Source organism: Pithys albifrons, chromosome 1 (genome assembly GCF_047495875.1).
Source record: "Pithys albifrons albifrons isolate INPA30051 chromosome 1, PitAlb_v1, whole genome shotgun sequence".
Classification (NCBI taxonomy): domain Eukaryota; kingdom Metazoa; phylum Chordata; class Aves; order Passeriformes; family Thamnophilidae; genus Pithys; species Pithys albifrons.
In genome coordinates this window covers 118,650,925-118,792,294 of record NC_092458.1, presented here as the reverse complement: position 1 = coordinate 118,792,294, position 141,370 = coordinate 118,650,925, and the positions used below count along the sequence as shown (strand labels likewise).

Genomic DNA, 141,370 nt, shown 5'->3' with positions numbered 1-141,370 from the left:
GCTGCTGGCTGGAGGAAAAGGTGGCAAATGAGCACAATATGGTGTGAAGGGTCTTTACTTTGTCACAGACCATGGAGTGAATGGGGGTAACAAACCTCTGCCTCTGACAGCACCGTAACCATGTAATGCATAAAACACTACAGACTCAAGTCACACAATTCATCCTACTGCAATCACTGCCACAGCCTGCAGGACCAGGCATGTACCTTAAGATCTTTTTAAGGTATCATTCAAGAATAAATCAGGTCGCTTTTTCTTGTCTCTTAGAAGACACATTTTTTTCATTATATATGCTCCAAGTAGAGGCTAAAGATCCAGAAACTACAGCTATGGAGTTTTGGCGTTCCCTCTCATCAGTTTGGTTAATTGCTCGTTTCATTTACTAGCTTAGATTTTAACTTTCCTACGGATCACTTGGCTCTTGATATTCCATAAGTGTTGAAAGTCAGCAAATTTTGGAAAGTGTTCTCTGGAGGAAAGTCCTGGAACTCTTACAACAGGCACAATTTTCATTTGTTCAGGTTTAGTGCTCTCACAGAATAAATAAGCATTTACTATCCCACAACTGCGCCAAAATGCAGTCAGTTTGTAGCCTGTCATGTGCTGCACTAGAAGCCTAAGCATTTTACCTTGCAGACTAAATGCCTCTGTGAACAGAAATTGCGATCATTACTCAGGAGATACCTTCCAGATGAAACCTCACTCAAAAATAGCTACATCTGGATTTAATATATGTAATACCAAGGCAATGATATTTGCATTAAAGCGCGTACTTCAGTGCGAGGGGAATCGTAAGGGAGCATGGTACATTTCTGACTAACCCTTCTAGCCACTGGGTGCCACTAGTGACTTTGGGTTGAGGGAATAGCAGCTATCCTGCAACTTTAGGGGAACAACCCTTGCAGTACATTATTAATACATAGGAACTTAACCTTCAACCTATTCAATTTTCTTAAAAAGCACCCATTCTGCCTGTCTCTGTCTTCCCTCTATTCTAATGCTCAATGGCCATATTTGAGAGTCAGGGTATTGTTTAAGATGATGGTTTAGAAGCTGCATAACCAGCGCTTGGAAAGTCTGATGAAGCAAGCAAAGCTCTCAAGCTTATGTTTACATTTATGACAACTGAGTAGTGCCTTTGCAATAAGTGAAACTGCTCCTGTGCTTACAGACAAACACATATTTGATTGGATTAGCGCATAAAGTGACTGAAATTGAAGGCATGATCAGCAAAGACGCCTTACAAGCTATAGCTGTTGCTGCTAGTTATCCTCGCCAAACTCATCCTTGGCAATGCAGACGCAATTCCATAGCCTCACATAAGATACATGTTACCAACTATTATTCCTCGCAGGGGACAGGATCACACTCCTGGGTTTAGTGGTCTGCTTTTCATCCCTGTAATCCCCATCCCATCTCTCATTCTGCTTTTAACTTCAAAATACCTTTTCCTGCATCTCCTTCTCCCATTTGTATTGTTCTGATGTTCCCTGCCATGATTTCTCCAAAGGCAGGATGGTGAGGTGGTTCAGCCAGAACAGTCCATTTCCACAAATAGGCACATATAGGTTGAATTATGTATAGGAGTTTATTCCACACCTGAAAACATACAGAACAAAACAACCCCCTGGGATCTACTTGGAGACTGTACCTACAGAGATGTCTCTACTGTTTTCTTATCTGATGTAAACTAAAGTGATATAAATTCTCTATAGGGACAAATCATAACTAACCAAACCAGATTAACAAACCTCTACAAACCAGGTTTAAATTGAAACTGGACCCTCGAATAAGAAATCCAACAGAGAAACAGGTTTCTGGGGGTCAGTGAGCTACTATGTGTCATCTACACTGGGTGACTGGCTGGCTGAAAATGCCCTAAGCCAGTGAACATGACATCCCTTGTGTCTGTGCCAGTCCTGTTTCACACATCTCCAGAGTGAGAGCAGGAACACGAACATCCTATTAGACTGGCTGATGTGCTGTGGATCCACATGCCAGTGTATCTCACAATAAAAGTGCCCACAGACTCCAGTTCACATTCTTCCTTCTTTCCTGCAATGCCAGGCATATCCAAAGTCCACCAATGGCTCTGCTCACCCTTCCTGTGGTCCCCCTCCCCTTATTGTTGCTGCTCCAGCCACATGGGCTGGCTGCTCCCACGCTCCCATTTGTATGTCACTCACGCATCTCTCCCCACTTAGAGCTGTATTCTGTTTCCTGCTGCCAAGAACTGTCTCTATTTGAGACTCCCTTTCAAACCCATGATTACCAGAAGCCTTGCTCTCATCTCATCTCATTGCTCTTCAGCCCTTCCTTACTATTCACTTCTTGGTCTGCATTTTATTTTGGTCTGCAAGTGCATGCTCTGGGGCAGGGAAGCCTCATATGTACTCACTGCCCTGCAGAAATGATGCAGAGGAATCCTTGTCACTGTGCAGAAGTGGTCTGGGGAAAAAGGTACCTTGTTGTCTGAAGGCAGACAGAACAGTGCCGTGACAAAGTTTTAACTATTATCCCTGATTCTGTGGTCAGGAATACTCCTATGACTTCTTCCCACAGCCTTCTGCATCCAGAGGAAGGGAGAAGATTAACAGAGATATCTCACGGCTGCCCACAAGGCTCAGGTGATCCACCCTCATCTGGGCCACCTTCTAGCACAGGCTGGAGACCAGGCTCAGAGCAGTTTTGCACATCAGGCTACAGAGGAGCATCTTGATGGGAAGCTGTGGGTGCAGACAGACTGCACAACAGAGTAAAAGGGTTTAAACCAGAGTTTTGTTTCCAGTAGCTGTACTGGGTAAATAGTGCAAGGACGCAGATGGGTAATATGTAAGGCCAAGTTCATGCACCATTTCAACTGCTCATACTAGTTAGGACTCCCTTTTTAATTAATAAAGACTTTTCTCCTTTAGACATTTTAAAAATTACTCAAATGATTCCTTTGAGCAGCAGGTTTCACATGGAAGAAGGGTTGCAAGAAATCACCATTTAATTAAATAAACATCTCTTTGAACGATGACCCTTCTCCAAACTTGGAACCTCCTTGCCATCATTAGAGCCCCGCATAAACTGTAGCAGCTAGCAGTCTGCTTTGGGATTACAGTGTTCCTAGCAAGAGAAATTGCTCCTGAGATCATTTAACCTCCCTGGGGAGATGACAGGAAGGAATTAATCTTCCGCTGCTAATCCGCCCTGTGCTGCTGGATCAAAAATTGGCATCGATGGGGGTGCCTGTGTAGGGGAGCCTGAGGTGGCATTTACCATCAGTATATGCTCCCTCCCACCTCCTCCTTGAGCATGGCTGAGGAAACGGGGCAGCTATTTCGGGAAGTCTACGTAACATGCTATTAAACCATTTGTGCTGGCTGGGTAGGAGGTTTGGTTTCCAGCATTACCCTCCAGTCCTAACTATGTCAGCAAGGTGAATGCTACAGAAGGGCTTTCACTTCAGTCCCAGGAATCAGTCTCCTCGTTAGTTTTGCTGCTGCATGCCATCTCTTTTATTTTATATTTATTTATTTTATTTTTAAATTTATTTTATATTATTGTTGTTATTATATCCATTAGTGGTTTATACAAATTATTCACCAGTGCCCAGATACATCAGGTTTTTATCCCCCAGTGTTTTTGTAGAAAATAAACTGTGCTGGAATGACCCTGTACCCATGAGATCCTTAGCATCAAAAGTATTTCTGCATGGAAAGGAAACCTCCTTTTTCACTTGTTTTTTTTTTCCTGGTAAGTAAAATGGATCCAAGGAACAATTCAATATGTTTGTGGACAATCTGCAAGCAGAGAGAGGGTTCTGGTTTACAGACCTGTGGTGGGGCCAGTCCTGGCGCAGGGACCATACCTTGGGATACAGCACCCTAACACACAGAGAATAGCAGGTAACAAATGCTCTTAGCAACTGGCTTGTGGAAAAATATTAATTTGCTAAAGAGCATCAGTACTGAGTCACCTTGAAGAGTCGTAAATCATGAGCCTGTACAAAGCAAAACCTGCTCCTGCATAGTCTGTGACCAGAAGAAGACTATTATGATGGATGTGACTATTCCTAACTAATAAGAACTTAATAGAAAGAGTTCAGAAAATACTAGGCTTGTCCAAATCAAAGGCTAATCTCCTGCTGAAGTTGGCAGATGCAGGATGGGACCCAGTGGGCAGCTTTTTCATGGTAAGGGGCAGCTGCCTGCTTCCTTCTCCACAGCATTCAGGTTTTCAGCCCAGGTCCAGCTGCCTCTGCTGAGACCTCACACTCCCACAGCTCCCACCTCAGCAGGAAGCAGGATCAAGGGATGGAAGTAACTCAGGCCCTGTCCCTGGCACAGAAGACACCATGAATAGGAAAGACAAGCCCAGTGCGGGATAAAGCCAAGCCCAGTGTAGGATAAAGCAGCAGTGAGGGCTCTCAGAAAGGCTCTCACCAGCTGGAGGAAGGGAATGCAAAGTCAGTCCCTTCTACTGCTAAAATGAACCCTGACACAGGCTCTTTTCTACCCTGAGTGATTCAAACACTTACAAAAGACAGGTTTTCTTTTCACTAGCAGCACACCACCAAATGGGATTTGCAGCAAGGAGGTGTGAGGGATAACAGCCCATCCCTCAAACCCGACAGAGCCTGTAGGCTTCTTTTGCTGCTTTCAAGTTTCCCCCGCATTAATCCCCACAATAACACACGATCAACAGAAAAACCTTGGGAAATAGGGGGCAGGGGGATATGGACACTTTTCAGAGAGAAAGGTATAAAAGGAAGGAAAGAACATTCACAGTAGAAAAACGTAGGTCGTTTGGTCTTCCATTTTTCTGTCAAATGGTGGTTAGAAAAGAAAATGTTCTCTCTGCACCAGTCAGAAAAGGAAGAAACATGTTCCACTTCTTTCTAGAAAAAAATATCCAGTGAACTAGGAGTGATACTATTTCTCTAGCTCAGAGAAGCAAAGCAGTCTTGAGAGGTCTGTGAATGTTTGTGAAGGTGCCCTCGCAGTTCTTGTGTTGAACACTGAAGAAAGCTTGTTTCCCAAATGTGTAAGGTGGCACAGATGACTCAGAAAGATGCTTATCAGTTCTTGGGTATCCCAGCTGCCCAAACCTACCTCCAGTGTCTCTCACCTGCAGTTTAGGAAACTTTTCTGAAAGTGTCCTGCTGATTGTTCACATCTCTGAAGCTGCTCTCCCATGTGTCTGAAGATATTAAGCCTCACCAATGCTGGTCCTGGTGTGGCTTGCTCTCACTGTATCCTCCAGGCGCTGATACTGGAGGAAAACAGGGTTACCTTTGAACAGACATTTTGCCTTTTCTGCTCCACAATAGGAAGGTACAGGTAGGAGCTGGGATATACAGAAATACACTTGTGGAACACACAAACTTTGATGTTCTTTATTTCTGCTCTGGGATCATGGGTTATTGTATTCTAGAACAAACAATAGTTCAGATGACCTAAGCACACATTTCAGCTCACCTAACAAGTACATTTCTAGTTCATTTCTTTCTCTCAGCATTTCTGCATTGTGATGCTTCTCTTTTTCATACAATGAGCATATTCATTTAACCCAAAAATAATGTTTGGTGTGTTTAGGATAACCCTATTCTGCATTTTATTCCAAGGAGAGCACATCTGCGTATGCCAAGGCAAGTCCATAGAGCCTACTAGGACAAGAGCTGGGGTAATGATTTCCATGAAACCTGAGCATGTCACTGCATTCCTGTGCCAGCAGGCAGGCATGGACTGGAGCTGCCTGGTCCATGTGCAGCAACAAATGGGTCAGATCTCCTGAATGGCTATGTCACCTCTGTGGACTCTGGCACTGAATCTCAGCAAGTCCCAGTGCCCAGTCATGGCCTGCCCTGGTTTTGAGAGTGCTTTAGTTTTGTGGGTGCTGTTGACACAGACCAAGCACAGTATGGTCTGATCTAATACTACTTCACACAAGGAGTGATTCAGGATAGCAGCTGTAAAAGACTTATATTCAACACGGCCCTTTGACAGTCAATTCATGTTCCCTAGCTAACACAATATGGTTAAGAACAAACAAACAACCCAGTATAAAACATAAGTAGCTGAAGCAGAATATATATTTCATTTTTACATTAAAAACTACTTACAGTGATAGATGATAGCACAGTACAATCCAGAAACAAGCTGCCTATATTATGCATTATATCAATATTTATTTTAATCCTAAAGAACTGTAGTTTGGGGACTTTTACTAAAATAGGCACTGCAAATGGTATCCTGATGGATTATACTTCGCTTCAAAGTAACTCTACTTGGACATCTCTGAATTCTGTTTGTCACTTGCTCTTCTCGCAGTTTTCCAGCATGCTGAAAAAAGAAATGATAGAATAAAAATAGAGCTGTGTATCTGAGGTGAGAATTATCTTCCCTGGCAATGGAACACAATTGGTCTCCAGTTGTAATTACTGCCTTCCTTACGCTCTAACAATAGATCTGGAATCATGTTTTAGGGGTACAGGGCTTTCCTTCACCGAGCCGTTGCTGTGTGATTCTCTATGTTAAGTGACCGTGCTTTTTCCCTTCCCCCCTTAAACCTTTCCCAGCACTAGTAGCATACTGCCTGAGCAAATACCACACACACACAGCATTTTGCTGCATGCAGAACGTATCGCCTCAGCACACAACCCAAGCTGAGGCTCTGCCAACGCAGCTGATGGTGCGAACTCCACTGGGAGCAAAGGGAGCCCAGGCAGTGCCGAGCACGGCCGGCAGCAGCCAGAGAGCCCTGTGTGCACAGGAGCTTGTGCTGCCTCAGAGTGACACAGTGGTAGCAGTTCTCTGAGGCCATTTCTCTTACAAGAGTCAGAGGCTCAACATTTGCAAGCCTCAAAGATCATAACAAATAACATATTTTGCCATGTCACTAATATGTAAGATTTTTCTACTGCTCTTCCTTTGCACAACCAGAGGTGAGGTATTGTAGAAAACACCATCCGGGAGTTGCCAAAAAGGAACACGGACGATTTTCACAACTTGAAAATGTGTTTCTATTTTTTTATCACCGTCAATGCATAGTTGCCCTTTTTGGTGGGCAGCATGGCTAAAATGTAGCATTTATGTCTATTAGACTTTGGAAACAGTGAGCTATTTCTTTGGTGCAGCCCTTTTTATTTGCAAATCATTGATACCTAGAATGCAGGAGGGATCAAATGAGAGGAAACAATTTATTGTCCTCCAGCTTCAACTTTTTTTCTGGAAGCACTTTAACCCTGGAGCATTTTCTCTGAGCATTTTCTCAGTCACGTTACAAGTGGTGCTATTCTTACTGTTTGCTTGCTGACTTTCCTGGGGCTGTCCACATGCTTTCTCTTACTTATCCTTACATAAAAGCATCCTCTTCTACCTATTTCCATAGCTACTCATTTCAGTTCAATCAACCTCTTAAATGAAACACGGTGGTTACATATTTCATTTTCCATATAATTGTATCTGCCAGGTTAATGATAACATTTAAGACCCAGCACTGCATTGGGGATATTCAAATCAGTGATCATTGTTTTGTAATTTCCGTTACCACAGTGATATAGAATCACAGAATCACTAGAATGGGTCAGGTTGGAAGGTACCACAGTGGGTCATCTGGTCCAATCTCCCTACTCAGGCAGAGTCATCCCAGAGCACATGGCACAAGATTGCATCCAGATGGTTCTGGAATATCTCCCATAAGGGAGAATTCACACCCTTTCTGGGCAATTTTTTCCAGTGCTTGATCATTGCACAGTAAAGAATTTCTTCCTCATGTTCAGGTGGAACTTCCTGGGCATCAGTTTTTGCCTGTTGCTTCTTGTCCTATTGCTCAGCACCACCAAACAAAGCCTGGTTCCAGCCTCTTGACACCTTCCCTTCAGATACTTGTGTATATTGATGAGGTTTCTCAGTCATCTCTTTTTGAGACAGAAGAGGCTCAGAAGGCTGAGCCTTTCATCATAAGAGAGTCTTCTGAGCCTTTCATCATAAGAGAGATATTCCAATCTCTTAATCATCTTTGTTACCCTCCACTGGACCAGCTCCAGAAGCTCCATGTCTCTCTCGTACTGAGAAGCCCAGAGCTGGCCACAGCACTCCAGGAGAATAAAGGGGCTGAATAAAGGGGCAGGATCACCTCCCTTGATCTGCTGGTAATGCTTTTCCTAATGCACCCAAATAATTCAGCCCAAATTCCTTTTGGACGCTGCTTCAGAGGGAAGCAGCCACTGCCATATGCTTTACCCAGCCTGTGCTCCCCACTCTTCTCTGGGATGACTCCTATGAACAGTATAGTACCAACATCCTGCTCCTTGCTGAGGTCTGAGCCCTTAGACTGCTGCTTCATGGAAAGGTAGGACAGGACCCAGATGCCATCTCCCACCCAGCATGGGAGGAGCAAGGGCCCACAATGACAAGGGCTGCATTATCAGGAGAGCCCAAGTGCCTCAGTTGCAGGGAGTGACTCTGAGGCAGATGCCTGTGGTGGGACACAATTTTATCTTGGGTAGCTTGCAGTAGGTCCAGAACAAGCTCAGCCCCAAAACAAAAGCTTTCATCATCTTCAGACTGCTGGCTCCAACAAGGAATGTTTCTAAAACTCTGGAGTTGAAAAGACATCTAATCTCTCAGAGAATCTAAAGAAATCAATCCCACCTCAAAAACAAGTTTACCAAAATGCTATACTGCTTTTATTGATATTAAACTGCAGCCAAAATTTCACTAGGATGTGCTCAGTAGTGACAAGGCTTTTTCTGCACTTGCATTATTTAAAGGTTAAAAGTAGTAGGGTATATTACTTATGATATAGGACAATATATATCTAAGGTTAATGATTCTTCAAAGACTAAGCCCTGAAAAGGGCTGTGTAGGTGTAGCCTAAGGAATGACATAAACATCAACCAATTATTTTTACATTTTTTCTTTCTTAGTGTAAGCTTCAGCAGCTGGGTCCCATATGAATATGTCATGACAGATGACAGTGATATGAGCAGATGAACCCCAAGGCAACCCACTATCCTGTCAAGGAGAGGGCAGAGCTAGGTCCCCTAAATATGCATAGACTGTGTCTCTGACAGCAATTTACCAATGTGGTCAGGTGCCTGGAGTCTATATTCTTCCCCAAGAAGCAGGTTTTAAAATATTTTTAGACATGAATATCATTAAGGTTTGTCTTCACTAAGAATCGCTGACAAAGGAGAGCCCAGTCTTACACAACCTGGAAATTTCTTTTTTTTTAATCTGGCACTTAAAATTATTCTTAACTAAGCCCTGCCAGCTGCCCTACCTGCCTTACCTCACAACATTAAGCTGTAGAGAGAGGGGGAAAAAGGTTACTGGAATGATTTGTCATAAATGTTTACATTTTTATAAATAGGCTTACACCTGTGTTTTGTCTGGCTCTGACCAGGTGGTTCAAAACATTGAAGATGGGGGCAAATGTACATTTCTTCTTTTAAGCTGAGGTTATAAACATTTTCAGCATCAGTAGGGTGCAAAAGGAGTGGCCAATGCATTACTTTCATTAGGAGCTGTATAAACAGACCAGCCACGCTGTGATGCTGATAATACACATCCTGTTGCTCAAAAGCTTGGAGTTCCTCTTCTGGCCTGCACCACGAAGAAAGCACAGTTACTACTGCAGAGTGTATGTGAGTGCAAAGCAAGGGCTGAATCTTGCTCCTGGTGCCTCTGTAAGGAGAGGAATTCACAGCCTCATTTAAATATTAAATCTTGCCTTTTCCATGCCCCACTTTCAGAAGTGTTCTCCATTTCAAATACCTTCTTTGCTCTCAAACAGTGACCAAAAGCTATCCATGGCATTTTGAAGGGGTGTTAGTGATTTCTTACAGCAGGGATTCATTTTAGAGGAAGCTGGTGTGCATACTGCTAAAATAAACTGTGCTCAATCGAATAAAAGGGAGGATGTTAGTGTTGAGGTCACAGTTAAAGCTAGTCTTGAATTTGCAGCCAAAAGAAGAATCAAATCCCTCTGTACCAAACTTCCCTGACTGAGTTTAATCTCCAGATTTTAGAGGCGAGCTCTTACATAAGGCAGGGAGGGGTTAACATTGTTTTCTGGGATATCTACTCATTTCTAAATGATGTTCATTTTCTTTTTCATTTATTTTTAAATAATTGTAAATACCAGACTTTACAGATGGAAGATCTGATTGCACCTTAAAGTTTCTGTTGCTTTGTACGTTGGGAATTTCAGTCACCACAAATCATTCCTCCTGCTCCAGGTGGCAGATCCAAATTATGCTGAGCTTAGCCAACAGGACAGATTGGGTTTGCCAGCAATGTGAGTGTAAAAGCCTTTCACCTCATGCATTGCTCACCTGATAATAGAAATTACGGAGGTGGATTTTCAAGGTAACAAGGGGGTGAGATGTGTGGGATATGTGTGCGTGCGCACATGATGTGACGGGCAGGTGACAGCACGGGATGTAAGTGGTTAAGCCCCACTAAACCCCAAGTGCTCCAGTGTCTCTGCAGTAGAGGAGGAATGGTCTAAACCCCGGGCCCTGAGGTACTGCAGTAGATCAGCAGTGCTTGCAGAAGTCTTGCCCATGTACCTTCTACTCTTCTGTGCCCAGCTTGTGACAAAGGGTCTACACCTCTGTGCTGGTGCGCACCAGCCCTGACTGCACCACAAGGCTCAGGCAAGAGTGAGGGCCTCCCCTGTGAGGACTGACCCCATGGGGGTGCAGCCCTGCTTCTGCTCCTTCAGTCTGTCTCCCTGGCAATATTGTTTAGCTGTACCACTGGCAGCTTGGCTGGCAAGGGCAGAGTGTTTGCAGGCAGCTGCAGCAGTAGGATTGTGTGGGGCAGCAGGGAAGGGGACAGAGCTTACATGAGAGATGTTCAGGGAAGAGGGGCTGCACAGGCTTTGTCAGCTCACAGTTCCTCTGTTTCTCCCTGCTCAGGTCCAGATTGGCTACAGAGCCAGTTTTCTCACACCTCCCTCCCCCTTGGAGCTTGTTAGTCCTGCAAACCCACAGAGCTCATTACAGACAAACCTCCACCTACACTTCAGTATCTTTACCACCTCTTCTCATGCTGCCCTCCTTACTGTCCCACACATATCCCCATTCTCCTACTCTGCTCCCTTGCCACATTAGTTTTTTCTCTGTGCCTGTAATATATCAGCTCATATGGCTACCTCCACTAATTCTGTATAAAAGAGCAGTAAAAGAGCTGACCAAGGAGTCAGAAAACAGGGAAAAGGTTTAGTCTGGGCTCTAGGAATAGCAGAATACAGAATTAATCAGGACAGGGCCCATAAAAGGAATTGGAGAAGAGGAGTCAGGTAAAAAGGTCATACAGAAAGTGAGTTGATATGTGAAGATTTAGGGTTTTGAAAGACACCACAGGAGAAACAGAGAAGAAAATACATGAGCTACCCGTGCCATCTGTCAATGTTTGCACAGAAATCCCACCAAACCAAAAATATTGTTTAAAATCCGTTGAAGTTGCTCATGGCACATCCCACCAACAAAAACATTAGAAAAACATTAAGTCCCTAGCCAAGTCTTCACTTTTCAAGCCCTTAACCACAGTTTCGCCTTTGGCACATCATCCCATCAACTTCTAGAAGCCACAGACTTCCTCCCTCCCTTCCCACTTGAAACCTTTAACCTGAAACCTGCACGCAAAACTCTCCTGCAGAGAATACTAAATACAATGTTGTACTTCCTCGGTGCACCACCTAACTCACACACTAGCACGGGGAGTAGTTCTCAAAACCATGAACATCTCCCCCAGTAGCTTCCCACTTACAAGCAAACACAACATTTGCATCACCTTCCATAGACCCCTTCCACCAGCTGCTGAGACCATATACCCTGAACTCCCACAGCTTCACAGGACACCACAGATCCACAAAACTGCTCCTCTTGCAAACCACCCTGCGCAGTTTGAGCCTACAGTTACACAGTTTGTGTGGGGATGGAGGGAGGAGGTGTGTGGGTTGCGGGTGGTGGATGTGGCTGGTGTAATGCAGAGGGGGTGAAATAGTGCTCGCAGATTGCAAGGGATGGCAGAAAGCTACGCTGGCAACTTCACTGGTTATTTCTATGACTGTGGAAGTGCCTGGTATACGTAAGACATTCTTTTTTTTTTAATTTTATTTTTCTCTCTTTTTAGTAAATTTTGAGAAGAGAGGATGATAGTGGTGGTAAGGAATAAGCACTAAAACATAACAAAGTAATAAGTTGTTCTTCTTTCAAATTTGTTGTTGACACATGACACATTAAGGTCACAACTGTTGACTTCACTCTGCCACTTCTTTCCTCTTGTTGGTGTGAATACATGACAGTGCTTTTCTCTGTTGGCTAAGACATGGCCCTTGAGCCTCATGAAATTATGGGGTGCTGCAGGATTGGGTAAGAGGAGCAGAAGGCCTGAGATGGCAGTCATTGGTTAAAAAACAGAAGTCAACTGTACTTCTCAAAAGCAGTAAAGTAAATTATTCTGAGATCGGTAATTTCATAGTGCAGAAACAGTTGGAAATATCTTAAACTGCACGCTCTGCTCACAGTTTTCACCATCCTCCAACATTATTGCACCTGTATGTCTTAACATTTTTATCCACTTTTGGCCAACTAGAATTAACCTAGAATTTTTTTTAATAGATGCTGATGGCAAGTGCACCCACTTTTGCATACGGACTGCAGCTGAGTGCCCAGAAATTAAGGTTCTTGTAATCAGTGGCAATTGCTGAAAGTGTTTCCCATGAGATACTTATCCACTGCACTGGACTCTGTCTTCGAAGTATTTACAACATGGGGAAGGAGCAAGAGGACCCTTTTTCTCCTGATTCAGTATCTGTAATTAGTATTGTAATTTGTTTTAAACTAGACAACAGGAGGTTTAGAACATAGCATTCTGTGGCTGGAGAGATTTGGATTCTCTTTGCACTACTATAAAAGAATCAAATATGATCTATCAGTATTTAGTAGGGTGCAGTCTTAAATTTTTGGCAGCAACTAGAGTGGGAAAGAGCAGAACTTTAGACAAAAAGAGCAAAAGCCCCTGCTGAAACATCGCAGCCCTGCTCTTGCAGTGTGGGCTGGCCAGGAGCTCTCCTATGGCAGCCAGATCAATTCTTCCAGCCAGACCCTGTATCCAGTGGAGCACTTCCAGCAAATCACAAGGTTCCAAGAGAATCTCTTTGCTGAGCAAATACTTGGACTTTTCTGACGAGGTTTCCCCAAAAGTTACCAGTTGTGATTACACTGGATCTGCAGTTCAACTTAACTCATTTAACAGAAACCACAGGTTTATAAAAATTTTAATGTAATCATGGACATGAACTTAGCAGTGCACAGTTTAGAAATTCCCCTCTGTAAGATTTGCTGATTTGATGGCCATCAAGAGCTGTTATAAATCTTTCCAGCAACCAGGACATTTCTGGGAGATTTTGGATCATGGCAAGAAAGCCTACATCTGCTAGATGTTGTCCACAAGATGCCAAATACTCTGTTGGTGTTACCAGGGCTGGATCATTATGCACAGCACAGGAAGGGTCTGCTGTTTTGAACTTAGTGTTTGACCAGGCCACCCAGTTGCACCACTGGCCAGACATGATGGTGATAGAGAAGAGCATTAAAACCAAGTGACTGGCATGGTTGTTGATTGGACCACTGAAAAAATAAAGTAAAGAAAAGTAAAGTAAAGTAAAGTAAAATAAAATAAAATATAAAATAAAATAATAAAATAAAATAAAATAAAGATATAATATAGCATAAAACCACGTAACAGAAAATAAAATAATAAAATGACATCGCTCGCGTGCTGTGAGGGTTTCCCATCCAGCAGGAAATCATTTCTCCAATAGGAGGAGCTCTTTGCTTTGGTGAGACGATGTCAAAGGCGTGGCCACAGTTTTACTCCAAATCCCCTCCTCCTCCTTCCCCTCCCGCCCCCGTTTTATACGAGAGCGGCAGCTTAATTGATTTGATAACAAAATAAACAGGAGCCGAGGGCTTCCCGCGGGAGACGGCAGAGGAAGGTGATGGATGCCTGTCGTATGACTTTCCCAGACCTCCACTCTCCGGCCACGGGAAGGAGCGAGGTTTGAGATGTCCCTGTACATCCCAGTAGCCGCTCCCCCACGCCTGGCACACCGCGGGGGCTCAACTTGCTCCCGGCTCCGCGCGGCTTCGCACCCCTCCCGGCGGGCTATAGCTGCGCGGAGCCGGTAACAAGGCTTTCCCTGCCGTTCCCCCGAAGGAGAAGGAGGGGATGCCGTGCAAAGGGGATGGGAGACTCGGAATCAAGTCATGCCCTGCGGCTCCTGAGAGGAGCGAAGGGTCAGCGCTTGGACTTTCTCCTGGCGCCACGTGCAGGTGGTGTTTTAGTGTGCTCCGGTCCCCTCGCTGCGAGGACACTTCGGGCGAATAACAGACACACATGGTTAGTCTGAGGGGTGTCCGACCTGAGCTGTCAGGGTAACTCTTGCCTTCAGGCCGGACGCTGCTGTTGCCTTCAACAATCCAAACTCATGGCGGGGAGAAGCTCCCTCCGGCCCGCGGGTCGCCTCTTTAAGCCCTGACCCCTCTAACCACGGGCATCGTAGTGATCGCTGCCGGCGTCGCATCTCCCACCCTTTCCCACCCACGCAACAGCCCCCTGTCGCAGCCTCCCCAAGCGATAGTAGCTGACTTTGCTGCACAATCGGATCTGCTGGCCACTAAGGCACTTCGCTACGTTTCTGGGAACTAACGCGCCGAGAGGCCGCATAAAGGTTGCCACGGAAGGAAACCACCGTGGGGGCTGAGCTTGCCCGCGGGACATGTTATGTCGGGGAACAGTGGTTCCTGAGCAGCCGCAGCAGCAAGAAGGAAAAGCTCTCGAAATAGCTGCGCTAAGCGGCGCTCGGCCACAGCCGTTCCCTCCCGCGGGCACTGTGGGTTTGCGATCGCCCTCCCAGAAAGCTCCTCACGCTGGCCCTCGGGACCCCGTCCCTGCCGCAGGAGGGCCACTGTGCCTGTCCCCTCCACACCCTCTGGTGTCCCTTGGGGAACAGCAGAGCCGTTCGTAGCTCGCCGACCTCGGTGGGATCCCCCGCGGCTGCCCCACGCGTGTAGGGGCGGCCGGACGCGGACGCAGAGGGCAGAGCTGTGAGCCAGGGATCCATCGACTCTCGCCCTCTGGGACTAGCGCAGCCACGGGCAGCAGCAGCGTGGAATTTCCAGCGCGCTGTCCGCAGCTTCAGCTTGTTTTTCTTCCTAATTATTTTTTAAAGACTCGATGACTTCTCTGTGTGGGTTGTGCTTTTTTGGTTGGTTGGAGGTTTTTTGTTGATTTTGTTTTTGTTGGTTGCTGGGTTTTTTCCCTCTGGTTTTGCCTGCTCTGCCCTGCAACGGGGATTTTGAGCTGTATAATCCGAAACTAGGAACCGTGACTAATTCAGGGGTGTATTTCTTCGGTGCATTCATTTTAAGACAGTAAAACTTAAAAGATGGAGTGGAGGGGCTATGAAAGGGAGGGAGGCGCGAGCGCACTGCTGTGGCTCTGTGTGAAGTTTAATACACCCTGAGACACGTACAGTGAGGTCGGTGTGCGGCTGAGGGCGCCGGGGGGGGGCACATGCAGCCGGTAACGAGCAGATTGCCGTATGATTTAGAGCGATGATGAGGTTTATCATTTGAACACTGTTGAATTCAGGGAACATGAGAGCTGCAATTGACATTCCTAAAAACAATTAAATCGGTGGGGAGTACTGCTGGAAAATCGATACGGCCCAATGTAATACGGCTTGACTATAAACAGATTCCTCCCGTAGTAATAAACCACGAAGTGAGTGTGAAGTACCGCGATTCCCTGGCTAAAAAGAGGTCTTTTCCCTTCAGCGTCCCAGAACACATCCCCCCTCGCCCTCGGCAATGGTCCCTGGCTCCTGCGGCGCGTCCTGGGGAGCCGAGACGACGGTACTGAATACCTCTGTGAAATTCTCCAGCAGCAAATGTTCATAACCCCGAGGGGAGGTCGGGAGGAGGTATTTAAATAGTTTCCCGAATAAGTAGCGAGCGCCTTTGGTCTAGGACGAAAATAAACTGGGAGTTAAGCTTTAAATATCCAGGCTTGATTTAAGAGCAAGATGCACTCTGCTGAGTGAGCTCTCGGGGTGACCCCCCGAGGTGGGGCCGGAGAAAGGAAGGGGAAAGGGAGCTGGGAAGGGAAGGGAGGGAAAGGGGGAAGGATGAGAAATAGAAGGGAAAGGAGGCCCTCGGGCCCTGCTCGGGCTGTGCCGCCCACGCTGCTGCGGCTGAGTGCGAAGGCGATGTTTTTTGCTTCCCCTCGGTCGGAATCGTGGGAGGTGGGGGTCCCTGCCGCCGCCGCGGCCCCGCATCGCGAGAAGGTTTTCAACAGAGGGCGAGGGAAGCTCGGCTGGGCTCCGCGGCCGCGCGGAGACCCCGAGGGAGCGAGGTCGACACGGGGGCCCGGGGGCAGCTCCTGTCCCTGGGACCCCCGCCGCGCTACCGGCTGCTTCCACTGGAGAGAGGGCCGCCCTTCCCTGGGGGGTGCGGGGAGGAAAAGAGGAAACCGACGACAGTCAAACCCCGGGAGTGTTCGCGGAGCTGGCTTTCATTTCGGCTTTGCCTGGCGAGCGGAGCGCTCGGGGCCGCCGAGCCCCGCTGTGCCCGCGGCTTGGCACGGGCAGGCAGCGCCGGCTGCCAGCGCCGCGCCGCCCTCCGCGGCTGCGATCGTGCGGTTTGCAAAGCAGCGGCTGCACGCCGGGGGCCCCCGCCCGCGGGCTGGAGCCGGGAGGTGGCCAAGCCCCGCCGGGGACGCCTGGCAGGGCCCGGGGGCTGCCTCCGTGCGCCGGGCGGCGGCCGAAAGCGCCCACTTCCCTCGGGGCCTCAGCTCTGCGCCGGCTGCAAGGGAAACAGGATCTCGCTGCCGTGCGCTGCACGGGAGCCTGTTCCTGGCACCCGCTGGCTTCCCAGTGCGTCCACGGAAGAGGATACAAGTTGAATATTGTTTGTGCAGCCGGGACAAAATATCCTAGGCTGACGCGGAGTGCGGCGGGGGGGAGGGGGGGGAAGGGATTGTGTTCGTCCGCCCGTGATGAATAATCCGGGCCGGCCTCCCGGTTCTGGCGGCCAAATCGCTCTTGAATCTGCCAAGAGATCAGCCGCTCTACCTCTGCCCGCGCCTCGGGCGCCGTTGGCCTTTCCCCGGCTGGTTCTGGCAGCGTACACATCGCAGCCGCCGAGCGAACGGCGCTGCCACCTCCGGGACCACCCGCTCAGGGGCCGGGCCGCGGCCTCAGCATCAGCCCAGGACGGGGAACGAGGGGGGATGTAAAACAGAGTGGGGATTTTCCCGGGCTGAGCATGCCCGGCGGCAGGTGGAGGCTGCGCTGCTGTACTATGCAGCCCGGGGCGGGGGGCACGGCGGGGCGCGGAGCCCCGGGCTGAGCGGCGCGGGACCTGTTGACCCTTCCTCCCCCCGCCCGCCCGGCCGTCTGGTGGGAACAAACACAAGCTGTTCCGGACCGAGGCCACGCAGCTGGCCCGGGGGTGGCGGCGAAACGCTGCCAAAGGGGCCGCAGGGAAGGTCCTCGGGTTTCCCGCAGGCGCACACACGCGGCCGCCCGGGCGCGCCGCTGGGACTGCTTCCAGCGGGCGTGAGCGGCGGGGACCCTGTGTGTGTCGAGTGGGTGGGGGCTGTCCGGAGAGCAGCCGGGGACTGCAGGGCGGCCCCGTGTGTGGAAGCCCGCGGCGCCGAGTGCCTGCGAGACAGTATGCGTGGGGGACCAGGAGCGGGCTGCGAGAGAGGCGGCGCGCATGTGCCTGCGTGGGAAACCTTGAGCGTGTGCGATCGCGTGTGGGTCAGGGTGAGTGTGTGTGGCTGTGACAGAGCCCGGGTGTGAGAAAGGGAATGTGTGGCTGCGTGCGAGCTTCTCGGCGAATGTCCCAGCTGAGAGAGGCGGCGAATGTGTGAGATCTGGGGTGCTTCCCCGGAGGATACCGTGCCCGTGCGAGAGGGGCAGCTAGTGTGCGTGAGAATCAGTGTGAGTGTGACATGGAACGCGTGCGTGACACGGCGCGATGGAGAATAGCCAGTGTGTGTGCCACACGGAGTGTATGCGTGACACGGTGTGCGAGAGGCAGCGTGCCTGTGTGACTCAGCGCGGCCGTGTGAGTGCACGCGTGGGCGAAAGCTGCAGAGCCGCGCGGGCGGCAGACGCGCTGCGGGGACGAGGAAGTCGGGCAGAAATTCTGCCCCGCCGTCGTGCCGAAACTGCCACGCCGTCGTGCCAGAGCCCTGCCCGGCCGGCCGCCGCTCCCGGGAACGCCCGCGGAGACCGCTTCCCGCCGGCGGTCACAGCCCTTCGCCGGACGGAGCCCACCCGGGCCCATCCACCTCCGCGCAGCGCAGCGCGGCCGGTGCCCACCGGAGGAGGGAGCTCCCGGGGCAAGAGCCGTGGCTGGGCGGGCAGCGGGCCATGGAGGAGGGACCCCACGCCCTTCCTCTCCTGCGCAGCGCCGAGGGCCGCTCTGCCCGTCCCCACCTTGTTTATGTGCGGCAGGAACTGGGATTTTCCATCTGCCTGCTCCACTGGTCGTGACCTCCGAGCAGAGCTCGCAGGCACCGGGCCTCGTGAGTGGGGCCGGGCTGCGAGGGCAGCGGGAGCTCCTGCTGCCTCCTTGGCGGAGGGCGCTGATCCTCACACAGGCTCCCGGTGTGAAAAGGGGACGATGGCAACGGCACGGGAAAAGGATGGAGCTGGCGGTGGGAGGCCCTGGAGATCTGCCCTTCCCAGGGAACCCTGCCAATCTTGTCCTGCCTCTGCACGTCCAACCACTTCGGCACAAGTTTGCACTTTCCTTGCCCTGACCCTATCCCTCCTGCGAGGGACAGCATAAGCCCTTAAAGGGGTTTCGGGGGGAGGGAACCCCCAGATTAGACAACACCGCTGTGGCTGTTGAAGCGCCGCCGGGAGCAAGGCCCTCGATTCAGTGCGGGAGTCTGTTCCTGCTCCACTGGATCCCAGAAACATAAGTAACTGCATGAGAAAGATGCCCCACCGGCACGGGCGCCTGTTCCTGCTTGCGTCTGTGTGATCCTCGCCCGAATGGAGTGGAAAGAGTGGGGTGGGTCACGGGCGCTGGTTCCGATTGCTTTGGCAGCTGGGGAGCGTGGGCATCGAGGAGCAGCTCAGCCTCGATGGTGTCCGGGTCTTGGATCCTCCCGTCTTCGCCCACTCCCAGATACGGGCGAGCGGGCGCTGCCTCGCCGCTGGGCTCACCCCTGGCGGGGTAGGGGGTGCCCGTGGGAGCCACATGGAGGCGGCACAGAAGCAGCGCTGCGAGGGAGCCATGGCTCTCCTCCTTCTGCGCTATAGAGCAGAGCCTGACTCGCTCTGAGCAGCCAGCAGTGATAAGAGCTGATTTACAGGTAGGGGTGAAACGTGCTCTGAAAACCTCGTGACACTTTCCTCCGGTGGATTCAAATAATATATAAGGACCGTGAGGTGGCGATCTCCCGGGTAGCTCCTAGGATGCGTGGCGTTGTTGTTAACACATGTTTCAATTTTGGATTGAGACTGTCAATTACCCGCTGAGCTGCGAGTCTTAGCCTCGGGCGGGCTGGGGAGAGGGGACGGGTCTATTTATTAACCTCTCAAGTCTGGAGAAGCTGCACTTCCAGCCTCTCGCTCGGGCTTTCTCGCACCTTCCCTGTGTTCCAGCAGGTGACACCCGGGCTTGCTCCCGCGGCCTCCACTGCCCATGATAGCCGTACTTTGCCTCCTCTGGCCCCGCAGAGAAGGCTCTCAGTCCTCACGCTGTCACATCATCGCGCTGAGCCCCACAGCTGCGAGGCGGCGGGAGGGGAGGCGGCTCGCCCCGGCCGAGCAGAGGTGGCTGTTTTGACCAAAACGGCTTCGGACAGAGCAGGGAAATGGACGGTCGGCGTTTTCCCTCGCTTCCCAAACGCACTCTCTTTCTCGGTCGGAAAAACAGGCCAGCTGTCCCTTGGCATAGTCGATTTAGTCTAGGGTTTTGTTCTCCGAGTGGAAGAGACCCCCGTCTCCCCAGGAGCATAAGCAAACAGCACCTAGAGCCCGCTCCAGAGGCAGAAACGGAAGGGCTGACAATTAAAATTTCCTTTGGCATCAGAGATCTGTAGGAAGATCGCTCGGGAAGCGCATCGCCCTCCCCCGCGGCGTGCCCTCGCCACATCGCACGGTGCCTGCTAAGCCCTCAGCGCCGTTTGCAGAGATTTCTGTCTGGAAGAGCCTGCCCGCTGTTCCCGACCCTGCCTTGCACCGCCCCGGGGTCGCTCCACCAGAGCATCCCGGAGAGGCCCCCAGCACCGCAATTTGTCCTACTTGCGTGTCGGCCGCTTCCCCTGTAGTCACCTGGAAACAGACCACCCTAAGTCGCTAAACCCGGAGCCTCTGCCGCTTGCTTTTCTTTCTCCTTTCCCTTTCCCTGTTCTTCGCCGCCCTGACCTCCCAAACTTCCCTGATCGGGGTCGACCCGAGCCCGGCGACCCCCGCGCGGCCCCGTACGCCTCTCTGTGCTGGGAGCCGCGAGTGCGCCTCTCTGCACCAAGTCTCCGTGACGAGAAAGGCATCGTAGGCAGCCTATAAATAATTTCCATTATGTTCAGCTGACAGCGCGAGGCGATTAATTTTAATAGCTGTATATTTGCCTGTTTCTCCTAATGCTCTGTAATGAGATGAGAAGCCATCCAACCCCAGATGGCTCCAGCCGCCTCGTTATTTATTTATTTTGTGTGTACGTGTGTGCAAAAGAGGGGTGAAGGGGAGGAGGAGTAGCGGTTCCTGCGGCACCGCAAGCCCCCCCCCCACCACCACCACCGGAGCTGCCCGCGTCCCCTCCGCTCCCGGTATCGCCCCCGGTAATGCTCGTGGGCCGTGGGAGCCATCATGACACTGCATCTTGAGGCACCGGGGACCGGCCACTCGTGCGCAGGGCCGGAGAGGGCAGGGCCGGGGGTCGCCACCGGCTCGGTGTTTTGGGGGTATTTATTTATTCTCTCGGGTCGCGCAGAGCGTGACTGCGGGAGCGCCGAGGGCCGATCGGCGCGGGAGTAAATGCAGCGGATCGATGTCGTTCGGGGTGAGGGGCGGGCGAAGGGGACCACGGATCAAAGCCCATCCTATTAACCTAAATTTCGACTCTGCGCGGCCTGCGGTCCGGGGGCCGGCGGGAGGGGACCGCTTTGTGAAAGCCGGGAAAGCGAACACGCCGCCCGCTGCCGGCACCAGCCAACGACGTGGTGGTGTGTGTGGCGGTGTGACAAAGCCTCGCCGCGCTCAGCAAGCTGTCCCTCAGCCCAGGCGGCGGGCGGGGAAAGGGGAGGGTGAGGAGAGGTTTCGACATGTAGGAATGGCAGAGAGAGTCCCAGATTTGGGGACTCCAAAGGTGGGGGTGGGGAGGGGGCATTCCCTGGTAAGACGAGGCTGCTTAACCAGGTGGAACAGCAGCGAGGCGAGCACCCGTGTCTTTTTCTAAAAGGCGTGTACTGATAATTATGAGAGTTAATTGCATTGCTTTGAAGGTCATTTGAAGTTACGGGGCTGTGTTTTCTTTTCAGGCTAGCAGACAATGCCCGTGCACTGTTTTAAATGTAAATCAGAGGGTATCCGCATAAACCTGTATTGTAGGATCGAGGCGTAATGGATTCACTCCGGCTGTGCCTGAGCTCGCCACAATACAGCTGAGCAGCCGAGCCGGTAGCGCGCCGGGGTTTCTCTACGGAGACGCAGTTGCCGAAGAACATGAAAAGCATTAAATCGTGACGGGAAGGGGACGGCGGCGGTGGGGGGCAATGCGTTTACGCTGGGGGGGAAATCTCGGGACCGAAGGATGCGTTGTCAGAGGCACAGCTACCCGTCGCTGGCAGCCAGGAAGTTTCATACCCCGAAGAGACACGGGGCTGGCGTGTCATGCACCGTGGCACCGGCGGGGAGGGCCCTGGCATCGCTCCTCCCGAGGGCGTGGGAGGCCATCCTCCTTTGCACCTCGCCGTGTCCCACCTCGGACACGGCAGTTCCCAAAGGCTGCTTGCTCGTGTGGAGGGCCGGGGGAGAAGAGCAGGTCACTCCTTAGACTCGGTCATCCCCCAGAGGAGGGGCAAGTCCCGCTCCAGACCGGGATCCGAAGGAATGTGGCATGAGGGGGACCGGCCCGCAGCCCATCCCCACTTCCTGAGCCTTCATTAATCGCACCGCCCGGGGCCGCGGCGCACTGCCGAGCTGGCCTGCCATGCGATTAGCCTAATGCTCAAGGGTACGGCTCTTCCTGGCGGCGCTGACAGCCAACCCGGCCCCCGCTGCCCCGGCTCCGGCACCTGCGAGCAGCTCCGCCGGAGACGAGGACGTGCGGCACTGTTCCCGCAGAGCCTTCCTTCTCTCCCCTTTTTCCCTTTGCCCACTAATGCCAGGGCATCGCTCAGAAAGACAGTCACGCCGCACACCCTCATTGACTTCCACCGCCAGGCTGCGGAGGGACGCGGCGAGCCCGGGCAGCCATGTCGCGCTCCCGGCCCCGCAGTGGGGTAGGCACGAATCGGGGGCAGACCAGACGGCATCCTAGAGGGGAGGGTATTCACACGTCCCCGGGGCTGTCTGTAGGGAGGACATTCCTCTCCCCAAGAATGACTTGGTGCCGCCTCCCGGATGGACGGAGGGGCCGCGAGACGAGCGACGGCCGCGGGAGATGCGGTCTGTCCCTTCCCGCTATACTGGGCCACCCTCATGCTGATCGCGCCGTGTCACCTCCCTGAAGGCAACCACCACCCGCCTCTCCAGAAAAGTCGTCAGCCCGGTACCGCCGCTTCCCCCGTTGTCCACGGCAACCGGCGTATCTGATTGAACCTCGTTGTAGGCAGTGACACCCGCGTAATGGATCATCCTGTCAGTGCTTTTTTATCACAGGCATTTATTTTGGTCACGGCTGGTGATAACTTTGGTGTTTATCCCTTGTGTCGTTACCGGCCCCGCCGCGATCTCCCTTCCGCCCCCCGCCCCCCTCCCCGTCGGGCGTGCTGGGGGGACAGGCTACTCCAGGACGGCAGGGATGGCGGCTCCCCCACGCCCGTCTGGGCGCCGTTGCCAGGGGCGCCCCGATACCACACCCCTCCAGCCCCGGGCTCCCGCGGCCCCGGCTGGGGACGGATCGATCTGTTTGGTTTGGTTAAGTGCCCTCCCCCGCTCGCCCCGGCCTCCCCGGGGCCGGGTTATCTTGGGTCATGCTGGCGCGGAGCGCCGGGTGCGGTGAGAGGCTCCGGCGGAGCCCTGGTGCAGGAGGGAGTTGGGGGAAGAAAGTGCCGTCCGCAGTTCTCCATCAATCTAGACACTTCAAAAGTAAATAAAGCAGGGCAGGGAAGGGCCTCCAGGGAGGGGAGAGAAGAGGCCTCTGACAGGCGATTGTCCAGGGCGGAGCCACGTCTATTTCCAGCCCGAGAGTAACAACGCTTGGGCTGCAGTGGCCCCGACCCGCGTGTCCAGGAAAGACCGGATCGGGGTGTTCGTTTTGCTTTAATTATTATTTTGACGGCGGGCTGGCGCAGCGCTGGCAGACAATAACCCCAAGCCGTCCGAGAGAGGCACCGAGGGGCAGCGCCCCAGCCCGTGGGGAAAAGACCCCAGCGATGGGGTGGGCGTGGGGCCAGGTTTGCTGCCTCCCGCGGAGGTGGGGGTCAGAACCATGGGGCTGGGAGGAACCCGCTGGGGCTGAGGCGGCGGGCCGGGGGCGGCCGGGGAGGCGGCGCGGCGGGCAGGGAGGGCTGCTGAGAAGCCCGACCGGGGGCCCCCGGCGCGCTTGCGGGCGGGGGTGGGAGGGAGATCGTCGCGCTTATCTGGGTCACTGGGGTTAGAGGGAGCAGCTGATGGAAGCAGAGGAGCTGAGCTCCCGCTGCTGCAAAGATAGAGCCGCGATATGGGCCAGGCAGGCACCAAGCTGAAGGAAGGGCGGGCGGGAGGGAGGGAGGGAGGGAAAGAGCGAGGAGGAGGCGGCGGCTCGTTCCGGCTCCCGAGCCGAGCCCAGGTGCGCTGTGGTTTCCCTGGGCTCAGCGCTGTGCTCGGCGGCCCCCCCTTCCCTCGCTCCCCATCCCCCGTCCTCCTCTCCGTCTCCCTCCAACGTTTAACCCTTTCCCACCTCCGCAGGGCTGGAGGCTGAGGCGTACGTTGGCCCGGCCGCGTCCCCTGCGGTTCCCCACTCCCTCCGTGGCAGAGACTGATCGCGGTAGGGGAGAAGCGGGGGGGCAGAAGGGGTTGGCCTTGTGCTGCCGAGCACCGCCCTCGGGCAGCTCCCGGGACCCGGCTTTGTACACACACACACTCACGCACACACACACACACCCAGCTGCGCCGAGCCGAGCCAGTCCCGGGGCCAGCCCCCGCCTGCCGTCGCCGCCGCTAGCGCGGCCGATCTCGGTTAGAGCCAGTCACTCAGCGGGGTTTGCTGCTGCAGTCGCCGCCTTCCTCCTTCTCCCCGGTCCCCGCCGCCCTTTTCCTTCCTGCTCGGGTTGAGCTGCCCCGGAGCTCCCCTGGCTCGCCGGCGGCGGCCAGTCCCCGCTCCCGGGCCGCTGCTGACGGGAAGGCGGATGCGGAGCGACTGGGTAGGGAAAGGGCTCTCCGAGCGGACCCCATCGCGCACCCAGCCCTTTAATCAATTTCACCCTATTAATTATTAATTTTCCGCCAGTCAAGCTTGCCCAGGAGGAGCGAGGAGGGGGAGGGGAGGCTGATGTCAGTCGGAGGCGGCGGCGGCGGGGCCGTGTGCCAGGCTCCCTGCTCAGCCCCGGCCCAGTAACTTTCGGCTCCGCTGACTCGGGCAGCTCCACTCGCCGGTAACTTGGGGAGGCGGCGGTTCCCATTCCGGTGAATGATGCATTCTGACACCCACCCACACCCCCCCCTTCCGTCCCGCACACACATCCACACACGGTCTCACTCTCTTTTCCGTTCCCTCCCCTTCTCTCCCCACCCGCCCCCCTTGTAGACACATCCATACAAGGGCCCATTGCACCGTAGAGATGATGGATCGTGCCTAGCGGGGGTGATTTGGTGTTGATCGCATATTATCACGGGCAGGTTGGACTGGTTGTTGATGGACGGCTTTCTAGCAAGCCGCTCCTTCCGATGCTCGGGGAAGCAGCCCGATCGAAAAGGCAGCTTGCTTTTAACTCCTTCTCTCACCAGCACGCGTAGGGCAAAGCTTAGTATCTGTCACACCAGCTCTCCGGATAGCACTTTTTCCTCCTCCCACTCCATTTTCGCCGCGGCAGCCCTGCCGCCGGCTGGCTCTCCCCAGCATCAGGCGAGCACCGGCCGGGGTTGGGGGGCGCCCCCGGCTTTTCCACGGGCAAGCTGCCTGCAGGGATGCGTGGTGCCCCAGCTGAGGGAAGTGCCCGTGGGGATCCCTACACCCACCTGGGGAGAGTCCCCAGCCTCGGGACTCGCTTTCGCCTGGGAAGAGCTGTTCTCTCTCCCTCGCCTCCTTCTCTCCTATTTTTTGTGTAAGTTCCTTGCAGATACAAAGGCGGTTTCGTAATGCCTGCCGTCTGCGAGGATCGGGGACCTTGTCTAACCTTTCGAAAAACTGATTGCAAGTGCCTGGTAGTGGGCCCTCACTGATCGCGCAGGGCACCAGGGGAGGGTCAGCCTTTCGGTGGCAAGCATCGAGGTAGCCATGGATCCACTCTGAAAGGCCTGCTCGCAGCCTGCCTCCCCAGAAACGCTTCGTGAGAGCGCTTATTCTCTGGCGAGAGAGGAGGGAGGTGGAGGGGAGGCTTAACCCTTTCGCTCCGCGCCTCCAGCCGCCTCCCAACCGCCCGCCTGCTTCAAGCCGCGCCGGCCAGCCCGTGGCTTGGTGCAGCACCTGCCGGGGCCAGGTCGGACGCTGCGCCGTGATAAACTACCTCTTCTCCGCGTGATGGTGCACGACGGGGATCCAGGAATTGTATTTTTAAAAATTATTATTTTTATTTATTCTGATTTTCTGTTCTGTTCTTTCTTTAAACACATAACTGCAAGGCGATGGGGCAGAGCGCTGCCTCCTTATCTCGCTTTTCGCTGCCGGTTTAACTCCTTTCGCCAACCCCAGCACAGGTTCCTTGGGCCGAGGATTGTTTTCTGTTTGGAAACCGGAGAAGGGGGGAGGGAGGCTATCGGCAGGGAAGCAATAGCTCGCTCTCTCTGGAGAGCTGCTCTCCAACAGGCAGCGCCTTGAAATCTATTTAAAGAGAGGGAAAGGCGGGGGGGGGGGGGAAGGGGGGGAAGAACAAAGGGGGAGGAGGAGGAGGGGGCCGAACCAGAGCCAGCGAGAGAGGGAGAAAGCGATGGATCAGCCGGTTTGCAGTGTGCATCAAGCTATCACATCTGTATATGCTCCGATCGATGAAAAGGATGGATAATATTTGTCAGCTGCAGACCTTTTTCTTCTCACTTCCCAAGGAAAGGACGGGGGTGGGGGGAAGAAAGGTAATAGGGTGTTTCAAGGCCAGAGGCTTTTCCTGGTATAGCCAGGGAAAAGAAATGCTGAGGATTATTATTATTTCCCTTATTCTACAGTAGTCAAAGGGATGATCAGGGGAGCATGCAGACCTCTCTGCCCATTTCTTCACGCTCTCACTCCTTCCTCACTGCCTTTTTAATTTTCTTTCTCTTTCTCTCCCACCCCCCCTCCGAAACTCAGCTTCCTAGCAGGTCTCCAAACATTTAACCCTTTGCTTGAGGCTTGAGGTGGGTGAGCACAAAAGCAAATCGTGAAAACCTTGGACAGAAAAAAAAACCACAACCCCAGTACGAGCCTAGCGAGAAGTCAGTAAAACGCACCGTTACACACACACAGCGACGTGGTTTGGCTTTAGGGAAGACGGGGCGGCAGGGGGGGTAGTGAGGGCTGGAAACGCGAGGGAGACGTAGCCTCTCTCCACCGCCCCCCGGCTCTGCCAGCCCCTCGCCTGGTGCCTGCAGTTGCACTCTGAGTAAATAGTTCCCACACATGGTCCACATTTTGCACAGCAGCAGCGTGTTTCCTCTCGGTCTCTCGTTGCTGCTCTCCGAGCAAAGGGGAAAAGAAAAAGAGAGAGAGAGGTTTGGAGGAAGTTAAAAATCAGACGAGCTGAGAAAAGACTTTGTGTTATACACATCCTGAATGAAAGCGAAAGCGCAGCATTTCGGCCCTCTGAGCGCCAAGCTCTCACCTCCTTAGTAATGTCACTAACATACATGTTGGACATACCACAGTAATTGCTTACACCCGGCGAGACGGGCTCTCGGGCGCTCACAATAGCCGGGCTGGCTGCGGAGCCCGCCGCGGGAGGCCGGCCGGCTGCCCGCTCACCTCCTGCTCACTGCCGGCCCGCGGCCGGGCTGCAGTTGCAGGAAGGCAGTGCCCCGGGGTTCCTTGCTCACCGCCGGGGGATTCCTCTTCCCTGAAGGTCGAAGTGCCCGGCAGCTAAGCCGTGTGTGTAGAAATGGCGAGGTCCTACATCCTCCCGACGTTTACTTTCATAGGGCACTGAGTATCGCTGAAGGGCCAGCAGGACGGTTGTGTGCCCCAGTCCTAGGTGGGTCGTGACCCATCCCTGCACTCGGGTCCACCCCGGGCCTGCGAACCGCTCCTCACCCCGTGCCTGGGAAGCCTGGAAAGCAGGGGGACGGAGCGTGTGTGCCGCTGGAAAATCATTATCCTGCGTCCTCCTTTTCTTTTCCCTCCAGGCCTCGACTACGTCCCCGCCCGCCCCTGAGCCGGGATCAGCCACATGATCCTCAGGCCGTCGGCTGAGTGGCAGCCGCTTCGTGGGTAGCATTAGAGTTCGGCCACTCCGCGCTCCCGTGACCCCGCCATGTCTCTCTCCCTCTATCGCGGCCTCTCCGAAGCCCAGTGTCCCATTAGCTCTCGCTGTGTGATATTTAAAAGAAGAGTTGCATTCTCCCCAGTAGAAGCCCACTCGTTTCCTTGTTGCCAGGAACAAAGCGTACATTCAGAGGGGTGGCTGTTGACGGCTCCCTCTGTATAGCACTGGAAAGCGGGTGGCCTTTGGTTACTGGCAAGGAAAATTCTAATCAGGGTGCTTGTAAGCGGGGCTTTATAGAAGCTTAGTTACAAAAGGCTTACACCAGAGTAATGCAATAACTATAATAACAGCCAGGGAGCCCTAAAGAGGGTGGAATGTGCTTGTGTCTGGATGATTTTCCCCGCTTGCACAGAGAGGGACTGTTTACCGCGAGTGCCATTAAGTATCGCTGGAAACTCACCAACCGCAGACTTATTTCAATATACTTTATTGTTGTATCTGCTCTAAAAGCAGCTTGCTTGAGACGACTTTTAGATCGTCCTAGAGAGATGAAGAGAGAGACTGCCCTCGGGTATCGGAGGAGCCTCAGAGCAGAGGGGTAGTGCCAAGGGTGAGGAAGCTGCGAGCCGGGGTCCAGCCGAGCGGGCTGGACGGAGCGCGTCCCGGCGGGCAGGGCCGCCGCACAACAAAGCGGCGAGGCGAAAGGGCCCCCGCGCCAAGCTGCACAAAGCCGTCGAGCTCCTGCCCTCGGGGGTTGATGCGCAGCGACCTCCCCTCCGCCGTCCTCCTCGCCTGACGCGACCGTCAAAGGCGAGGGGACCCCGAGGCGTACATCGAGGAGGAGGGGGAGAGCATCGCCCTCACGCCGCTCTGGCCAGAGCCCCGAGGCGCCCCTGGCAGCGGTGACCCCGCTGTTCCGGCTCAGCCGCTCCGGCTCGACGCGGCTAATGGGATCAGCCACTGCCCTCCGCCACCGCTGCCGCGTGTTGATTTTTCCAGGCTCTTCGCCTGGCCTCGCTGCCCGCCGTCCCCAAGCCAGACCCAGCTACCGCTTGGCCGCCGGCAAGGGGCCGCGGCTTCGGAGGACAGGAAATGGCTTGGCCAGGGAGCCGGGGCGGTCACCCCGCCCTACCGCGATCCCGGGGCACGGCAACGGCCGGCGTGGGCTGCGCCGGGAGGTGCCCCGGAGACCGCGGCGGCCCCGGGCGGGACGCGTGAGATCCACCGTCACCCCCATTACCACAGTCCCTCAGCACCCCCGAGCAGACTTTGCAGCGCTCTTTACGTTAACGAAACAACGGAGCGCGGCGAGAAAATTGCTGCTTCGCTCAGGGCAAGAAAAATGGGTTTTTAATAGGCAAGGTCGGCGTGCTTGGCAGCCGGCCACCGCGGCCGGGGAAATAAACAAACAGAGGAGCTGCGACTTCAGGTCGGAGAAGTTGCGCTCCCGGCGAGATGAGCCCGCAGCACCATCCGGGGGGCGAGTGTGCAGCTGCTTACAGAGCCACGGCAGCGAGCATCTCCAGCCCTCTGGTCCCGCAGCTCGCTTCGGCTCCTGGGGCAGGCGCCGGTGTCTTGCGACCCCCCGGACAGGAACGAGGCCGGCGCAAACTCCGTCCCTGGGTTACCGGTCGCAATGCCGGCGGGCTGACAGCGGGCGGAGGGCAGCTGGCCTCTCTCGTTTATCGCGTTCCGGCGTCATTGCACGCCCAGCCGCTGCTGCGCAGCACGGCCGGCCCCGGGGAGACAGAAAGGGAGAGGTGTGGGGAGCGGGAACAGAGCCTTCCGATCACGAAGTGGCAAGACCGTCGTCTGCCGGAGGGTTTCCAGCGATGCTTGAGGGGCTCCCGCTGCCGGGCTTGGCGGTGTCGGCCCCGCTGGCCGCACCGCGGGGGCGCCGCGCTCCCGCTCTGGCGGCGCGTTCCGGGCTCGATGCCGAGCCCTCCCGGCTGCCGCGCATCAGCCTCCCCGTTGCCTCCTGCCGCCGCCTCGCTCACTCCCGGCTCTGCAGGAGGCAGGGAAGAGCTGATCCCGCAGCCCCTCCAATGGCAGTGGCCCCCAGCTGGCCTTTACGTCTTGCCACCGCTCAAGGAAGGAGTGGAGGAGCGGGGGGTCTGCTCCTCAGCTCGCCCTTCTCAAACCTCTCGGCAGCGTTGGCCGCCGCAGGCCCACACGAAGCGAAAGGCGGTCCCCGTCTGAGCAGGGGCTGTGCAGCCCTTCTCCTCGCGGAGTACTCGGCGGGGACATCGCTTTAGCATCCAGCCACTAACCCCACTAGAGAAACCCCGACGCTCCCGGGGTGAGGGAGGGACTGGCCCTGCGTGCCCTCAGCAGAGGAGGGAGAAGGGATCTGCGCCAGGAGAGCCAAGAGCGAAGTCCAAACCTGGGGAAGCTGGACGAGAGCTCGGGAAGAGGCCAGCAGCACTCGCCCCGGCGGTCACAGAACCTTCCCTCTCGCCTCTGCCATGACTCCCACCGGAGCACGGCCCGAACTGGGGCCTTGGTACGCTGGGAGGAGGCACGGGGACGAGCCGTTCCCTCCCCGAGTTCCCACGGATCCTCGGCCTGGGTTCCTAGCGCTGCTACACTGTCACCATCATCTCTCGGCCACATCGCGGCAGAGGGGAGAAGCTCCCCTCGTCCTGTCACCGCACGCCGCTCCCCGCAGCTGGGCGCGGAGACAACGGGGGCTGCGACCCGGACGGGCGCCGGGCGGGGCGGCGGCCGCTGTCTGAGGCACTCCTGCTCCTCGCCGCCCGCGCAGCTGCCAGGTTTTTGGCACATCGCTCTGCAGACGGCTCCCAAGGACTCCTGCAAGGGCTAAGACGGGTCACGGGGAATAGTTGAATAGTGCGAGAGGCCTGGCTAAAGGAGAGGAGAGTCGAGCCAGGGAGAAGAGGGGACCCGCTAGGGTGAAGAAAATGGAAAGAAGCAAAGAGCCGAGGGGGACGACAGGCAAAGCCACCGGCCTGCAAAATGCTGAGTCGGCATCGTTGCTGAGAATCTGGGGAGCACTGTGACCTCCATAGCCAGGGGAAGGGGTGATGAAGAAGCAGCCTGAATGGGGCAACGATTGTCTCTCATAGGCCTGGTGTGACCTATCGTTTAAAAAATCTGGCTTCCCCTTCTAGTGCCAGGATGTACCTGCAGGGTAGTCTCTGCCTTTCTGCCGCTCGTCCCATTATTCCAGTACAATCTAATCCTTCTGTTGTGACCTACAGCAGCACTCTGATTTATTTTTAATGCGTTACGATTCCTGTTTCGTTGTCAAGAGATGCATTGAGATTCATTTTCCAACCCCTGCTTTTCATACTTCTGTTCTGCTGGAGGGACCCGCCAATAAGAGTTTAATTCGATTTGATATGATTTAATGAACACCTTTATCTTTTGTTTTTAGCAGAAGGATAAAGAATACAACTGCATTCAGCTTTTGCTAAATCAGACATGTTTCCCACTGAAATCCTATCTGGTGACACACACTCACTGTAACATTTCATTAACAACCCCCTTGATATATTGATTTTTAATATTTGTATTAAATGTTGTGTAAAATTGAACTCAGGCGTTAGAAGAAATTGTGCAAGTCACAAGACATGACTCCTACTTAATTGTTATTTTTTTCAGTCCTGGAACAACAGTTGGAAAGAGGCCAGCAGGAGGGAAAAAAATTAAAAATAAATTCTCCAGTGGGGGCGAGGGGAATAAAGGGCACTGCCCGGGAGAGTGCGGAGGAGATGGGGAGAAAGAATAACCGTTCAGGAGGGCAAGCAGCTGGCCTTGGCTGAGGGCCCACCGAGCCCCCCCAGCCTCTGCAGGCCCCTCCGGAGCCGCCCCCGCCCGCTCCAGCGCCCTGGTCCGAGGCGGCCGCCTGGCTCCCTGCTGCGTCCCCTGCTCTCCTGACTCGCTCGCTCCGTGTCGCCTCCCTCCCTCCTACTCCATATGGTTTCTCCCCTCCTCCTCCTCTTCCTCTCCCCTCTCCATGTTGTCTCCGTGACTCTCGCCGCTCCACGTTACGCCTCCGTTTCCCTGGGGAGCGTTTCCCCGCCGTGGCATGCAGGGGCCCCGCAGAGCGGCCCGGCCCGGCGGTCTGAGGGGCTCAGCCAAGCCAGCACTCAGGGCGGAGGGGCGAGCGGGAAGACTGGGTGTCAGGAGAGGGCCGTGAGGAGCGGTGCCACCCAAAACTCCTGGCCCGAGGGAGAGTTTCCCGGGTGTGCGGAAGAAGAACTTTAAGTTCATCTCCCCCACGCTGCCCCCCTTCTTGTTTTCTTTCTCTCTCCTCCCGTTCTTCCCGGCACCCCCCACCCCATCCCCCAGGAATACGAGGCATTCAGAGATCGACATAATTCACCTGCATCAAAAAAAAACCCTCGCAAGCTATAAACTAGCGGCTGATCCTCCGCTTAGACTAGTGTTTAGCCGTTCATGCATCATGAGTGTCAAATAAATGCCTGATTGAGGCCCTCAGCGGAGGAATTAGCTTTCCTTGTGCTGGAAATGCATAATAGAGAAAGTGCTGAAGCATCCTCCCCGGAGTTAGCTCGGGCTCCGCTCCTTGCTCTCCTTGTTTCGGGAGTTTTCCCTCCCTCATTCTGCCTCCGTCCCCTTGCCTCTTCCCCCCCCCCCCCCCCCCCACCTATTGCCCGCCCTTATCGGCGTGTCCAGCTGGCCACGGGCGAGGAAAGCCCTTCGATGTGTCCCGGACCGAGGGGGCGCGGCTGAGGGCGGAGGGCACAGCCAAGTATCTCTCCCGCTGCCCGGGCCCGCGGCACTTCTCCTCAGGCACTGTTGGGGCACCGCGGGGAGGGCTGCCTCGGCCTCCTGGGGCTGGGCGGGGGCGGACGGAGCGGCGAGCGGCGGGGGGGCCCCTTCAGCGAGCTCCTTGTCGCTTGGCCGCCCTTCCGCGGCGGGGGCCTCATCCTACCGGCGGGTACGACCCAGCCCCGAAGTTTGGTGACCAAGAAGGGCGGGGGTGGGAGGAAGGCTGGTGCAGCGCTCGGCTCCACCGCCCCAGCCACCCTTCCCGACTCCGCGCCGGGCTCACTGCCCGGGCGGGTCCGAAGTCCCCCCGGGCAGGGGACGTCGCCGGAGTTAGGGGGAGAGGCACCCAGGGGTTAACCACGCCGCGGCCGGGAGCAGCAGTTAAAGTGCACGGGCTGCAGATGCTTTTCAGGCTTCGGTGTCTACCGTTTTAAATTAAAAAAATGCACCCGGCCCGACCATGCACCAGTGACCTGCAATTTCCCCTTCTTTTCAAACTGAAATGTGGCCAAACTATCTTCAAGTTAACTTAGGGGCTGGGGACGGGGGCGGGGGAGGTGGAGAGGTGGGGGGGGGGAAGGAGGAAATCGCTCAGGGTTGAGATCTCTGTGTCAAGTTTCATCCCCTCCTGACATGTCTGGCTCCGTGCCAAAGTCCTGAAAATGGAAAATTGGGGAAGGGCGGGCTGTGGGGGGGTGGGTGGAGAAGGGGGGAGAGCGGGCCAGAGCTCTCGGCGGAGCGGCAGTAGCGAGAGGCTCTGGCCAAGAGGGATGCATGAGCGAGCCCGTGTGAGCGGAACGCGGCGGCATCTTCCGCCATCCATTCCACCGCCCAGGCGCGTGGAAAGCTGTCGGCCGCTGCCATTGTTACCGGCGGGCGATGAGGGGACTGGAGCCGCCGCTCCGGCGACAGATAAATAGCCCCTGACAGCGCCTCTTCGCACCCGTATCTCAGCAGATTGGATTCGGCGGACGGCCGCAGGTCTGTGTCGCTCCCTTTCCCGGGAGTCCCTTTAAATCACCACTCCACTCCCCGTCCCGCGTCACCTCTCCTTGGGGGATATTTCCGACCGTCCTCACACAGCAGCTCTCCCGCAACCCGCTGCAGCCCCGTTGCCGCGGCTCGGCACGGCTCGGCGCCGAGACCCGCCGTGGGAGGGGAGAAAGTCTCTGCTGAAATACTTTCGGCAGGCTGCGACTTTGCCAGGAGAGGTCTTAGCGTCGGATCTTTTGTCTTGGGGCCTACGGCTGTGTGCCCCGGGTTCCTGGCGGCTCTCCCGGGAAGAGCCTCCGGGGAACGCGCTGGGGAGTCCCGGGTTGCCCCTCGGGCAGCAGCGTCCCGGCCCCCCCCGCTGCCAGCGCCCAGCCGGCACTTCTGGAGGCTCGCTCGCCCCCTGATTCCCCTTTCCCGCCTCAGGAGCCGAGGGTTTCGGGCTGAGCCGTGTCCTCCAGAGCCCCGTCCTGTTCACGCCGCCCCTTCGAGTGGTGAGCGTGACAGTGGCCCCACAGGGGAAGGGGGGGGGGGGGGAGGAGAGTGTGTCCCTCGCCATCCGTGGTGCTCCCCTTCACTGGCCATCCTGAAAAGAGGATCAGGGGACAACTCGGGTAGCCAGGGCGCTACTTTCTAGCTGACGCCCTTCCCTGTGCCCGGTGTCCAAGCACGTGCGCTCCGGAGCTCCTTGGCAGCTCTCGGCGCTGCGTTATCCCGGGACACCGGGGAGTGCCACATCCTTCGCGGGCTCCTGCCAGAGGCTCGGTGTGAGGCGAGCCTGCACTTTGTTTTTTCATCACCCCTTTCCTCACCCTTAGCCCCAGCCCGGGCCGAGCCGGTGTGCGTGTGTGCGCGAGATGAGGCTATCGCCAGTCCGGGTCATTATTTCCAGGCAGGCTGCCGCGGGAGTCTCTCCCAGGTGAAGCCGGTGCGGGAGGCCGATACCAGGGAAGACAAAGGCGGGAGCCCAGGCTGCGACCGGAGCCCTGCAGCGGGGACAAGTGCGGGCTCGGCCGGTCCCGGCTCGGCGCCCCCGCCAGCAGCGGGGCTCTGCCGCCGCCCCAGGGAGCCCGGGCTAGGTTTTCCGAGTTACATTTGTTGCATTTCCGAGTTGTATTTTCAGTTATACTGAATCTACTTTTAGGCGATTGTTTTCCCTTTCCACTTGTTTGTCTCCTGCTAGCCTCGTAAACTGCCTCATGATTTATTACCTAGGCTAAGTGCTTAATTTGTGAATATGAAACAGATTAAAAGGAGATCGGCGTATTTTAGCAGGCAGGCCAGAGCAAAGCCCAGCTGTTTCGAGTTTGTAGGCATCTCCAACCTCGTGTTAAGCAGCCCAGCCTGCTTGTGATCAAGGGGGTATCCCCGGGCTCTCTCCGACAGGCCCACCGCCGCCGGCTCTCCATGCGCACGGCTAGCGCGGAAACCCGCCACGGGATGGCCGCTGTGGACTTTTTTGAGGGGGCAAACACTCGACTGATGCCATCCATCAAAGCGATACCCGTGGCTCTGGGATTCAGGATCTGCTGCGTACTCGCTGCAGGCGGGCTCTGCCGGCGGAGGGCCCAGCAGGCACGCAGGGGGTTAACGACGACTCTGTCCTCTCCTTCAAAGGAATCACTCGAGATAGAGCAAATACGGTCGGGGCGGGGGGATGTGTGTGTGTGTGCCGCTCAGGCCACATGATGCAAAAGTAAGACAAGCAAACTCCGGAGAACAAAGGCTTCCTACCCCCTTCCTCCCCCTCCCCCCAAAATCTGTCTTAATTCTGGAAGTAAACTTGAGCAGCTATAAAACAATGGCGAACGATTAAAGTTATAGCCAAGGGACAATCAAAATAAATACCTTTGATGCAGTCCAAGCACGCACTTGGTATTTTCTGGAGCTCCCTGCTACCCTAAGCCAGGCAGCACATTGCAGGCTTTCTGCAGGACAGGGGTGATGTGCACCGCCGGGGTTGTAGCGCGGGCTGTTGAAGGCCACCTTCCACAGCCCGGGAAACACCCGCTGCCTGGGGCCAGCACCACCTGGGGGAGTCAGGCAGGGTCGAACCCGGGTATGCCGTCGCGTCTGGGCCGGGGGCGTTAGCAGTGGGACAGGGCTTCTTCGGGTGTCCCTCGGGGCCAGCTCGTCGTGAGACGTCCTGGTGAGAAGTGACCGGGTTCCCGAGGAGGCCCTGCAGCACGGCGTGGGGTTGGGAGTAGTGTCTGTCTCTGCCGTGAGCTGTACCTCTGCCCCGTGGGAGCCTGACAGGAGCCAGCCATGGTGGTTTGCCTCCCGACCCGGTAGTGGCCCCAGCCCCAGGTCCTGTAAGTGACACCTCCCAGCCCGCGCCTCTCTGCTCCCAGCTGCCCTGCATTTGCAGAGCAGATCAGCTGCCTTCATGCTTGTCACCCGCACACTGGAGCAATTCCCAGCCGCAATGTACCTCAGAGCCTGCCTTCTCCCTCTGCCACTCCCTCCCTTGGCCCTTGGTGGAGGTTTTAATGCATCAGGGACAGCAGAGGAAGTGAAGGGGCACAGCAGCAAGCCAGCTGCCTGTGCAGCCCAGCAGACAGTGAGGCCTGAAGAGTACAAAGTACTGCTGCTGAGCTCAGAAGTCAGAGGCAAAAATCTATAACCTGTCCTGTACCTCTGAGTGCCACTTAAGAAGCAGGAGCCAGAGCACTGTGCTACTCCTGCTGGAGTACAGCAGAGAGGGTTGGCTAGGAGGTAAATGATTCATGTGCCCATGTTGCACTGGAGTAATATGCTTTGGTGTTGCAGATGTGGCTGGTTTGGTGAAGCGAAAGGAGCAGGCAATTGGACCTGATTCTGGGCAGAGCATGGGGACAAGCTGTGACACTGGCACATGTTTGGGCAGCCTGAGCCCTGGTCTGCCTGGAAGCAGGAGAGTACATGGCATTCAGAAAGACCTCTGTGTGTATGTGTGTGAAGATGTCAAAATAACCCTTGTCTGGAGAAAACTCAACATAAACAGTGGTTAGGAAGCAGTCCTTTAGGTATGTATGAGGGCTTGGGAACACCCCCCTGTCATGGCAAGAAAGCACCTGAAGGAAGAGTGCAAGAACAAGACAACAGTGGATATGTGTGTCAATGTAACTATTTCAGGTTGGCTCAAAACAAGGTCCTTCTTCTGTATTTGGGGCAAGATTTGTGCCAAACCAATACTAGAACTCATTTTCTGGGGGTCTGATGGGGTTTGGGTGTAGTTGTTTGGTCTCTGCCTTGTGACAGGAGAGGTATTGTTTCTAGCCTTGGACCTTGTTGTCCACTGTCTGAAGGTAAGATTGAAACTTTTGAGCAACCTGAAGAGCAGTAGGCAAAAATGGCCCCAGGGTCTCCACACCTCCCTGTGGGTTCTGCACAGATCTGTTCTCTGATTAGGTACATCCAACAGTTTAAAAGGGAGAGAAAAACACAGGCTTGTGTCATGATGGTTACATACATTGCTTTTCAAGCACTCTGCAAAGCAAGAAGATATAAAACAAGACAATAGCAATGGAAAAGGAAAACAATCCTTTCCAACTTGTTGGCTTAGCCTTTGCAGTCATCCCTACCTCAGGGAGGACCAGGGTCACAGTGTTAAGCCTTGGTTATGCTGCTGAAATTCACCATGCTAAAAGTCACCTGGTCCCTTGAGTGCTCTCCTAAAGCACTCCAAGGCCTCATAGAAAATGATTTGTGTGTACTTAAAACTATGTGGGTTTGTTTCCAACTGTTCATAATATCAGTTTCAGCCTGATGGTGTCTGGTGTTCACTGAATTAATGCCTGGATGGATCTAAGTCCCAATGTCTCAGACCAAAGTGGTTCAGCTAGTCCTCCTGCTGCTGTCCCTGGCTGCCTCAAAGGCATTTTAAAATCTCCTTGGAAGTGCTGTTATATGGGGATCGCTAAGCTTCAGAAACAGAGTGGACAACACTACTAAAGCAGAACGGTCAAATTCCGATGGCTTGGAGTAGTTAGCTGGATCATCAAGAGGTACGAAAGCAGCTTCAGTTTGGGCACAGGTGCATCCCAGACCCTTCTTGTAATCCTAGCCCTTTGCTGCCAGCAGTAGTGGGCTGTAGGCACCCTGTCCCTACCAGCCTGCAGGCCTTCTTGCAGCCAGGCTTACATCTTTGACAGTTTGTCAAGTCAAATTGTCTCTCTTTTTCACCATTTTCTTAGCATCTCTTCACCTTCAGAACACTCCTGAGAAGGTGAAAAACAATTTCAAAAGTCCTGTCACCAAAAATTCTTAAAGACCACTACATGACCACCTAAATGATATCTTCATATTCTTACAAACTGTTTGTTCTGCCTGTCTTGCCTCTGTTTTATTTGTAAGGTCTTCAGGGTAGACTCTGCCTTGCATCATCTAATGTACTGCTCCTATCATCTAAACACAAAACAGCAGGGAGAAGTTTTGGGCTAGGGTAAGGCTCAGGACATGCAGAGATCAACAAGGGAATCAACATATGCTAAATTTCAGTCGTATTTTTTCTTTCCAGGTTCACAAATACTGTGTTACCTGCCAAAAGCTTTAGTACGCTGGGCAGTCTATAATCATAGAAGGCAGACTGCTTCTGTCTGCCAAAAAAATGGAAGCAAACCCATAAAATCTACAGCAGCAGTTGACCATGAGAGCGATGCTGGTGGTACAGAAAGGCAGGTGAGCTCCTGGGCTTAGTCATGGGCTCCTTTGCTGTAGCTCTCTAAGGCCGCCACTCCCAAAGTCTGTGTCCTGCAGTTAGAAGGGAACAGTGTGTGTTTGTATGTGTGTGTTCATGTGAATGTAATTGCATTTCTACATAATATGGATTACCTTTCTCTTGGCAGCGACACTGTTCCATGGTTTAGATAAAAAGGTAAATCCTGCAGCCATTCCCTCTCTTCTGTCACTTTTTCTGCTTCTTTTTCTGAGTGGTCCCCAAACATGCTTTTTCCTAGCTCAGCAGCTAATATCACCTTCAGAGCCTGCCCACTCGGAGCATGACATGTTCCCACTGGGGAATGAGGGGAAAATGTATGGAACAAGGCACAGCTGATGAGATGTTTCTCAGACGAATTGGGAGGAGAAATGAACAGGGGTGTAGGGCATAGAAGTAATCCCAACAGTATTGCCCCAGATGGAGCTAATGTGATGGTTCCACTTCCAGCAAGTCCTTCTGGCAGGGAGATCAGGTGTGCTGTAGGTGCACACCTAAGAGGCTCCCTTCTTCTGAACCCTGGTAGAGCTGCTTGGCTTTACAAAGTGTGAAGGCAACCTTGTCGAGAAAGAGAGCTCCATTGATTTAAATGCAAAATTACCCTCCTGCAGTTCTAATTTCCCAGGCGAGGGCCGTGCAGGCTCTGAAAACATGAAAGTTGTTGATGTATTGGTTCAATTAATTTTTAAAACAAGTTTGAATGCCATTTGTTTCAAATTTGATAGGAAAGTGCTGTAGATTTTGCAAGCAAAAACTGAGGTGAGCATGGATGGGGTGTGTACTTTGCATAGCCTTGAAAAGAGAGGTTAAATGTTGCATTCATTTAGTTGTAGGGTTGCGTGAGACCCATGGTGAAAGAAAAAGACCCGAAAGTCTGTATTTGCTAAGTGGCACCCGGCAGCAGTCAGCCAGCTCACAGAGAAGAGCAGACATGAGGGTAGGAGGCCCAGCAGAGACTGCTGGGTCCCTCATGCTTTCAAAAGGAAATAATAGCTTGTGGGGGAACCCATTCTGGTGGCCTTGGCTCCTGTGACCCCCCTCTGATGTATGATATTTAAACAAGGAAATGTCAATATTGGTTTTCCACATACAGCCTCGTTCTGCTCTCCATGAAAACTAATGACAAACCCCTTAAGGGTTGGAGAGGAGCAGACCCCAAAACAGTTGCTCAGACCCAAATACTGTTGGCTGCAGCAGCCTGGAAGGAAGGAAGTGCAGGTTGTCATGAGTGGCAGGGTGATGTGTGCTTGCAGGTAAATTAGATAGAAGAGAAGCAATCCCATGCTGAGGTATGCAGTGCCTCAAAGCTGCAGGTCTGATGGTTTGAATGATTATTACTTTTTAAAATTACAAATTGTGTTTTCGTACAGCAAGTGAGGATAATGTGCTGCTTACTAGAAGTAAGTGCAACTCAAGAGTGTTTAGTTATAAGAAAGGTGACTTCTCTGTGCTCATTTTGTCATGATCAGATCTAAAGGAGAATTTGATTTGAACCTGATGGCTATCTAGTAGGGGGTTTGGAAAGGAGTAATGTCCATTGTACAAGAAGATTATCCATAAACTGGGTCATCGGATGTGTCTTTGATATATGTGTCCTCTGAGGCAGGAAAGTGTAAGTCATAGGAAGAGAGGGCAAGTGTGTCTGACTCATAGTAAAATGAGGGCATGTGGAAAGCATAAACCAAGGGAGGGCTGCTAGTAGTAGGACAAGAAGGCTGTGCTATGTGTCATAGGACAAATAATTTAATTTCATGAATAATTAAAGCTTAAAGGGGCAATTGTGGTGCAGTTTCATGGTGTAGAATGTGAGGTGGGGCATAAGCATAAAAGAAACTTAACCCTTGATCCTGTGCTACACCAGTCTTGGTGTTGGTTTATGCAGGCTGGGCCTCCTCAGATGTTGCAGTAGCAGCTTCAAGGTCCTCCAACATAATGGGAACCTCATCACAACTCACTTCAGGGCAAAAAGTGTAGTTACACAAGCTTTATGCTCTAGCATCAGATCCCCAGAAGCAGTAGCAGAATAAGTGGTGTGCAAGCCCCCAGCTTTGTACAAATGGAGAATCACTCCTATATGGGGACCAGCTTTTCTGGGCAGGTCATAGCTGCTTTCTCACTAGAAGGTGTCCATGGTGCAGGTCCACTAAACTTACCAGGTCTCCAGCATACACCTCTGTTAGAGCAGAGATCTCAATAGGAACAGCCTGGGGAACCCAACTAAGTAGAAGATGCCATGTTTTAGTCTGATTTGCTTTGGCAGGAAAAGCACCTTTGGTCTGATGCATGACATGACTAACAGGAATCTCCAACTGGGACCATGAAAAAAAGACGTATCATTGTGAGGAAAACAAATAAAGGAGTGTTCCTCAGGTATGATTCCTGCTAGGAAGGACAGATTGTGTATGAAGATGAGGCTCAATAATTTCCAAGAATATGTCTGTCCTACATAATTTTCATTTTTTGAGGGTACAAATTAAATTGAAGGGGTTTGTTGGATCACAGAATGTTTCATCTGTGCTATACAAGGCCCAGCACAGTGCAGTCCTACCTACAGTTGAGGCTTTTGGGAGACTGTTTCACCCAAATAATCCAGGGCACTTGGGCTTCAGCTCATGGCACCAATCCTTCAGAACAGAGTCAGGGTTTACAGTGCCTGACACAATGTTACTCACTGTATACAATGTTTCCTGGTGTAGCCCCAGTAGATCAATGCTTCTATAACACCTCGATCCTCTGAGATCCTGCCGTTTCATGGTGCACAGCCAAGCTATCTCAGAAGCTGAGAGAGACTGAAAAATGGATGAGCAGAGGAAGGACAATTACTCCTTTATAAGAGGACATGTTTCATCTGGTATCTAGTGGGACAGCTCCACCCTGCTTAATGTCTATCTTTTGAAGCAGACATTCATAAGAAGGTGAATGGGGAATGGCCCTAGGTTTGAAAACAGACCCTTTGACATGGCTGAAGAAGCCCTCATGGAAGCCATCTGTGAGCTGTCTGGAGAAGAGTGCCTCAAAACTGAGCCCCATCATTGTTACTGACAGGCCTGAACCACTCTGAGTCTTGTGGGAACTTAACTAGGGCTTTGGCATTGCAAGAAAGGAAGAAGGAAAAGAGGGGATGGTGTAATGGAGTTCTCTCTATGCATCTCTCTGTTACTTCACAGACAGGGTTAGTGCCATTGTGAGAATATGCAGCACTTGCTTCTTATAGACATAAGAAAAAATATGAAACCCTACTGAAGGGTAGGGCTGATGGAGCACTAAAAAAGTCCCAGCTAGAAAAACTAAGCTAGCTCTGCATTTTGGTCAAGCAGTGCTCAGCATTATGAATTTGATGAACAGTACTAGCCTACATGAAGGCAGGTGACTTTTTAAATTGGGTTTTAATAAAGACAGTATAGCCAAGGCTATCTATAAAGATAATCTGCATAGACTTTTAAACAAGTAAACTTAATGATGCCATTAATGTTTCCGACATGAATGAGACCGCCGCTGGAATGCTGTCCAGCTCTGTTGTGGTGTTCGCATGTTAAAAGTGCATTGGCAAATTAATATGGGATCAGAAGAGAGCTAGAAGAGTGATTCAAGGTCTGGGAATCGCATCTTATTGCAAAAGACTAAAGAAATCCCGTCTATTAATTTATCCAAGAGGAGGCTATGACTTGGTTTGATCATGGTCTTTAAGTGCCCTAAGTGTCTCTATGGGGAGATTTCTGATACTCAAGATCTCTTTAATGTGGCAGACAAAGGCATAATGAGATCCTATGTTGGAAAATGAAGCTCTATGAATTCTGAGCAGAAATAGGTGCCTTTTTTTTTTCAAACCAATGAGGGGACATAACCACTGGAACAACTGAGGCAAGCAGTGGTTTTTCCTGTTACTTAAAAGTCTTCAGAGCAAGATTGGATGCCAGGTTAAAAGCTTAGGCAGAATTTATGAGTCTGATACAAGAACGTCTGGCTGAAATTCACTGGCCCATGATATGTAGCAGGTCAGACCAGCTGATCATAACAGTCCATTCTTGGTTTAAAAAAATCTATGAATTAGGTATTTCAAGTCCCCTGAGCCTTGATATTACTGGAGGTCTTGAGGGAATGCATTATAACCTGTCATCATTTAATTGTAAGCAAGCAGGGGCACTGCATTTCTCTCTTTTTTTTTTTTTTTTGTTAATAAACTTCTTTTCCAAGGGCTTGTTAGACACCAGAGTTGAGCAGCTGTTAGCAAACATGACAACATTTTAGAAACAGTTCCAATAACTCTCCTTCTCCCATTTGCTCAGCTTTGTTTTCCAGCAGCACAGTTTCATTCATACTGCATCTACCAATGCTTTTCTAGAGGAAATAACAAATTCCAGCAAAATGAAAAAAACAACCTCCGTACTTAGGGTAGGCTCCTTACACTATGTCCTCTGTCATGTACATCCCTTAATCTCATAGACACATTGCAGGCTTTCTCTCAGCACCGTGCATGAGCAGAGCAAGGAAGAAGTCCATTCGTTTTCTAGCCCAGGCTCCTCAGATAGGTAGAAAGCCATTGTCTGTCACAGGAATGCTTGTCCTACAGGCTCCTGGTTTATCTGAATAAATGGCAGAAAAGGAGCAAAAGGTATTTAGGAGACACCTGGTATTCCTGAAATTATGCAAGATATTAACCTCCTTGAGGTTTCATAAAATGGCCTCCAGCAAACGGTCAGAATGTTTTTCTTACACAGGATAAGTAGTTTTCAAGACAGCATAAACTTTCTTAATATCTGTTCAAAGGAAAAAAAACAAGAAGACGAAGAAAGAAAGATAACAGAAAATCCCATCCATGGCTCTCGGGAGTCTTGAAAATCATATCCACGGTTGCGTAGACATTCTAAACCTCTGATACATTCGGTGCCTCGTTAGCCTGAGTTATCAAAACTGAAACAAGAGGTGGTAAAGGAGCGCAGTAAAAGATGGAGTTTAAAGTCGCCCGAGGACTGCACTCCCGTCGACGGGAGTCTTCATCCCCTCCCTCCGCCTGCGCTCCGAACCCCCGCAGCGTTCGATATGCAGGCAGTGAGTCAGAGGGACGAGGCTCCTCGGCTCGGAGGGGCGGCCGTGGCGGGGGGCGCTGCCGCTGCCTCCCCGGGGTGCGGGCGGGGAGGTCGGCTGGGAGCCGAGCAGCGGGGGGAAAGGTGAACCCGGAGCCGAGCGGGGCACAAACCCATTAGTCGCACATAACTTGGGAAGACGCTTGGCCTCCCCATGACAACCGGCGGCCCAGGCTGCTCCCACGTCCCACCAACTCTCCCGGGAGCCCCTTTTCGTCCCTTTTCCGGGCGCTTGGAGAATGCGGGGCTGGAGAGACGAGCCCGCTACGGGTAACAAAAGGGGATGAAAGGAGCTCTGAAGCTCACTTTACACGTCCGAGGGGCATTTTCATACCCCATAATGAGAAGGGATCATTCCAAGAAAGTTCAGATCAAAGGGGAGAGCACCCCGGGTATTTGCATAATTGCCGGATTTTGGAGCACAGGCGGCAACCTGGGCACGGCACCGGTGGCTGCTCCTCGCTCGCACAGGGGCTCCGCGGAGGCCCTGAGAGAGAGGACGCTGCAAACCGACCTCCCGCGGGGAGAGAACCGAGGCCTGCCCCGGGAACAGGATACGGAGGCCGCGGGGCCCCGAGGGGGGTGGTGCTGGGGCACGGCTGCGGTGCCCGACGGCAAGGAGCCCGAGGGGGCTCCGAGGGGCGCGATCCCCCGTGCGCGGCCAAGCGGTGCCCGGTCCCCGGGGGCTGCTGCCGTTGTGGAGATGGTGCCGCTGTAGATCGGCTTGTTGCTCCCACCCGGCGACATCTGCGGCGCCGAGCCAGCACGTCGCCTCCCGTCGGCTGGCGGGTGGCTCCCGGCCCGGCGGCTCGCACTGCCACCAGCGAGCGGGGATAAAGGGATTAAATGGCACACTCGTTCCGCCGGGCGAGAGGAAAGGGGGGCGCTTGGCTGGCCCCAGCCTCCGGCTCCCCGTGAACGCCTCCCCTGCCGCCTGCACTCCCAGCCCCGCGGCGCTGCCCCCGGCCGGCCCCTGCAGCGGGGAGGCACCGGGCGCACCCGCGGTAGCTCATTGTTCCCGCAACCAGCCGGGGCTGCCGCCGGCGGCCGCGGTGCTCGGGGCGACGGAGTTCGCCGCTGCTGCTACCGAGAAGGGGATGCCCGGGGACACCATTTTCAGCCATTTTTAAACAGCAAAGCTGGCGTCTCGCTACAGGTGCCCCTATCCCCCCTTCCTCTCTTCGGAGCCCATTCCACGCCCCTGCGACCCTGACGGAGATGTGGGGGTTCCCCCCGCCCTGAAGACGGCACCACGCGCACACACCGCACACCTGCGTTCCCTGGGCAAAACTCCACCCTGCGGGAACACCGAACTACCCCCGAGCCCTGTCCCGGTCATGCGGCCAGCTCTGGTCCGTGCTCCGGTGCAGACATCTCCCGCTCCAGCCATCTCCCGCTCCAGCTCCAGGCCGGGATGTAGCCGGACCCTGTCCATGCCCTAGCTTGGGCTGCTGCCAGCCCCAGGTCGGGATGCAATGTCCTCACGGGAGCCACGGCTTCTCCCCGCACGGCCGGGCCCAGGCGGGCTGGCTGGGCGCCAGGGAGGTGAGGTTAGCCTCGGAGCTGGCTGGCGGATGGCATATTATTGTGAAAAGCGAGCGGGGAAGGCAAATAGGAGCATGGCACCGTATAGGCTCGCCACGTGACCGAAATGTGTTTATCTCGCCCCAGAGAAGCCCGGGCTGCCTGCGGAGGCCAACCCTGCCTTCATGGCACAGGCGCAACTCCCGTGGCCACGGACGAGGCTGGGCCCTGCGAGAGACCACTTCTGTTTGCTTTTGCTGTCGCTTCGGCTCTTATAATTTGCCTTGTCATTCATCATCAACCTCTCCCGAGCTCCCTCCCCCCCTTGCTTCCCCCCTCCGCCTCCCTCAGGGTCAGTCGGGAAAAGACTGGGAACCCATGTGAGGAGTGAGACGTGGGAAGAAGGCTCGGATGGTGATGTGGCTGGGTGGGGGGGGCGGAGGGGTGGGTGTGTGTGTGTAAAAGCAGCTGCAATAAGAACAAAGGTGCTAGAGGGTGGCTTTTGGTAGTGGAGCAGAACCTCGTAAATGGGAGATTTCCGTTCACAAGACTCCGCTTGCACAGTTTCTGTCCTGCCCTTGAACTGACAAGTGAATATCTGCATTGCAACCAGAAAGTAAATCACACCGAGCCTGACTCGGGGAGGGCACGCACGACTCCACAGTCGGTTGCTAAGTGCGAAGAAGTGGAAGATTTTCAGCTTCCCAGCGCAGCCCCGCTCCTCTGATACAGTATTTACTTTGGGAGCCCAGCGAAACGCGCTCAGTGTTTATTACGGAGAGTGCCAGGGCAAGCTCGCATTTGCGTGATTAGGAGCAAGCGGAGGAGCGGCCGTGGCTCGGAATATCAAAGAGAGACCGCCTTGGCAGGACTCCCAGGCAGTGCTTTACTGGCACCCGCGGGATTCCGCGGGGCAGGGCGAGCGCGGCCCGGGCGGCGGCGGCTGCCGCTCCCCGCTCCCCGCCGCCGGGGCACGAGGGGAGCCCGCAGCCCTTCGCGGGAGGCCAAAAGCAAACATCGTTTCTGCTCTGGGCTCCGCGCTAACGAGGCGCAGCGGCTGGGCCGGGCTGGGCTCTGCCCGCTGGCTCGGAGCTTCCCAGCCCCAGCCACGGCCAGCCGGCCCGTAATCTCATTAGTGCCGTCGCGTTTCGGGAGTAAAGCGCCCGCCGTCCCCGCCCGGCCTCGGGAGAGCAGACAAAGGTCTGGGAAGGAAGGCCCCGCGGTCGCGCCACGCCGGGCAGGCCTTGTTAATGTTCAGTCGAGAGCCGGAGAGTCGTGCCTTTCCTCCCGGCCTCGAGCTGGGGGAGCGCCGACCCCCGCCCGCGGCTGCCGGGCAGCCCGCGACGAGGCTGGTCCAACGCGGCACGCCTCGCCGCCTTGCCCTGCCGGGATATTTTCTCCCTGGAAGTTATGCTAAAATAACATTTGTGTGTACGTTAATGATTTATTTATGTGGCTAATAACGCTCACATTCTCGCTGATATTTGTCTAGGCAAAAGACCAGCTGCGAAATGCCCCGCAGCTGTAGCCAGTGCTAGAACAGAGTGCCTTGGAACCAGAAATCAATGCTCCTGAAATGAACAAGTGGACAACTTATTAGGCTCAGTCACTCCACTCGCCATCCCCTGATAACAAATAGATGAAGTAGGCGCCAGAGAGGGGACATGCCTGGGAAGGCCACACAAACCCAACTTCTTCTCAGAGAGGCTGGGTAGCACCGCAGGGCACAGCTGGCCCCACGGACATCCTCGGGCAGGGCAGGGGCCGCGACACGGCATTAGCCGGCTGCTAGGGGTTAGATGGCGATAAATACAGCGAACGCCCAGGAGAACGGCTCCGGGAGTCATTGATAAAGGTGTCCGGTTTCCCTGCTGCTCCAGAAAGCACAACCGACAGGTTCAGCGAGATCAAGTAACCGTGGCTTCTCTGCCTAGAAACAGTCACGCTAATTTTGCATTTTACCATCCATGGGGAGGAAAAAATACCTGTCGTCCCGCAATGCAAATGCTTACGCAAATAGATCTGCGGGCGCATAGGGAGCTGCTGCCAGCCTGACCTGCCAGCTGAGAGTCCCTAGCCCCGAGTTCAGAGTTCACACCCCGAAAGCACAAGGGCTCTTGCAGCCTCCTGTCAGCCCCTCGGAACTTGCTGCTACCTCAGAAAAGTCCGAGAAAGGAGCCTGCGGTTAATCTCCGAGGCCTTCATGCATCCCTGGCGAGCAGCGCCCAGCGCTAAGTGCAATTAACATAACAGACACTAAAATAGGAGAGTGGCGCTGAATTTAATTTGCAGGCTTTAAAGGAAGAAAAAGAAAATAAGAAAAAAAACAACTTAGCATTTGGAGCAGTCTGGTGATGAACGCAAAGACTGCCTCGGAGAGGGGCCACGGCCAGTTCTGCGAACCCTCTCCGGAAGCCGGGATCACCTTAGTGCGCGCAGCACCGTAAAACATTTCTAGACAGGTAAACTCCGACGGCGATGCCTCCCGCCGCACGGCTCCAGCGCGGCTCCTCCCCCTCCCCCCACAGGCGAGTGCTCCCGTGGCCGCGGGGGCAACCACAGCGCGACCAGGTCGCCGACACGGGCAGGCACCTCCCTGAGCCTCCTTGCTGCCCGCCCCGACACGCACACACCTAGATCCGTCTCACTTTCCTGCCCCCGCTGCCTCAGGGTAGAGGGAGGAAATGGATGAGGGGGAGAAGCAGCGGAGTAACCCCCTCCCCGCTTTTCCTTCCCTTCCTCCCCCCGCCTCCTGCAAACTGCCGCTGAAGTTCACAAAAGAGCGAGACATAAAGAGATCGAGGTCTCTGAGAAAAGGGAGAGGCGAAAATAGCGAGGTAAAGATAAAAAATAAGAAAGAAAAAAAATTGTCACAACAGAGGGACCCACCGAGCGGCTGGGAAGCTGGTGGTATCCGGCCAGGGGAGAGGGGGGAAGGAAGGAGCAAAGAGGGCTTTAAAAAACTGGGAGGCAAAAGCTGTTGGGGAGGAAGTGTAAACCGAGAGGGAGGCTGGGGGAGGGGAGAGAGCGCCATCTTTTCATGTCACAGTCACAGAGACAGCGCTGGGCTCGGCCACAGTGTCTTGGTTTCTTTTTAACAGCGGAAAACGTGCGATTAGCAGGCAGACGGGCGGAGACTACCAGTCCTGCGCGCACACACAGCCCGCAGCTCTGCCTCCGCGCCGTGTAATCCCAGCGCTCAGCCCTTCTGCACCCCCTCATTAAAAACCCGGAGATTTCCTCCTCCTTCTCCGCTCTCCGAGGAAAACAACGCCTGCCACTGCCTGAACCCGGGCAGCGCCGCCCGCCCGGAGGCCGCCCAGGGGCCCCGCGCTCCCCGCCACACTGCACGGCGAACTGCGCGGTCCCTGTCTCTCGGCCCCTGCTCCCCTTTGGGAGACTGATGCTTTTCCCCACATCCCAAAGGGCCGCCCCCGAGGGGACGCACGGCGAAAGCCGGGAGTGAGAAAGCTGGCTACAGACCACCCCCCCACGTCCCCCGTCTCCCATCCCCAGGGGCTGCTGCTCCCCCGCTGCCAGGGCGGCTGCTCCCTTCCCACTCCACGCCCTCCCTTTATCTATCCCAAGGGCGAGGGTGGGGTGCGCCAAGCCGGAGCTCCCCGCACTGGGACCGACAGTGGAGAGCAGCGCCGGGATCCCCTGGGAGCCGGCAATCCCGTGGCAGAGCCGAGCACCGCCGCCCACGGCCCGATGAACAGCGCTTTATTTCGCAGCGCTCAAACCCTTCATTGTGTTTGGCAGAATCACCTGCCTCCTCCGAAGCCGGGCGATTAATTTAATGCGATACAGAGCGCGCTCCCTCCAGGCCCCTCCTCAGCGGGGAGATCTCCGCCGGCGCTCCGCGCCGCGGAGGAGGGACACGGCACGGCATAGCACACCACAGCACGGCGGGGCACAGCACGGCGAGGCGGGCTGACATACTCCGAGCACCGGCTCTCCCGGCGGCGCTCGGGGAAACCTTCCCCGCCCGGTAGCGGCGGAGCGGCAGCTCCGATCGGAGTCGCACACAAGCATCCACCGTGCAGACCTGTTCGGTGCCCGGGGGTGGGGGGCTGCTATGCGGGCGGGGGCCGAGCCATGCCTGGCGAGGGGATTTGCTGGGTCGTTGGCTGCGCCTGGGGAAAAGCGGGCGGGGGGGGGGGGGGGGCGGTTGGCTGTGCCTAGCGATGGGGGATTTGAGAGGGAAGGGGAGGGGGTGGCTTGGCTCGGTGGAGGGGGGCTGCTGACTGCCGCGACTGCTGGGAACGGCGGCTGTTATTATTATTATTATTACTGTTATTGTTATTTTTAGGGGGCGGCGGTGGTGGGAGCGGAGGGGCGTGGGGCGGTCCACGCTCGGCGGGGGGCGACGTGGAAAGGGGGCCGCCGGCTGCGCCCGTGGAGGGGGCATGAGGTGAGGGCGGTGGGAGAAGCGTCTCCTCTGTTTCTAATAAAGGAAACGACTTTTATTGAACGATAAATGCAGGGGAACGAAAGTCGTGTGGGTGCGCCTGGTGGGGGCGATTGATTTGGCAGGGGAGGGGTGGCGGCTGCCCGTTCCGGCGCGGACTGTTTGGTGCGGGAGGGTCCGGTTGGCCTCGGTTGCTCCTGCCCGGGAGGCATCACGGGGAGGGGGTGTAGGCTGACCCAGTGGAAAGGGACGAGTGCTACCTCTGTTCGGGGCGGGGCGGGGGGGGGGGGGAAGGCTGAAGAGGGGGAGTGCGGGATGCTCGCGGTGGGGGGTCCAGCAGGAGGGGGGGACGTAGGCCGTGGGGTGGTGCCGCCTGCCCCTCTCAGGCAGGGGAGGCTGAGGGGGAGGTGTCGGCTGCGTCTTGCCAGTTGGGATTTGATAGGGGCGGTAGGAGACACGTCTCCTGTTTCTAATAAAGGAATCGGCTTTTATTGAAGGATAAATGCAGAGAACCAAAGTCGTGTGGGCTGCAGCCGCCGAGCTTCGTTAGCTGCCGATGTGACTGTGAAGATAAAACGCTCCACAATAATTCGAGCGCGAACAGCGCCGGGGATGGGGGACGTGCACGCCCCGCTGTCCCTGTCCCCCGGCCCCCTCGGTCCCGGCCCCGCGCCGGAAGGTGCCCAGGGAGCCTCAGACCGTGTTAACGGCTCGGCCTTGGGACTTCGCCAAGTTTCTCTGACTTAGGGGAACTCTGGGGATGAGTAATCGCGCCAGGCTAGGGCTTGGGAGGGAGTTTTTTTTCCTCTTCGCTCGCTCTCTTCTTTTTTCCCCTTGTCATCTGCTGCTGACCCATTCACTTCGAGAGCACGGCATCGACGGGTTTCTGAGAAGGGCGGCGGGAGGAGACTGGGGATGCGGCGAGCCAGGGGAAGCACCCCCACCGTCTTGGCTCCCCGCCGAGCCACTCCGGCTCCGTTCCGGCCCAGAGCACGTCGGGACACCGCGGGGTCGCTGCTATCACGTCTTCCGTGCGGTGCCCTCGATGTGCCGCGGGACTCAGAGAACGCACGCACACCCACGCCACACACATTCCGCTGCCTCGCGTGGAGGCCCGTGTGGAGATTTCCCAGGGCAGTGAGAACACAGCGTTGCCGCGTCTTGCCCTCGGGGATGTGTCGGGAAGACTCTCTACTCGACATCTCGGTTTATCGCAGGTGGCAACGGCTCAAGGACGGGAGGGGAAAACTCTAGGCCCGGAGGGAGGCCCCCAAGAATGGAGAAGCAGCGCGTAGCTCCGGCCATGGCCGTGGCAGGCGCGGGCGCGCCGGGCCAGGAAGGACGGCGCCCGCATCCTGCCCGCGGGCCCCAGGGCGGCGCGCCGGGGCCTTGCCGGGTACCGCGGAGGGCAGGGCCGCCGCCGTGTGCTCCAGGCGCCATGCCCGCACCCGGCCGCCCCCCGTGCCTGCCGCGCAGCGGGGCGCGGGGGCAGCCGAGGGGTAGGAAGCGGCCAAGGGGCTCAGGAGCAGAACCGGCTCGACGCCGAGCCTGGCCGCCCACAGCGGATCCTGCAGCTTGGCTGGGGACAGGCCGGGGGGAAGGGTTGCCGTCGGAGGTGCTGCAGCTAAACGAACTGGAAAAGGCACCCTGGCTCTCGCTTTGCCTCAGCCGCTGCAGCGTGTGGGGCCGGCGCGGGGCTCTCCCTAAGGCAGCTCCCTGCCCGCTCTACGGGCAGCTATGGGCCGGGTGCCCCGCCTGCGACGGGGACAGCGAGCGGGCACGGCCGGGGAGCGGCGGGGAGCTGCTAATCTCGGCGCCTGTCAGGTTTCGGTACTCTGATTACTTGCGTGATTTGGCTTCCGAGAGGCGCGCTATGAAGCGGCTGCTGCCCTTGTTTGGGTACCGAGGTGGCGGGGGGGAACGACGACGTAGGAAGATGAAATGAGGACGGGGTTTTAAATGGCACTTCTGAACGGAAAATACTTTTATTTTCCCTTGTTTTTTTGAAGCTGCTTTCGAAATGAACATTTTCTGCGATAAGAGGTGACCGATCCGAATCGCTGGGGGGAGGTTGTAAGCAGACGTTTTGCCCCAGCTTACTGTTATCTTATCTTTCACACTTGCAGGGCGAAAAAGTGGCTTATCTTTATACCCACCCCCCTCTCGCCTTAATTGCTAAAAACACTGTGAAGTGTTAAGTACAGGACTAAAGAATCTCTCTGCTTGTCTGCCATGCGAGTGAAGGGGCGGGGGGGAGGGGGGGGACGGCCTCCGATTTGAAAAATTAGGGGCTTTTTTCTGGAAAGGTACACACGTGTACACACCGAGAGCCCCTCCCTGCCCCCGCTCTGCTGCTGCTTTGATCTTGCAGGCTCTCATTTCATATGTATGCACCCCAGCGAGCCACCCGCCGCTGCCCGGCTTCCAGCCGGGGCGCAAATCCCGCTCGGCACGACGGCGAGCCCGGGGGCCACGCCGGAGGGCGCGGGCGCGGAGGGCGGCGGAGGCCTCTGCTGTCACCTCTGGGGCGGAGTGAATAACCCCAGTGTTTATGAACCCGGGCTCGGAATTGGTATTCAGCGCCGAGCCACGGCATCGTCTCCTCGCTTTCTTCTCTCCCCACCCCCTTCGAAACAAAACACAACACAAAAACAAAACCAGAAGGAGGACGGAGGTGATTCATCGACTGTATCCAATTATTAACATACAAGCTGTAGTCTGCACAAACACACCTTCAAACCATGGCGGTTCCCCCGGCCGCCGTATTATATTTAAACTCGGGAGCATGGTGGCTTGCGTGCCTTCGCCGAGCCGCCGCTCGCTGCCGCTTCTCCCAAGGCCGCTGAGGGACGGGGACGGACCGCAATCCGCGTCCCCCGAGGCTGAGGGACCCCACTGGGAAAAGGGGTTGTAGCCTCGAGCTCCCGCGCATCGCCTTCAAAGGCGAAAGGCTCAACCTCTCCCACGTCGCTCTCCGGCCGGACCAGGGGTTTTGTCCGTCTCCCGCTCCTGTTCTCCCCCTGCGCCCTCCACACCGCCCTCCCGCCGAGCCCCCATCGCGCCGCCCGCTGCCCCCCGCTGGGCTGGGGGGAGGCGAGGAGAGCGACAACCTCGCCGGCGCTATTTTTACTCCTCTCCAGACTTGTGCGGCGCACGCCCCCTCCCCTGCAGGGCCTTGCCTAGCGGCTGCATCTCCCCGCTCGCAGGAGGGGCCGGGGAGGCGGCCGCCCGCCTTTCACCTCCGCCTGCCCCGCCGGCCCCGCCGCCGGCACGGCCCGGCCCCTGCGCCCGGGGCAGCGCCCGCAGCAGCCCGAGGGGACAGGGTGGGGGACACACACACACGGGCGCGCCGCAAGCAGACAAAATGGCCGTGGTATGCAAGGGGGAGAGGTGGAGGGGGCAGCTTGGAACCAGCCTGCCCTCCTCCTGCAGCGGGTCTGCCTCCCCCTGTCCTCAGACAGGGGCCCGGGCCACGCCTTGAGCGCCGGTAGGCTCGGCGCTGCGCCCCCCGCACCGGGCTCTGCGCGGCCCGGCCAGCGCTCCCCCGGTCGCGGCGAGGCAGCCGGCCCCGGACAGCGGGCGGCAGGCCGAGCTCCCCGGCTGGGGACAGGACGATAGTGCGTGTGTGTGTCCGCCTGTCCATCCCGGGCTGTCCGCTCCGGGCGGCGAACGGGGCCCGGAGGACCGCAGGCATCTCCGCTGGTTTGTGGAGCGGGGAAAGGGTGCGGAGCGAAGCAAACAACCGGAGAGATTTGTCACTTGTTTTTGCAAAAAAAGGTAGCGGCGCTTAGTCCGTGAACCGAGCGCGTCTCGGACTCTTCTGGGGAGACGGAGGGAAAATTATGGATCTCCTGTCAGAGGAGTAGCCCTGAACTACGAAGTGAAATTATAGTACTTCTGCTATGCAAAACCCCTTTGATTGCACGGGGAGTTTGCATGGCGATGTAACAATATGTTGACGCCGTGTCAGGTCTGAGAGCGCTGCAGACCCTGTATAACGCCAATTGAGGCTTGGCTTGTTTTGTTATTCAGAGTTCTACACTTCCATTAAAAACAGCCTTACAATAACCAATGATAAAGGTCTGATTTAAGACACACTGAAGCAGGGCAATTCAGAGCTTAGGACAGTGATCTGTTATTTATAGGCTTTTCCTAGCACTCATCATCAGGCTGCCTGAGCACCTCGCTTGCATTAATTCATTTCACCTTCGCAGGGCCCATCTCCCCTCTGTCTCATTTCCCGTGACCAGAGCACCCGCGTGCTCCGGCTGCTGTTTGGTGGGCATGGGAACAGGGCGTGGAGAGGGCCAGGGGCCCGGCCTCGCTGCCCCTGTCGTTTAACCCCCAACTTTCTGAGGTGCGAGGGCCTGGGACGTGGGGAGGGCCTGGAAGCTTCCAATTAAAAGGCGGCGCTGGAGGTAAATGGGAGCCAGCATAAAGCCATCCCACTTGGAAGCCTCCTGCGAGAAGCCCATTCTGCCATTAACAATGGATTTGTCTTTACGAGGAGGTTAAGTACTTAGCATTATAGGAGCAGCCGTTATTGCGAGCGCATCCTCGCCCGGCTCCTCGGCGGCCGCAGCGGCAGCGCGGAGTCCCTCCCTTCGCTACCGGGGAGAGAGCAGTGTGCAGCGGCCTGACCCGGGGGTCAGCTCCCTCCGGGGCGTGTGGGAGGGGGGAGAGGCCGCCCGATAATCCGCAAAGCAAGAGCATACTCTGAATTTTCCGGGGTTAGCTCGGCGGTGCCCGCCGGACCCCCGCGCAGAGGAAGGCGACGGGGTGCGCAGCCGAGCCGGGGCAGACAGCGGGAGTAGCGAACTGAAGCCCCAATGTCTTCGCCGGGAGCCTCCAGCCTCCCGCTGCAAAGCTCGGGGACCCAGGGAACAAAAAAGCCACAGAGGCAAACAAGCGCGGGTCTGTTCCTCCCCGCCACGAAGGAAACTACGTTCACAAAGAAAGTTTACGGTTAAAAATAAAAGAGGAGCAAGTTTACCCCGAGAGAACTTTAGGTCATTAGTTAAAAAGAAAACCCCAACCATCCTAGCCCAAAGCACACAGACCCATGCTATAGGCAAACACATGTGATCCGGAGTTCGTAGCCCAGGGGAAGGGAAGCGGGCGAATTTTGTCATGCAAGTGCCGGCCGCTGGTACCACGGATCCAGAACTGCGGGGAGAGACAAAGCCCAGATCACTGCAGCCGGGAAGCTGCGGCCGTGGCCACCTCGCCAGGAAACGCGCTAGTTCTGCTTTCCTATCGAAAGAAGCAGTTTTAATGAGGTTTTCCTAGGAAAGGGAAAAAAAAACCCAACAGAGGCCTCTCCTCCAGCTGTGTGCCTGTAACTCACGTGTGTTCAGTCTAATAACTTTTAATGTCTAGCCCTAAAACATCTTTATAAAAAATAGCTTTACAGTGTAATAGGCCAGGTGTCCTTCTGCTTGTTATCGGAGATTAAAAAAATGTGTAGGAGCCTTTTCAGATGCGTGGCCTGCCGCGCCGGGATCAAACCCGGCCGCTGCTCGGGGCCGCGTACCCCGTCGCCCCGCATGGTGGGACCGCAGCCTGGTCGCCGTACTCGGAGGCTTCCTGGGCTCCCCTGTAAGGAAGCTGAGCGGTGCCGCTGGAGTTTCGGGTTTCACATGGTGGATATTTCACTTCTGCTTTAAGACGGGCAAGTTTTTTAAGAGAGACGTAGCGAAACTCCAAAGTTCGTGATGGCAGTTTCACGAAATACCGACCCTCTGGCCGTGCCCCGGGTGCCTATGTATGTGTGTGTGGGGGTAAGGTATGTGTGTGCTTGCGCTTTGTGTCCCCTTCCCGAGCATCACGTTTTGATTTTCTTCCAGTCGAGGCGTAGATTCTCGATCAAAAACTTATGGATTTGGGAAGGGGGAAGCTTTGTAGGGACAACTTTGGGGAACTTTTCCATCATCAGAGTTATGCAGCAGCGGAGGAGAGCAGGCTGCCAGGCAGCCCCGACCATCCTGCTCTGCCGCTGAATTCTCATCGTTTTGCTTGCTGCTCCGGCGCTCTCGGCAAGGGAAGCTTGTGCAGCTCATAGCGTCACCGCAGCCTTTTCGCGCAGGGTCCTGAATGAGGCGATTAAAAATCCCCCCCGGGGCGAACAGTCCGCGTTAATCGCCTGGCGTTTGGCTGGCAGGCGCTCCCACACGGAGCGGCGGCGAGAAGGGCTCGATGCAGCGCCGGCGGCGCTGAGGTGGCCGAACTCCCGCTTCCCCGGGAAGGCGCCGGGAGGTGCGGGGGAGTAGTGGGACCGAGAGCCCGCCTGGCCCTGAGGCTGGAGCCGACCCGGGAACCTCCGCGCCGCGGGCTCTCTGCAGGACCAAACCTGGGAGTATCGGCGGGGATGGGCGTTAGGAACGTGAAATTTACGAGTCGAGCTCGACGAGCCAAAAGTTGCCTTGCCAAAGTAAATAGATGCAGCCGATAACTACCATCCCGGAGATTAAAGGGCTCCACGATCCGGGCAGAAATCTTAAAGCAGCCGTAGAAATGCCAGCGAGGAAAACGGTGCTTCAGTCGTCACCCCACCCCGGGTTGCCACACCGCTCACACCCGGTAAAAAGAGCGTTAAGGGCTGCCAAAGCCGGATCAGGCGAAAACGCGCTTTAATAAGGTCCCCCTCGGCCCCCCCGCCCCCCGCAATGCAGACGTTGACAAACGAGTGGCTTTCCCCCCCCCCCCCCCGATTCAGAGCTCAGAGAAGCGGACCGGGGGGAAAACAGCGTGGCCGAGCCGCGGACTACGGGAAACTGGGGGCGACGGGTGGGACCAGAGAGGGGTCCCGGGGTCAGGGGGCAACACACACAGCCTTCCACGGGTGTGGGAGGCTGCGGACGAAAGGGTCCGTGCGCAGTGTGACCCCTGCGGGGGTTACGACGGCTGCGAGCCCTCGGCAGGTCCTGGGGGAGCGAGAATGCCTGTACGCAACAGGGGGAACCCGGAGCCGGCGGGTCTGGTTGGGGGCGCGGGCTACACCGCCAGAGGGGATTCCGGGCGCCGTGGTGCGTCGGGGAGCGCGGGGGGGAGCGGGGATGGAGGGCCGGGGGCGAGTTGGGTGGCGGGGGGTGGCAGCGCGGCGCGACCCGCCGCGGAGGTTCGCAGCGATGTCTGGCAGCGCCGCCGCCGCCGGGGTTTTGACAGCTTGGCGGAGCGGAGTGAGCGGAGCTTTATGGTAATTGCGGTTCTCCACTGGCCTTCTGGGTAGCGAGAGAGGGGAGTATCGGCGGGGCTGGGGGGGGGGGGGAAGGGAAGCGGCTTTCCCCTGCTGCCGGCCGGGGAGCGCGGGAGTGCGGAGTCCCCCCTAGGGTGCCGCAGCTTGGCAGCGACCTGTGCCAGCGGGGCGGGAGCGAGCGAGGCGAGGGGCTGGCGGCGCGGCAAGGGGGGCAAATCAATTAGTCAGGGCAAGGAGGGGGAGCGGGCGAGCGGCCGGGCGAGCCCTGCCTGAGCAAGGAAACGCAGCCAGGGGAGGGGGAAACTTGCTGAGGGAAAAAGCGGTGGCGGCGCTGCTGCTGCCGCTGCTGCTGGCGGCGGCTCCCTCGGTGCAGCGCCTGCCCGGGGGGAGGGGAAGGGAGGGGAGGCGGCGGCTGGAGGAGGAGGAGGAGGAGGGAGAGAGGGAGGGAGGGGGGGAATGCGAGGGGAGCGCAGCGTGCAGCAGACGGAGCCCGGTCTCCCAGCGGCAAGGTGAGGAAGAGCGGCTTTCCCGGCGGACTAAAGGGGGGGGGGGAGAGGAAGAAAAAGAGAGAGAGAGAGAGGAGGAGAAGAGGAGGAGGAGAATTAAATCCCCAGCCACACACACACAAAGCCGCGGCGGCCAGGGCACGGGAGACGGCGGCGCGGGCGAGATGTGGGGAGCGCCGCGCTCGCCAGCGCAGGAACTTCGCCCGGAGCAAGCCAGCAACATGGCGCTGCCAAACCAGAGCCGGCAGCCGGAATGAACATCGCGGGCTGCCGCTCCCACTCCCGCTGTTGAGTCCAGCCGAGCAGTGGAGCAAAGCCCTTCCCGTGGGCACCTGCCCCGTCGGCGCAGAGGGCGGCCGCCCTCCTGCCCGCCGCGCCCCGCAGCTCCCTGCTCTTTTCCGCACCCCTTCCTCGACCCTCCCGCGCCGGGGCAAGCCGCGGCACACGCACCCACGGAGAGGGGGAGTGGGATCGTGAAACTTTTGTCGCCTCTTCCTCCCACCCCCGACGGGGCTGCCCGTCCAGGGAGAGAGCAGCAGGGCCAGGCGACGGTGTGGGGATCCGCGGCGCGGACCGCGCACGCCACAGTCCCGCGGCGCGGCAGGAAGGTCAGTGCTCCGCTGCGCGAACAGCTCCCGTGCGGAAGCGCCGCCGCCGAGTCCCGCGGTGACGGGGCGGTCGCGGGGCTCTCCCTCGACCCGCCGCGGGCAAGGCAGAGCGGCGGCGGCGCGGCAGAAAGTTACGGCGCGGGTCAGCGGGGCTCGGGCGGGAGTGGCGGGCAGGCGGAGGCGGAGGGGTCTGCCAGTGCGCCTCCGCGACTGCGGTGGCGGAGGGGAAGTTTGGAGACGCTTGTAAAGATGCCTGTTTGGGGCAGCGGAGGCGGGGGGGAAGCACCCGGTCGCGTTGTCGGCTCCGGTGCGCCCGTGTGGGGAGTGGTGGCGGTGTTCCCGTCGTCTCGCTCTGTGTGATTGGGAAGGCGCCGGAGTAGCGGCGTTGCGGGGGCTCCCGTGGGACGGGGTGAGCAAGGAGCGGCGCTACCGACTCGCGGAGCGGTGTCGGCCCCCGCGCCGGGCGGGCCGCGCTCCGCGCTCCCCGCCGAGAGCAGCGCGCGGTCCCGCGGCGACGGGCAGGTGAGCGGCGGAGAGAACCCGCTGGCGGCTGCCTTCTCCTCGCCGGGAGAGCCCGGGGCGCTGCTCCCCCCTGTCCCTCCGCCCCGGCGGGGCGGGCGCCGCGGCGCACGTGGGGCAGGGCGGCCCGGGGTTTTCCCGTGCGCAGAGCTGTGCTGGCCTGAGGTCCAGCGTAACACCGAAGTTTAGTCAGCTCGAAAATGTAGTTTAGAGTTGGGAGACCGAGCCGCAGGGAGGCTCGAGGCTTGCCATCAAAGAGCCGGCCGGAGGGGGATGGCCAGGAGGGGAGGCAGCGGAGGCTGCTTTGTGAAGCCGGGGCCAAGTGGGGCGGCCCTGCGTAGCATATGAGGCACGCATTTGATGTTCGCAGAACGAGTCCGGGGGCGAGGGCTGCGGAGCGTTCACGTTCCTCTCTGTTTCTCGATGTGTGTGTGTTGGGTGGTTGTTTTTTTTTTTTTTTGGGGGGGGTTTTTTTCTCCTTCCTCCCCCTCTCGTTTCCGCGATGTCTGTCGGATCCCAGCTTTGGTGATCGCAGAGGGGGCGAGGGGGCGGCGAAGAGCACCTCGCTCATCTACCCCGACAGGGGAAAAAATAAAAAAGACCCCACTATAGCGGTATTAAACTGACAAAGTGTGGGGACTGGCTTTAATGTTATCGCCTCGGAGCTCCTCACAGCATTAATTCCCACTAATGAATCTTTTCCAGAAAGTCCGTTCATTGCTTTCATCTGCTCTTTGGAGCCCGCAGCTTTTGTATTCGTGTTTGTATTTAAAAAAGGGAGGGGAGGGGGGAGGCCGGTGGGAGCCCAGCCCGCCCCACGTAGCCAAGCTCGGATTTTCCAAAGGTTTCTATTAACTTTTTTTTTTCCCGCCCCCTCCCTGTGGCCCTACCGCGGAGGACGGCCGGGAAGAGCAATGCCTCGCCAGAGCCGCTTGGGAACAAAGCTGGGGGCGAGAAAGGGCGGGCGGTGCGGGGTCTCGGTCCCCCGGGCAGCATCCTCATCCCCCGCCGGTGGCTTTGCCGCTCCCGGATCGCCGCCGTCGCAGCTCTGTGCGGGCCGCTGCCCGCTGAGCCCGGCGTTCCTCTTCCTCCGCCCGCCGCCCTCGCCAACTTTCGTCCCCAGGACGCTGGTGCTTGCCTGTCTGTCTGGAGGCCGGTGCTGTCGCCCTTGCGACACACCGATTCATTTCCTTTCGGTTCTGCTGTTGGAGCCGCTGGTGTTTTTTTTTTTTTTATCCTTTCTTTTTTTCTTTTTTCTTCCCGAGAGGTAGCCAGCGCAGCGCTCACCCTAATTGCTTTTAGGAGGATTAGGAGCAAATTCCTCCCCTGCCCCCCCCTTCCCCGCCGCCTCTTCCCGCCCCCCCCAGCCGGGTTGCCTTCGCGCGCCGGGGTTGCAGTTTATCCCTGGTGCAGTTCTTTGAATTGCTGTCACAAATAGGTGACTCAGAGTTAATTAGGAAGTATGCACCGGATCAATGGGCTCCACAGCTCATTAGTTATTCCCTAGCCTTTTGCAGCGTTGGACCTCCGGCTTCTCGCCCCATATACCCTCCTTAATACGTAACCTGGAGGGCTGGTAGGGACCAGGGAGCACTTCGGGTGAGGGGGGCTGGGTGCGAAGAGGCGTGAAGAATACGGACGTTGAAGTTTCCAGGTTGGGAGGGTGCGTGTAGACGAGTCATCGGGACCCCCCATTGTTTCCCCAACCCCTCCCGCCCCGCCTATCAGACCTTGCCGTCCCTCACGGGCGTGGTGGGCACTCACCCGCCCAGGGTCGGAGGGACGAGCCCGGAATGTTACCAAAACCTAACAGGCACCAAAAAAAAAAAAAGTATGTGTTTATTGGAGCGTACGCTGAGAGAGCAGACAAAATCTCATTTGTCAGGCATGAAGGTGGGTTGTGTGGAAGGCTATAAATATACTGGGGAGGATTGTATCGCGGTCAGTTTTCTGTTCTTCGCCATTTCTAAGGTGAGTGGCGGAGGCTGAGGGACCGGGCAGGGGCTTCTCCTGGTATTGTTTGTCCGTCTGTGATAGATCGGTCTAGACAGCCGCTCAGGCTCCCTGCGAGCTCAGGAACCAGAGCCTGAAAGGGAGAGTGGGGGAGATGGAGAGGAAAAGGTCACAGCGATATTTTTTCTTTTTTTTCCCTCTTTTCTTCCTTTTTTTTTTTTTCGGAGATGGTTGTTAACCCTTAAGGCCGAGAGGGGATCGAGGTTGGCTGCCCCGGCCTGGAAAGATGCGGTAGCAGCAGCGATCGCTGAGATGCTGTCAGAGCCGGAGGGACGAGGCAGCGCTGCCCCGTCCATCTAATGGCTTTATAAGAGATGTTTCCCACAACAGGAAAAGAGTTCACGAGGCGAGTGCCAGATGATTTCGTTCCCAGGAGTTTCCTCTCTCTGGAAACTCCGAGGAGCTCTTGGAGACTGGGTCGGGCAGCCACAGGGCCGGGACAGCTACCGCAGGCCCTCGGGCACAGGGGCGTCGGGGCCCGGAGGTGGGGTGTCCCCTGGGGCTCTCCGCCTCTCGCAGCCCCGCAGTGCCCTCCCTCTTTCCGTGGAAACCCCGCGATGGAGGTTCCCGGCCTGCGGGGGGTGGGGGTGGGGTGAGTTTCTGCGGCCACCTTCAGGTCCCATCAATTTCTGCCCCGCCGATTTGGCGACCTCCACCCCACGGGGCCCCATGTGTTCTCACAGCGTGGAGCAGCCCTCGGCTCGTGTCTGTACAGGCAGGAGCCGGGCGTACCTGCCTCGAGGTGTTTGGAAGCCCACAGGAGCATACACACCTCATGGAGTGTAAGGGCATGTGGAGAGAGGGGTCTGTGTCAAGGCTCGTGTGGGTCGGGGGTTATTTGCAGCTCCTGCGTTCATGTGTGCTTCCTTTTGTGCTTGAGACGTCCTCGGTGGATGAGATGCGATCCTGGCGTGCAAGCCTTGGGCGGTACAGATTAAAAGCAGTTAAGGCTTTAGAGCAATAGATAAAAGCTGGTTTTGTTGGATTCGCTTGCAGCGCAGACCATTCCCATCCCTCTTTGTCTGAGCCCTGGTTCCGGGCGCTAGAGCCTTATTGGAAATGCTCCCAAGCAGTCCGCGCAGCCAGGGCAGCAGGCAGCTCAGCGCTTATTTACACGTCACATCTAAATACATCTCTAATTAGATAGAAGCAACGCCGGAAATGGCAGATTTGTTGCATATCTAATAGAGACCAGTGCAAACAGACGCAGCAGGGTTTCCCTCTCTTTTCCACCACATTCCCCCCAAAAACCCCTCACCATCAAGACCAAGCCAGTAATCTGAGAGCAAACAGAAATGACTTCTCCCGTTTGAGTGCATTATGAACCACATTGGCAAATGTGTCTAATATTTAAAGCAATACTTAGGATGTGTGAGCTGAATGCCCAAATATGGACTGGGTCTTGAAACAATACTGGTGCCTTGGCTTTATTCCTGTGCTGGTGGACAATTCAGGCTTTGTGTCACACACTGTATCTGCCTTTACCAAGATGTGCCAAGAGCTGCAGCTTCTCAGGCAGTTCAAAATAGTCATCCCTTTTACCTCCTCTTCCTCTACCCCAAGATAATTCACTTTTTTCAAGATGGATGAAGACAAGGTCCCCTAAAGCAACTGAGCTTCAGGGGTTCCTGTACAGTCTATGCAAGCAAACTTTCTGGATCTGTGCAGCTGCAAGACTGCACTAAGTTGCTGACATGCTTTTGTGTCTCCGTTTGTGGAGAAAATGGACGCAGGCCACCACAGCCCAAAATAATGAGTGCTGCACATACCAAAGTAGTCTTGGCAATTTGTGGCTGTCGTTTACAAGGTCTCTCAACTTTGACTGAAGAGTGGCCCCTGCAAAGACAGGCAAAAGGCCTGCTCCATTCCGGTCGTAGCTCTAGCAGCCACGTTGCTCTCAGAGTAAATATAGCTTGGAGTAAATCAGTGCTTGGTATGGAGGACAGGTGATCTGTGATTTCTTCATGTCTTGACAGAAGTCTGGGCTTTGGCTGCACCATAGTTGGGTTGCACGGGTGATGTGTGATGCACTGTCTTTTCCCTCAAACACCACAAATAGATCAACAGTTTTAGTGCAAGCTTAGAGCAGCATGAAGCTGAGTTTAATACTTCCTCGTTAGGCTGATGTTGCTTTAGAAATAACTGATGGCCTGAGTGGGCCTGCTCCCCTGTTTTTGGTTTTGCAATAACCTGATCAGTGGCATGGAGAGCTGGACTCACCCCTGTTAACTCTGCTGAGCAGCGCTGGCTGGCTGCATCGCCTGTGTGTGCCGGAGGCAGTGCGGAGGCTCGGACTGCAGGCAGGGGGAGTTCCCCTGGCCGTGAGCAGATCCCGTTAATCCTCTGGCCTTTCAGGGAACCAACCGGCTTACAGCCGCCGCTGCTCCGAAGCGACCTTTCCCTCTGACCCGACCCGCTCAGGTCCCCAGGCTGCGGTGGGCAGGGATGTCTCTGCCAGGGGAGTGCATCCTTCGTAGGGGGTTCTCCGGAGCAGGCAGCCAAAGCTCCTTTGAATGGCTGAGCAGATAAGGCGGGGATGGAAAGGAGGAGGCCAAGAACTCCTTGCAAATGTGGCTTTAGGAAAGTTCTGCTGCTTTTCAACAGGGAATTCAGTTTTCCTTGTTTGCTGGACAGCAGTTCTTGGCTGAGCAGATACTTTTTTTCCCTTCCTCTATTCCACTGCTAGAAAAGTTAGCGAGTGAGAGCACACCTCTGTACCCGCCCGCCTGTTTTCTGCAACTGTTGTCGGAATTACTTGGGACTCTCCCTTCACTCTGTGTACCCCAAACCTACCTCATGAGCTGACAAATTTGATGCTGTGTGATTAGACATGCACGGAAGTCCGCTTGGAGAAGATCCTGACAGCATGAAACATAATTTGTGATCTGAAAGACAGTTTCCAGTATAATCTCATTATGCACCACAGACTCCCGGTGTTATTTTGTAAAAGGCGGACAATGATCAATTTACATTGACCTAGGGCTGGGCGAGCTTTTAGATGGTAATTGCCGTATTGATTTGCATGCAAAAAGAAGACCTGCTAAAATTAAAGACCGGAAGCTAAATTAAACTAAATTTATTGTCTATGTGCAAACTAAAAGACTTGTTAAATTCTAGGGTAGACTTGGAAAGCTATGAAATTGAGAGAAACATGATTCTCATCCTGATCACTCAGGAAAATGAATCTACTTGATGGAGACTGGGACTGCAAAGACCCCATTGTGAGCAGAGGCACACAAGGCAGGGCTGTTCCATGTAAGCTCTGACTCCCTAAACAATCGGAGAACAAAATATCTCCTCTCTCCAATGAAAATCTCAGCCTGAATGTTGGGATTGTCGTGCTAAGGAAAACAAAGCTTTATTTGGATAAGACAATTAAAGTGGAAAGCGCAGAATCCACCAGCCACACTGGGAATGGCTCATATAAAGAGCTGAGTCTGTTCAGTAGAGCACAGGGGAAAGGGGGAGGTTTTGAGGCTGTGCTCCGTGACCGAGCCTGCACCGGGAAAGCCTGGCATTGTGCTTCCTCTGCCCGCTCCTTGGCCAGGAGGGGCGAGAGTGCTCCCAGCAAACATGCTCTCCTTTTTGTGGCTCCTGCTGTCCTCAGGGCAATCTCCCATGTCCAGGAGCTGCACCAACACAGCGTTGTGTGCAGGGTCATTCCCCATGCACCTCTAGATGGCCCACAGTGGGTTGCAGTCTGCCAGTCAGACTGTTCTTTCTCAGAATGTGTTTTGGTTTTCGTTTTCAGCTGGAGTAGCTTTTGCCCTTGCCTCAAGTGCTCATTTAGTTCTTGGGAATACCTAACCTAGAGTTCTTGTATGTCTTTCAGTATTTGCATATTACAAGACATTTGCGCCTATATCCACTGTTATAAAGGTTAGAATTCTACCTTCATGGAAGTATTGGAGTAGCTGGTACTTGCCACAGTTGATAGGAAAGAGGAATACACTTGTACTTGAACAGAGAACAGACTCCATGCCTGGGGCAGTCCTGGTGGCTGTCCTTGTGCTTATGTGGACCAGGTGCCTTGGGGCTGCCTGTCCCTCACCCACTGCTGTGTTTCCCCTGCATTCCCCAGCAGTGGGTGGCATTGTAGCTGGGAGTCTCTTGGAGGGTTGAGAGATCTTTGTGGGCCTGGTTTAGTCATGGCTTGAGTATGGCATTTGCCTATGATGACAGGTAGGGACAGAGAAGTGAACCGCATATTCTCAGCTCTCCTTGAAATTCACAGAGAAATTGTTAACGGCACAAGAAGGGATGGGCTGAGCTCCTCTTCTAAGTGTAAATTCCCTCCCTGAGCCAAACTTTCTCCGTGTGAAAGCTCCCAGCTATGGAGAGATCCTGCAGGGATCTCTGATCCCCAGGCAATCCCCTTTGCTCCCACGCCTCAGTGTGCTGGGCTGTGCTCTAAGCCTGCAGCTTGCCCACAGCAGTAGGAGGCTGAGCTGGGTGTTGTGAAAAGCCCTTCCCACAATCTGTGGTCCTCCAGGCTCACCTTGCTCTGGCCTGGCCATGCTCCCTGTGCAGTGTTTTCCTTTCCTCCCATTTCAGTAGCCTGGCACAAAGTGGATTAGCAAAGTCCCGTGCAGAATTAAGAAGCCCAGTGTGAAGTTATGTGGAGCTCTGCCTGGAGGACTGGCCTGCCTTCCCCCACAGACTTCCTGTGCTGTGCTGTGCTTTGCTGTGCCATGGCAGTCCAGGACCTGTCAGCAGGGGTGAATGCTTCCTGGGGTCTCCACACTGCACTGCGTGAGGAGACAAATAGCTCTTGGCTAAAGTTGGGAGCAGCAGGGGAAGCCGGAACAATACTTGCAAGCAGGAAGTGATCTCCCAGGGTAAACGTTTTAATGGAAGTGTAACCTGGCATTGCACAAAAACCCAACCCAGGGCGGCTGCTGCCAGCTGGGGAGGATGCAGGGCTTGAGGAGATGCGTGGGAGGCTGTGCCGTGCAGTGCCAGGGGCGCCCACAGCGGAGCTGTGCGTGCGGAGCTGGAGGCGGCTGCGGTGCGGCCTGCCCTGAGCAGGTGGCTGAAGGTTGTCTTATTTTAGCTACAGAAATATCTCTCTAGATCCATTACTGTGAGATCTCGTTTGCAATAAACTGTCTTGGCTCCCCTCTTTATACAAATTGCTGGTATGAAAGAAAACCTAGCCTATATGCATGGAGGCAGATATGAGCTACTGAGATCAGGTTTCCTACTGAGCTCCCGGAGGAGAAGTCAGCATTTGATTGAAGCTACACTTGGTTCTTGGTTCCCAGGGGACAGCAGCCCTGAAACACGAGAGCCCTCCCTCCTTTTTTCCCCCCTTCTCTCTCTTCTTCCTCTAAAAGCCTTTGTGCTGAAAGAGCCTCAGTAGGCACGAATTGCCCATCTCACAAGACTGTGTTGCAGCCTTTGCTGACATTGTTCTGTTAGCAGTGGTTTTTACCAGGCCAGCAGATTTCTAGCTACGTATACGCAATGAATAGTCGATGATACTGACCTGTGAGTACATACCAGCATCTTTGGTCAGTGAATCAGATTCAGAAGTCGATTGGAGACTTACCACATTGGTGTGAAGCACCTCACCTGCCTGGGGAGTGCTGCCCTTTGGCAGGAGTCAGGCCAAGATGGAGACATGCTTCCAATAAAATCAGCTGTTTTTCCTTACTGGTACTGGCTGCCAAACTGCATATAGGTACCTAGAAAGTTAACTCCAGCAGCCTCTTCATGAGTCTGTGTGGGACACAAATTTCAGAGAAAGTTCTTGTGTCTTGGTTTTCCCTTAAGGATGCATAATTTGGGTAATGTGAGGAGTCAGACTGGGCACAGAAAAGGTTGCCTCGAACAGAATTATTTTCCCTTTGCTTCTGCAAAGTAAATTCCACCTATCCTCTAACTTTGCTGCTGATGTAAAAGTAAGTAAGGGCAGGGAAAGAGGTATGAGGATTTACATTCAAATTCCAGCTGTGCCCAACAAAAGGCCCACTGAGAGAGTGTGCAGTGCACTTCTTTGCTGCCAGCTGGTTGTATCGTGAGGGAAGCTGGAGTCGTGCTTTAGGTTATTGGCATGTTTTTCTCCCCTTGCCTTACGAGGGAAAGGGCTGACCTTGGTGGAAGCGCGTCTCGGCCGACCGGCTGCGCGGAGGGGCCGAGGCCGCGGCGGGTTGCGGGTTCACCCCCCGGGGCAGGGGTGGCGGAGGGGCCCCTCGGCGGGAGGTTCGCTGCCGTAGCAGGTCGGACGCTGCCGCCGGCGGCTCCGTGCGAGGCGGCCGGGCAGGGACTGGGGAGAGCCCGACTTTGGCGGGGAAGGGCTGCTCGGGGGCGCGCCGCGGGGGCGAGCTCGCCGTGTGCCGCGGGGCGCCACGCAGCTGCAGGCGCGGCTTTTCCCGGCGACAGCGGGGTTCCCCCTCGCCCTTCCCAAAAGCCAGACTGAGAGCTCAAGTTCTGACTGAAGGCGTTTCGTCGGCGTGAGTGCTGACTGGAAAACCCTCTCCGCTCTGGGGGAGAGCCCCGCGGTGCTCGGGGCCCCGCGGTGCTCTGGACCCCGCCGGCACAGCATTGGCGGAGCAGCACCTCCAGCCCCGGCCCGCAGAAACCCCCCGGAGCAGCGCGGCTCCCCCTGGCCAGCCCCCGGGAACAAGCACGTTTCTGGCCCCTGGGCGCGGGGGAGGTGGGTAGAGGGTGTTCCTTGTTTCGAATAAACCAGCTGCAGTAGTTGATGGTAAGGCAATGAAGGCAGACACAATGCTGCTGTTGTTGGTTTGATCTCTAACTGGGGATTGTTAGCCTGGGTTTAACTCTGTGGCAAGGAGCGGGGAGCAGGGGGAAGGCGAAGGCTGTTTACAGCCAGTGCAAATAATGTGACAGCTGTTGGAGCGCGAAAAGCCCGCGCCTCGCCGGCACTCGCACACAAAAGCTCTCGCTGCGGCCGGAGCGGCTCCGGGGCCGCCCCGCCGCTCCCGGAGGCACCGCCCGGCGCCCTGGGGCTCCGCGGGCATCTCCGGGCTGCGGAGGGGTACCCTGCCTCGCTCCCCAGACGCCCGCCGCGTCGCTTCAGCGAACGCCGCTGGGCGGGGAGAAGAGTCTCCCCCACCTCCTCCGACCCCCCTTTCCTCCTCCGCTTGATTTACAAGCGCAAGGAGGCAGCGGGAGGAGCGGCCGGCTCCGTGCCCGGCCCCGGCGCTGGGAAATCCCTCCCGGCGGCGGGTTTGTGCCGGACCCGGTGACTTTGCAGGAGCGGCGCGCGAGACGTTCCGGCAGCCCTGCGGGAGGAGAGGGCAGCCGCGCTCCGAGCCGCCGCTGGCCTCGGGCACGGTGTGGTGCGGTGGCTGGCAGCGTGTTTTCCTCCCAAACACGTGTAGGCAGAAGAGAAGTTGTCATCGCTTGAGATGGCAGTACGCGACCCCTGATAACCTGGACGTGCAGGGACCCCTGGAGTAGGTCTTCAGTGAAAAACTCTTCGTGCATAAATTGCCTGAGCGGCTGTTTTCTGCTCAAAGCCTCTTCTACCTAAGCCCCTCGGTTTGTCGTCTGAACGTAGGATATAAAATGCTGTCTGTTCTTGAAGTTTGCTCTGTTACCCAGAGTGATCTCCTCCTGGTCCTTTCAGAAGAGCCTCTGGAAAGTCAAGGGAACTTGGAGAACTGGGTTCTGGCCTATATTTGTACTTGACATAATTTCGCTACCTGCGAGAATCGCTGTTTTATATAGTAAGTGACCTCCACATACTATGGTCTTTTTGATGAGGCGGCCCTGTGGTGGAAAGCAGGTAAGAAGGGGAGGTGTTTATTTCCTCCCTCACCCCCCTGTTAGTCGATGGGTTGTCTTTATCTATTTCTCTCCAGGCAATCTATTATTTTTTTTTCTCTTTTGGCCTTGGACTGTCCCCTTGGTCCTTTATGGATTACGCTGTGCTATTAGTGGCAAAAGTACACCAGTAGTCATTCAACAATTTTAGCATCAATTCCTATAAACTGGTGTTTTATATGACAAGTGCCATTTTTCTGCAAGAATACTGCTTGCGAAACTAGTTTCGCCTTGGAGCAAAGGCGGAAAGATAAACAAGCCTGCATAGCCAAAACACTTGCATAGCCAAAACACTGGCAATCGCTGCTTCCTTCCAAATCTTTTAAAGTCACGGAGCAGTATTTTCAGGATTATGCTGCTGCCTCTGAGGAGGGAATGTCGCCGGCGTTAAAAAAAAAAAAAAGCTAATGCAAATTAGAGAAAAATAATTTTCTTTCAGCGATATGCAATGTATTAGTCACTTGTTATCATGCTTAGAGGCAGACCTCATTTGCGCGTCTGCCAACTCGTTCACATCTGCTCAGAGCTGTTCAGGGCATTTTAACCTTGGCGGTGTCGTGTCGTAGTCCCACGGATCAAGAACGAGTAATTAAAGCTTTAAGCAGCAGCAAAAAATTCATAGCCGCCCATCTGCATCGCAGTTGATTCGCTGCTTTGTTTCGGTGCGAAGCGCCGGGATGGGAAGGCAGGGCCGGCGGCGGCCTCCGTTCTGCCCTCTTCTCCGTCGGGGTTCTGCCGCCACGGGCAACTTTGTGTCCTTTTTATTTTTTTCCTTTTTCTTACTTTTTAAAAAAAATTATTAATATAATTTCTTACGGGAAAACTGAACGTTGCTGTTGGGTTTCCTTTTCTTCCCTCCCCGGTGTTCTCCGCACGCCGAGACGAGCGGTGCTTGGCGCTGGCTGTGCCCACCCTGGACATTGTCCCCTAAAGGGTCTGGATAAGGTGATGTGAAGTCGGGACAGGGAGTTACAGAGACGTTTAGTCGAGGTGCTCGTAATGCAGCTTTCGTAAGCGAGGACTCGTCAGCGCTTTCCAGAAGTGCTCGGGAAAGCGTTTCCCATTAAAGAGAAACGTTAGCGCCATAAACCCCGACATAAACTTTGGGGCGAGGCTAATTTTTATGCATTGTTCAGCAGAAACCGAGCTGTTTGTTTGTTTGTTGTTGGGACGAGGAGGAAGTAATTAAAAAAAAGAGGAAAAAGCTCCAACTTCCCCAAGCACTTTTTCTTACATACGGCCGGTGAGGGTCCCCGTGTCCCGAGCCCGGCCCCGCCGTGCCTGTGCAGACAAAGCCCTGCGGGGAGCGGGAGGTTTCCAGGCCGGCCTCGCTCGGTAAAACGAGAGACGGAGGCACCTAAGTTTAATATTTCCCTGTTGTGCCCCGGCCATTTGCTGCATGAGGCGCAGAGCCGACGTCCCTCGGCGGGGCTGCGGGGAGGGAGGGGAGGTGCTGCGAGGAGCGGAGGGAGCCGCGCCCCATCCATCAGCCCCGCGAAGCTGTTGCTCCGTAAATGAGGCAACCACAGGCCCTGTCAGCCGCAGTTATGCAAAATGAAGTCGACCGTGATCAATATCTCCCAACGTCCCCGACGGATGCGTGGGGGGGCCGCCCCGCCCAGCGTGCCGCGCTGGGGAGCGATGTGCCGGGGTGGCCGGAGGGAAACCAAGGGCGTACGTCCCATTAATCACTCCACCCCCCGGGGGTGCGGTGGGGGCTGGGGGAAGGAAACGGGGGGCCGTGCTCTGGTATTTCTGCAAGGTTAAGACTGCGGAAGTGAGCGCAGGCCTTCTCCCAACTCTGTCGCAGGAGCGATGGGACATTTGTATTCATTGTTGTGGGGGTTCTCCCCCATCGCCTCTTAAGTTTCCCGAGCTACTGGAGCAGGGGGGGCTCGGTGGAGCTCGGCTAATGGCGAGCCCGTGGCGCTGCACTCGCCCAGCCTCCCGCGGTCGAACAATGGGGGACGAGTGGGGGGGAATGGGGCTGGCTTGGTGGTATTTTCCTTTTTTTTTCTTCCTCCCCACCACGGCCCCCTTTCTTTTTTTCTTTCTATCCCCCTCCTGGAAAGCAAAAGCCATACGGAATAAAGGCAACAATGAAGGGCTCCCGGGTTGCCGAGTGCGCGGCGGGTTAATGGGCTGGGGGGAGGTGGGGGGGGGGGGGGGAGCAGGCCTGCACTTTTCCTTCCCCGCGCCGGGAATGCGGCCTTAAATTACCTGAAATTCACATTTCTGCCTGGCCCGTGGTGCGTGGGTGTGTGTGCTTGCGTGTGTGTGTGTCCGTCCCTCTCCCACTGCTGCCGCTGCTCCTCCTGCGCAGCCCGAGCTCGGCTGCTGCCTGTTGTCTCTGGCAGCAGCAGCGGAAACCTCGCTCCCGTGCGCGTGTGTGCGAGTGAGTGAGCGTATGTGTGTCTGTGTGTGTGTGTGTCTAAAATGGCGCGGATGGCCTGGGTAGGGAGATGCCGCGGCGGATGGGCGAAGGAGGGAGCCCAGGCTCTCGCCGGGGGGTCCCGTCTGCGCGGGAGCCCGGGGGTTCCTGCGACTGAGCCAGTTTGCGGCTCTCTCCCTCCTCCAATACCGCCTCCTCCGGCTGCCTTGTTCCCGGCACGGCCAGAGCGGCGGCAGGAATCCCCCGGCCCCCCCGGAGTGAGCAGCCCGCCCGCCACCGCGGCGTGCCCTGGTTGGGGGGACGGAGACATCGCCCGCGCCGGAGGGAGGGCCGCGGGGGCGGGCGCTGTAGTGGTGGTGCGGAGCTGCCAGTGCAGTGGAGGGGGCCGTGTTCCCCGCGAATCCCTGGGAAATCCTTCATGCAGTGATGCCTCAAAGTTGGGTACCAGCCGCCTCGCCTCAGCGCGTTGTGTGTGTGGGAGCCTTTGCAGTCTCTCTGTCGCACTCCTTCGATGTGTTTTAATCGGAGGGAGTGGGGGAGGGGAATCGGGATTGGAGCGAGTGCCCCGCAATGCAAATATCCCGTAACCTTCAGATCTGGCCATCGCCGTGTTCCGAGGCAGCCTTGGCCCTCCAAGGTAGCCTTGGCCCCCAGGGCGCACCGGCGAGTGATCTAGGGGTCCCGGTCTTCCCCCAGGCCTCCGCGGCAGGCCAGTGCCGTGTGGACTCCGGGAGAAGGCAGCCAGGGTTATTTGAAGGATCGCCAGCCATTTTAACTTTCCCTCATTGCCCTCCTCACCCGTCCCCTTCCCCAGTTCCTAGGCTTATCATTAATTGAAAACTTCCCCCCCCCCCCCTTTTTTGACTGCCGCCGGCGCTGAGAGCGATGCGATGATTCGCCTCGCAGCATATGGGAAAAGGGGAACGCGCCGCTGCCGCTACGGCGCAGCGCTGTCTGTGCAGGGTCCAGGGCGTGACGGAGGGGGCGCGGGGGCCGCCGCTCCCTCGGGCCGCCCCCGCTGGAGCCCCGCTGCGGGCGGGGGTGTCTCCGTCGGGCCGGAGCCTGGCGCAGCTCGGGGTAGCGGTGCCCGGGGCGGGCAGGATGCCCCGCTGGTGCGGGTGCTGGTGCGGGTGTTGACGCTGGCTCGGCGGCACGGCTGCCCTCGGTCGGCTCCGCCGCGTCGTGTTTACACGGCAGAAAGTCCCGGTCGCTGCTCGACACGTGACGCTGTGGGAGCCGCGGGGGGGAGGGGGGGGGGGGAAACACTGGGGACACAGAAACGAAGGAGGTAGCTGCGGCAGGAGCCTTAAAATAGACGCAGACCCCTTTGCGCTGCCTGCACGCTGCCTAAACCGAGATGCACTACTGTCGTGCATGACTCAATATGTATTTTAAATCGGTTTAGCGATCTCGCTGGCGCATTGTGCTTAGCTTTATGGTTAAATGAAATGCCACACGTCCCGGGTAAAGGTCAAACTTCTTCTCTAATCCGCGGATCCGTGCGGCGGCTACTTAGTCTGAAGCTTCCTCCTCTGGTTTACAAAACGTGTCACTAGCGGTGATGCCGTGTGGAGATTGCAAAAAATAACCAACACTACTTTTAATTTTTTTTTATATTTATGTATATATGAAAAGCGCAGCCAACCCTGTTCTTTAAACACTTGTCTAGTATTAGATCGCTGGTTGCTGCCAGAGCTTTATACGGCCCATTGTAAACGGTGCAGCAATACGGTGTCTCTAAAGCCTCCTTTCTAGCCGTGGAACGGTTCGTTGTTTTCGTAACTCGTAAATATGTAAGTCGGAGGTACAAGATAAACGAGGTACCTAAACACACTCATAAGCATCAGCCTGTATTTAAGCTTATAAATACCGTGCGAGAGCTGCCCTTTAAATCAAGCTCCAGATGAACGGAGCTGAGGGCTAATCGAAGTAGATCGCTACGAGTCCCTGATTGCTTTTCACTTCTCTCTCAGGGATTTTCACAAATCTAGAAATGATCCTTGCACTGGCCTGGAACCGGGCGGCGGGGGGAGGTGATGTGGGGGACGGATCAGAGCCGCGTAATTTATAGCATCATTTTTAATATCCGAAAGGCCCTGTTGTTTGCCGAAGCGCCTGCCGCTCCGTTGGTGCCATCGGCGCTCGCAGAGGTTTTTTTTTTGTACTCCGCGCAGCCCTCCCCGCCGGCTGCCGCTGCGCTGCCGCTGCCGGCTCCGTGGCTTGTGCAGTGGAAACTGGCGGGCTGCCAGGCGGAGCTCGGAGGTGGAAAAGAGTAAAGGCGCCAAAAGGGAACTCGTGCGCCGCTGCAATTCTCCTCCCGCCCCGCTTCCTGGCTCACTGCAGCCAGCGGCCCCGCCGGGCTTCCTCCGACCCCCCCCGCCAGCCTTCACCCCTTCCCTCCCCGCTGAGACTTTCACCTCTCAAACTCGCCGCCGGGCACCTCGGGGTCACGAGGTTGGGGGGGAGGGGGCAAGAGGAGGCTGCTCTCGCCCGGGTGGCGATGCCATCCCCTCCTATTTCCCCCGGAGACGCGGAGAAGCGGAGTCTTCCTCCTCCTCCTTCTCCCCTTCCCCGCGGGCATCGGGTTTTTCTCGTTTCCACGCCAGGAGCCTGTTAACAAAACTTTGCTGCTGCTGGCGTCAATGGCTGCCAAAAGTCTGTTGACGTTGCGAGGGAGACCCAAACGTTTCCCTTTTTAATCAGCGCGGTGTGTGTCTGTGCCTGCCTCTGCGGCGCGGGGTCGGCAGAGCGCGGGCAGCGTGGGGCGTGTAGTTCCCGGCAGGGCTCGGCTCGGCTCGGCTCGGCACGGCACCCCGGGAGGCAGGTTAGTGCTTGCAGGCGCTTCTCACAACTGGTTTCACACGGCGGCATCGCTGCGGAACGGCGTGTGCGTTGCGCGTCTCACATCAACCCCCCCCCAACAGCCCCGCGCCTCCCTCCCTCCCTCCCTCCTCCGTGCATCACTGTCTATATTTAGCCGCAAATGGCTTTATCGGCCAGACACCTCCCGGAGGAAATGCCGTGAGCGCTCCGGCTGCCGAGCCTCGGTCCGCGCCCCGCCGTGCTGCGCAGCGGGGGCAGCCGGGGGGGCTGCGGCGCCCTGGAGCGCGCTGACGGTGGCCCGGTGGGTGACGGGCGGGGAGGACGAGGAGGAGGGAGGGAGGGAGGAAAAGAGAACCGTGTCCTCGGTTTTCTCCGTGCGCTGGGGCGCTCAGCCTGCCGTCGAGGTTGCATAACGGGGCCGGCTGTGCCCGCCCCCGCGGAAGCAGAGTATAAATAGGTGCGGTGCCCCCTCACGCCCCCGCCGTCGTCGCTCCAGCGCAGAGGGTTTGAGGAGCTGCTGGCGTTTGGCCGAGCCGCTGGAGTCCCCTGCGAGCCAGCATCCCCGACGGGCAGCTCCTGTGGGGAGAGAGAGGAGGGGCAGGGACGGGGTGTGCGAAGAGTTAAAAGTGTGCTGCTTGTTGCAATGAAATTATGGCTGTCAGTGGCGCCGCTGCTCGTTCAGCAGACCTCCACTTTTAAACAGTTCACAAGAAGTTCATCAGGGCGGCGATGATTATAACTGCACACAGGCGCACCCAGGGTGGACAGCAACAAGGAGCGGCTTTGGGGAAGGTGCTGGCGGCCCATCAGGGGTGTGGGCTCTGACCTGCCCAGAGGCTCCAGGACATCCCACCACCTCCCTGCAACCTGGCGGGCTTTGCCCTTGGTCTGGTGGTGGTGATGGGATATGGGGCCTCCAGATTACCCACTGCAGCTGGGGAAGCTCTCGGCCCTCCATGCAACTTCAGCGTTTCGCTATCTGCACGTGTCAGGGGATTGATGGGCTCTAATTCAGGCACAGAGCCTTATCTTAATGATACACTTCCACCGAGGAAACCAGGCGGGTACCAGGCAGGCACAGGCGAGAAGCAGCGTGGGTTGAACTCACGTGGCCCCAGGGGAAAAGGGGGCACAGGGAGCAGGGCCATATGCCACCGAGACTCTTCTCAGAGCCAGTGTCCGTCTCCCACAGATGAGGCAGCACACCGGGTGGCTACTAACCTTACATAAAACCCTAAATCACTCTCTCCATGCTGCTGCTGCCTCTATTGAAAATATTATGAGCGGCACATCTGGAAACCAGTAAATCTGTCCAGAAAGCGTCTTTCCAGTGAAATAACTCCTTTTGAATGATAGCGCGGTATCAAATCTCCACGGATTTTTGTTTCCTCACAGCGATTTGTGCGGACTTCATTAGGGAAAGCTAACCGTTGTGGAGAGAGGAGGGTCAACATGCTGTTTCATTAATATACATTTGTTCCAGACGTGGAGTTTTGCACAAAAGGCCTCTCTGAGGGGAGAAGAAAGTGTTGGGGAACAAGGCTTTCCTGCCGTTTCAGTTCTTAAACCTCTCTGAACGTGTGTGAAGTATTGTGTTAAAGGCCCAATCTGGGCTTCTTCCCCATTAAATACCAAAGTGATCATTTGCATATTTTGTAGCCTGACAAAGGAAATGAGTTTGCTGGAGAAGCATGGACGCTTTGGGAGAAGTTTAGGCATTAAACTCCCAGTGGTCAATCGCCTGTTACTGGCTTGAGTGTGTGTGTGTGTGTGTGTGTGAAAAAGGAGTATCATGCCTCCTGCTTAAAGGCTTCTATTTTTGTGAGAGAGGAAGAGCTGAGGGATATCCTGTGCATTAAAGGCTCCCCCTACTTATTAACCCAGCATTTAGCAGCAGGATGCAGGCTGAAGCTCAGTCAAAAGAAACGACTCAACCTCCGAAGAGCAATTAAAATCTTGCACTGGAATAAATCATGCACCGCGATAATCCTGTTAATAAAACGCAGCTTGTCCTGACACTTCGCTCATGCCGCAAACTAGAATTTAATGCGAGCGGAGGTGGCATTAGGCAAGGTAGAGGGAAGGAAAAGTCTTTCCCTCTCTGCCACTGGACGCGAGTATGTGGTTACCTTTCACCTGCCTCTCCGGCTGCACATGGTGCCGATCCTCTTGGACTGCTAATACTTCTCCAGTGAGCCCGCTAATGATTTCTTTCCCTGGAGTGAGCAGGCATCATTGAATTACTGAGAGCACTCGCAGCAGCAGCAGCAGCAGCAACAGCAGCTCCGATGCAGAAGCCACCAGGGCTCCGCGCTTAATCAAATCAAGGGGTGGGGAGCTCGCCAACCCACTTACTATTTTTAACCCCTTTCTCCAAGTTAGTCATGTGCAGACGCGAAATGGGAGGTTTTTATTTAGATCCCTTCTGTAGCAGCGTCTCTTCAGTTTTAAGTCCTCATGTAAAAGCCTTATCAGCGATCAGCATATCTAATACACACAGGATGTGGTTGTTCTTGCGATGCTCTCCTGTGTGTTCCTTATGCAGGGCTTTGGTGAGTGCCTGTGGCCATTTCACGTGTTCCCCCAAGCACATGAGGTCTCCCTCCTTCCTTCAGTCGGTGTGAGATGAGGATTTGCAGACTGGTGTGTACTTGGCCAGCTGAGTCACTTCTTGTGGAAGTGAAATGCTGCGGAGAAACTTTTATTTGTTGATAGCCTGGAATGATTCTTAATTTTCTGGATGTGCACTGGGGAAAAGATCCATCTCCTCTGACCTATAAATGCCCTCAATTTGCTCCTTCATTGCCGGGTATCTCCCTTAGCGGTTAATGTAGGCAGCTCACTCCCCACACCAATCCTACATTCATTATTAATTACCTGGAGGGAGGCTGGCTGCTCCGCCGTGATGTTTGCACTTCCTCCTAGACAAATCTGCTCAACTTTTTTTCCCTTTCCTTTTTCTTTTTTTTCCTTTTAAATAGAATATAAAACTGTGAAGAAAAGCGTTGATTTTTAAGAAGACGTCATGCTTTCTGCAACGCCCCTATATGGCAATGTTCATACTTGGATGAGCAATGAAAGGGTCCGCATGTGTGGAATTAATGAAGACAGGTAAATATTTAAGCTTCTGGCAAGTTAAACCACACTGTAATTCTGCAGAGTGAGGTCTCAGAGTTTGCTCGCTTCCCTCGTACTGGAGCAGATAGCTGCCACCTTGCATAGAGATCAGCCCAGCTTGGAGGGGAGGGCAAGGGGAGAGAAACAAGACCTGCCTGAAAGCAGCAGAACAGATGCCGATGTACTATTTAACGGGCAACCTGGGTCAGTGAAGTGGGGACACCCTTTAAAGAGATTACTCCCTAAAACGGCCTCTGAATGTGCTTTTATAATTAATTTATTATTTTATATTTGTGAAGGGGAATTAAACCAAATAGTACGTGTTCTTGTGTTGACTTTTTGAGGCAGAGGAGCTCCTGCCTCCAGCTCCTGTCCTTGCCTGTGTCTTGGCATTCCCTGCCTTCGGACCAACAGCTTGTCTTGTGAAATAGGATCAGTAGTGGCCTTTCTGTCTCCCACAAGTGAATTTCTCCTCCCCCACTTTCTTCTCTTGAATATAACTCAATCGATGATCAAAATTACTGTCTTTAGTAATTTTCCTTGGGGTGACACAGGCACTGGCTGGTGTCCTCTTCCCTTAAATCTCATTTTTTTAAAAAAGAGAAATGTTGCTGAACAGAAGCTGCAGATACGCCTATGGTTCTCTGTGCCAGTTTTGTGTCATTTTAGTGTTTTCTGTTTTCTCAGCCCCTGTCCTTACTGTTGTGTGAAAAGCCTCCAAAAAGCTGGGGAAAGTTTTTGGTCTTTGCAGGGAATACTATTTGCAAACATAAGCTAAAGGAAAATGGCCAAGTGTCTCACTTTGCTTTCTCACCCTTCCTCCCCACTTTCCTCCCAGTTATTTAAGGATAATAATTTTATGTGCTATTTGCAGGAAAGGTGGATCTTTTTAAAAAACAAATGCCTTAAAATCACAATTTTGCTTTATGGTGATGAGGTGCCTTTAAGCGCTTTGATTGAAAGGAGTTCTTTTGGGTAGTACTGAAACTTCCCTTCTGCTGCATGTCAGCGACTTTTATCCCTGGGATTTGAAATTTGACACTAAGGTATATTCTTTATTGGTGATTTCTGTGATAACAATTCCCAGTGCTGCAACACTGGTATGGTACAGATGTGCAGCTCCCTCTTTAGCATGGAAGAGTTCATGTTCATATGATATTAGTGTGTGTTTTAATTTCCTCCTCAGCAGTGTTTATGGGTGGTACATGAATGGGGTATGTTTAAAATGGGATATTCCCCCCTTGGAAAAAGAAAAGGGAAAAGGTCAAAAGAGAAGATCTTGATGAAAACCACTTGCATTGGAAGAAGCTGCTCTGAGATGTGCTTGGTGTGTTCTTGGTGTCAAAATCCTTTATGTTTATTTTCAAATGGTCATTGCTTTTCAAAGTAGTCGCTGTACATGGGTGCAGTCTCATTGAACTTCTTGAAGGAAATCAAAATATGGAGGTGATACAATCTTGTACTGATTTGAGATGCGCAGGATGTTTTCAAGTAGTATATTTGTGTTATTTAATAGGAAAATTCCCGTTAATGATGGCGATGCACCGAAAAGCAGACTGGAGTTGAGAGAAGAAAATCACCTGAATCACAGTATGGTAAGCAGTTAAAAGCTCCGTGCTGCAGATGAATCTGTGCCTGTCCTCCCCACCCTGAGTTCTGCCTCTGGCTGATACTATGTGATCCCTTTGGAGATGATTAAAACACCTTACTGTTGCAGCTCTGGCAGGCTTGGGGATGTGTGTGAATTGTTTTTGTGAAACAGTGGAACTGGGGCTTTTTTATTTATCTTGTTAATCTCTTGATGCTGGCTTTGTGATGTGTGGTGTTGTATGATGTCAGATTCTTAATTTTGCTGTTACAAATAATGTCATGCAGAATACCAGCACGTGTAACAAGAATAGTTCATGTAAGCATTAAGTGCATCAATGTCTCACCAAAGCTGGTGGGTTTTTTCTTTCTTTGAGACTACATGGGGAACAGCAAGTAGGAAGGAAATCTGATGGCAGACCTTTCTTCATGCTGCATCCTCAGATGTCTTGCCTCATGAAACATATGGTGATGGTGAGCCCTGGAGCAGAGCTGTGGTGGAGGGACAGGTCCTGGAGGAGGAGACACACTTCACCCTTCTCTGTCTGGTATCCATGCCACAGTCCATATCCATGGACTTGCTCTGGCAGGGCTGGGGCTGAGGAGCCTGTTGTCATCCAGGAGCGGTGCTACTAAGCATCGTCTCTGGGCCATTTCTGGCTGCTTGGGTCCTCACACCTTTATTTCTGGCTGTTCAATTTTGGGTATGGAGAGTTTGGTGTTGACATTTGCGGTGTCATATGTATTGCTCCATAGGTTCCTGTTCCTCTGTTTTCCAGTGTGATCAGCTTCTGTCCATTTTCAGAACAAACACCGTGTTTGCATTGTTACTGTTTGTCTTCCAAAATGGTGATCTATCTGTAGCTTGAGTGGTAGTCATGTTAGTGAGATGTGAAAGTAACATACTTCTTGTTCTGTAAAGGTGGATGCGACCACAGCACATCGCATTGACAGTCTCGCAGCTCTGAGTATGGACAGGTCTGGACTCATGCGAGAAGGACTCAGAGTCCCCAGTAGTATTGTCTATTCCACCTTGTGCGGACTTGGTTCGGAAAAATCACGGGATGCTACAAGTTCGATAGCTGGCCTTGGATTTACTCCTGAAAGAAATCCAGAGATACAGTTTAAGACTAATCCCCCTGAAGCAGTAGAAAGTCCAGCTGTCTCTGGAAAAGCCCCAAATGGCTTCAGTGCTATATACAAAACACCACCTGGAATACAAAAAAACTCTGTCCCAACAGGGGAGACACTGGGTTTGGACCGAGCTGCGGGTGACAGGCAGAGTCCCCTCGGTGTCAATGGTGCTAGTTACCTAAGGCTCCCCTGGGTAAACCCCTATATGGAGGGTGCAACGCCTGCCATATACCCTTTCCTTGACTCACCAAATAAGTATTCGTTGAACATGTACAAGCCATTGCTACCTCAGCAGTCCACCTACAGCTTACCACAGCACCTGGCTTACTCCCCCGTATGTACGAATGGTGAACGTTTTTTATACCTGCCAACCTCCCACTACGTTGCCCCCCACATCCCTTCATCGCTGGCATCACCCATGAGGCTCTCGACTGCTTCGGCTTCACCGGCAATCCCACCTTTGGTGCACTGTCCGGATAAGAGCTTGTCGTGGAAGATGGGTGTGAGCCCAAGCAACCCTGTTGACACACACGCCTACCCCCACATCCAGAGCAGCAAGCAGCCCCGGGTCCCTGCTGCCAAGCCAGCCCCTGCCAACATGTCAGCAGATCCTGCTCTCCTGCTGCCGCACTCGCCCCGGCCATCTCCCCGCCTTCCCCTGCCCACCCAGGTGGGGGATGCTTACACAGATTTCCACAAACACTTTCCCAGGATCACCACTTCCCCCTCCTCCGCTGTTACCCTCCCAAAGCCCTACGTGAATGTTGGTGGTGAATTTCCACCATCTCGCCTCTCCAATGGGAAGCTTCCCAAAGGCAGTGATGCTGGGGAGGCACCCCTACCATCTGCCCCTCATGCACGGAAAGCTGGCCATGACCGGAAGGACAGCAGGTCTCCCCCTCTCCTAGAAAAGCAGACCCCAACCAAAGATGTCACCGACAAACCACTGGACTTGTCGGCGAAAGTGGTTGATGCAGAAATTGCTGGCAAGTCAGACCATGGTAAGAAAATTATGCCAACAGTGCTGGTGCACGGAAGGGCAGGAGGAGGGACACACTTGCCTGGCAGTGACATTGTTCAGAAAGAATCTATTTCTCCTGGGAACAGCTGCCCCATCTACAGGCCTGAAATTATCAGCACGGCACCATCCTCATGGATCGTTCCTGGTCCCAGCCCCAGCGAGGAGGCTGGGAAGAATGTCCAGCTGAAAAACAAGGCACTGGACTGGGTTATCCCACAACAGCGGAGCTCCTCCTGCCCCAGGATGGGTGGCACGGAGGCAGTCGTTGGCAGTGTTTCAGGGACAGTGTCGGTGGGAGGGCGTCCGGCGTCCGCGTCGCCTGCTCCCAACTCCAACGCAGATTGCACCAAGACAGCCCGGAGCTCTGCAGAGAGCACTGCGTCGGTTATACAGCATGTCGGGCAGCCTGTCGCCACCCCTGCGAAACATAGCAGTAAGGTGGCCAAATCCTGTGGCCAGGAAGTCAACTTCAAGGCAAGTGAGACTGCCCTGGCCTCCAGCCCCATCTTCCTGCCGCCCAATGAGGCATTTCGCTCCCCACCTCTGCCCTACTCCAGGAGTTACCTCCCATACCCAGTGCCGGAGGGGATAGCCATCAGCCCTCTCACCCTCCATGGGAAAGGACATGTGTATCCGCATCCTGTCCTGCTGCCCAATGGCAGCCTCTACCCCACCCACCTTGCTCCCAAACCTGGCCTACCCTACAGCCTGCCAGCAGGGCGGGGGGAGTTCATGACCTACCAGAATGCACTGGAAGTGGGGATGGTGCACCCCATGCTGCTGCAGCATTCAGCTTTGGAGATCAGTAAGGAGGAAAAGGCAGAAAGGAGGTCACGGTCTCACGAGAGGGTGCGCTACGAGGACCCAGCTCTGCGGACCCGGTTGCCAGATCTCCCAGAGAGTGGCGGGAAGATCCATTTTGAAATGCCTGGTGACAAGAGTGTGAAATTGCACCAGAGCTCTGGCCACAGTAAAAACTCGGGAAAAGGTGACAAACACCTCTTTCCGGACCTTCTGCGAGATGAGCAAGAGGCTAAAGTTGAAGCAAATGTAACGAAAGTCAGCTTTGCTACAGAAAACAGTAATCAGACTAATGACCCTACAAAGCACAAGGTAGAGCAAGTGCCGCAGCACAGAGATTTTATTGTAATGAGAGAGGAGTTTGGAAGAAATAATGATCTTCACGAAACCTATAATTTCAAGCAGGCCCAGAGTTCATCAGTGTTCGGCTTAAGGAAAGAAGATTTATCTGTGAGCCAGCCTAAGGAGAGAGTGGCAGTCCAGCCTTCGCCTGTTTTCTTGGAAAGCGCTCACGAGAGTGATGCTCCAACTCTGGCTTTTGGCAAGGTGCAGGAGGACGCAAAGCCATTCTGCATGGGGACTGTGCCGCCAAGCATTGATGCCAACCAGACCTATACCAAAGATGGAGCCGACGATGCAGAATCTGCTGATGGCAAAATACTGAAACCCAAGCCATCTAAGCTGGCCAAGAGGATCGCAAACTCTGCTGGTTATGTAGGTGATCGATTCAAGTGTGTGACGACCGAGCTGTACGCCGACTCCAGCCAGCTCAGCCGGGAGCAGCGGGCATTGCAGGTGAGTCTGCGCGGTCCAACGACTGCTGCGCTTTTTGTCGTTATTTCTGTTGCGAGTCACAGTTGAGTTTTAAAATTGAGAGAAGCAATGCAGGTGGGGAAGACTAGAAATTTTTTTTGTTAGGGCGTACTTACCAGAAATGATTTTAAATAGCAAAGTTACTTTGTTAATGAGAGTGAGGTGATGTAAAGAATAGTATATGTGGCTTGTAGGTATGTATGGGCTAATAAGCTTTTTTGTGATAAAAATGTTAATGCACGTTAATGAAATGTTTGTGCAGTTACGAGGGGAGTCCGACAGGCATGCATGTTACCTTGGCGCTAGCGATGGCTGTAATTTCTCAGCTGGCCTGTAGTGCCAGCTAGCAAAGCATACCCAGAAGTTGTGATTAGTATGCCAATTGTGCTGTTTGATGGAGAGGAGTCACAGCCATGTATTAGCGGGTCTCAGGCAATGTTTGCGCCAAGTGAACGCATAGGAAAGAGTAGGAGCGGTATTGAGGTTGATGCTGAGGGATGATAGACAGATACTGCGTTGGAATATTCTTAGGGTATTTTACTTTTAATGAAGGGATGAGTTAAGCCAAATTGTTTTGCATTGTTAAGAAAAGAATTGGTTTATGCTTATAAAAATGGATGAAGTTATCTAAATGATCCATTGAGTGCCCATTTTAATTACATAGATGGAAGGATTACAAGAGGACAGTATTTTATGTCTACCTGCTGCTTACTGTGAGGTCAGTTCTTCAAATTTTTATTACTAGACTCTTACATAAACCTTTGAGTTAAATTTCATTTCCAAATACACAAAGGGAAGTTTGTGGGCCATGGTCGTCTTTATTCATTGTATGGTTTTGTGTTGTTGTTTTTTTTTAATTATATTTCTTTTTGTTTTTGTCTCTTTTTACCTCCAAAATGGAATGTTTTTGTTTTATATATAATATACATTTATATATAATCTTTTTAATATATTTCTATATATACTTATATATGAAAGAATTGTGTGGCTATTTGCTTATAAGATGCTAGAACACTGTTTTATGAGTCAGGTGTGTTAAACTCCTACCCTTAGCTATCTATCTGAAACCTTTTGGTTTTGAAATTTGGAAATTTTTCTTTGGAAATACTTTCATATAAGGTAAGGTAAATGAAGTAGTTTTTATTGGAAGACTTTTTTTTTTCATATCAATTCTCTTTCTAGCGTGCAATGATGCGTTTCTCAGAGTTGGAGATGAAAGAGAGAGAAGGCCAAACAGCTACCAAAGACACAGAGATCTGCAGATTCAGCCAGGCAGACTGGGAAAACTTGAAAGGAAACAGTGAAAAGAAGCCAAAGTCTGTCGCTCTGGAAGATGCCATTGCTGACCAAAATGACAATGAGAGATGTAAGCGAATTTAGATGGCTTTCTGAAGCGTGTGTGTGTCTCTGTGCCATGGCAGCTTGCAGCAAAGCAAACGAATATTTGTATTCTCATGGTGTTGTTGGTTAAAGTCAGTGGCCTTGGCCTCAGCAGATGTGGAGCTGCCACGGCTGGTGCTCTCTCCGTGCTTTGATTTGGGGCTTGCAAGTTACTGATTTCCAATGTACCTGCTTTTCAGGAGATAGTTAACTAAGTTTCTGCCTTAAAGACATCCTCCTTTTAATTGATGGGGTACCACATAAGCCACTGAAAGCAAAGGTCCAAGATTATATTTCAAATACAGAAAGGAGATGGCAGAAGAGAGGGAGGCGAAGAGTTCAGCTTCCTGAAGTTGCAGTAGCACTGAGAGATGCCAATGTTGTAAATTTCAGGCAAATCGAGGATGAAGGACAAAGGAGTGATGGGGAGTGGAAAAGGATGTGATCTACTAGGCTGGTTTATCTATGAAACCTGTTGATAACAACTCCAAATGATGAGAAGCCAGTTTGCTTGGGTGACTTGCTGCAGTGGCTAGGGAGGGAGGTGCATGTGGCACAGGCTCTTGAAGGCAGGCAGAGTCTGTGAAATTCGCCATGGGGCTTCCAGTTCCCTCTAGGCTGTGGAAGGGTGTCAATGGCATTTGGGGGATTTTTTACTGTATGCAAGAAAAATCACTTCTCTTTTGTTTGGACTCTTGGTAAGCGTGTGGCTTCTGTCAGTTTCCACATTTTTTTTAACCTATATATTTAAGGAATGCATCAGTTCCTCCTGTTGCTACTTTGTTTTGAACAACTCAGAAAAGAAATCTATGCTGAAAGTATTGCAAAACAAGAGGAAACACACTGCAGACTTCACTCTGCGTGTGTTTGTGTGTGTGTGTGTGTGTGTGTGTGTGTATGCGCGTGCACTGTGTAACTCAGTGGTTAAGTGTGCTCTTCCCTAGGTGGAGATTCATGAGTAGGGCTAGTAGAAAATTCCATTCAGGCAATTTAATAACTTTGAATTATTGTTCTGGTCTTTGGTTAATGCTTTTGGTGGAGAGCATACTGGTCAATCCTACTTGCTCAGTTACTCACCTAAATCAAGTTACTGTGGTATTGCTGTCACTGGAATAACAGCCTTGACACAATTTGGCCTGGCAAAATTGCAAGGGAAAGTTTTAACTGTGGAAATTGAGAGGGTACCAGGGTGGCAGGGGCAGGCTGAACCCTTGGAGAAGCTGAATGGCCTTTCCCTTCTTCATATTGAAGCAGCCCTTGGGAGGAAGGCGCAGCTGCCTTTGCAGTCCCTGTGCTAAAGCTGAGAGCTGGGCAAGCTGCTACCCTAGCTCCTGCCCTCACAGCAGTCTTCCTTTCTCCTCAGAGGGCTCAAGATGCTCTGGTGATGTTCTCTGTTAAATTCTGCCCTGTGTGTGCTGGAAAGCCAGAAGAGCAGTGGCACCAGCAGTCGTGGTGGCTTGCTTTGGCTGCAGGGCAAGATGAGTTTAGTCAGGAGGGGAATGATTGGCTGGGTTTTGAGGGACTGGCACAGGGGACTAATGGAGAGAGGGAAGGCTTGCTCAGGGGCATGGGGAAGGGTAGTGTGGGACTGTGGAGAGGAAGAGTGTTAAAACAGCATTGTGTAATGAAGGACCCTCTCCCATCCGTGCAAAAGGATGATGATATGGTTTGTCTCTAAATTCATCATTTATTGAGGTCTCTGACACTTGAATCTGTGTTTGAGACTATTAAATAACTGTTGGAAGCAGAGAAAGTATGTTCAGTCTTATGTTAGTTCATTCCTCTCCCCTGCTAATTAGCTCTGACTTAACAGGCTATTTCAGTTTGGCCAAACATCTAAATTCCTAAAAGCACAGATGTGTTCTACTGAGGGAGCTCCTTCTCTGTATGCCTGTCTGGGCAGCAGCAAATACTTACCAGTATAGATTCAGGTCTCAGTAAAAGTTTTTTATCGTGGTGGTTCACCTCCTGCCCCTTGGGATAGCAGCTGATAAATCAGGAAGCCGAGTTTCACACCTCTTGAATGCCTCCACTGTGGTGGCTTGGGCTCTGTTGAGTCTTGAGCCACCAACAGGCTTAATGCTTCTCTCACCCAGCAACTGGTGAAGGGGCAAGGAGCTCTGCCTGCTCTTTTCCTTTGGTTATCACCAGCGAGAGCCAGGGCTACTTAAGCACTTGCCTTCCCTTTGCCTTCAATTTCTAACCACACTGTTGGTGCTTTTGGCGTTAAACTCACGAATGGAAACGAGCTGATGGTTTGCAGCCTCATCTGTTTTCCTTTCTGTCTGCTCCTGCAAGCAATCTTGCTGCTTAAGTTGTTTCGTCTTGTTTGTCTGGTGTTTGTCCAGCGCTATCTAAAAGTGAAGCGTCGTGCCTTTACCTATGTGAGTGGGGAATTCAGAAGTGAAACCACTGAGCTGTTAGGAGTGACCCCACTGCCAGCACTTCACCTGCCCGATGCCAGCGGGGAATAAGGAAAGTGCAGCCAAAACTGTGCTTGTGGCACAGAGCCAGCTCACAGGGCTCCCCCGCTGCTGCCTCGGCACAGTCGCAGCCGTGCTTGGCTTAGAGCGCCAGAGCCGACTGGAGCCCTGGCAGCTGCTCAGGCCCTTGGCTCCTCTAAATCTACCAGTGCCACAAAGGGCTAAATAACATGGGCAGGTGATGCTTACAGAGGCATCTGATGAGACGGAAACTGCTTTTTTTTCCCTAGTTGTATTACACATGTACAGACTTTCTTGCAAGCAACTGAAGGCACAATGTCTGATTCCTGAAACTTTTTCTCTAACTTGGCAGTGCATGGCTTTGCTGTACTGAGGATCTTCTTATGCTTCATTGTGCCTTCTGGAGAAGGGTAAAAGAGGTGGGATTTTGGTTTGTTTAGGGTTTTTTTTCCTTTATTCTTTTTAAAGGCCCAATATGAGGGAGGTAGCCATATTAGCTAATTAATGAGCAATTAAAGCTAAGCAATAAAGTAGAAGTGCTTCAGTTCTCTCCCATCTCATTTAGGTTTTGCTGGGCATCTGAGACGGGGCATCTGAGAGCAGCCGTGAAGCTGCTTTTGTTGCCAAGGTGACTTGTAAATGTTGCTGAGGCAATGCTGCTCTGGTGCATTTTCATAGCACAAACATGATAAATTATGGGATGCATATGTCATGAGTCATAGGATTGTTCAGAGATCAAGTGATTTAAGCTATTGGCATGGACATACGCATCAATATGGGCATGTGATGATCGCATGTTGGTTCATAACAAAGGTCTCCTAGAGGTATTGAAAATCATACCCGAGTGTGAAAGATTGAATAAATTCTACAAGCTGTGAATTTCTTGATTGGGGAGCATGATTTGCCTGGTTATTTAATTTTCTAGGAGGAAGACACTGCCCATTTTCTCTGGTTATTTGATTTTCTAGGAGGAAGTCACTGCCCATTTAAGCCTTAGCTGGGAAAAATTACCCCAATATATTAGAAGCCTGATCTTAAGGCATGAGGTCATGAGGAAAAAGTTAAAGCAGTTTCTATGTGTGAAGTTAAATGGTGTAGTGTGCCAAAGCACATTACACTATTGATCTTCAGGATTGGAGAGGTGGTGGTGTCCCTTGGCGTGCTAATCCCCTGCTTTGCTTTTCTCTTGCTGGGCTTTGTGTATACTGGAACAAATGAAAGATGGAGACAGTAAACATGTCCTTTGCTCTGGTCAGTTATTACGTTCCTGCCACAGGACATAGTGCAAAAAATAAAAGGAAAAAAACCAAAAAGTCTGTGCACTGAGAGTGGTGGTTCCTTGTTTGTGCAATATGATAGGGTTGGGCAGAATGAAACAAATGCTGGAAGCTCCTAAGCAGAGGTACTTGGAGGGAAAAATGAAATCAGCTGGGTTTCCTCTGCCCCATGGGATACCCAAAATTAATACTGAAAATGTCTTAGGGAATTTTTTGCTGTTGTGATATCTGTGCTGAATACTGGGTTTTAGCATTTGGATAGTCATTACCGTTCTTGGATGAATAAAGGATGCCTTGCATAAGTGAGCGCAATGAGAGGTTGCTCCAGGGAAGAGGAAAGGCTGTTTTTAGCTGCCATGTTATTTGAACAATAGAATCACAGCTTTAACACTAAGATGTGTTTCCTTGTTTGCATTGCATGGGAGGGCTTGGTCTGAAGCAGCTGACAGCAACAGGAAGATGGAAAAATGAAAGGTTTTTTTGGGTAGCATGTTTGTGCGTGTGTGTAATCGTTTCTCATGAGATTGTAACCCATGTGCTAAGGAGATACTGCTTCAGGCAGAAACCAGATGTGAAGAAGCATCTTCTTAATTCTTCCTGGTTTCTACTTTGGTATGACGGTGAGAAATGGTTTGAATTGTTGGTGCTGGTTCTCACAGCTGGTGTGAGAGTGGCAAATGCTGGAGGCTTGAGGAAGGAACACAATTTAAGAGTTTAATCTCTTTACTCATAGAGGTGTATTGCTATGAGAACTCAGCATTTATCCTGTGTTTCTGGCTACCTCATCACTCTTTGAATAATGATGATAGGAAAACTCCCAAGTATTTTGTTGTTGTTTTCTTCCTTGGGCAAAGAAAAGGATGTTGTAAATACATGGCACAGGAGGGGGTTGGTGGGAACAAAAGCAAATAAATTCTCCCCATCCTTGTTGGGCATGCACATTATGCTTAAGTTGCATGTTGACATTTATATCTTAATTTGGGGAGACATTGCGTCTGATCTGGGCTGCTTGCAAAACAGTTTGAGGATAGAGTGGAATCTGGTGGTAAAATATTAATAGAGCCTGTGCTCTGTGAGGCAGTCACTGCTGTGCCAAGGGGAAAAACCTCTGGGCATGCAACGTGTCCGTGTGAGCTGCGTAGAGAGCCTGACAGCCTGTAGTTAACGGCGTGTCCCGAACAGTGGCTGACCTTTGTCCTTTTGCATTGAAAATCCGGCTGTTGGAGAGGCAGGGAGCATCCCGTGCGGCTTCCCAGCTTCGCTGTCGGTGTCCTCCCGTGTTGCTGCAGGATGATTACACAAGCGGGATTAATGTGCAGAGATGCCGCTTCTCTAATGGTCTTAACTGCATCTAGCGGGACGGATTTCAGAGGCGCGTGTGCAGCAGGCGGTCCTTGAGAGGGATTTCTGGCTCAGCAGTCGAGGAGATGTAGCTCTGGTCCCGGGGGGTCCCTCTCGGATGTGACAGGAGAGCGGAGGCCAAGGTGTCACAGAGCTGCTGGCAGCGACGGCTGTTTGGATGAACCTCAGTAGGTGTGTGCTGTTCTCCTCAGCATGTGGAGCCCTGGAGAAATGCTGACAGTGACAAGCTGTTAGTGAGGTCTCTCCCCTCTTTATTTTTCTAGTGCAGTCTGAGAAAGCAGTGCTCGGCATCCCTGTGCCAAGTCCTCTTGCAGATAGAGAAGGAATTAATCTGCAGCAGGTCTCTTTCCATGGTGGCAGGCTGGAATTAGCTTGCTGTTTCCTGCAAGCCGTAAAGATTAAGACCATCACCGCCCCTCCCTACACCATGCTACTTCCTCTGACCCTGCAAGAGCTTCTCTGGGAATTGGTCAGGATGTGCCTGCCTTTTCTCAGGCCAGACAGTGTTAAGAGCAGGAAAGTTATCCCAATGTAAAGACTCTTAGCATGAACCATGATATGTAGATGTTGGTACTGCTGGAGACACGAAAGCTCTAAACAGCAGGAGCGAAAGCTCTAAACAGCAGGAGCGTGGCTAAACATGCCCTTACCTGATCTGTTCAGGGAAACTGACCACAGAAGTATAATGTTTCCTTATAAAAGGAGGAAAATAGCAGATTGCATTAAAAATGTAAAATGAAATCTGATAAGCATTTATTTCTAAAATGATACTTAAAACATGGCTGGTCTTCTGTGCTGTGTGAAACAGGATTGCTGGTGCTGTTGGTGTGGTAATAGGCTACAGCTGTGGTGCAGCATCTTCATGCCAGATGTGCAAGCACAGGGTGTTGCCAGACTCATCCTGGTTTCGGGGGGACATGGCGATTAGAGGCACAGTCATAGTAAACTGAGATACCTGTTTTCTGTAATATGTCAGAATTGTTGGCTGGAAGAAGTGTGACAAAGTGTGTTTTAAAGTCCTGAAGAGAGCATGTGTTGGCCAGTCGGCCTCGTGGAGGGGAGCATCGCGAAATAGCAGAATGGCCTAAGCGTCCCATGCTCCTGCAAAAACTCAGCTTATGATTTTTTTGGCCAGTATCTTCTGCTGTTTCATAGTAGCCCTGCTGGCAGCTTCCTAAGCAGCATAAAAATGATGCTGGTGCCTGCAAACATCCCCAGAAACATCTTGGTGCCTGCAAACATCCCCAGAACCCTTGGTGTTACTTGGAGTCATTTCCAAATTGTGACGAAGAGAAATCTTATCAGAGAAGTTCTTCCGCCCTCCCCCCTCATCTTTCCATTGCTGACAACAGGTATTTCAAGGACAGTCACGAAACCAGAAGGTGTTGTCAGAGCTGTAGGAGGGTGCTCTCAAGATAAGGTGGGATAGAGTTGGGCTGCATCCAGAGGCTGCCAGTGCCTGGGTGCTGCTGTGGTGGGGCTGCAGGGAAACAGTGTTTACCCTGGTGAAGGGGAAGAGCAGAAGTTGAAGGCCAGGCTGTAGAGGAGGGAGGCTGAGTAAAGACAGGGAGGACTGCGGGGAGGGAAGGGCAACAGAGCTGTTGGGAATCCAGGTAGGAAACCAGCAGATGTGTTTGCAGTAAGGGAAGTGGGAGAAAGAGGAAGAGCAAGAAGGAGGAATATGAAAAGGGACAGTGAACTGTGGGGGAGATGGATGGAGGATAGTTTGCCAAATGGCAGCAGAGGTGCAGAAAGAATATTAGTCAGCCAAGAGGGCTAAAATGCATGGAAAACCAACTTGTTTGTGAGAGTTGTAAATGGGAAGCTGATTATCCATGTTGCAGTCTGTACTGTGTGTCTGCCTAACCATGCCTTGGCTAGTTTGGTTAAACCGAAGGAAAAAACTTTATTCAAGTTGATAATTAAGTCTAATTTTAAGTCAAGCATGCAGTTAAAATTGCTTAAGCTGCCTCTGAATTTGGGTGAACAGTACTAGGGAGAAGCTGATGTTTGGGCAGGCAAGGCAACATGGGTGTTTTTGTGGCTAATTTGTCAGACTAGTTTCTAGTAAGCTTTTCAGAGCTCACCCGCTTGCTGTTGCTGGAAATATTCCCTGAAAAAAGTGAGGTCTATTTTAAAAGGAGGTGACAAAGATCATGTGAGGTACAGTGACTGGCTGGTTGCTTGGAGTGAGAAAGCCTTTTTATAACCTTAGATTCAAGTAGTGCTTTTTGCAAAATATCACAGCTATTCTTAGTGGTATTCCTGTGTCTGTGTGTGTGTGTGTGTTCTGTATCCAATTTACATCGCCAGAAGAAGGGGATGAATGCTTTTAATTCAGACTCTGCAATTGGATTGGAGCAGTTAGCAAAAGATAAAGATTATAATCAGAAGGTATTTCTGAAAACAAAGTTTTGGAGTGGGGCTTCGATTGTTACTTGCCATGGTTTTGGGGGGGGTGAGGTTGCTTTCTGGAAAGGATCTGTGCTTTCAATATCTAAAGATGTTTCTTTATTTAAAAAAGCATATTATGATTGTTTCTATGGATACGAGTATTGTGGAAATTGTACTTCTTAAATTAATGTAAAACCAACACAAAGTAGTGTGCTTTTGGGGGTTTTGTGCTTAACTGTTGAGAAAACTGCTGCCTTAGGCTGAACAGGGGAGAATTGTGCCAAAGTAGTTTTGTGTCTATTTGCATGCCTCCTGAGCCATAAGTCATGGTGGAGATGACACTGAAGAGATCAGAGAGCAAGGCTTTCTCACAGTGAATTGTGTTGTATTTATTAGGTCTTGTAGTGTTCATTTTTTTTTTTTTTTAGGTAACTTTACTAGCACAGAAAACACCCGAGGTCACTTTCTTGAAACTCCAGAGGAAAAAGATCTCTCAAATGAGAAATGCTATTTAGAGAGACATTCTATATATGAAAAAGCGGAAGACCAGCCAACAGAAGATATTGGCCAACATTCATGTCCACGTCTGGACAGGAAGCGTAAACACTCTGGTGAGACAGTCCAAAATGATGGCAGCCAAAATGAGAGCTTTGTGGATGAACTGCAGGATGAAGTTATATCAAAAGCAAAAAAGAAGAAGAGCTCCAAAGGTAAGACAGCATTTTGCTTTGATCTCTCTCAAGTAATGTCTTGTGAAAGGAACGTCCCTTTGGCTTAATGTGTTTCCATTTTTGAACTTGCTAGTTACTAATGTGAGCACTGTCATTTCACTTTAAATTATATATATGTATATATATGTATGTATATATATGTGTATATATATATGTATATATAAAAAACTTGGTATATAAGGCTAAAACACTAGTTATTGGACACTGTAGCCACAGCAGTGCAAGTTACTGTAGTGCATGTAACCCTTTAATAAGTGAACCTTTAAAATGCATAGTGTGGTGGTAAAGCTGAGACTATATGCCCCGAAAGTGAAATGTAGCTTTTGTTTTAAGTTGAGGGGGCTTTTTGATTAATTTTTAGTTATTTTTCCATTAGATGACTGGCCTGAGAGGGAAATGACAAACAATTCCTCTAACCACTTAGAAGAGCCCAATTGTAATGAGGTGACCAACCTGAAGGTGTGCATTGAATTAACAGGGCTCCATCCCAAAAAGCAGCGTCACCTGCAGCATCTTAGGGAACTATGGGAGCAGCAGGTGTCACCAGAGAGATCCCCGTCCGGCAAGTTGGGCCGGCAAAGCAGGAAAGATTTAGCTGAGGCTGTTCAGCCAGAGGCCACTGCAAAGGTCAAAGACTTCACAGAAGAAAGGCACACCAAGAAAAGGTCAGAGGCCAAAAGCAATAGAAGTTGGTCTGAAGAGTCCCTCAAAACAAGTGACAATGAACAAGGTATGCAGAGACTACTAGGGAAACCAGACGGCTTTAGCATTTTCAGTGACGCATGCTGCCACCTATGTTAAGGAATTGTCGAGCTTTTTTTCTTTTTTTTTTAAAATTTATATATATTTCTGTAGATGTCCATTTGTATAAGGACTGACACCTGTTTAAGAATTGCACTGTAGTTGGTATTTGTCAGAGAGAAAATGTATTTGTATGTGTGTGTAATTATGTATTTGTGTGTGTGTGTGTTTTGGCTTTAAATACTTTCATAGCTGATGCGAACGTGAAGTTTATGTCTCTAGAAGAGAGCTGGGGGGGGGGGGGCGCATAAAATGGGGGCATGCTTCTGGGTGAGGGAGGAAGGGAGCAAACAGGCTGCTAGTTTATGTAAGGATGTTTAACCACACATAGGATTTGAGGGGCCGTGAGCCTCTGAAACAGCATCAGCACAGATAGCAGTTCTTGATCTTGGGAACCGAACACCTCCAGGACCCTCAGCACTGCTGGGTTTCCCTGCCTTTCTCAGGCCTTATGCTCAAGAGCAGAGCTCATCCTCTCCCTAATGAGGATGCCTTGCTGGTTCATCCTAAGCATGTCCTGTAAACCTCTGACACCCTACGTTCGGCCTCTTGACAGAGATCTTTCCAGCAGCTTTCTCCTAAGGGGTCACTTCCTTAGAGTACGCTGGCTTTCCTTGACTCGTTTGTGTCTGCTTCTTTTCCCCTCACTCCCTTTCCTCCTTTTTCCCATCCTCTCTCCCATTTCTGTCCATTCCCCATCCTGGGGGAGTGGAGACTGTGGAGACAACCTGCCACATTTTCATTGGGATGGACAGGTCACTCTCCTGTCCTTACTGTCCTCAGCCCCTGAGCAGCTTTTCTGCTCTGATGCTTTTATTCTTCTCTGTTACATTTTGCTGCTTGGTTGGAGTACTGGTGGCAAATCCCCTCGTCCATCTCCTGCACCAGATTGTGAATCCTTATCTGCTCTGGGCACAGCAGTGAACCCTTGTCTCTTCTTTTGACTTTCCAAGTAGAAGGTTGCAAATACTCTTCTTCCTTCTCTCTTCCTCTTACCTCTCCAAGTCCTCTGCTTGGTTTTGAGGAAAGACTTTCCTGGAAGGGGGAGCTCTGAGTTGGATGTTTGGGCTCCTTCCTCCTAGACAAACCCAGGACCTTCATCAAATTGGAAGATGTTCAGACTCCTGCTGACCTAACCTGTAGTTTAGCTGAGATCCCCTTAAAAGAGAGAAGCATGAAGAGAGTGTATCCTCTTGTCCCATGCCATGGCAAGGACTGAGTCCACATTATCCTGCACCAGTGAGGGCTTTCCTGGGTAGTGTCTCTGAAACAGTCACAGGCAAAAGTATCAGCTTGTCCTCAGTCCTAAGGCTCATCTGTCCTTCCCTTCGGTAGGATTATCTGAGGGCAGAAAACCCCCAACTTTGATGCTTATTGATGGGGAAGGTTTTCCAAAAGGATTTATGGAGTAGGAGATCAAAACTTGGTTTAACAGAAGCTTTGAGTCTTCCTCACTTTATGTGCTGCCTTGGTGAGCATGGTATTGGCTCAAACACCCCTGCCCATCACCTGCCCCGCTTTGTACTTTCAGAGAGAGATACCTTGTAGAGATTAAACAAGGGTCACTAACAAGAACCTGCATTGTGTAAGGATGCTCTTACGTTCCCCTGCAATGCCTCCCATGGCAGTGACAGGCTTTCTCTAGCACATGACCTGAGGAAAGAAGAGGTGGCTCTCGATTTATGCACTGTTCCCAGTGGCATTCAGGTGCACTCACCCTATGGCTATGAAAAACCTCTTGGTTTTGGAAGCTACTATAAAACCATAAACTTGACTAAGTTACACCTGGCTGTTCATTGTACAGAGGCACTGGAGATCATTCACATCATTTTGCTGATGCTCCTGCAGCCCTGTGAGCCTTTGAATCTTCTCCTTCTTAGTTCACTAAGATGAGGACATTTTTCCCTGTTGTGTGACACAGCATCCTCTGTGTGACAGTTGCATCGGGATAGAGACTTCCAGCTTGTCTGTCTTGCTTGGGACTAGTCCTCAAACTTTTCATAAACAAGCAGATACTGTCAATACTGTCGGTTGCCGCTTTCTTTTTTAATCTGGAGGTGGGAACAGCTGTTCTCTGTGCCCGAGCACTGCCTGCAGATGTGATAGTCTCTGCTGGTGGGAAGCTGATTGTGTCCCAAGCAACAGGGTGTAGCATGACATCAAGATCTGCCTCTGTGCCTGTGAAGCCTTAGTCTGACAGCAGGATGATTTGCTACTTGTGCCTGCAAATCTCTGGGAACACAGACAATTCTGACTTCTGGGTTTGTTGCTCCAGTCATGTTCAACCTGGGATTTTAGTGTGGGAGGAGTCACGTGTTGCATTGTAAGCTGCCACTGTGCTGTCACCCTTTTGTTCCCTGGTCAGTGCCAAAACCATGAGAGCTGGCATGTGACTTGCCCAAAATAATTTCTGGGGAGAATGGATTAAGAACAGTGCCCCTGTGGAGAAAGACTTGGGGATGTTAGGGGAAGAGAAGCTCAGTGTGACCTAGTAATGTGCTCTGGCATCCCAGAAAGCCAGACATGTCCTGGGCTGCATCAAAAGCAGTGTGGGTGGGAGTTCAAGGTGGTCTGCACCTCTACTTTGCTCTCATGAGACCCCACCTGGAGTGCTGCATCCAGCTCTTGGGCTTCCAGCAGAAGGACGTGGACCTGTTGGAGCAAGTGCAGAGGAGGCCATGAAGATGGTCAGAGGGCTGGATCACCTCTCCTATGAGGACCGGCTGTGTAAGGTCTGGGGTGGTTCAACTTGAAAAAGAGAAGGCTCTGGGGAGACCTTATAGCACCTTCCAGTACCTAAAGGGGGCTTATAGGAAAAGTGAAGAGGGACTTTTGACAAGGACATATAGTGATAGGACAAGTGGTAATGGATGTAAGCTGGCAGAGGGTAGGCTTAGGTTGGGCATTAGGAAGAAATTCTTGACTGTGAGGGTGGTGAAGCTCTAGAAGAGGCATGTGGATGCCTCATGTCTGGAAATGTTCGGGGACAGAGTGGATGGGTCTGTGAGCAAGCTCACCGAGTGGAAGGTGTCTCTGCCCATGGCAGGAGGGTTAGAACTAGATGATCTTTAACTTCTCTTCCAACCCAAACCATTCTATGATTCTGTGATCCTGCTTGCGAAGTGGTGTTGCTGTGCTGGGTCTCCATGACGCAACAGGTCCTTTAGCATGGGGATGCCTGCAACCTCAGGTATCATGCTGCTTGGCCAGACCTCTGACCAAGGCAGGAGCCATGATCTCTGCTGGGTTCCCATCTGAGAAATAACCTCATGCTGCTGGTGGTGCAGTAGCCAGCTCTTTGGATGATCCCCCAGACAGCCACAGCCACTCACCTAGTGTGAGGAGAAAAACAAAGCAGTGTGGAAACAAAAGCCCTGAGGAGAGGAGCCAGGAGAATCTGGTATATTGGGAAACCTCTGGCAGCCCTTTGGAGCTGCCTTGGGTTTCAGGCAGCGTGGCAGCCGCTGGCTTGGCAGGCAGAAGGAAGCAGCTGCTGGGGTGGGAGTTGAACAAGTGAGCATTCAGGTGATGCAGCAGAAGCTGCTTTTTCATGTGGACCTCTCTGCAGCCTGCTCCTGCAGGAAGGGAGACAAGTCCTGCTCTGGCTCAGACTTGCCACCACCCACATCAGTTAGAGGCCTGGGATTTTTGTTTGGGATTTTTTTCCCCCATGGCTATTTGGGGATATTCCTGCTCACTCTTCTCTTCTTCCTTCCCATGGTCAGAACAGTGCAGTAGGATTCTAGGATTACTCACTTGCTTCTCTTCTGCCAGTGTTGTTTTGCATTTCCCAGGCTGATGCTTGGCTTATTCTGTGTGGTGCTGGCCTCTTGCAATGTTACTGATCCAGAAGCTCCTGGGCATAGTGTAGTTACTTTCCATCTCTTAACTCTGGTGCTTGCTGTCACCACCACATGGAGGGTCAAAGTGGAGCAGCTTACATGGAGCTTGCAGGTGGGAATACACTTCTTTTTTGTGGTGATTAAACTTCTATTTTCAATGCGTTGTCATCTCTGCTTGGGAAACCCTGCAGTTCTTTGAGACAGACTTCCCCTTCTGTGTTACTGTCTTCTGACTTTTCAATATTCAGTCCTGCTCCAGACTTGGGAGTTTTACTTCCTATTCCAGTTTGTCTACACGCAACAGTTTTTTCTGTTTGTACTCACCAGAACTCATCACTGCTGCTTTCCATATTTTCTTTCTTTTTTTTTTCAGTAAGTGATTAAGTAGGAAATGATGGTATTTCTGTGTTGGAGTTGGGCTTTTTACATGCTACTCCAATTAGGTTAGTTGGGATCAGAAGAATGGAACACTCCTTACTTCATTGCTATCTACTGAGTTGCAAAGACAGCCTTACATCTGTAGGCTCAGCTTACAACTAGGTGACTTCCTTCAGGATTGCAAAGCCTGAAAAATTTGCAGGATTTTTGCTGAACAATCTGCACATCGTGTGTCCCATAAATTCCCTGACATCTGCTTGGCAAGCCACAGTGTGCGTCTTTTTCTAGAAAGTATCTCGAAAGAACCGAGGGATTTCTGTTTTCATCTTTAATCTAGAAAGCCTTCTGTGAGTTGCTTTCACAGATCTATTTAAAGGAAAACAAAAGTGTGAAACTGCCCACCAAGGGGATTCTAGATTTTATTTTCTTTTTTACCAACTGGGTCTGGATTGAATCTCTTTAAATAAAGGTGTCTCTTCCCTGAGCACCTGCTTATTTTCATCTGACATCCATTCTGTTTCTGAAAGTAGCATCACTTCAGAGAATTCTTGGAGACAAGGGGCCTCTTTCAAGTGCTCAGGTTTTTTTCTGCACCTTCCCTCAGTGGTGTGGTATTGTTTGGCTGAAGTGTCCCTTCCTTTCCAGCCTTTAATTTTTCTGCAGAGGAGTTGATTCTAAGGTCACCTCAATTCTCTTCCCAAGGGAAATACAGACTATAAAAAGTCAACTTTCCTGTCCTTGTTTTGTTGTAAACCTGCTTGCACACTGAAAAAACCCCAAAACTTAACCATGCTTTTTGCATGTGGCCTGCACTGTGGGATCCAGCTTGTTGGAGCTAACCCCTGGAGAAAACCCAGCCCTGCTACGGGCAGCAGAGCACTGGCCTTACTGCCCCCATGTCCCAGAAAGACTCAGTTCTGGATGGAGTTCTCAGGAAAACAGATCTGATTGCTTTTTCTGCAAAATCCTTGCACTTTCTCAAAAGAGAGTTTGCACAGAGCTTCTGCGGGGACAGCTCCTTGAGTAGTCTTCCTTCTCTTGGCTTGTTTTGAAGTCAAAATGCTGCTGAGGAGATGTTCCCCATCTTATGAGCCGCCCTGGGGCTAAGCTCAGCGTTCCCACCTGTGTTGTCCCATTAAGACCTGATCCATGCTCCTACCTCTCTTGCTTTTTCCTCTTCCTTTTCCATACTTATATCTGCCCTTACACCCCACCAAGCCAAGGGCAGACAAGCCCTGCTGTGCCCAGGTTGCTGGAGGAGTTGGTTCCCTTTCAGATAAAGCAGTTCCCAGGTAAGGAGGCGAGTTTTTCCCTGGCGGGGCGGTGCTGCAGCGGCGTTCCGCTCTGCCCATGGTGGCTGGGCTTGCGGCACTGCTGAGCTGACATGGCATGCCACCGTACGGCCCCAGCAGTGCCCTGGCACCTGGGGTGGGCCATTTCAATCAGGGGTTTTTATTAGAGCCTGGTAAACTGTTAATGTAACATCAACTGTTGAGGTGCTATTTACAGTTGGGACGTAGAGCGCTTAAAATATTAATGATTTGAAAATGTAATTGTAGATCTCTTAAGCAGTGGAGGAGCTTGTGTTAAGTGCTAGCAATGCATTTTCCTTTTAACTCACCATGCGATGTGTAATGCCTTTCCTTCCTATTTAGGCTTACCCGTATTCCCGGTGTCTCCGCACATGAAGAGCCTTTCATCCACCAATGCAAACAGCAAAAGGCAGGCTCAGCCAAGCTGTACTCCAGCCTCGAGGTTGGCTGCCAAACAGCAGAAAATTAAAGAAAGCCGGAAGACAGATGGGCTGTACACAGACGAAGAGGAGGATTTCCAACATGCATCTCTGCTGCAGAAATACAGCGAGTGTGAGAAGCCATCAGGGAAACGTCAGTGTAAAACAAAACACTTGGCACTGCAGGAGAGGAGAAGGAGGTCATCTCTGACAGGGGATGACACCACAGATATCGAAAATGCTGAAGATAAGGTATCTTTATTTAGACTTAATTGTTCACCAGCCTCTGAAAAGGCAGAGCCAGCCTGCTTAAAACTAATGCGCTGTCGTGCATGCAGGGTAGCAGGGATTGTGTTCAGATTCCTCTGTGGATGCTTTGCACATTTTGTATTTGTTGTTCTTAACCTGAGCTAAAGGCACTTATTGCAGGGGGTGAGGCATCTTGTCTTTAAAAGCATTAGTGGGTCTTTCCTAAAAAATTAAGCATGAGCAGAAAAATGTAATTCTTTGCTGCCAAAATATAGTCCCACCACTGTACTGTAAAAACAAGAATTAAAAAAAAACAAGACACCAAAACCCACAATACCATAATGGTTTTGACAGGTAACAGTAACAAGGAAAGTCAGGAAGCGACCAGAGCCTACTTCAGACTGCGACTCTTCGCCAGCCAAGCCATATGAGCAGAAGCCGTACGATCGCCTGCAGCAGACTCCCTCATTACTACCCGTCTCACAGCCCTCGCAGCTGCCGATCGCCAGCCCTCCTCAGGAGACCACCCCAAGCCGGCCGATGCCGCCCGAAGCGCGGAGGCTCATTGTCAACAAGAACGCGGGGGAAACGCTGCTGCAGCGGGCGGCGCGCCTGGGCTATGAGGTAAGGGTCCCTCAAAATCTTCTTTCCAGTTTTATCAGTGGAAATTCTGTGAAGTAGGAGTTTTCAGTTTGGTTGTTGAACCTTGCCCCTGCTGTGTTCCCTTCCCTGGCGTGTGGGGTACAGAAGCAGGTTGCTTTGAGGAGTCCCCACTGTTGTTACTGGGTCAGCTGGAAGGGACACAGGGTGAGCAGCATCCTGTGGGAGTGAGCAAAGGGTAAAGTTTTATGGGTAACCCTCACTTCCCTTTTAATATAAACCATCTGCAAACAGAACAAATGTATTTTTTACTTGGTTTTTATTTTTTTTCTTTTCATTTTTTTCCAAAGTAATCTTTATGGCGATCTTTAATGAGCTGTATGTTTTCTGCTTTTGTTGTTAGTGAATAGTGTGTAGTTTAGGAGAAGGGCTTTATTTTTTGTTCTTTTCTCCAAGGAGTATCTGGTATGTGACACAGGATGTAGCGCTTGGAGTGTCCTCTTGCATGATCAGACGCATCATAGGAGCACTCTGCATGCTTTATACTCAAAGTCTGGAGCTGCTTGGTGTAGCTGGAACAATGTTGTCTAATGAAACGGGCCCCCTGTTGCTACAAAAATCAGAAACCGATGAATCCCTTAGCTCTGCTGTTTTGAAGCACGCTTTTATTGGGGAAATATGGGCATGTAGGTATGAGCACTGTTGCTGCTTGACTTCAGATCTTGCACAGAGGTGTTTCATTGCAGAGCACGACTGCTGCCTTTGGCAGAGCTGCAGGGTTTGCTGTGGTGGGGAGAGGGCTGCCTGGACCTCAGAGCTGGGCTTTATCCCCTCGTGGGAAGGTGGCATCAGCCCAGGTCTAGGTGGGGCCTGCCCAGCCTTAGGAATTTGCTGAAACCTTGAAATACCCTTTGTATAGCTGGAGAGCTTTGTGTGGAGAGAGGCCTTGTCCAGCTCTGGAAGGCAGGGTTTGTTAGAAAGGTTTTGTTTACCCTAGACAAAGGCTTCTTCTAACTCCAAGCACTTCAGCTCTAGCTGGGAGGAGAAATGGTTGTTAGTACATTGCTGTGGTATTCTCCATAATTTAAATGGTTTGATTTTCTATGGATCCAAAATCAAAATGCGTTGTAGCATGTGCTCCAAGCTGTTGCTGACTATCCCTGCACGGGGTCTTGTCAGGATGAATACGTTTGGACACTTTCCTTTCTGTGCCCGGCACACTCTGCTGAGCACAACTTACTGGGGAGCAGCTCCAAAACTTAGTGATGGGGTGATGTCCTGCTTGAGTAGGGCCCAGGGCTCTCTGGTTGCTTTGATTGCAGGAGCTCTCTGCAGCGTTGGCCGGTTGCAGAAAGCTGAGTGTGCCCAGGCTTGTCAAAGTGGGGGTAACCTTTTGTGTCACCTATGCCTTTTGATGATTAGCTGATTGGGGATTTTGATTTTCTAACTTGAATTCACCCAAAAGTTCAAGTGAACACCATGTTTTTAATAGGCATAAATATTCAGATCATTCAATTTGATTGCTGAGCTGCTCTTGGCTTCTGTTGTTGTTGGAGAGAGGGGCAGGAGAGCTGAGTGGGGCTGGGAAAGAGCCTGTGCACCTAAGCTACTGCCAGAATCTGACACTGCCTTTCAAGGCTCAGAGTGGTGGGTGGCTGTACCATTCTGTCAGGACTTCGTTTGGCCTGTGGTGAGCTGTGGTAGTTCTTAGGTCAATGAGGCTGGTCAGGGCAATGAGGCTGGTGGAGGGTCTGGAGCACAGGTCCTGTGAGGAGTGGCTGAGGGAGTTGGAGTTGTTTAGCCTGGAGAAGAGGAGGCTGAGGAGAGACCTAACCACTCGCTACAACTATCTGAAAAGAGATTGTAGCCAGGTGGGCATCAGTCTCCTCTCCCAGGCAACAAGCACTAAGACAAGAGGACACAGTCTTAAGCTATGCTGGGGGTGGTTTAGGTTAGACATTAGGAAGAAGTTCTTCAAAGAAAGAGTGATTGGGCATTGGAAAATGGGCTGCCCAGGAAGGTGGCAGGAAGGTGGTGGAGTCATCATCCCTGAAAGTGTTTAAGAAAAGACTAGATGTGGCACTCAGTGCCATGGTCTAGTAGACAAGGCAGCGTTAGGTTGATCTCAGAGGTCTTTTCCAACCTTGTTCATTCTGTGACTCTGTGATCAGCCTTGGAAGCTCTGTAGCTGAGGGGTTTTTCTTTTTAGTGATGAGGCTACTGCAGTTAGTAAAGCAGAGTTTTCACTGTCTCCAGAAAAAAATGAGAGTGGTCAAGAAGTTACAAACTCCTCTATTTAAAAAAAGAGAAATCTGGATGAATTGAGCTAGTATGCTGTTTTGTGACTTGTGGCAACTGCACATGTCTGTTTTCTGCCATCCCTGTTAGCAGGGCAGCAGCCTTTGGTGGGCACCTGGGGGCTTCCCATGGCTGCTGTGATGGCAGCGGGCAGCCCTGTGGCTCCTTGCCAGCTTGGTGGCAGGGGAGGCAGATGAATTTGCATCATCAGGGCCACAGCTTGCAAAGGGATGCCGAGTGCTGATTCAGGACTCGAGCTGGAAGTGGCTGGCACCGCAGGGCACCACGGAGCCCTGGCAGCGTCAGGAATGCTGTATTGCCCTAAGACCGGATGAGCTCGTGCCTGCCCTTGGCAGCCTGCCTGCCTGCCTTTGCAGCAGGGATGCCCTGAGGCTGTGCAGAGATCCCACTCCAAACTCAGAGGCAGTGCTGGCACCTTCAGCACAAAAAGGTGCTGGGAAGATGTAAGTGCCACTCCTGGACCAGTGGGGAGCCCAAATGCTGCCAGGTCATGTGTCTGTGTCCTGCTCTCAGTCCCACAGCACAGATGTGCCCCAGATCATTGAGGGAAGGACGACAGAAGCAGTTAGGATTCTGCGTGTAAAAACTGACGCGAGAGCAAAGTGTCGAAGGACAGATGCGGCTTGTGTCTGGTCAGATAAATTGCAGGGCTGCAGCCAACAAGGCTACTTAAAGTCAGTGCAGCAAATGGTCTTGGGCTCTGGAAATTCCTGACAAAGCTCTGCCTTTTCTTTGCTAGGCTTCTGCACCAGCCCTTGCTTCAGCAGGGTGTTAGCAACCCATCCCAGTGTATGGGCACTCTCAGAATCCATTCTGTTTTCCCCATTTGAAACAAATGACTTGAGATAATGGTAGTCTTAAAACTGTAATTTTATTTTTGTGAAGAGGGAATTACAGGGACCGTAGAATCTTTTTGGAAAAAAAAATTACAAAAGGCGTGCATAATGAATTTGATGTGAGAGGAAACACTGGCTGTCTTTGTGCCGCTTGTTGCTTTTTGGTGGGTGTGTGTCTCGATGTGCTGGTTTTGGCCAGGGTAGAGTTAATTTTCTTCACACAGGCTGGTACGGATGGGGCTGTGTTTCGGATTTGTGCTGAACACAGTGATGATAATATAGAGATGTTGTTGTTATTGCTGAGCAGTGCTCTCACAGAGCCAAGGCCTTTTCTACTTGTCATAATGCCATGCTGGTGAGGAGACTGGGGTGCATGGGAAACTGGGAGGAGGCACACTTGGGACAGCTGACGCCAGCTGACCAAAAGGATAGTCCCACCATATGACCTCATGCTCAGTATATAAAGTGGGGGAAAGAAGGAGGTAGGGGGACATTTTGGAGTGATGGTGTTTGTCTTCCCAAGTCACCATTACGCATGATGGGGCTCTGCTCTCCTGGAGATGGCTGAGCCTGCCCATGGGAAGCAGTGAATTAATTCCCTGTTTTGCTTTGCTTGTGTGCACGGCTTTTGCTTTCCCTGTTAGATTGTCTTCATCTCAACCCATGAGTTTTCCAGCTTCTACCCTTCTGATTCTCTTCCTGATCCCACTGGTGGCAGTGAGTGAGCAGCTGCATGGGGATTGGCTGCTAACCAGTGGACTTGGAAAGTTCTCTGGTCAGTTTGGTATTAAATACTTCCTGCCAAAGGCAGTGAAATTAGAGCAACATGTGGTGTGTGATAGGGGTGGGGAGAGATAGCATTTGTTCTCAGCTGTTTTAAATACATAGGAAGAGGAAGATAGAACTTATCCAGACACAGGGAGAGGGTTTGCCCTGGGAATATGCCTCAGACAAGGGTTTGGTCCTGGGTCCAGTGCCACTGCCATGGGAGCAGGTGTTCCTGAGCATCATTCTGCCTTTGCACAGCTCCACTAGGGCTCCTGCACGCTGCATGAGAATGGGCATCCCTTCTGGGGTTTGGTGTGATGCTGCAGGGAAGTGTTACGCTCAGCATAGCATGCCTCACCAAGGGCAGTGTTTTGAAGTTGGATGGAGGGCAATGGTGCATCTTGGTGGCAACATGTGGGCCTGAGGTTTGTGCAAGGGGATGCCGACTCTTGCCCTGGAAAAGGAGCGGGAGCTGCTGCTCAGTAGAGTCTAAGTTGAATGTGAGAGAGAGATGCAAAGGCCAGTTCTTTGTAGATGAGGACTGAGCGTGCATGTTTGCATATTTTAACATGCCAATTTAGCTAACAAACTGCAGGCAGTGGCTGTGGCACATATCTTGGTGCTAGTTTGACTCTGTGGATTAACTGGGAGTGGTTTTCAGATTGCTGGTTTAAATAGAGCACCTGAACAGACATTAAATTGCCCCGTGGCACTCTCACAGCCTTTCCTGAATGTTAGTTAGAAATGCTTGTGAAACCAAAAGTGTTTGTGGCACCACATGTTCCTGTATTCGGCAGTGATGGCTATTTTTTTTTGTAAATTGAATAAATCATGTTAAAAAAAGTTAATGAGGCATTTAATTAATTAACAATGTAGAGTTTTATGGTCTTTATGGTTACATTTTGTGGTTAATGACATTCTTCTTATAGCCTCTTAACACAGAATTGCCTGACAAAATGAACCCTTTTGTCCAGTAGTAGGTATTCCGCCCTAGGACGAGCCTTTGCTTTTTACAAAAATAGATGAAAGGTCTTTTATTTTGAGTTGCAGAATCTATTTTAAATGGTAACTGCATGCTAAAAGCAGAGCTGAATACGGCAGCTGCTTCTGCTACCTATATCCGTCTGCTAATTTGCCTGGCAGGGTGGTCTGGTTTTGAAGGAAAATTCATACCTCCAGAGAATAATTTTGTGCATCCCTTTCTTATGGGCTTGAGTATGTGCAGAGTAAAGAGCATCCATTCGGGATCAATTTTTGGTCTTTGGGCTTCTTAGCAGGAACATTAAGAGCCCCTGTTCTGTTTGGTGAAAGGGGGGACTGTGAGGGCCCCACGTTAAACCCGGGGGGGTGCATCCAGGTGTAAGTGGGTGCGTCACTGGTGGCAGGTTGAGGGGATGCTCTGGTGCCTGGGACAGGCAGCTCATTAGCTCCCGGCTTTAGCCTGGTTAGTGAGGGCCTGCTAAAAGAGCAGCTTCATGCTGTATCCTGGATACCAGCTCTCGAGTCAGGTATGCCCAGAGCACAGATTATTGTGGGCTTTCCGGTAGATTTTGAAACGGGAGGAATAAATGCATTGCACCCGATGTTGTTTCATGCTCTTGTTTTGGGAAAGCAAATACTCAGCCCCTCCATGCCGTACCTGGCTTTGCAAGGGTGTCACTCCGCCTTCGAGAGGAGCAAATGCAAAATTAATGCTTTACCACTAATCTCGGAACGTGGGAGCTGTTTTATATATGGAGTATATCTTAGAAATGTGTTTTGTTTTGCTTTTTTTGCATCTTACACACGTCGAGGAAGACTCGCACTATCCTAAATTTTTTGTTGAGTGATGGAGCAGTCATTGTTTCAAGGCTGCAGGACAGCACCGAGCTGAGTCTGGCCTAGGCTCTCGACCGTGGTGTATTTGACTGCAAGATGAATTGTGTTAAATTCACATGGCTTCCTGCGGCGCCGGGCTCGTTACTGGAACCTGGCGCCTGGCTTTAGTTCTGCATGCAGAAAACCAGAGTGGGTGCAAGTGGGATTTCCCCGATCTTGATGGAACCGGGCAGTTTTTTGTTTGCCGATAGCAAACCATCCTTTGTGTGTCTTAAATGTGTTTTGTTTCGGGTCACGTACTTTAAAATCAAACGGATGTAGGCTGAGCTGTTGTTGTGCTTGCAGAATTTTCTACTCAAAAATGCAGATGTAAGAGTAAAAACCTTCCCACTAACTTTACGTGTGGAAGTTTTGAGAAGTGGAAGGTTGTGAGTTTTGTCTGTGAAATTTGCACGTTCCCCTCTGTGAGGATTCCTGATGTTGGGGGTTTCAGTGAAGTCCCTGCAGCACACAGGGCTTTCAGTGTTGCTTTGCCCAAACCAGTCTGCTCAGGGGAGCTGTGGGCTCTGCTGTGTCTCCTGAGTAAAGAGGACTTTTATTTTCTTTTTGACTGACCCATCTCAAAGAGGGCAATTTCGGCATATCATACAGTTTTTGTCTTTTGCCCCTTTCCTTCAAGAAGAGAAACTTGTGCGTTTACACAGCAAGAAATAACTCTGATGTATCTGTTTTTCCTCCTGTTTCCAGGAAGTGGTTCTGTATTGTTTGGAAAACAAGGCGTGTGATGTGAATCATCGTGACAACGCGGGTTACTGTGCCCTGCACGAGGCCTGTGCCAGGGGCTGGCTGAGCATCGTGCGGCATCTTCTCGAGTACGGCGCCGACGTGAACTGCAGTGCTCAGGATGGAACCAGGTGAGCAGCACCCCTGGCCCGGCGTCGGGTGTTCTCCACTGGCGTGGGAAGGAGCACCCCTTCCCTCTGCCCTTCTCTGTTATCCTCCCCTTGTCCCTCCTCCCCATCCTGCATGAAACTCTCCTTCCTGTGCGCCACGTCCTCCTTTTGCTGCTGGTTGCTGGGTAGGAGCGTGCAGGACTTGAACTCCTCTGCTCTCTGGTGAATAAAGCAGTGGGGGCACACTGCTGTTGTGACTCCAGTTCAGTGTAATTTTATTTTCTTCTGGGAATTTTAGTATGCTGTGTCTTGGTTGGTTTGGGGGGTTTTTTTAGAGTTAGCGAAATTGCCAGCTGCAGGGCAGGAAGGGGGGATACTTGAGCTGCAGCCCTGCTCGTGTGCCCTCCAGTTTCTTTGAGTTGTGCCAAAAGAGTGGGTTTTGCCTTGTTGGCAGGGTTACTTTGAAGAGCGCTTCAGACTTTTGTGGCGATCGGGTGTGCGAGTCCTATATATGCTGTATAAAAATGTTTTGCTGAACTGTTAAACTATCTGTTCATTTGATATTTTGGAGTCACCGTTTTTTTTTTTAATCCCGAATTAGCCTTTTTTAGTTTCCTTCACAGAGTAGTAGGGGTGCTTAGTTCCTGTGTTGGCAGAATAGATAGCGAGCTTTTCTTTTTTGCTTTGTGGAGATAAAAAAATGCTGCTCCGCACCTTTTTTAAAGCTTCTTGTGTATCTCCTAAAGCACCTCTTTGACCACCTCTGCGAGGCTGACCTTGGGGTAACTTGTCCTCAGCATATGCAGAACGTTATTCAGTCTATGCATTTTGGAGACAGGTCGCTTTGTATTCTGTGAATCTCCTGCAGCTTGTTATCTTAAATGGTTCATCTCATTCCCTATCACCATCCAAATAGCCAGGGAGGTAAAATTAGCGTAACTAAGAGCTTGCTTCTTTTGTTTTTAAGCTCTTTATTTATTAACTAGAGAAGGGAGGAGTCAGGAAAACAAAAAGAGGGCTGGTTAGAATGGTCCATTAAAAGTTCATGATGGTCCATTGTTACCAGCTCATCACCGGCCCATCACAGCCCAAAGAAAACCTTTTTATGAGAAACATTGAAACCCCGACTAGATTCCTCCTCTGTCGCCCACTTCTTTGTAAGAATTTTGAGTTCTGTAGGCTGCCAAACAGCCTTGCATTTTCAGCTGCCTTCAGCTTTAATATGTGACCTGTGCAACAGCGGTGAGTTGCCATAAAAAGAAACCTAAATTATTTTTGTCTCACTTGCTGGAATAACCTATATAGAAAATTATCCCCAGGAAGTTTCTGATCAGTCTTAATCACCTGCCAGTTCAGAGTCCACCTTTGATTTCTATTCACAGATGGAGCTGATTTCCAAGAAAGAAACTTGGCTAGTGTACTCTGAGAAGTTGTTTTGGGGAAAATGCATTTTAGAAATGAACATAATGATGATCTGATCGTAGATGGCAATGTCAGAACTCAGCTTGCTGTTACCGCTTTTATCTGAGGGCAGACTTGCTTTTCATTTGGAAAGTTGCCCGACAGTGTGAATCCAAAACACATCTAATATACAGGTGAAAGGTGGTCTGGATGCCCTCGGTTGGGCAGGACAGAGAGCAGAAGCTTCTGTAAGGAACTTTACGTCGGTGTTATCCACTTCCTTTTGGCAGGATCAGACTTCTGTCTCTCTAGAGTAAATCAGGGCATTCATAAGACAAATCCCATTTATCTCTTGGAGTTTTTCTCCTTTAACTTTCAGGAGGAAAGAAGTGTCAGTCTTTCTCAGCTATGTTGCTTTTAAAATTGAAATTACTGAACATGTTCAACCCTTAGAAAGATACTAAAATCTTAAAAAAACCCAACAAACCTGAACAAGCGCACCATCAAAGATTTGTTCTTCTCCCCTGCTTGTCCAACGACCCTGAGCATGCTTTGTATTGTCCCCTCTGCCATCTCACCCGGCCAAAGGTACTTTTGGTTGTGCTGGAAGCTCTCAGGTCTGCAGACAGTGGCAGTGGATGTGTGTAGTTGTGTTCAGCCGGTTAACGTGGAACAGCACAGAGGGGTGATGTTAACGGGAGCAGCACAGAGGAGTGATGTAACTGCATGTGCTGGTTGGTTGGTGTGGCAGCCTGGGGTGTCGCTTGGGTGCCAGCTGCCTAAAGCTTTGATCTGTGTTACTTGCTGCCTCTGCAGTCAGCTTTTTGGAGGACACTCTGAAAAGTTGTGACAAGTGAGGATGTGTCTTTAGTCTATACAAAATGTCCATGTGAATTTGAAGGATGAAGGAAAGTTCTGCAGTCAGTGTATCTCCTTCCAGTGCTGTCTGAAGTGCTGCAGCTGCTCTCATCAGTGTGCTGGTTTTGCCTGTGTGTGTTTTGGGAGTAAAGCAAATACTTGAATCTCTTGCTTTGCCTTTTATGTACCCACACAGACAGTCTGCTTAAAGTTCAGTAGATAAGGCAAGTTTTCAGCCTCTGGTTCCTAATACCATCAGAAATCTTAGTGAAGCCAGAAACAAAGCACCAGATTGTAGTGGCAGGGCAAGGAGGTGACAGCGTTTGGGGGTGTAGGAATGATGCAGTCCTTTCCTTCACCCCCAGCTAGAAGCTGGGGCTCTGCCTTCAGCGCAGGATGTCCCTCTCTGCCCTATTCAAAGCACATCTGGCCAGGCTAAAAGTGGTAGGTCTTCGATGTTTTTCCCCTTAAACTCTGCTGATAGACCACATGCAGTGTCTGCAGACCCTGAATACACAAGCACTCTGCTGCTCGATTAGTGCCTAATCAAAGATTATTGTAGAACCCGGAGATCTTTAAGACCTGTCTCCGAGGTGCCACAGTCACTAAGGGCTCTTAATCGTCTTACCTATAAATAATAATAGACCGTGCTTAAGACTTGAGTGCTTCCCTTCCCTGACAGGACCCCAGTAAATGTAGTAGCTCATCAAGGAATGTTCGACGACCAGTGCCTGACTTAGGCAAGGATGTTTGCGGTGTGTCTTTGGCCTTATCTCCTTGTTCTTCTCCTCTTACCTCTGCAGCATGCGCTAGCTGAGCCAGTGCCAGTATAGAAACAAAGCCACATGCCAAAGTTACAGGCATCCCCTGCCTGTTAGTGAGGGCTTTACGTTGCTTCAGAGTTTGTTTGCTAGATTAGCTCTCCGAAGCCAGTTCTGCTGTACCCTCCTTGCTGGCAGCTGATGAGCTCAGCCTTTTTTATTTTTTCCCTGGGAGGACCATGCCAAGATGGCTCTCTTCCTGTGTCCTTTCATCTGGTCTTGGCAGAGCCAAACCTTCCAGCAGCTAATCGCGTTAAAGAAGAGTCAGCCTATATAGCTGCCCTCTTGCAACTTGTGCCTTGCCTCTTCCGAGGGGCAGTGTTGTGTAACGGAGTAGATGAAAAGGAAAATAAAACACCAAAATACGGTATTGCTTGGCGAATTACAAGATCTCTTACTGCAGTGAAGAAAATTCTGGTGGTGCCTGAAAGGCTGGGAGCAAACCCTGACTGGTCTAAATAGTTTATAATTTTGGTAGTGGAATGATAAACCCCCAGTGAAATGTTTTCCTAACTCTAGTGGCGGTAAAAATAGTAGGAAAAAGTCTACAGTACACAGGAGAGGGTTGAGATGTGTGTCTTCTGTAGGATATTGCAGCTCTCGAATGTCCCCAGATCCTTCTGGGGCCTTTTGAAGGGTTTGTTTTAGAAACGATCTGTACTACGTTAACTGTACCATTAGGGATAGAGAGTGTTTATTTTCACAATGCACAGGGTGGAAAAGATTGTATGGGCAAAGCAGCCCAGGAGAGGACTCCCAGGGATCTATTTTTTTCACATCTGAAAAGTTGCCTATTCCAATACTTGCTTTTGCATCCTACAAAGAAGATGGTTAAACTCTGCCAAGACTGAAAAATACTCCCTCCTCTGCTGGCCCTCCTGGGAGAAGCAAACGTATAGCTGTGCCTTTGCATGGTCCCACTCGTGAGCTTGCCAAGAAGCTGTTCTAGCCAGGGAATCTCTTTTTTTCCTCCCTCCCTGCAAGTGTTTTATTTCCTTCCTTCTATTTACTGTTTTTCCTTCTTCCGCATAGCTTTGCTATGCCTTTCCTTCCCCATGCCTCTCTAAAGTCCTCTCTCATGCCTGGGCAGCCTCCCTGTGTACTCTTAGACAATAAAGGTGGGTCTGCCTGCCCTGCTGCCTGTCCTGCTGTCTGCCCCCTGTCTGCACCACCACACCAGGCTTGGTGACCTGTAGAAAGGGATAGGGAGATTCCATCACAGGGTTACAGCCCATGTGCTGCAGTTTTCCTTCTGGGAAATGCTCAGGCACCCTTTAATAAACTCGTTTGAGTGTTGTTAAGTCAATTGAAACACTGAGCTGTGATTTAGATGCTGTTTTTAATAAGTTAAGGGAATCATCTTGAATTCATTACTGCTTCAAAAGCCACTTAGGTAAGTCAGTTTAAAAAGAAAGCCAAACAGCACAAACAAGAACACCCACAAACCAATAATCCCACAACACTCTTCAACCCCTTCCCCAAACCAGAAAATGGCAATTTTAAAATAAAATTTAAACCAGTTCAAAATTAAAGATTCCAGTAAAGTGAAGGAGTGGGGTTGAAAAAAAGCATTCACAGCGTTTGGCAGCAGCCGCAACTCTTGTCTGTTCCTGGTGCCTGTTGCCAGACTTGCAGCCAGGGTTGCTTCATGCCCAGTGGGGGCAGAAAGGTTTGCAGCAGGGCTGACCTTTCCTGCTGTAGATGCTTCGAGTGCCGTGACCCATCAGCTCTGGCCTCAGATCCCTGCTGACAACCAGAAACACCCGATACTTCTTCAGCCTCTGTGTCAGCACCTCTGTTATTTGTTGCCTCTGGCTTTATGTCGCCTGGGATGTTCAGCACCAATCCTGGATGCTCTGGCTGCGTAGGCGCGTGATGCTGCGGCAGTCCCTGTGCGGAAGCACTGAGTCAGTAGGTGGAGGTGGGAGGGCGAGGCTTGCGGGGGTTCCCGGGAATGCTGGCTTCTCCAGTACTGTCTGTCTCAAAGATGTCAGATAGCTTCAGTATTATGTTAGAGACATTCCCTCAGACACTGAGAAAGGGGTATCCTGACCCTTTGCAGGTGATCCTTGTGGACCTCTCTGGTCTTAAAATGTTAAAGCGGCTTTCCAAAGAACAGTATCTTAGGCTTTGAGGGCATCCACATGTTGCACTCTCTGCTGCCAGGGGCCTGATGGTTGGCCCAAGCTGGGGGTTGAGGACTGTGCTCAACAGCTTGAGGATCACCTACTTCTTCATTGTGTTGGTGGCATGGGGCATGCAGGAGGCAGGCAGCATGGGATAAGCCCTCTCTCCATAGGGAATGAGCTGCAAAGTCCCCAGGTGCACTTCCTTGTGTCAGTGTAAAATGCAACATGTCAAAACCAAAATGGCATTCAGCTTTCCAGCAAGATGGGGGCAAGCAAGAGTCCTACACACATGACAGATGTTCATCACCCTAAGTCATACCCTGCTGGAAAGTACTTGGAGTAAACACATCTGAACATCTTTTTGAGATGTGTCAGAGTCCCCCTTCTCCTCTTCCTATCAGCAGTGCTGTGTGATAGATGGGAAAACAGTGGCATGCCATCCTCTTCTGACTGATTTGCTCTTGTTCTCCTCTGCCCTGAGCTCATGTGGCCAGTTCATGCCAAAACAGTGGTGACACAGAGGGAACATTGCCATGTGAGGCAGAAGGAGTGGTTGGATGTGACCTCTTCTCAGGAGGGAGTTGAAGCTCTGGTTGTTAGCTGAGGTTTGCTTGGCAGATCAGTAGACAGGACAGAGAGGTTTGCTTGGCTGTGCTTCCAGATTACTTCCCCTTGTAACATCATTCTGAAAACTTTCCAGGAAGGCAGTATGTGATCCTAGTTAAAGTCCTTCCTTGCCTTTTAATACATGCTCTTTCAGAGCTTGAAGGCCTTGCTGGAGGCAGTGGTGTTGGCAGCCTAAAAGAAGGAGTGTTGAGCTGAGTTGCAATGCCATGATTGCTGTCCGTGCATTTGACTCTCCTTTCTCCTGTCTAAGGAAAGGACAGGATTTTAACGTATCTTCATTAGTCTGAAGGGTAATATGTTCTACTTGCAGACAGCTCCCTGTTACGTATAATCAATTTTAAAGGCAAAAGTTAATGTGATTTATAATTAGTGATAAGGAATTCTAAACCTGGAATTGCAGGCATGTGTATTAATGAATAATCCTTCTGTAGGCTCACAAAATCTGCGTCTGAGCTCATATAGATTGCTCATGGCACGTAAAACGCATTAATTTCTAGGTGGACTACACTTAGAATAACATGTTTTTCTATTCTTTGATTAGAAGGGTTGAATTGTGCTGCAAATATATTCACCAGTACTGTTTAAAGAGGATATTCTGTGCGGAAGTTTGATTCCTAGCAAATTTTCATAACTTATTTCTGTGTACATAATTTAGGTGCTTTGGGTAACTGATTTCCGTGCTTGCCCAGAGGCAGCCTGAATGAGCCTTACTCCACAACACGCTGTTAAATTGGCAGAGATTTGGAACGGTAGAGTGACTTGGAGCAAAATTATGTTTGTGAGGCTTCACACAAACTCCCGCTTTTCTGTTACAGCGGTGTAATTATTTTACTGGCCCTCAAAATGTGTGCAGCAATGAATAGACGTAACAGAAATATCTGCCCTGAGCACTCTGACTGTGAAGACAAGAGGGGAGGGGGTGATGTGCAAGTAAGACTGACAATAAGATGATTGGCAGCTGTATTAATAGTTTTACTTTCTATAAATAACTTTGATCTACAGTCAGAAGTTTCTTGTCAAACACATTTGCATAATACTGTTGAGTCAAAATGTAATGCTGTGATTTTTTTTATTTCCCTGCCAGACCAATCCATGACGCGGTCGAAAATGACCACTTGGAAATTGTCCGCCTGTTACTGTCCTATGGTGCTGATCCAACACTTGCAACCTACTCTGGGAGGACCATTGTCAAGATGACCCACAGTGAGCTCATGGAGACCTTCCTCACAGGTCCGTGCCCACATTTCCCAGGGCTTTGCTGGTTGTGGTGAATGGGGGGTTGTTCCCTGGCTTCCCAAAATCCCCCCTGCCTGGCAGGGATGGCTTCATGCCAAGAAGCCTTGGGGTGAGCAATAGCTCCCTCTCTGCTTGCAAAAACCCAGCAGCTGCATGTGGGAAGCACAGCTATGCTTGGGGGCTCCTTCTAATTGAAACTCTTAATAAGTCCTAAGGATTATTCCACTGTCAGATTTGATAGGTAGGTGGAAGGTCAGCAGGCTGTTTCGGTGCCTTCAGTTTTCTGCTGAAATGAAAATAAGAAACTTGCCAAATCGAATTGCTGTTTGTTAAACATACTCATATTTTCCCTGTGGTCTTGCTTTTTTTATTTTAGTTTTTGCAAGTTCTGCCTTGTTTTATACCTGAAACTCTCTAAAACTACACTAAATGCTCTTGACATTAAATGTATCCATGTTGTAACATAGTTCTAGGGTATTTTCCTCTTAGTATCGGATGAAGACAGTTGCATTCCCTAATAACTTACCTCTGAAAGTGTTGCAGTGTTTACAGGCAATGAGTTTAAGAACTCATCACTTAGTTGTTTAAAAGATGCAGTGTAGAAAGTCCATAGGTATATCAGGACTCCAGCTTAGCATCCTGAGTTGCAGAATCTTTCATTAACTCAGCTAGTAAATGTCCCAAATGATGTCTGTAGAAAAGAATAACATCTTCTGTTCAACATACCTATGTGGAAAACCCTTTTCAATCAGTTTATTTAGGGCCGCAGGTTCACCCCCAAGCTGCTGTCCAGAATAACTGTGAAGGCCAAGCAGTGTGATACATCCTATCTTCACAAAAATAAAATTCTGCTCTCAGTTTCTGAAGCTTAAGGTTGTGTCTATCCCTGTTAGACCTTGGGTGATTATTTGATGTGGTGGTTCATTATTTGATGTGAGAAAATGATGTGTATATGCTGTTGGTTCTAGCATGTGCACCAGGAATATAGTGTAGGATTTTTTGATGGAAGGTATGGAGGATGCATATTGAGCCTGTGTGACATGCGGTCTGCTAAACTTGCCAGCTTTTTTTTCTCATCAGTATGTTTTTGTTGTTGTTTTTTCCTCTCCAGAGTATTTAACTGACCTGCAAGGTCGAAGTGTTGATGACCCTGGTTTGTACTGGGATTTCTATGGCAGCTCTGTGTGCGGTGAGCAAATGTTGCCCTTTATTTCTTTGTATGCGGAGACTTTAAAAACATGCGGCACGTGGGGGTGGGGGCTGTTTTGTTTTCATGGTGGAGGAAGCTAGGAAGGAAGCAAAGTGATTTTATTTACAGATCACGTTATTGGAAGAAAAAGCAAGACCTGCTGCAGTTTTTTCCGTGCTGACTTGGCACCTTTATTCAATTTTATTCAGATCCAAAAGATGAATCTGGATTTGACATCTTGGCAAATCCTCCTGGCCCAGGTGATGAAGATGAAGATGGCTTTAGCGATGTGTTTGAATTCGAATTTTCGGATGAGGCTCCCTTGCCGTGTTACAACATCCAAGTGTGTCTCTCTCAGGGGTAAGAACAAATACACGTTTTGGGGTAAAAACAGCTGAGACGATCAGCTTGAGCCACTTGAGGTTTGTGTCTGTGGAGGAAAGCATTTGTATTTATGCAATTGAAATGAAAGATCAATGCTGAGATTGCTGGGGTTTTTTAGGAAATAAACAAATGGGAGGTGAGAGGGGAAAAGGCTGGTTTTTTTCAAGGCTGAGTTTTGAGTGCCATGCTCCCGAGAGGGACAAGTGACGTTTGAATACAAGTTTCTTCCCTCATGCCAGGCAGGCACATTGTTAAAACATCACAAAATACAAGTGTTTCTAGTGCTTAATTTTGAATGTCGTGTCTGTAAGTTGCTGTTAATTGTATTTTATGGGCTTTTCTGTGCTGCTGAGTGGATACGCTTTTGTGGATGGCAAAATGACACCTTTTCTGCTTTTCTAGACTTGGTAGCAAAGCTGGTTTAAAGCTCTGAATTGGAACAAATAAGCATCTTAGAGAAGATTCTATGATGTTTAATAATAAGGAAAGACCTGGAGAGTTGTATTATCTATTAAGATACAAATTAGCTTTGTAAACAGCTACTGTTTACAATTTGCACCAATTTTGATGACAGCTGTAAGAAAAATAGTTTTAAATATTGATTATGCAGGAGTGCAGGTTCTAGTGTGTTTTTATTACTTCAGTGATGGATATAGCTTAAGTTCCCTGAACTGGACGAGTACAAAGATTGAATTTCAAATATGTATTCTTTATATGAGAAAAAAACAACTCACCATTGACTTCTGTTTAATACCAGCATATCTGGAGGTCAGAGGTGCTGAATTTTGTGGGTTTAGATATAAGGATTCTCCTAACTTGCTATAATGGGAATTGGGCTCAGCTGGGCAAACCTTTAGCCGTATGAGCAGCTGTTGGGATGGCTGCTGCCCCACGTGTGCACTCTGGAGTCCAGGTTTTATAGGCTCCAGTGCCCCTGCATGCCTGGACCTCTCTTTCCCCAGAACTGTGGGCAGCAGTACTGTGAATAAATATATACGTGCCTTTATATATGCATCTATATTTGACCCACTAGGTGACAGCCTTGGTTTCAGAGGGGTTGCTTGTGGAGATATGTTCAGGGAGGCTTTGTCACACAGCGATACAGTGACAAGTCAAGAAGCCCTTGACATAATATCAGTTGTTGGAGCCTCTTTCTCTTTTGCTTCCACAGACCACGAAACTGGCTTTTGCTCTCGGACGTGGTGAAGAGGCTAAAAATGTCATCTCGCATCTTCCGCTGCAACTTCCCCAATCTGGAAGTCGTCACTATCACAGAGGCAGAGTTTTACAAACAGACTTCTCTCAGCCAGTTGTTCTCTTGTGCTACGGACCTTGAAGCATTTAACCCAGAGAGCAAAGAGCTGTTGGACTTGGTAGAGTTCACAAGCGAACTCAAGACTTTGCTCGGCTCGTCGCTTCACTGGTTGCATCCGCACGAGGACCCTCCCTTTGACATCCTCTGGTGAACCATCAGGCCATTTAATGTACAGTGCTCTATACAGTTCTTTATGTATATGTGTTCAAATTAAATTGTTTCTGTAAAGAAAGGACACTATTAAATATGAAAATATCTTTTCCTTTATATAAGAGATCTGAATTCCAGTTGGATGGATTTTGGAAGAATTTTTTTTTAACTTCAATCAGTTTTTACAAAATTGTTATATAATGTTTCTTTAAATGCACACAGGCTTTGGGATAAGTTTGTTATTACTCGGAACACATTTTTTTTTAAAGAACACACCCACACATTGACTTTGTTTCATACAAAGCACTGATTACACAGAACATACTTTTTCTAGGTGATGTGATCAAAGTCGTGTGGCTTGTTTGGGAGACAGAATTTGGTAAGGCACTTGGTGATATTATTTTCAGTTTTTTTGTTTACAGGATTACCTGCTTTGGCCAGGTAAGCACTATTGAATATAATTCAATAGTTTGTAATATAAATTAAACCATATCCATACGCATCAACTAATTGTAAGAACTTTTATATCCTAATTTAAAAGCTGTGAAATTTAGTTTTCACACATCAAACCGGATTGTTTATATATGTTTAAACATTTTATGCTCTTTATTTAAAGAAGACTTTGAACTATTTTTTCTGTACCTTGTAAAATATTGAAAAACTAACATATGTTGAAGTTGCTTGAAACTGTACATAAACTAAATTTTCTGAATTGTGTGTTTATGTTTGAGATCTGTGTTTTAACTTTGTAAGTAAATCTTCTGCCTTTGTATTTATATTTTACAAAAATTTTCTTAAAGGCAATAAAACTGTTGAGAAATGAAGAGGCTAAAGTGACTCCTGTTAATTCCATGCCTGGTTGTGACATGAGCTTTGCCTCATTAACGTTTATGAAAGGAGGCTCTGGGAGTAGTTTCCAAAGTGGAGCAGGGCTGGCACAGGTGCTGGTGAGCAGCTGATGAAATCTGAGGTAGAATTTGTATTGGATTTCTAAATTCAAGGTTGCAAGAAAACATCAAGCAGGCACTTCCAGAGGGACAGAGGTTTAAAGATGATGTTTACAATACTTTTTGCATCGCCTTTAAGTTAAAGAATTTGTAAGTAGGTTCAATTATTTTCCCTCCTTTGTTACAGCTTTAATTTGAATTGCCTGAATTCTCTTGTCAGTGCAGTCTGCAGAGGGGAGGAAAATAGTACCAGGGAAAATGCTTTAGTTTTAATGTGAAACATTAAAGCTATGAGCACACTGTGGGGGCATCTAAAGGAACAGTGACCAGAATGGCACTTTTGCACAGCTCAGGAACATGCATTTGAGAGGCTGGGCTCCCTGAACTTGGGCAGACCCTGTTTTCAGGGTCTGGGTCTGCCCTTCCACTTGTGGAAGAAAGTTCTTGCTGTGAACCCAAACTTTGGAGTTTTACTTTGGGACTGTTCTTATCAGTAGTATGTCTTGTGATAGCCAATTACTTCTGAGGTGTTTAAATCACTCTGCTTTTCTGATGAGGGCCAGGACCCCCACTCAAAGTGTCTCAAGCAGAGCACCTGGTCAGTCTGAAAAAGGGATCTGGGCAAAAGTTTTATCAATTGTCCTCAAGGTAAGGGGAGAATGACGCCTCATTTCTGAAGGTGCCCTGGAGGGAAACACGCCAAGGTGGTGCCTCTCATGGTGTGTTACCATAGTCTTTTGCCAAACATTTGTACTGTGTGTCTTGTGGTGGGGCTGTTTCTGTGGGGAAAGTGGTTTTGTAGCTGAGCCAAGAGGTGAGAGGGGGATCCAAAATCCGTCTGCTGCTGGCAGCCGGAGTCCCATTTCTGCACAGGGAATTTTTAGTCCCAATACAACTACTGACATCCTGCTTCACACATTGGATAAGGAGGATGGTGGTCTCTCCTGCACAGGTTATATGTGCACACTGCATTTCCTTTTACGACAGACTCTTGCTTTGCAAAGAATGGAAATACAGACATCCCTACTCTCTACGGCTGGCTGTTTTTACCCCCCTCATTTTCCCAGTTAGAAGAGGTGGGCCAGAAAACTGAGATGGGAGAATGTTTAAAGCAACTGTTACAGACTCCTTTATCTGATCAGCTGTATAATCCTTAGATAGCTTGAGCTGAGCATGAATCAGCTTCATGCCACTTCCAGGGGTGTGTGGCAGACACCTCTCTGAGCCCCTCAGGCAAAGGGAAGATTGACATGGCTTCCTCTATTGCCCATCTCCTCCTCAAATAATCTCAAGCACGTGCTCCCCAGGCATCTCTGCTTAGTCAGCTTTCCACTATCTCCACAGAGTACAGTTGGGCCTCCTCCATGCTGGCACTTGCATCCCTGCTCAAATACAGTAACAGCCTCATGCTGTTGTAATGCCAGTGTGTGCCTGCCCCGGGGCTGTCTGTGCTCTAAAAATAGGGTCGTGGCGGAGGGAACACCTGATCTCAGTGCTGTGCCTTGACATAATGTCAGTGTTTTATCTTCTAGGATGTACTTTTTTAAAGAGGCTTGCTGTGGGAGGCTGCTTGAGGGAGCACAGAGGACTCAGCAAAGCAGGAGGGCAGCATCCCATGCTGCTGGGTGCAGGAGGCTGATGCTGTTCTGGGTTGTTTGGGAGAGACTGTCGCAGGAGAGGCTGGATGCACATGTAGTTTTGCAGTAGGCAAGACCAGGGGATAGTTACCTTGGGGAGAGGCGAGGTGGCAGTGTGCTGGCGGGGAGTGAACTCGGTGGCAGAAGGTGCAGGAAGTGGAGCTGGAATGCTGACCGCCTTGCCAGCACTAGGCTAGCACTGGGATTGTCTGGATCCTGCACAGTGGAAAGCCAAGACTAGGCTAGCTCCAACCAGGATGGCAGAGCAGGTCTGGGAGGGGGCTGTGTTCAGCCTTTCAGTTTCTTGACTCATACTGCTCTCCTTTAAAGCACTTTCCTGTGCATCCTCCGTAGGCCAAAGATGCTTGCTTCACAACACTGGCATTGCTCCAGGTTAATAAAAAATGAGGAAACACAAATGCAGCCTTTGGGGATAGTAAAACCCTGCTGATCCTGTTTCTTGCCTTCTGCAAGGTGAAAGTGCAGTGTTGATGCTGTTGGGGCCAAAGCCAAGGTGTTTTCTTGAATTTCCTCTGCTTATGCATGTGGATTTGCCTGGCTGTGAGCTTATGCTGCCCTGTGGAGGTAGTGGGAGAAACAATGGTGCAATAGGGAAAAACCCTATCTCCAGCTAGAGCAGGCAGGTGAGTCTCATTGAAGGGATGTTCCTTTGTCAAACTTTTACTTGTTGCTGGCTGGGAAATCCCAGGAAATACCCAACTCCAGGCTGGCTGCCTGGCAGGGGCCAGGGGAAAGCCACAGCATGGGCAATGCTAGGTGGTTTCCCCTGAGATAAATGAGAACGACAAAGTACTGAACTCCACCTTAGGAGGACTGGGTTCTGCAGAGTGGGATCAGCCCTGTGATTTTCCTGTTTGGGTTATTTCTCCCTCCAGCAACTCTCCTCATTTCTTCTTTGCTCTGGTAGCCCAGCTGGAATCTTGTGCCAAAGACACTGAAACAGTGAGTGACAAGCAAGGGCCAGAGGAAGTGTTCAAAAAGATGCATACTTGTGCCACTTAGCCACATAGTTTAGTGGTGGACTTGTCAGAGCTGTGTTAACAGTTGGACTTGATCTTAGAGGTCTTTTTCAACATTAATGATTCTATGATTCTGGTTTGCAGGATCACAGGGGCAGAATGGAAATTGTTTTAAAAACTGCTCCCAGGGGCCAAGCTCACTCTGTGAATCACTCCTTCCTCCATTTCTGTGCTAAATAATAAAACTATGGATGAGGCCCATCATTTGTGCATTAATATGAACACGGTGGCAGGGAGTGGTAAGTACAGGCAGCTGCCATTCCCAGGCTCTATGGGGCTGCTGATAAACATTCAGTATCATTTCTTCACACAGGAAGAAAAAGACACAGATTACTACTTTAAACTTGCACAGATGCAAGGTAACAGGAAAAATGGCATATTATCCGCTTAAAATTTTTTGCAGAACATCATATTTTCATTTCAGAATGAGTCCAGTGTTGGCAGGAGAGGTCTTGACACCACTCCACAAGACAGGAGTTGGATGCCCTAATTTGGAAGACACATATGTGGTCTTTTTTTAATGTGTTCATTCACCATTGCATTTCTGCTAGAAGGAGGAGTGGGAGAAGAAAGTGACTGGAATCCAACAAGTTTCACTTTCTGAGCTTGGAGAAACATCAGGGGCAAAAATCCCCAAACAGGGCAGAAGAAGATGAAGTTCCACCTGCACCACAATGTCCACCCACATCAGCCTTGCTAGTTCTACATTTCACCCCTTAGTGTGCTTTGCATGAGTTCACCATAGTTGCAGTGTGAAGAGACTATTTTCTTGCTAGTGAAGTGTAATGGATCATGAGGAGCAACATTGCCTTCTGCCCTTGGGGTGCAGGCAGCACATTTCCTATTTCCAGTTTGCCAGTCCTGAAGCAAACCTTGTCCATGCCATGTGCACATTCTCCTCCAGACTGATGTGACTGTAGATGGCTGCTCTCTTGAGCCAGGTATGAACCACAAATCTTTCACTAAATAGATTTTCCTTTTGTTGTCACATTAATTTGCAACTCATTAATAGTGACAGCAGTGAGGTACTGCACTGATGCAGATTTGCATATTCATGGTAACTTATTATTAAACAAATAAGATTTCCCTAGCTTAGGAAGCACCCAGAGTAATGCCACATTGTGCATCATAACAGCCTGAATGTTTTATTTTCTTTTTAATATGTTAATAGAAGCAAGGGCTGCTCTTTTTTTAAGTAAACGTGCATCTATAAAATAGCGTGTAATTTAAAATATCACAATAGTTTAAATAGTAATCCATTAACAAACCTGCCAATAATTGAGCACAAATACCTATTTAATGTACAAATCAATTAATCAATTCTAAATGCTGGCTTTGTCACCTGATGACTGTAGCACGGGCAGTACCAGCAAGGCACAACCAAGTCACTGTACTGGTGAGGTGAGCCACAGGCGAGGAGCTGATCCCTTGTTTTATGGTTCGTTACAGCCAAATTATTTGTTTTTCATAGTAGCTTTTGTTCGCCCCACAGGAGTGAGGGGAAAGAAAGTGAAGACTGAGCTTGGTGCAGTACCTGCTGCTACTTGCTCATCTTACCCAGCATGGCCAAGGAAAACATGGCCATCTTGGCTCCACAGAGACCCCCCCTGCTCCCTCTTTTCTCTGCCAGCAGGAGCTTCCTGCAGGTACTGCCTAGACATCAGATATGGCTCAGCCCCAGGGAGGAGGAGGGCAGCTCTCTGGTCCTCAACATGTCAGGGAGGCAGTGGGCAACAATCTCCCGGGGCACGGTGGGTTTCTTCCCCCGTGCAGAAGAAACCATGGTGGAAGACACTTGGAGTTCAACAGCCACTCAAAATCTGCAGGTGGGAGGAAGGGAAGATGTGGGGCCATCCTCCAGGCAGGTATTTTAGTTTCCCCACTGATAGCAGTGAAGGTCCTTTGCCCACCAAGTAGCACAATTCTGTTATATTGGGCTATTCAAGACTAGCCAGTATGCATAGCACATCCCTACTACCACATCCACATTTTTCATTCCTTTATATCACTCCTAACAATTTGTAGGGTACTAGGCATAATTATACATGTGGGAACCAGCTGGTTATTGCAGTTCTCCTCAGTCCTCAAGTTGGGTTTTTTCCTGACTTGACTTTCCAGAGGCTGTTGACGGTGTTGCCTAACCACAAGGCCAAATGCGGTTCTCACCCCATTCTGCTGTTTTCCTGTGAGTCACAAGCCACCCCCTTTGAACTGCTGGCCCTTGCTCCCAAGCTTCCTAGCCTCCAGAGCTCCTGTTTCTGGGTAATTGCAAAGGGTGTATGGCCCTGAAGAGACATGGATAAAACTAAGGGTGCTGAAACACAACCATAAGTCACCTCAAAGACTGTATCTCTGCAAGTGCAGAGCAGGGTGAGGCTGTTTTTAAAACAGCTGTAAACAGCAACCTCACAGTGCCCTTCTCCATCAGGGGATAATTTTATTTTCTGATGCGGGATCTGTCTTTATCTTCATCTCCTTGCTCAGGTGTTTCCTTGGCGCAATGATAGTTGCTGGTGGGACTGTGGCCCGATTTCCACTGCTCTGTGGCTGCAGCCTTTTCCACACACTGAGGATGTAAAGGGTTAGGCAACACACATGGCAAATGCTCATGATGTCAGACACAGTGTTTAGTATTCGTAGCTGTCAAAATTTCAAGGAAAAGGCTACCTAATGAAAACCCTCCAATATGCCATCAAACTCCTGTTTAAGTAGAGCCTATGTGAAGGCAAGTCTTGACAGGCCTCCTGAAATGAAAAGGGCAGATTATTTAACAGCTGATCAACACTAATAACCCTTGGCAAATACAGCTTGCAAATTCAGGGCTGGAGCCAACATGCGCAGAAGGGACTCATCTCTTACATCCTGGCTGCTCTCAAACCACTGCTGTTAATCAGAGTCCAGCATTGGGAGTTGGGAGACCTGGGCTGCCACTGCCACGTGTTGCATCAGTGGTCTGCGGGTGTTTGTTTAGGAAAATTTCCTCCACCACCACAGGAATTTAATGGGCATTTGGTGTCTGACCACTCAGTGGGGCCAGTCTCGGGCTCCCTTGCTGAGATGCTGAAACTGGTGGCATAAAGCACTGAGGGAACTCAAACAAATAGTTTGAAGCTGGGTATCTTATCTCCCCACTCCATGACATCTTAGGGTGAATACCAGTTTTAAATGTCTTTGTGACATTCCAGTCTACACAAAAACAATTCTCCTTTCTGAACTAAGCAAGGGATAGACTTGGGTGCAGACTGGAGTTCATTCTTCTGCCCTCTAGACCTGTGTCATGAGGGTAGCTTTGTAGCTGCTTGGTTACCCTGGCCAACTTGGCTTTGCCAGTCCAGGGACCCTACCTGCACTACCCACTGGCTCCTGGGGATTTGCAGCACCTCTCTGAAGGGCCAGCTCATCACAGGGCAGTGATTGCAACAGCCACACAATAAAGCAGCGACCGTCTCAGACATCACTCCTGCGGCGTAAGGTGGACCCTTCTGGGAATGTTCGCACATGAGCTCATTGCACTCACTAAACCAGAAGAAGCAGGACCAAGAAGACCTTCAGAGTGCATGTGGAGGTACAGGGTGGGAGATTACTCTAGTCCCCTGCAAAGGGAGGAGGCAGTGCTGCCCGTGCCTGTGAGCAGGGCAAGGAGTCAGGGACAGGCAAGGAAGTGTTGCCCTTCTGGTGGCAGTGTGGCATTACCTTGGCTCAGAAAGATGGGTGAGTCTGTGCCTCCAGAACCTGGATGCTCTGCCCATCCACCAGCTGATGCTCCCAGGAGTCCAGTGATCAAACGTTCCTGGTCACCAAGGGGTTACCACGCTTGAAATGGCTGCCACGCCCGAATAGCCAGAGTGCCTTTGAGTTCCACTGTTTTCGAAGGCTCGAGAGTGAGCTTGATTAGCAAAGTCAACAAAGAGATGCAAATATGCTGCGGCAAAAAGGTGCTCTGTAAGTCTGGGAATTGAGGCCCGGGTAGCGGGAAGCAGCAGCTCTGTCTGTTGGGAAACATTAGAGAAGGGAGGGTGTGTTATTCCGGAGAAACCAGTGGCTTAGAGCAGCGCATGGCTCCGTGGACACAAAGCAGCCTCTAGGTTTTCAAGGTTATTTAATAGCAAACAAGCGCTGTCGGGAGGGAGGGAACCCATTGCTGCCCAAGCACTCAGGCTGGGGCTATCTTGTAAGCACAGGAGCAAACGTGGCACAGGCAGTGCTGGCTGGAGAAATCAAAAAAGCCCCTTCTCGCGCTTATTTCTACAGCTGCAGATCACCTCAAAAACGTAGCCTCATGCGCAGCCCATGTTTAACTTGCCAGAGCTTCAAGCTTCCCAGGGTTTCAAACGTTCTACAGGCTTCTTACAATGTTACAGTCTTTCCTGCTCGAGGTTGCTTAAACTTCACCCACAGTAACACTCAGTGCTCCGTGGGGCCCTCGGCTTTGCTTTAGAGGCAGAACAAGGTGAGTCAGCCCCATCCTTCATCCAGCAAGCGCTGGAGGAGGAGTAGGATGTGGAGGAGGAGCAGCAGCAGAGCGGGTCTGCTCGGCAACTGGTGCCAAATCACAGCAAAACAGCCCCAAGGACAGTCCCTCTTGTGCTACCAGTGGCTCCTTAGCACGGAGGAATGCAGTATCCCAGGCAGATTGTGAAGGCGTGGGACATTTTTTAAAATACACAACAGAGTCTTCTGCAGGGCTCGGTCTTTTTGTAAAGTAAATGTATTTGACAGGTTTATTTCTTTATCAGGTATTTGTCTAACCCCGTGACACTGAGAGACCTGATTTCCTGGTACAAGCGTTAAAATGTAAACTCCCAGAGATGTGTACTGTCCACAACCAGTGTCCAAAATATCCTTGCCTCAGTTTCTTGTTAAGTGTCCTGATGTGACAGCAGAGATGCTGGATAATCTATGCTATGATCATACCAGGACATCACGATGTGGAAGAGCCAGGAAAAGAGACAGACCTCGTAAGTGGACAGGAGACAGGCTTCCGTCCGGTCCTGGCTGAGTGGTTGGTAGACTCAGGGGTTAAAAACAAGCCTTTTGCAAGCGGTGCCTCTGTCCAGCAGGGTGGGGAGATAAGAAACACCTTAAGCGCCCGAAGGTTTGCAGCACCACCGACTGATCAAATAAAAATATGTGAATCATACATCAGTGTAACTTAAAGCAGACTTATTTAGAAATTGAGATCGAGCACTAAGGGATTTATTCAATTAACTTTGGCTTGCCATTAGCCACTCCCCCCAACAGTGCATCACTCTCTCGGGGCATGTGAGGTGGGGGTGCAGATGTGCTGCCTCCCGTTTAAATCAGACCTGGGCAGGGCGCTGGGACAGGGCAACCTGGGGAGGTGCTCAGGGTGAAGGAGGGACTCAGCTGCCTGCTCACCCCACGCTGCTGCCTGGCGCTGGCCACCGATAGATGAGGCCAGACGGCAGGAGCAGGCGTGCAGTGTGACTGCAGGATGACACGGGGTCTCAGTCAGTGTGTCAGGAACCACAGTCAGTCCCGGCAGAGACAGACGCTCTGGTGAGTCCCTTCCCTCCCTCACTTGGCTTAACAGGGAGCTTTTGCTGTGCTCCTGCCATCATTTGCTACCTCCCCTCCTCAGCATGCAGCAGCCCTGAGTACTTTTGGCGGGACGTGCTGTAGTTCTGCACAGTGTGTGTGTGTGTGTGTGTGTGTGTGTGTGTGTGTGTGTGTACATGTGTGCATGGGGTGCTGGCTGCTTGGTCCTAGCCCCAGATGTGCAGAAGACCCTATTACCTGACCCAGAGCAGGAGCCAGGAGGGGGAAGGTTGGCTCCCACTTCCCATCGGGCTTGAGTCACCCTGCAAACACTTTAGTTTTTCCTAAGAAGGCACTGGAGAGCTTGAACAGCAATACCACTGTGGCATTTATTAATTTTTTAGCACAGCTCTCCCCCTACCTCTGCTGTGATTTGCATACCTGTTAATCCTCTCCCTGCTGCAATAATTCTGTGAAGGATAGGGAAATTATATCTGAGCAATAACTCCTTGACTCGGTGGAAGACCCTGCGTGCCATCATGATCAGGGCAGAGACTTCCAGTGAGTGGAAGCAGGAGGTTTAACCTCCTAATAGCTGGATGTCACCTACGAGGCCCAAGGAAAGCCACTCATCTTGAGTACATGAAACCCACTCCTGCCAGTCTCAGATGACACTGCCTCTCGGAAAGCCCGTGCCCTTGGCAATATTTTGCCCTGAAAAAATTACTGTTCCCTACCGGCAGAGTGCCCCCTACAGCAAAGCTTCTTCCCGTGGGAGAGGGGAGGAAAGCCCTGCTCTCTGAAGGTTTCATCGCTTCCCACAGCCCTGCCTGGGAGGCTGGGAACACCACCTACTTCCTGCACATGCTGGAATTGAGCATCCCACGCCAGGGCTGTGCTGTGAGGGTAGCTCTGACCCCAGCCCTTCAGATGGCTTCTGAAGAGTTCTGTGACAGTTTTAGCCAGCAAGAAGCTGCAGACTCCAGCAGCTTAATTTATCACTTTTCTTACTGCAGTCTTTATCCTCTTCCTCACAGCTTTTTATTTCACTTGAGTTTGTAGATTAAAAACATCTCTTCCAGTAAAAAGCCTAAAGATGAGTCAGTCAGGTCCAGGTCCAGAGAGAGAGAGCAAATGGCTCCAGAAATCCCTGGAAAACCTAAGCCAGTTTTTCATGTCATCCTGCTTCCTCTGTGACCAGGAGGGGACAGGGCAAGTAGGCAAGGGAGGAAGGACACCAGGGTGATGAGTAGGTGGTGGAGAGCTCTAGGGAGCTCACTGCCCTTATTTGGTGCCAGCAGTGTGGGTGGACAAGACAGGAAAGCACAGGAGAAGAGCAGGAAACTAAATTTCAGGAGAAAACTTATCACATGATGATAAGTCCCCAAACAGCAAGCACCTCTCAATTAGAGAGTGACTAAAACCCCAGTTTGCTGTTAAAACTGTGCTGTGGTCTGGCTCTGATGGAGAAATAAATAATTTTTAAGGTCTGAAAGCTGCATCTTTGAATGCTCTGGCATTGGCTCAGCATTCTTGTGTGCTGTATGGGCCCCTACTTATACAGCTTATAGACTCAGTGCACAGTGGTGAGAGAAGAGGTGATGCTCACCATTGTCTGTCCTGTGTTACTGAGAAATAGCCCCTGTTTCTTTTTGCCAAGCACAGGCAGTGGCTGCTGGGTGTGACATCAGAGACATCAGTACAGCAAATCCAGCATGTGAGCTAGGGTAAAGACAGACTACACCAATATCCTTTACGCCCACAACAGGGAGTGCTGCTGGGCTCTCTAGGGACAGACCCTGAGTTCAGAGGTTCATGCCATAGGCAGAGGGAGCTGAGAGGGTGGGCAAGGCACACCAGGAGCAGGCAGGGTAACTCAGACAGGCTGATTGCTGATGCTCACACAGTGCACAGCCTAGAAGCACACTGGAGCAATCATTCACCAGGCACATTGAAGCTATTGGTAGTGCTTGCTTCATCAGGCATTGGCAGCAAGGTCTGGGGGGTTCCTCTTTCTGGGTTATATTAAGGCACACACAACGGTTTAAGAGTGGGGTGAGAGGACAGCAAGAAGTTGTGAAAGAGCAGCACACCAGAGCCTGTGAGCAACTAAGGCCTTTTGGCAGTGTTTCAGAAAATGGGGTGGTCCAGTTAGGGAGTTCAGGAAATTGTCTAAGTTAGATTAAACATTTTCTAAAACCTTCTGGGTGCTTGAGAACTGACTTGAAAGTTGGCAAAGTTAAATAAAACAAAAGTTAACACATTCCCCTCAATTTATTTTGTTACAGGAATAGTATGAAGTCAGCCTATTTTTCATTAGTTTCAACATCCCCTTCCAACTGAAGGCAGGAGTATCTGCACATTAAAATCCTGGGATGCTTGCACAGCAGTGCAGGGGGCCACATGTGACACATAAGAGCTTTAGAACACATTCCAAAAGCCATAAGCCACATAACTTTCAGGCAGAAAACTGAAATTTCTCTGGTTGAAACCTGGGTGTAAAAGAGCTTCTGTGGGTCTGTGGCTCACTGGAGTCTTCCTTCAGCACCAAATCCAGAGAGTGCCCAGCAGCAGACAGCCTGCTCTGGACAAACTGCTTGTTCTCCAGTAGCTGCTTGTTGTCACACAGGAGACAGGATTGCCACAGTTTGGGCAAGAGAAGCATCAGTCCTCACAGCCCTGCATGACAGCAGCAATGGAAACAACAGAGGGGTTTCTCTTTGGAGAGGACGGAGCATATTGAAATGCACAGTGTCTGAGCAAAGCAAGAGCCCCTTGCCCTGGTGCCCACTGTGAGCAGCCTGTGAGAGGGCTGACATCAAGCTGTATGCTTCCCCTTTCCTTCAGAGAGCAAGTAGTGTAAGAGCTTCCTGGAGAAAAGTATTTCCATGGCTCATGTAAACTGTGCACAGCCAGGAGCTGGAAAGTAAACCCATACCCTGCACCTATCCATCTTCCTGGTGGAAACAGAGTCCCTGATGCAAAAACCCCACCAGCCTGGGAAACTACCTACTCCTGCCTCTTGGGAAAAGTTTCTCTGGTGGAATTGGAAATGCTATCAGGCAGAGAGCAGATGTTGGCAGCTTCCTCACTCCATGGAAATACGGAAGTAGGAAACCCATTTAGACAAACAGTTCCACATAAATCTTACCCCGATGTTTCTTGCCTGTACAATCTCTGCAAAGGGTAAATTGAACTCTGCTTCATTGATGAAGCCCACTGCTATTAGTTATACCTGTCTTTACAGCAGAGCTTCTTTGGGTGAGAAAAGAAAAGCAGCATGGCCCCAGGAGAAAGAAAGAAATCAGAACATAAATGCAGGTATCAAAGCAGAAAAATGCAGAGAGTGGTTTTAGCCCAGGGTATATTGGAGAAGAGAACAAACTCTTATCACAGCAAGAGCAGAGGAAGCGATCCCACTGAAGGGAGGAGACAAGGAGGACAGCTGACATCCTGCAGAGAGGGAATCTAAGGTCTGTTGGAGGGAGAGCACAACCCTAAAGGCATGGCATTGGGAAGGGACGCAGCTCTTAAAGACACAGCTTTGCCGAGCACCTCTGCTGGCAGACAGCCAGAGTGAGCTAAAGGAACAGTTCTCAGGCAGGCAGGGAGGCTGAGGGCAGGTGTGTGGGTGCTTGAGTTTCCAAATGATGTGGTTTACAGCCCTCTTGCCATCCACAAAGTCCCATGAGAAAGTGAGTGCCTAAACACCCACCTGGAAACTGGTCAGATGAAAATGAATTATTAAAATAAGTGAAGATTTATTGCCTTTAAAAATTTATTAACAGGACAAGGAGAACAACCTTCTGCAGGAGAAAGGGTGGGAGGCAGTAGTAAGAAATGGGAGTTTTGCCTCTGAAGGTGGTCATCTGTAGGGAGAAGCTGGTAGTTTGTCTCTGACTCTCCAGGGGCCAAAAGCATGCCAGCTCCCACCCAGTGCCCAGTCTCTTTTGGCAGATGCTGAGTGTCCAAAGGACAATGCACAAGGACCAAGCAGAAGCAGTAAGGTCATTTCCCCTTTCAGTGTACAAACCTCATGAGTGATGGGCACTTTGCTTAAGCCCTGCAAAAGCCACCAAAGCCAGTTTGCTCTGCTTTTGGAAGGAGCAATTGCCAGCTTGCTCTCAGGCACCGGATTTCCAAGATATCACTCTTTTTATAGTCAGAAATCGAGAAACGATTCCTGCTCTGACCTCTAGCAGAAGAGAAGTGATGCTGTGGGGATGAGGGAAGATGGAATGATCCAAGGGAGGATTCCCAGCAGTGAGCCAGAGGGGATAGAGACAGTGGTGGAACTCATAAAAATAGTTTGGGGAACAGGGACAAGTGCTAAAAGAAAAGAGTCTTTGTACAAAGAGGATAAAATAAAATCAGAAAGAGCTGGAGTAGCACTAAAAAGAGGTGGAGCTGAAACTGAAGACCAGAAGAAAAGGCAGGAGGGGAACACGGAGAAGTTCCGGTCAATCCTGGTGGTAACCTTTTAACACTATTGTAACATTTTGTAACACAAAATATAACATTTTAACACTAGGGCTTATCTGAAGAATTCTATTTCTAGCAATCTTCCAGTGTTGTCTACAGTGGCAGGTGGGGATGAAAACACCCATGACTTCAGCTTCCAGTTACATTCTTTGTGTCCAATGGTGGGCACTTGAGTCAGAAAAGCTAAAGGAAACCCCTGTTCCTGTGTACAGATACACATGGCACACATAGACTCCCATTCTTGCACACCTTACCTACAGCTGGATAGAAGATGGCAGTTTACCAGTCAGGAGTTAACCTTCAAGAATCTGATTGCAAGAACATTTTCCCATTAATGCTGTTAGTGGGACTGTGATTGCATTGTTTAAGAAAGCTACAACTGGCTGACAAGCAGAGCTGAACTCTGTATGTGCACTCTGTGTAAAACTATTTTGCTTCTTTTGCTGCCTGAAATGGGGATCTTGCTAACAGATGTGATGAAGACAGTTCAGTGGTTTAGGATCTTGCCCAGCCCAATCACCAAAATTCACCTGCCAGTGTGCAGTTCCTTACTGTGAGACTGACCAGCCAAGGACACACACAAGTGCTTGCCTGGAGGTGAGTGGTGGGCCAGCAGTGCACGTCCAGAACCAACCCTAGCCAAGGGCATCCATGTACCTCTCTCCCTCTCAAACTCTCAGACTGATAACAGACAAGGTACATGACAGCACAAAGAATGCATTTTCTAAAATTTAACCACTTTGTCCAGCTCTCCTGGTATTTTCTGGTGAGTCCACCTCATGCTGGAGATTGCTAGGGATAAAAATTCCTGCTGGTGCCCCGACCCATTTGAGATACCACAGGACAGCAACTAGTCTGCCAGTTTGGGTTCCACTCTTCAGTGGCCTAACCTTTGAAAATTAATGTAGCCATTTGTCTTGTCACTTCCCCTTCTTCTCCAGGGGATCTGTCACACAAACAAATTACAATTACAGTGAAAGAGACTAAATGCAGCAAGCTCTTGGACTTCCCACAGTGCTATCCCTGCTCTTCACCTGTTGTCCATCTCTTCTGCAGGCCCTGCTCTGCCTACATCATGCATTTACTTTTAAACTTTTATTTTTCCTGTCTGTGGTTGAACATCCTTTCTTGCATATAACATTTAATTTATGTATATAACAGTGACATTGGCCACACCATTCTCAACACAACAGAAGCCATTAGCTTGTGTTGATTTACTGTAAAGGCTGCTTTCATTTGTTGATTAAGATGTGAACTTTTGCTCATTTCTGTTGAAGTGCATGAAGATGTGTAATGACGTTACTACAGCTTAGAGCTGTGACCCAGTCCAGAGGAAGGCGTCTTGGAGCTCTGACAAAAGCTGCAAGGGAAGTCCCCCTCTGATCGCTGAGCTGTGGTTTAAAACCAGATGGTAAATTTTATGTATGGTTGGTCTTTAACCACACTAACACACTCATTTGCAGAAGACCTGGCCTGCTGATAGAGGCTCTGTATTTGCAAACAAACTAACCTGTCAAGATAGAAAGTTCTACTTTAAAGTGTGTTTCACTGGAAACAGTACCAAAACCAAGTCCAGCCATTATATTCAAAAGACAAGTAAACTCTCTCCCCAAGCCCTATATCTTGGAAATCCCATTATCTCAGGAACAAAGACTATCAGGGACCAAGATGTTTGTCAGAGCTGTCCTCTAGAGCTAAGTCACATGGCATCTGCATCAGGGTGCTTTGTAGGTGGGGGAATACCACTGCTCTGTACTGGCAAAGGGCTTCTACTGGGAGTGCAGATGTAGCAGCAAACCTGGCTAGATAAAACTACAAAAAGAGCCCTGACAAAGAGCAAAGGGAGTAGCTACACCAGCCATCAAGTTAACTGGTTAGCTTGAGGTGAGTGTGTCTGCGTGAGGGAGGAATCACACAAATATTTGCTCACAACTGACATGGCTGTGGGTGGAGGACACACTTGGTGCAGAACCATCTACCTCAGAAGAACTCTCATGTGTTACATTATTCTTTGCAATGGTGTGTAAAAATACTTATTTGTAAAGTAAGTTAAACTAACAAACCCAGTGATGACTACTGCACACTTGATGTGATAAGACAAAATGAGATTTTTCTGCACTAAAAAAAAAAAAAAATAGAACAAGACACTAGGTTGTTGATATTCTTATTATGCTAGTTAGTCTACCTCAGACAGCTACACAACAAGGCCAAGCAATTGTGGAGTGTGTTTGAGCTGGGAAAAAAAAAGGGGTAAAAAAAGAAAAAGTTCTCTAAAGGAAAGTTCAGGTATATTTCAAAGCATTGCAGCTCTAAAAACACCAAAGGAGTTAGATAAAACTTTCCAGCAAAACTTTCCTCTGGGAGGAAATAGGGCAAGTGAGATTTCAAAGAGAGACATTTGAGATGATGACTTAAAAATCCTCCAACCCTGAGACTCCTGAGTGTGCATTTGTCCTGAGCTACAAGTAGCATGGCTACTGTCAGGCTGTAATTAAGATGAGAATATGAACTCAACTTGTTGACTAAAATTCTGGTTTAATCTTGGCTTTAGTTGAGACCATAGATTCACTCAAATCAGCTGAGTTACCACAAAGCACTGATTCATCAATGCTTAAAAAGAGAGAAGCCTTTTAAATTTTTAAATTATTATTATCTAATTTTTCTTCTAATTAACAGCAGGTAGTGAATAGGAAAGTGCTTATCCTCCCTCCCCCTCCCCACCTCAGATCACTACCCTGCTGTGTTATGACAGATGGAATGTTAATTAACGTGACCTGGCAGAGAATATTTAATTCGAGACAGAGCATCATGGAAACATCTGACTGCCTCAGGGCTGGTCACCTACCAGGTATGCCCTGAAACACCCTCCAGTGCGCTGTCCCAGGGGCACCCACAGCTTTCAGTTGAGCTAATCCAGGAGGGGGCTAAAGGCTGTGCCTACACTGGGCTTTCTGAGGGATCTGGAGGGTCTGGAGCTGCATGCTGAGGGGAAGGGGTTCCTTAGGGAGGAGAGGTTTATGGAGCTGCCTCAAGACAGTCAGTCTTTGGGTGACCTTCCCATTCCACCTCTGGGTCCCTCTGCAGTGGGAATGGTGTGTTCCTGTTCCACCATCTGTGTGCTTGGCTTCTTTCTCTCCTTCCTCACAAGCCCAGCACTCCTCGTCCTTCACCAGATGTTTCACTAAGTGAACATTGCTCACTCACCAGTGTGCCCAGTACACCCATTTTGCCCAGATGCAGTCAGGTTGGAGCAGAAGTCAGGACTCCATCTGGCCTCGCAAGCTGCCAGGGGACATGACCCTGAGCACAGGCCCTGCCTGTGCAGATCGTCCCTCAGAGACAGGCAGTTCCTCCAGCACATGCCTGAAGTCTCCTCAGACAGAAACTGACGGGAGTATTTAAAGACAAACCACACAGGGCATGACTTCACAAAGCCTAGGACTAATGCCAACACATCCTTGTGGTTGCAGAGTAAAGCAACAAACAAACAAACAGTCAGTAGAGGCATTTTAAAGGTCTGTGTTGCTAAAGAAGGACTTTAAAGGGGATTTGACTGAAAGCTTGACATGAAGAAAAGCACCTGATTCTACTATTCTTACTTGGCTGGCTCTAGCCCTGTGAAGGGAAGGAGGAGGCAAGTCCTGAATTACAGGTTATAGTATTCTTTTTGTAGTAATCCATGTGAGGTTATAAATACAAGTTAAAAGAAGAAACTTGTTCCCCAGGCCCGATGCAGGCACCAGGACAAAAGCTGCCTGAAGACTGAGGGGAGCTGAGCCCCTCTGCATCCTCAACATGTTGAGCTCAGCTAGAGCTGTGTGTGCACAGTGCGCTGCAGGTCACACAGTTTTTATACCAGTGTCAAAATATGGGCTCCTCAACATGACGTGTTCAGTTTGAGCAACTCAGCTGTGATTTTAAACGGAGGGTGTTCCTTTAAAATAATGCTGTTTATTTGCAAATACAGGAAGATACTGACATGGTGAAGAATATTTGCCAAACTGCCCCCAGTCCTGTAAGTGAAAGATAGAACTTTCTTTAAGAAATAGAAGCAATATTTTACATGCATGCACACACATGCACATGCAAGCACATCTTGAAACGCAGGAATCAAAAAACTTCTCTATCTGCAAAAACCTACATACTGTTATTGCCAGAAGCAGCCTTTCTGACCACACATATCTAAAAGACAGAGTGGTCTTTGGGTACTATTTAGTTCCAAAGGGGCTATAAAAGGCAGATGGTCTCATTAGAAACAATTTATGCATATATATTTCTAGGAGTTGTACACTGCCAGAATAGGTTTAGCTCTTTCACCATACTGAGGAAAATATCACCTCTTGCAAATGTTTCCAGTTTGCAAAATAATGACCTATCCAAAGTAGCTAAGCAACTAATTACTCAAATACTAGAAGGTTATATGCCAATATTATCACATTGTTGGTCTCTTGGGCAAACAACTTCACATTTCTCAAACTGCCATACAGTGTCATTAGATTGTGCAGGAAAGTCCTTTCTTAATAGTACAGCAGAAGCAGCCCCAGTGCCCCAGTGCTTATGCCATCATTTCAACTATTATTTCCAATCTCCAAGTCAAATCACTTATTAATTAGAGAGGCAACTCTAGCAAACCCAATTACCCGCAGGCAGTTTCTTTCCAGATGTGAAGCCCTTCTTGGAGATGGACCATGATGCCAGTTGCTGGGGATGTTTGTGATTTTTCTTTCCAACATAACTTTTACACTTAACTCTGGCAATACCTCTCCTGGCCCTTTCCCGTGACATGTCTGCTGGATGCATTCCTCCCCCAAGCTCCAAATCCTAGAGAACTCAGTCTATACAGCCTCAGGATATGTAGAGACAGCCATGTGCAGGTACATGTACTTTTAAGGCCTGTACCCAATGTCTTTGAATGTTTCTTGTGAGTAGAGAAGGCAGAGCACAAAGAAAGCAATGATGAATTGTGTAGAGAAGTGAGTTTGGCTCAGGAAATTGCAGAAGACAGAGGTTCGAAGCCTTGGTTCCTGGATTCACTTAAAACAAATAAATACTTTCAGTGATGGATTCTTCATCAAAAAGGCATAGAGAGAACCTGTTTTGTAAGAGGGAGGGGAGAGATTGCTTTTTTGGAAGATGCGTGACGGGCTGTGGGGAACACTGGGTTTGTGTGCCCTCACCTCTGCATTTTAGGATGTTCCGAACAACAAGCATGAACCATGCTCCCCTGTAGATTAGTCACTAAAGGGGCCATCACACCTGTTTAACAAGTATATTCCACATGCAAAGACTCCTTCTGTGGGACTTGTGCATTTGACTTGTATGGTGGTTTTGGAAGATTGGATGTGGTGTTTATAGTCGACCTATGGTGTGTGTCCTGTGGGTGCGTGCAGGCTGGCAAAGAACTAATAAGTACTTAGGTCTGTATAAAAGAGGTTGCATATGGAGCATGAAAGGATGAGGATGAAGGAGAAAGAGAACAGGTAGGATGATTAGGAGGATGTAACTGTTCTCTCAGATACATTTTTCCTGATATTGTGTCTTCAGGATGGCTGAGTTCCAGTTCAGACACTCCCTTGACAGACGATCAGTGACACTAATTATGTTCATGCAGAACAGAAGTGGATTTGAGACATGAAACTATAGAAAAATCTGTGTCAGCATGAGCCGTTGCCCCTTATGGTCTAGCTTCTTGAAAATAGTCTTGTCTTTGCCAGGCACTTGTATGGTACCCATCCCCACAGCATCCAAGAGCCTCACTTTGTAGTATATGTATACATAACTCCAGAACTGCAACAAAATATTTTGCCATCCCCTTCTCTTCCACACTCACTTCAGGTGCTATCCTGGTCACCTTCTGCTTACCCTGTGGCCATGGACCAGTAGCCTCCCTTGTAAAGAAGCCAAGATTACCCAGCTGAGGCCATGTGCCTTCATTCTTCTCACCTTGCCCTGAGAGACAAGGGGATGCTATTTTGCAGTCTGAACTCAAGCACATGGGCTGGTGACCATAGTTGAGGATATTTACGCATCAGTGTCACATAGAAAATCTGCAGCAAGCAGGGACTCAAATCCATATCTCCTAAATCCAAGGTTAGTAGATTAATCATTTCCTTTCAGCCATCTGTCCAACAGCAAAGTATTTCTGAATTTGTATTGGATTTCTCCAGGAGGAATTAACCACTGAACATACTTTGCCTTACAGGTGATGTAAAAACATAAAAAAGGTGAGAAAAAAAAAGAAAAATGAAGAAAATACTTAATTACATCATAAATATGTATAGCTTAAAACCTTGGCTTAACCTGACTGTTCCTCAATGATCCTCAATTTGCTGCAAGTTATATTTGCTAATAGAAAACAAAATATATGGCACCAATGAAAATAAGTAACTAACTTAAAAAAAGTTACCCTCACCAAACAATACAAGAAAATACAGGAAATAAAGGGATGTAAGTTGAAGCTATGAGTGTTTATGAGTCAGCCTATCACATTTCTGGGAGCAATTTCCAATTGTACAGCACCACTGAATAGGTGCAGCATAAAGCACCCAGTATATCTTTATATACTGGTTCGTGCTCTCACGCATGTCAGGTGATCCCCATAGCAACATACTGGCACGGCAATACAGAGCCTCTAAAGGTCAGCCTAGAAAACAACAACAGTATTTCACAAAATCTCTAAAACAAATACTATTTTATTTCAGCGACATGGAAATTAAACACACTCTAAATTCTATCAGACCAAGGACATTCAGGCCTCCTTTCAAAGCATGACAAGGAAAGCTCTCCTGCCTTTCTGTACTATGGGGAATCCACCGGATAGATGCAACTCACCAATGAAATTTCTGATTAAAAAACCCAACTGGACAGAGCATGGCAGTGTCCTTTTTGCATAGGAGTAAAATCTGCAGGTTTATCTTTTACAGCACATCATACTTGATGAAATAGAAGAATTACTTAGAAGATCTTCACCTACAATTGTGCAAGCAGTTGCTATTTATCCACAGGAAGGCCAGCAGTGACAACCACAAAATGCAGACGTACTGATCCTTTCTCACACTGAGCACATCAAGGAAAGCACAAAATCCTTAACTAAAACTGGGAAATGTGCTAAGTAGCTTTTCTTCCAACAACTATAAAATAGTACCATTTACAAAAAGTTCATACCTCTTTTAACAATAGTGCCAAGGTGACTTTTTATCTATTAAGGGACCATCAGTCACTGCAGCTCAGATATGTGAATGATGGGGAGGGGCAGGTGTGGGTACAGGCAGTACAAACTAACCTTACATGATGCTTGTGTGTTAGGAGTGGAGAGCATGAACTTTCAAGCTTTCATTCACAGAAGAAACCCTTCCAGGCATCTTTGATCCATGATCAGCCATTCATATCCCCAGAGGATTGCCCACCCCTTCAGAACTGCCTTCTGCTGCTGTGACTGGTTGAGGTAGGGAAAGTCAGGAATGAAGAGCTATGGGAAGACCAGCACAGCATCTCTTGGTATTATCTACCCCAACTAGCGAACCAGATGTACCTATGGGGAGAATTTCTGGAAGCCAGTGTGCTTAGCTCTTGGAAAGTGAATGTTCTGAAGAAGAACATTCTGAAGAAGAACGATCATTGCTCCTGATGCCTTGGAGATGGAAAAATTCACATCCATATTTTACACTGGAGGGTTATCTCCAGAAAGAAATCCTTTCACTGTTCTTTCTGCTCCTGTCAGATCTGTCTCTGCTAAACCAACATTACTGGCTCAGGACATGAGGTAGAGTCAGAGGCAGGGGCAGCTAAATCAGTTTAGAACAAGGCAAAATTAGGATTCATCTGAAGGAAAAAAAAAAAAGCAAGAGGGAGGTAAAAAGAAAGGAAATCCCTGCACATTTCAGTGCTTTGAGCGTAAGCACAAAGTGTTCTAGGGGAAGATTTTTTTCATTTTTCTTCAGTCTTTGTATTCTACTTGGGGGCTGTGAGAGCTCCAAACCCAGAATCTGAACACTCCCCTGGTTAGGACATTACAGCAAGACACTGTAGACCAAGTTGCTCTTCTTTTCTTCTTCTCCACTCCCAGGCCCAAAAGTACTACAGGACTGAGGAGCTTCTGCAAGATGCCTGGTGATGAAAATCCCTTTATATTGGAACAATGGATTTGGAGACCTATGCAGTTCCTTGCTGTGGCCTGGGATCAGAAGGGCACAAATCCCTCTTTGTCCCCCCACTTCATTTGAACTGTGTGCCCTTTTCTGCCACTCCCAAAGTCAGAGAAGAGAATTTTGGCCCAAGCCTTTACAGAAGATAAAGTCTAAATGTCAGGTGTCTCCCTAGGCAAACAGCAAACATTCCTTTCACCACAGAGCACTAGAGGATGAAAAATTATATCCAAAAGAAAGGATGAACCATCCATATATCACTCCCTAGGCTTCGAAGTACTAACCTCTTACCAGTGCAACAAACATTCTGTGCTCAACCTGAGAAACAGTCAAAACACTAAAACATTCAAAAGGCAATAAACCAGGTCAAGGAAATAACCTTGACCACAGCAGGTTGCTTCTAAGGAAATCACCTGACTTGGTGACAATGGAAAGGGCATAAAATGGAGTGAAATCTGACCAAAAGCACTACCTATGTCCAGAAACTGATGATGGAAGCCAGGGAAAGTAAAGGCAGAGCTGATTATGCCATGAGGGTGAGAGATTGAAAAAACCTTTTTTTTTTTCCTACTCTCCAAAGTGCAGGAAGGCATAAAGAAGCCCACTGCAGTGTTAAGAATGCAAATTCAAGTGGTAAAGCAGGGGGAGACAACAGAACAGTTCTGCATAATGCCATCATCTCTAGTACTTACAGGTTGTTGTGTCTTCTCACTTGCAATATATTCTGGCTGGTGCAAGGGTCAACCCATGATCTATTTTCATATAACATCAGACACAATGCTGCAAAAATAGAAATAAATATTACATGGGGTCTTTATTTCATAATTTGTTAAATACAAGTGGACAAATGAATAAGCTGAATAAAGCCCTAAGTAGTCTGTGAATATCCATTCCATGCAAACTGCATCTACCTTTAATGAAGATCTAAGTGATCTGTTTCTTGATTTGGCAACCACAGTGTAACTTGCCCTGCCAGTAGAGCACTGTTGACTTGGTTAACATGAAAATCCATATGGGGTGTGTGGGTGTACTTGTGGTGCCTGGGTTGCATGGAGGGCTTAGGAAGTCACTCCTGTGGAAATGTAGAGGTTATGTTTAGGATACTTATAGAAGAATGTGTGGTCTGTAAAGTGTACAGGTAGAGAGCTAGATGAGGAGTGCTTGGGAGCTATGCAGCACAATTCTGGAGCCAGGGCTGGTGTATTTGCACATGAGGAGCCAGACTGATGGGGAGATATATGTGATTCAGAGCATTTGCTTCTGCCATAGGGTTTGTCCATCATAGCTGTGTTGGAGAACAGCCTGGATGATAAATGTCAGTGGAGCACAGACAAGTGGTGAGTACAGATGAAAACTTTGTGGCATCATGGGTAATGGAGCTGGCATGTGACTGAGGTGAATGCAGTTGCAAATGTAGTAACATTTCCTAAAAGGAAGCACATTGGCTTGTGACTGGGTTTTAAAGTCTTTCTCCCTTACTGGTCTGATTATAGCTCCTTGCTGTCTTTCCACTTAGTCTTCTGCCTATACAAAGTTGATTATTTGTACCTCTGTGTGTGCACACTTCAGGTGTCTGTGGATGTATCTGGGAGTGGATGGGTCTGTCTGTGTGGGGTGTGAAGTAAGTCTGGTATGCCAAGGAGGCCAAAAGAGAGGGAACCCTTTGCATGGTGTGAGGTGCTGTCTTTGGCAGTGTGTAGCAGAAGGATATGTCTTGTCTGTTTTCTGGAGGGGATTGCAGAGTCTGGCCCTTGTATAAAGGGTTGTCTGAGCCCTGTGGATGAGAGAGGCCTGTGTGCAAAGGAAGGAGGGCAGATGGGAAGTTGCAGGGGGGGCTGTGAGTGAGTGGGAAAAGTGTGGGTGGCTGCTGGGCTGTAGGACCAGGTGGGTTGTGCCACTGGAGTGAGCTGTGATGGGGTGCATGGAACACACCTGACTGTGTGTGTTGTACCAGGAGCAAGGCAGGCACCTGGGAAGTGCTGACTCTGGGGAACTGATTGGAGCTGATTGTAGAGGGGCTGTGCAAAACTAGAGGGTGTGGGGAAGAGAAGGCTGTGGCAATGGGGCAGTGCAGGCAGGATGCGGTTCATCTCCAGGGCGCTGAGTCCCTGTCCGTGCTCACGGCAGCAGAGGCGGCAGCATGGAGCTGTGTGGGCAGGATTGGGCTGCCTGCAGGGGCACTGCCCTGCCCAGGAGCTGTTGTGCAGCTCAGCCGTGTTTGGAAAGGCGCACTGCCAAGGAGAGGTGGCCGTGCTGTGTGCCACGCATCACTGTAATACTTGGCAGTGCTCTAATTGCCACCTCTGGTGGCTTTGTCCCGTCTCTGGAAGGAGTATAGGAGACTTGGCAAGCCAGGGAGAGTACTTGCTGTTGTGCATCTAGCAACACAGCCCTCACCTCTTTAATGTCGCTTGCATTAATCCTCATAACCATTCCCATCAAGATCTGTTCCCTGCTCATAAAGGGGAACTGGAAGATTGAAAAGATTGAATGATTTGTTCAAAATGTTGGGCACAGCTGAGAATGGAACCAAAATCTTCGAGGGTCTTTAGCTGTGCTTTAACCATGAAAGGAATCCATCCTTTGTTGTTGTGCTTGTGCAATGCATCATTTTGAAATTATATGCTCATGAGGCTGCACAGATGTTGCTGGGGGTTGCATTAGACCTCTGGAGTGATCTCTAATGGGGGAGATGTGGAGGAAGAACAGAATGCAAACTTGGGTCTCCATGTCTCAATGTGTTTGCAGGTGCACAAAGTGTAATTATCATAGAAATGCTCAGAGTGCTAGACCCTTTTCCTCTAGGAGTAGACTAAGGCATAGAGAAGCCTAGTATGATTTTAAGTCATACTGAAAATCCATTCCAAAAATTGATGCTAAGCCTACTGATGCTTATGTTCAGCTGATATCACAAGCCCACCTACTTTCTCAGGTAGTTTAGTCTCTGAAAAGAGGCTAAGTCCCTTTACCTGACACACAAGAATGTCCCCCACTGCTACACTCTGTGCTTCGCCATTCACAAGCTCATTGGAAGCTTCCCCTTGGAAAGTGGTGTCAGTAGAAAGATACTTCGACTGGTTGTTACATCTCTCTTTACTGACTTTCCCTCTTTAGGTGGGTATTAACTCATTATGAACAAAAGTGTATGTTCTCCTCCATGAAAAGAAAGAGAAAGGAGGGATGAAGAAAACTGGATTAAAAATGAGTGCCTATGTAATAAATCAAATAGTTAAAGGGACTGGGTGAGGGTGAAGACATCCATCCTATAAGAATAAGAAGTAAGCTATACAGGGATGCCAAGTAGGTGACTTGTGCCAGCATGGTCATTCTCTAAAATAGACAAAGGTGCCAAGTGGTGCAATCACTGTGAGCTGCTGGAGACATGACCAGCAAGAGAAGAAATGGGGACTTTCGCCAAGATTTCTTCTGCTGGTGTTGTGGATGGTCTCCATTTGGCTTAGTGAAGGATAGGGAGAACATCAACCATTTACACTTGAGGTGTGAATATTCTTCTCTGTCCTTAGGTTTGTTGCTTTTCTTGGGCAGTAGCACAGCAGAACTTCACCCTGAGGAGTAATGACTTTCCCTAGCAGCTTCCTCAACTGTGGTGGAAAGCAGACTTCTCCTTTTCATGAGCAGCCTTTCCAGCCATCTGTGAACCTCAGTCCAGTTCCAGCAGGGCACACAGGGCCCTGGACTGCCAGAGCTTGGCTTTCTTAAAGTAGCAGCTCTTACAGACCAGTGGCCCTGTGGCCATGATAAAATACAGTCGAGCCCAGGAAGAACAAACTTAGCCTCAAGCCTTGCCTTGCTGCTCTGCTTTTCTTGACCCCACATAGTGAGTCATACTTTCCACTGTCGCTGCCTGTGCAGGGAATCTGAGTCTGGGGGCTGGCTCCAAAGGGCCCTTGGCCTGACCTGCTCCAATAGCAATTTGTGTCCTTACATGCAATGCTAAAGCAAAGGCACTAGGTCTCCTTCAAAGACTTGTTCTACACTTGACATTTTTGAGCCATAGTTCCCAAGGCAGAGAAAGCAATTGTAGCCTTTTTCTTGCCATTTCCATTCGCTCTGATATGGTTATTTCTAGTGTCATGGTACTGCAGCCTTATGGAGCCC

At 51.2% G+C, this 141,370-nt stretch overlaps 1 protein-coding gene across 7 annotated transcripts; it reads left to right on the top strand.

The window, feature by feature from the left end:
• Positions 1–33,318: 33,318 nt before the first annotated feature.
• Positions 33,319–116,320, top strand: BCOR (BCL6 corepressor). Of its 7 annotated transcripts, none has more exons than XM_071565506.1 (15): positions 33,319–33,521; positions 76,077–76,206; positions 77,729–77,807; positions 78,722–81,550; positions 82,233–82,286; positions 82,751–82,934; positions 90,854–91,135; positions 91,533–91,886; positions 97,833–98,161; positions 98,513–98,782; positions 105,247–105,413; positions 112,313–112,458; positions 113,576–113,653; positions 113,863–114,013; positions 115,209–116,320. In XM_071565506.1, exons 2-15 carry the CDS (start codon positions 76,121–76,123, stop codon positions 115,501–115,503), a joined length of 5,304 nt encoding a protein of 1,767 aa, XP_071421607.1. In that variant the 5' UTR covers positions 33,319–33,521; positions 76,077–76,120; the 3' UTR covers positions 115,504–116,320. The 7 variants fall into 7 exon arrangements, with proteins under 7 accessions (XP_071421607.1, XP_071421598.1, XP_071421625.1 ...); XM_071565497.1 differs by lacking the exon at positions 33,319–33,521 and adding an exon at positions 56,901–56,949; XM_071565524.1 differs by lacking the exon at positions 33,319–33,521 and adding an exon at positions 56,912–57,554 and having other exon boundaries at positions 91,635–91,886.
• The last annotated feature ends 25,050 nt before the right edge of the window (positions 116,321–141,370 follow it).

Excerpts from the sequence above, each read along its gene's own strand:
- BCOR (XM_071565506.1), top strand. The coding sequence starts at position 76,121 with ATGCTTTCTGCAACGCCCCTATATGGCAATGTTCATACTTGGATGAGC. Across the intron at positions 113,654-113,862 it reads CTATGGCAGCTCTGTGTGCG|ATCCAAAAGATGAATCTGGA; the intron begins GTGAGCAAATGT and ends AATTTTATTCAG. Across the intron at positions 114,014-115,208 it reads CAAGTGTGTCTCTCTCAGGG|ACCACGAAACTGGCTTTTGC; the intron begins GTAAGAACAAAT and ends TTGCTTCCACAG.